General features: G+C 40.3%; 1 protein-coding gene and 1 pseudogene across 4 annotated transcripts; one reads left to right on the plus strand and one right to left on the minus strand.

The window, feature by feature from the left end:
- Positions 1 to 23,531: 23,531 nt before the first annotated feature.
- Positions 23,532 to 23,855, minus strand: LOC121169444 (annotated as a pseudogene).
- A 3,134-nt stretch (positions 23,856 to 26,989) lies between these two features.
- Positions 26,990 to 112,234, plus strand: THOC2 (THO complex 2). Of its 4 annotated transcripts, none has more exons than XM_041000014.1 (39): positions 26,990 to 27,090; positions 39,850 to 39,908; positions 46,047 to 46,138; positions 49,557 to 49,608; positions 54,909 to 54,979; positions 56,135 to 56,256; positions 56,508 to 56,641; positions 60,636 to 60,802; positions 62,425 to 62,517; positions 64,978 to 65,133; positions 65,758 to 65,930; positions 66,899 to 67,094; positions 73,444 to 73,485; positions 74,210 to 74,340; positions 74,437 to 74,538; positions 80,241 to 80,325; positions 81,543 to 81,636; positions 83,022 to 83,102; positions 84,943 to 85,039; positions 86,039 to 86,156; positions 87,189 to 87,368; positions 88,576 to 88,740; positions 92,058 to 92,333; positions 93,944 to 94,085; positions 94,487 to 94,644; positions 95,558 to 95,686; positions 96,003 to 96,134; positions 96,224 to 96,408; positions 96,908 to 97,086; positions 97,344 to 97,446; positions 97,964 to 98,394; positions 98,902 to 98,960; positions 100,498 to 100,533; positions 104,944 to 105,081; positions 105,405 to 105,474; positions 105,555 to 105,712; positions 106,435 to 106,511; positions 106,932 to 106,977; positions 109,840 to 112,234. In XM_041000014.1, the coding sequence occupies exons 1-38, from the start codon at positions 27,020 to 27,022 to the stop codon at positions 106,957 to 106,959; spliced, it is 4,782 nt and encodes a 1,593-aa protein (XP_040855948.1). In that variant the 5' UTR covers positions 26,990 to 27,019; the 3' UTR covers positions 106,960 to 106,977; positions 109,840 to 112,234. The 4 variants fall into 4 exon arrangements, with proteins under 4 accessions (XP_040855948.1, XP_040855949.1, XP_040855946.1 ...); XM_041000015.1 differs by having other exon boundaries at positions 111,826 to 112,234; XM_041000012.1 differs by lacking the exon at positions 109,840 to 112,234 and having other exon boundaries at positions 27,010 to 27,090; positions 106,435 to 106,971.
- Positions 112,235 to 118,202: the final 5,968 nt, after the last annotated feature.

Here is a 118,202-nt window from a genome sequence, read left to right on the forward strand (position 1 = left end):
TATAGATATATATCTTAGAAATTTATTTACTTAATTTAAAATGCAATGTTACAAAGAGAGAAGAGGAAAGAGACAGCTCTTTCTTCCATTGTTACACACCCCATAGGGCTGACATGGACAGCACTGGGTCAGGCCAAAGCCACAAACCAGGACCTTCTTCGATGTCTCCCATGGGTGTCCAGGGTCCCAAGCACTTGGACATATTAGCAGGAAGCTGAACCAGAAGTGGAACAGCCAGCACATGAATCATTGTCAGTATAGGATACCAACACTACAGGTGGCAGCTTTAATGGCTGTGCTACAACACTGGCTCCAAAAATCAGTACATTTTTAAGCATTTTTAAAAATATTTCTTTTTTAGAAGATTTGTTTATTGTTGTTGGAAAGGCAGATTTACAGAGAGAGAGAGACAGGGAGAAAGATCTTACATCTGCTGGTTCAGTCCCCAAGTGGCTGCAAGCCTACCAAAAGCCAGGAGCCAGGAGCTGTTCTGGGTCTCCCATGTGGGTGCAGGGTCCCAATGCTTTGGGCCGTCCTTGACTGCTTTTCCAGGGCACAAGCAGGGAGCTGGATGGGGAGCGGAGCACCCAGGACATGAGTCAGTATCCATATGAGATCCTGGTTTGTGCAAGGTAAGGATTTCGCCACGGAGCCATCGTGCTGGGCTCTAAGCAATTTTCAATTATAAAAATGGTAAAGAGAGAAGTTTCAATATACCTTATACCAGATTCCTTGATCAATGCCTATATTAACATTTATGGTAAGTTTGTTATAATTTGTTCACAAATAATAAAGCAATATTTTTGTATTTCCATTTACTGAAATTGGTGCTTTATTCAGATTTCCTTAGTTTTCATCTAATGTCCTTTGTATTATTCCAGAGTGCCATATTATATATATATATATATTTTTTTTTTAACTGTGTTTTCCTTGTTTGTTTCTACTGTACTTTTTAAAAGTTACTAGAGGGACAGAGAGTACTCCTATCAGCTGTTTCATTCCCCAAATTTCTGCAACAGCCAGGACTCAGCTGGCCTAAAGCTGGAAGCCGTGAACTCAGTCTGGGTCTCCCACAGGGGTGACGGTGTCCAGGGTATTCACACTGGCAGGAAATTGGAGTCAAGGGCAGGGGCCAGGAATAGAACGGAAGCCCTTTGCTGGGGGTGAGGACATCTTAACCACCAGCCCGAACACCTGCCCACCCACGTTTGTCCACTGTAAAGCTGTAAAGTTGATTTCTGCTCCTTCCCCAGTCCCATCACAGTCTGCGTGTCCCTTCCCAGCCCTACCTCCTTCTCCCCCTTTCCTTTTCCTTACTTCCCCTTTTGCAAGGATATTACAATGCACAATCCACAAGCAAGTAATGGGGAATTATGGCCCACTTCCTTGGGGGCAGAACATGTGCACAAACTTTCAAGTTCCTCACAGGGTATTTGCTTCTTCTCTCTCATTTACTCATGTATTTAGCTGTTAAGCTGTAACAGTATGAATCATGAATCATGGATATTTGTTTTATACTATGGGTTGTAATCAAATACTGCTTTCTGTTTTGTTACTGAAGTTGTTCAAGTTTGGCCACTGGGAGCCATTCTAGTTGGCCCCTATATCCCAGTTATATACTTTCATTACAACTGCTTTAGGGCATGATAAGATATTACAGGTTTAGCTTGTATACTTCCTTCCTGGGTTCTGGAATCAGCCATTTCTCCAGGGAGGCTTGGCTCATTTCATTGGAGAATGAGATCAGAAGCCAAAATCTGGCATTGAGTGTGCTCATTGTTGCTGTTCCACTTCTAGTCGAGCTGCCTGGAAATGTTCTGGGAAAATCAGTGGAAGATGGTCCAAGTGCCTGGGCCCCTGCCGCCCACGTGGGAGGCTAGCTGAAATTCAGGTTCCTGGCTTCAGCCTGACCCAGGCTCAGGTGTTTGTGGCCTTCGGAGAGTGAACCAGGAGATGGAAGATTCTTTCCCTCTCTAACTCTGAATTCCAAATAAATAAATGAAGAAAGAGAGAAAGAGAGAGAGAAAGAAAGAAAGAAAGAAAGAAAGAAAGAAAGAAAGAAAGAAAGAAAAGAAAAGAAAAGAAAAGAAAAGAAAAGAGAAAAGAAAAGAAAGAAAGTCTCTTTATATAAAAGACTTTTAGTTGTCAGGGAAAGGAGATTTATGTTAAGTAAAGTAACCTTAATGTATATATGTATAAGTATTGCCTATTAGGACTATTTGTGCTTATATTAAGGTACACATAAGTTCATGCTAATGTCTTAACACTACTTCATTATCACAGAGACCATTCTAACTACCCAAGCTTTACTTACTTGTAACATCAGATGAATAATTATGCTGTTAAATAATAACAGCATAATGTTTGATGAACATTCAAGAAAACACTGTGTTCTAGGAAAGCATTCATCTGTGTCAAGAAGCCCTTGGAAATGAAACACAAAATCCAAATATAAAAACAGACATACTCAACTACATAATTTTAAGAAGTTGCTGTATACTCAAATGACACAAACAAAATCAAATAACATATCCTTAAAAAAATTTAACACTAATAAAGTAGTTATGTTTCCAGTACACAAAGAATTTTTATGAGATAAAAGAATAACTCGAAAACAGGCAAAAGATACAAACAGCTCACAGAGAGAACCTTGGAAAGGCCTGGGAATCACGTGGAAACTAGCCTTGCAGGCAACAGTGAAAACCACACTGTTCTTAGGATCAAAAAAGCTAGAGGATTGGGGCAGATACAACAGCTCAACTGGCTAATCCTCTGTCTGCAAGTGATACGTTCCCCTATGGGTGCTGGTTTCATGTCCTGGCTATTCCACTTCCCTTCCAGCTCCCTGCTTATGGCCAGGAAAAACACCAGAGAATGGCCCAAACCCTTCGGACCCTGCACCTGCGTGGGAGATCTGGAAGAAGCTGCTGGCTCCTGGTTTTGGGTCAACTCAGTTCTGGCAATTATGGCTATTTGGGAAGTAGGTGGAAGATCTTTGGACCATCCTCTATTGCTTTCCCAGGCCACAAGCAGGGGGCTGGATGGGAAATGGAGCAGCTGGGATATGAACTGGCGCCCATATGAGATCCTGAGACTTATATGTAAGCATTTAGCTATTGAATCATCACGCCAGGCCCAAAATAAATAAATCATTTAAAACTTTATCTGGAAAATATAGCATCCAAAATTGTAAGAAAATAAATTTGTATTTTCTAAACTGCCTGTTTGCTGTATGTTGCGGCATCTTTACCAAACCACTAACACTTCCTATCTGTCTTATTCCTAGGAATGGCAGTTTATTAACCATCTTTACAGACTCTTGGATGTTATCAGGCTATCTCTGCCATTGCAGACTTGCTGTCTGCTATGATTAATACACTCACTTTGATTCTGACAGTTGACTGCTGCAGCCTGGTCCCTATGTGTTTTAGAATCTCATCATCCCTGTTGACATAACTCTTGTCATGAACCCTGACCCCACAGAAGACAGCTGCCATGGAGTAATGCCTGCTATATTACCTGAACAGTAAAGGGGCCTCTGGAACCTCCCAGGGGACATCAGAGAAGGGTTCTTGTTGTATGTTAATAAGCCCACTCCTCTGAGCCTTCTTACCCTTCTCTCACTAAGGCAATTCCAACAACTCCTCTTCACTATCTACGTAGGGCATTGTTATTGCCAAGCTTCAAGGAGCCACTCCAACAGCCCACTAGCCCACTAGCAGTGACTCCAGGTGTCCTTACCAGAATGCTAAATCCTGAGTCTTGGGAGAACATTTCAGCATCTGTAAACTCTCCCACATCCAGCTGTTTTTTTTTCTTAAGATTTATTTTATTTTTATTGAAATGTCAGCTATACAGAGAGGAAAGTCTGTCTGTTGAGTCACTCCCCAAGCAGCCACAACAGCTGGAGCTGAGCTGATCCCAAGCCAGGAGCCAGAAGCTGCTTCCAGGTCTCCCATGTGGGTGTAGGATCCCAAGGTTTTGAGCCATCCTCGACTGCTTTCCCAGGCCACACATGCAGGGAGCTGGATGGGAAGTGGAGCAGCTGGAACACAAACCAGTACCCATATGGGATCCTGGCACATGCAAGGCAAGGACTTTAGTCACTAGGCCATCACACCGTCCTGAAGCAAACTTTTAGTTCCGTTTCTCATTAACTTTGTAAAGTACCCTTGCACTATTCTCACAGTCAGATCTGGAATCCCATTTGTAGCATAGATTGCGCTTTACTACAAGTGATGACAAAAGTTCCTATTAAGATGTTTTTTTCCTTTCACATTTTTCCTAATGTTATATCACTTTTGTTCTTTTGGGTTTCTATGGTCATTAACAATAAGAAACAATGTCCAGGTCTAAAATCTCTAGCTCTCAAGTCCTGGAGCTAATACATGAGCCTGTCCTGTCCCCTCTATTCCTTTCTAATCCCAGCAGTACTGAGGTGACATTTCAGGGAACACCACTGCCTTGTTTACCATGAGTAATGAGGCCCTTGCTTTCATTTATTCAACAAGGCATTTCACAAACTTCACATACAAAAAAATAGAATTAAAAGATAAGTTGATTTGGATGCAAAAAAAAAAATTTGAAGTGCAGCATGAGCATGAAGATCCCATGGCTCACACTAGAGTCCCTGGGTTCAATCTCTGGCCCCTGCTCCTAATGCCAGCTTCTTGCTAACGTGGACCTTGAGAGGAAGCAGTGATGACCCATTTCGCAGGGTTTCTGCCACTCTCATGAGAAGCCCCAAGTGCATTCCCAGCTCCTGGCTTTAGTCCCAACACACTTCCAGCTGCTGATGCCATCTGGGAAGTGAACTACCAATGGAAATGTTCTCTCTTTCTCTATACTTCTCAAGTCAATACTTTAGTCTTAAAAAAACAAAAGTGACATGTGGGCCCAACGTCGTGGCCTAGTGGCTAAAGTCCTCGCTTTGAACTCTCCGGGATCCCATATCACCAGTTCTAATCCCAGCAGCCCTGCTTCCCATCCAGCTCCCTTGCTTGTGGCCTGGGAAAGCAGTAGAGGACAATCCAAAGCCTGCACCCATGTGAGAGACTTGGAGAAGCTCCTGGCTCCTGGCTTTGGATTGGCTCAATTCCAGCCATTGTGGCCGCTTGGGGAGTGAACCATCGGATGGAAGATCTTCCTCTCTGTCTCTCCTCCTCTCTGTATATCTGACTTTGCAATAAAAATAAATAAATCTTAAAAAAAATATTTAAACCTAAATGTGCCTTCTCTTTTTATTCCATTTCCCCTAAATCTTTTTTTTTCTTTTTAAAAATTACTATTTATTTATTTATTTATTTATTTTTATTGTTGTTAACATTGTATTATGTGATACAGTTTTATAGGTACTGGGGATTCCTCCCACCCCTCCCGTACCCCTCCCCCCCCATGGTGGATTCCTCCACCTTGATGCATAACCACATTTCAAGTTCAGTTGAGATTCGTTCCTTGCAAACACATATCTAGCATAAAGTCCAGCATCTTATTGTCCAGATAAGTTCAGTGGCCTCTTGGGGAGACCTTCTCTAGTCTAAAGTTCCCTCATCTACAATTCCATCCAGAAGGTCAAGTTTAAAGGATCACTTGTGCAGACAACTATCTAGCTTCAGGTAAGGCAGACCCAGGGTTAAGTTTCTGGAAGCAAGTGGTTTATTTGGGAGATAATCCCAGGAAGCAGAGGAGGCAAATGAGGTAGGGAAGAAAACAGTACAAGATCTGCTAATGAGCTGGTGAGCACTCTATTCAACTGGGGCTCAATTCCAGGGGGATCTCGGGGGAGACCAAACAGCACATGCCTCAGAGCTTCTCCCCCCAGGGTCAGGGAGGCTCGGGTCTTTCCCCTCCTGCCGGGTCCGTGTGTCCACCATTGCCTGAAGCTTGTTCCTACAGACTTTACCTCCCTTGCACTTCTGGCTTTGAGTGTGAGTTAACCACGCTCCTGTGGCCAGAGCCTATAGATTGCAAGCTACTAGAAAGGAGGCACCTGTCTGTACAGAAACAATGAGTGCCTGGGGGATATGAGAGGAACATCAACAGCCAGCTCCAGGGGGCGAGAGGGAATTCTTCACTTTGCTCTTTGTGTACACTTTCTCCCCTTCTGGTTGAGGTGAGCAGGTGCACATGCTCTGGTTGCCAAGGGCCATGGAGATGGAAGGTTTTCTCCTGTGGATTTTGAAGTTTGGTGCTGTAGTCCACCAAAGCTTTATGTGATGGGACTTTTCCCCCATAAGAGAGAGAGAGAAGAGAGAGAAAATCCTCCAATTCCCCACCATGGATAGCTTTCAGGTCTCTGTTTTGCAGCCTCATAAGCTCCTTAGACTTCCGATTTAGGAGTTAGAGATGTGTTTGTCTGTAACAGCGTATCTAACTACAATGGCTTCACAATACGGTTTGCTAAGAACCAGAAGACTAGAGGTCAGGGGCTGCTGGCATTTGTTTAGCAAATGTCCAAGTCAGAGGACATGGCTTTGCAGTTCCCTTAGACTTTCCATGTCTTGTCACATTCAATGCAAGAGTAAGGGAGAAGTGGAGAGACAACAACTGTATCAGGAAGGCCAGAGTATTCCTGAAGAAGGCATACGTTGCCTTCTCTAACTGCTAGAACAAGTTCCTACAAGAGGAGGATTCTGGGGCAGTGCTTGAGCCACCAGTTGGAATGGGCTCATCCCATATTTCAGTGCCTGTATTCCAGGCCTGCCTCTCTTCTGGTATTCATCTTCCTGCTAAGGGCAGCCCCAGCAGCCGGTAGGTGATGTGTCTCTACTGTTTGTGTCTCTACTGGCACCCATACAGGACAATAGATTTGAAGCTCTTGGCTTTGGCCTGGCTCAGCCCATAAATGGAATCTCTCTCCTTCCTTGTCTCTTCCCTGCAAGTAAAAATGAAAAACAAAAAAATTCTACCTTAACCCGCCCTGCTACAATGCTGGCTCCTGTAGTGGCCACAAGCTGAATATCTCACAGTTGTGGCCATTAGAAGTGGCCTCCTTAGGCCAAAAGCAGTGTCTGCAGGGTTGCTTTCATTCTGCAGTCTGAAGGGGAATATTTCCATACCTTTCCTACCTTCTGGAACTTTCCCGGTTTCTTGATAACCAGCAATCTTGTGGCTATGACTTCTGTTTGCATTCCTGCATTTCGTCCTCTGACTCTGTCACCCTCCATCTTCCACATTATAAAGACCCTTATGATGACTTGGGGAACATTCATCCTATTTATCCAGGATAATGTGCTTATTGTTGTGTTAACTGATTAGAATCTTGATTTTCCTTTCAACCTTATCCTCCCCCCCTTTGCCATGTACCTAAATATACTCAAAAGTTCTGGGCATTAGGATGTGGCCATTTTGGGGGTGGGGGGCAACCTGTTTGTCTACCATAATCCACTTAGCATCTCATTGGCCATAATTGTAGCTAGAAAGAGATTGTGATCATGAGTTTGGGAGTGAGAGTGAAGTCAGTTTATGGTAGCTCATTGGGGTGTGCAGAGGACATATGATATCATAGTAGAGAACAGAGAAGAAAAAAACATGGACAACTATTGCAGCCAAATGATGACAGCAAATATCTAGGCGAATGGAAACTCTGAGGTCAACCATGCCAGCCAGTGGACACTGAAAGGGTTTCATCATCCATAGATCAGCGACATCGACAGCATTTCAGAACCATCCAACCCTCAGAGCATGTGCCACATTGTGACTCTGGGTTCATCGGGTGGCCTTTCCCCATCCTTGGGTACTGGGTTGGTTAGAAGGCTGAGTATGGCCTATCCCCTTATCTCCTCCCACCCCCAAGAAATGGGAAGATGAAATGGAAAGTTTGGAAACAATGATCAAACCCACTTCTCCCTAGCCTTTGACCCTTCCCACCCTGATCAACTACATAAGCATCAACTCAAATTTTAAAAAAAGAGGGAGCGGTGAGTCAGTTGAACAATAGTGTTAGGCATACCTTGCAAGCACTTCTAACAGTCTGTACTTGTATTTTTATTGTATGATTCTCTCTCCCTGTAGGCCATATATATCCCATAAAATCAAGAATCGTGTCTGTTTTGTTTATCCCTGTAATTTTAGCACACAACCGAATACCTGCCTCAGAGTAGCTCCTCAATGTGTTAGGATATATAGTAGCATGTGAAAGACCAGTGCTATGGTGCGTTTGGCTAAACTTTTACTTGCCATGCTAGCATCCTATATGAGCACCTGACTGCTCCACTTCCAACACAGCAGTCTGGGAAAGCAGCAGAGGATGGCTCAAGTCCTTTGGCCCCTGTACTCACTTGGGAGACCTGGAAGAAGCTCCTGATTAATTGCTGGCTTCAGATTGACTTAGCTCTGGCCATTGCCACCATTTGGGAAGTGAACCAGTGAATGGAAGATCTTTCAATCTCTCTTTCTCTCTGTCTCTCCTTCTCTTGGTAATGCTATCTTTCAAATGAAAATAAATAAATACATAAATAAACAAGTACACACACGCATGCATGCATTCTCACTATAGCTTTTGTGAGGTGATAAGATTTAGAAACAATCTAATAGTTCACCTCTAGAAAAATGATTAGATATTAATTTAAAAAATTAATCCCTACAAAATTATATAATATGCATACTTTAAATGAGGCAGAACCTAAAATGTAGCGACATAAAAGAATATCTAGATGCATTATTAAGGGGAAGTGCCAAATTGATAGAACAACTCACATGAGTACTCTTTGTCCTTACTGCTGCAACGGAGAATAGAACGAAGCTTATTGCCCTGGAGGAAAAAGGACACCAAGAACCAGAAAGAACAACAAGAATTCAAAGTCTGGCTTGAAGTGCCCCAGGTACACATACCAAGCATGTTCCAGTCTTTGCAGCAATTGTTCTTCCTGCCTGTAATACTCCCCCTTGCTCATGAACACATTTTTGAATTATTGTTAGCAACAGTTTGTTCTTGCCATTCACTGAAGTCTCTTCCATTGGTGGCTTTTTTAGAAATACCTGACTTGCAAAACTGGGCCTCCTCGGTTGCTGAAGCATGGGCAGTGGATGGCACACCCCAGGTGTACATGGAGGACATACCAGCTCATTGAGGCCTGCAAAGGATGTCTAGTACCATGGCAGAGGATAGAGGGCAGAACAAAGTGGACAACTCTCCCAGCCGAATGGACTCTCCTGGACGAATGGAGACTCTAAGGTGGATCATGGCAGCCAATGGACCTTGAAAATATTTCCTCAACCTTGGAGCAATGAAATCAACAGCATCTCAGAAATATTGAAACCACTTAAGCAGTACCCTTGGACCACATCCAGGAGCCTAGGATGACATCCAGTGGCCGTCCCCCAGCCCCTGGTACTTATGAGGTTGAGCTGTTGGGAGCGGCCCTCTCCCTTGTTTCTCCTCTTCCCCCAAATACAGGAAGAAGAAAAAAATTGGAAGAATTGATTCACCCACTTTCCCCCGCACCTTGAACCTTCCCACCCTAATCAGTGGTCCACATGGACATACATCATTCTCAATTATGTAAACATCATCAAAAATAAAATGAATTTATACAAAAAATACCTGACCTGACCACCTTACCTAAAATATGAAGGTACTTGAAAAATTCAGAGAAAATGGAAATGTAAGTCACTCTTGGTACCAGAAAAAATTGAAATCCATGTACATAATCTGTGGTTTCAGGGGGAATTTTGGAGACCCATTATATATAAGGATTTTTAAAAATGCTTTGTGCCAATATAAGCAGCATTAAATTCCATTTTCCATGAACCTTTTGAGATTTTCCCCATCTCCTTTCACCCAAAAGTTAGCTCAAGGAGGAGGCCCAGGATCTGGGTGATTCTTATGGGGGTTGCTAGAGTAAGCTTACCTTGGCCACTATTTCTTTTTTTTTTATTTATTTATTTTTAATTTTGGATGATGTTAACATGATGACCAGAGTGGGATGGATCAGAGGTTAGGGGAAAATGAGTGTGATTATTTTTCCAAATTTTCTATTTCTCCTTATTTCGGTGGGTTGAAAATGTGGTCCCATAAGCCAGCAGCTGTGTGGCATCTGCTGGGAACATGTTACAGATTCGCATTTTCAAGTTCCACCCAGACCTACTGACCCAGAAACTCTGAGAGTAGAACCCCACAGTCTGGGCTTTACCACCTGGCCAGGGGTTCTGATGTGCCATAAGGTTTAAGAACCCCTGACCTTGGCTTTCACTTTTGTCAGCAGTTGCCCAGCTCTCTTTCTATGTATCTTCTCCAGGTAGAACAATGCTAGCTTATGCCCCCTGATCTCTCCCTTATGGTGTTCTTGAGAATGTTCTCATAAAACAGGAATGTTACAATGCAGTGCTTAACTTATCTGATCTTAACAAACTTTTTTGTCAAGGACCAGTGAGTAAGTAAATATTCCTGGTTTGGGGGGCCTTTCAGTCTGTTGGAACTACGGGATTCAGTTGTTGGAGTGTGCAAACACAGAAGTAATGTAAATGAATGAGGGCAGCAGTGTCTCAATCAAATTTCATCCATGTATACTTGTATTTTTCTGGTTGCATTGATTTTCCCCTCTTCAGGGACACGTGCATCCCTATCTTTTGCCATCTTGCTCTATCAAAGGGCAATTATTCCCATGGACAGTACCCTCTGTCATTTACTTTGTATGGAGAAAAGTGAAGCGTGAAACACAGATATATAGCCAGCCCCAGGCAGTGGCAAGTATCTTGACTCATTGGGCAGAGGTGTCGAAGAAGAACTGCCAGCGGGAGGCTGGAATACCAGTGACAAATATATTTGAGAAACCTGGGTGGATGGGTTTGGGAGTGGGCAGATTCTTGGATTTCAAACATAAAATATATCAGAGACTGTGCAGTGCAAAAAAAGATTCTCAACTGCCAAGTAGGATGAGAGGCACTAGGCTGAGGCTGTCTGCCAGTCTCCCCCCTTGGCCTATTTACACCTGTGCAATGGACCCATGAACCAGCGGTTGAGTAAGGAGAAAGTGAGATCGTGCAGGGGCTTCACTCTTCCATAGCTGTCTTAACTACTGCCGCTCCCGAGTGCCCAAAAAGCCAACAGCAGAGATCAATATACTAGCAGTGACTGGGGGGCCACCAAGAAGCCACTTTCTGATAAGTTAATAGCACTGGATCTCCTTCCTCTTTGGAGGGTACCATGAGTTGTCCTGAGGGGAATTAATATATCAGATTTGGGTTTAACTTGCCTGCCTGGACACCTCTTCTTTTCCTTCGCAGGTGTCTTTCTGCGGCATCCCCTTTGTGTTCCTAGCTCCATTTCAGCCTCTGCTTCCTAACGAATACAGTTTGTGACAACGTCTTTGCTAGGAGTTAATGGGATACTTGTCACGGGCGGCATGAACTGATGGCGATTTTCTCAAATTATCACCCATGGCGACTTGAAATGGGATGCAATTGGAGGGCAAAGCTTTGGGAAATCAAGTGGCTAGAGCACTTAGTCCCTATGGTGACAGTGATTATCGAGAAGGAAGTAGCTAGGGCTAACCTGTTTCTGATGACCCCAGAGAGCTTACACAGAAAAGAGGACAAATTGAAAGCCTTGAATGCACAACTCAGATTGCCGCAGACAATCAGAGAGCGTCAGTGTCAGACTCCCAGTAGTCTTTATTCTCTTGCAGTTGTGGGGAAGATATGTCTGCAGATCACATTCCGGGAAAGGATGACACATGTTGCAAAGCAGCAGCATCAATTAAAGATTCAGTCTCGCCAGCAATCTTAACCTAGGTTAAAGGATATTCCTGGGGAACAAGTAGGGTCCTAATATTATTGGTTAGAGGTATTTAGGCATAAAAAGATGAGGCTAAAGGGCCAGGGCTGTGACTCAGAAAGCTAATCCTCTGCCTGCAATGCCAGCCAGCATCCAATATGGGTGCCGGTTTATGTCCCGGCTGCTCGACTTCCCATCCAGATCTCTGCTTGTGGCCTTAGAAAGCAATGGGGGACAGCTGAAGTCCTTGGGACCCTGCATCTGCGTGGGAAAGCCAGGAAAACTGGCTCTGCACTTCAGATCAGCTCAGATTAGGCCTGAAGAGACAGCTGCGGCCCCTCGAGCAGGTGAAAGCTAGACTTGAAGCTCTTTCAGAAGCCAACACCAGCAGGCTCCTCTGGGCTGGCTTAGCACTGCTGTCCACTCAGGGCGGGACCTTGGCCTGGCTCACTTGGTGGGTGTACTCCTGGGACATCACGGAGCCAGTCACATACTTCATCACGTTCGCAAATTCCATGGTCTTTTTTTGCACACTTCATAGTCACTCGACAGAGTTACACTTACTCTGCTGTGAGGAGCAGGCAGTTTCTTCAATTCTTCCACAAGAAATCAAAGCAACAGCATTTTGGCGTGGAGCAGCACAACAGGTTAAAGGAGGACCTTGCCAAGGCCACAGAGTCCATGAGACAGGTGCGCCACCCACTCTATTTGAGAATGCAAGTAGAGGAGCTCGGTGAAAAGAATTAATGTTACCTTTTACTGGATTTTTTCGTGTGTTGATTGTACCTTATGAGTATCATTTCTGAGTCTCATAGTTCATTTCAATCTGTTTCAATTTCTACTTAATACATTCTTATTAAGAAAAAAAGTGTTCTTTTAAGATCTTACCTGAGAATTCTGGGTTCTGGGGGCCTGTGTGCGTGCTTCAGAGCCCCAGCAGCTGCTGGCAGCTCAGGCCCCTCCGCAGCCTGGGCTGTTTCTTCCCGCATGAAGGTGTGATGGTCTGTGTGCTTGGCATGCACTCTAGGCTCTGATACAATCATTTTTGCATTAGCACTTTTATTTTTAAAATGTGAATAGTGAATCAGCAGATGGAAGATCACTCTCACTTCTTCTCTGTCTATAAATGTGCCTATCAAATGAAAAAAATTAAAATTAAAAAGAAAAGATGAGGCTCAGAAAAAAATGTAACCCTTGATTTCCCCTGAATCATCCTTACTGACAGAGGAAACCCTGCATCCCCTGATTAAGGTGCCAGTCATAATCAGGGACTTGGAAAATGAAAGCGCAATTATTACAGCCATATACCACAATTTAACTTGCCTGTTTGACCTATGGAAAAAGGCGCATAGGTTTTGGAGAATAATTGCAGGTTACAGTTAATTAAATCGGGTGCTGACACAAGTCACAGCTGAGGCTTCCAAACAGGGCTACTTTATTGAGGCAAATTAACACAGCCTGTTTTCAGCAAGATAATGAGAAACAGTTTGCCCCTGCTCACCTTCAGGCTATCTTTTAAAAAGGTACTTTCTATCAACCTTTATTCCAGAAGGAAGTTAAGGGAATCGTCTTTTTTTTATTATTTGACAGAAACAATGATTAATGCTGGTGTATTACACTGATGATGTAACATCAATGAGTAGGAAGCAGAATGGGATATAAACCTTACGGAAGGACCCGGCAGGAAGGTTCTGTTGGTTAGTCCTCTGCTTTGCTAGTGCCAGGATCTCATGTGGGTGCTGCTTCCTGTCCCAGCTGCTCTATTTCCCATTCAGCTCTCTGCTTGTGGCCTAGAAAAGAGGTGCAGAATGGCCCAAAGCCTTAGGACTCTGCAACCACGTGGGGACCCAGGGAAGGCTCCTGGCTTCAGATTGGCAAGCTTTGACTGTCACGGCCATTTGGGGAGTGAATCAGTGGATGGAAGATCTTTTTCTCTGTTTTTCCTTCTCTCTGCAAATCTGCCTTTCCAATAAAGAAAGAAAAAGAAATGAATCCAATTTTTGGTGGGCCTCTTTGAGTTTAGGAGATAGCATACAAGGGTACTTCCAGAAAGAAAAGTTTATTTTTGTGCCAAAACTTTTGAAATCCATGCATAGTTTTTTTCATAACATACATTTCCATGCACTTTTTAAAAAAGATTTTATTTTTATTACAAAGTCAGATATGCAGAGAGGAGGAGAGAGAGGGGAAGATCTTCTGTCTGAGGATTCGCTCCCCAAGTGACCACAACGGCCGGTGCTGTGCCAATCTGAAGCCAGGAACTTCCTCCAGGTCTTCCACATGGGTTCAGGGTCTCAAGGCTTTGGGCTGTCCATGACTGCTTTCCCAGGCCACAAGCAGGAAGCTGGATGGGAAGTGGGGCAGTCGGGACCAGAACCGGCACCCATATGGGATCCTGGCACATTCAAGGCGAGGACTTTAGCTGCTAGGCCACGACAAAGGGCCCAAACTTCTTAAAGACTCCTTTATATTTGGACCTGCTGCTCTCACCCACTTACTGAGTAACCTGGAAGGCTGCTGGTTTTGAGTGCGCCCTGAAAACAGAAAAGGCTCTGCAGGTCACCTGGGCTGCAGAACAAGCTGCTCTGGAACTTGGGCCTTACGGCTTATCAGATTGAATAGGGTAGGAAAGCACTGCAACAGAGGAGGTGTTCTATGAGGTCCAGTCAAAGCCCCACAGCTCAGATTCTTAGGGAAACTCAGATTTCTTAGGGAAAGCCACAGTTTCCTTGCTTGACAGTTCTTCATTTGGAAAGCAGAATGTGGTTTGCTACTAGGCTCTGGCAATGAATGCATTTTTAACTATGTGATGTCAACAGGTTCTGAGCTAAGCTACACATGATGAACTGGGTATTATTTGCTATGTTTGATCATGAAATGGGCACGTGCAGCAGCGTACCACTGTGAATAGGAATCACATATGAAATCAGATTCCAGAAAACTCTGAAGGCAAAAGGACACTGAACGAGGAAGTGGCTCACATTCTCATGGTAGTTGCTCCTGCTTCCCCATTGGCCTAAATATATGGCTTCAGAGACTGCTTCATGACCATCTGAGAGCCCAGGAAATGCAGAACTATGGGTGTATGAATGGGTCTGGATAGTAGGCCGGCAGCTGGTGGAAGTGGATGGCAGTTGTACTACAGTCTCACTCAGGGGCTACCCCTGGACACAGAGGTATAAGGAAATCCACTGTAGTAATGTGCCTGATTGGCTACAGAGAGGAGAAATGGCCTAATATCCTGACTGATACTGATTTGGCTGGCAAGAGAAGATTGTACAAAGAACGCGCTGGGGGATTTGGTAGTGAGGAGGCCTAGGTTAGAGATACATGGAACATCTTAGAAAAAGCCAGAGTCTGAAGGCATTTGTTTTCCACATAATTGCTCCAAATGACATCTGCTATAGTGGAAGCTGTTAGGAATCAGGATTATAAGAAGACCTATTCTGTCACTGTCAGCCTTTTTAACTCATGCTTAGACGACCCATGTACAAAATGGCCTTGGCAGCTGGGATAGGACTTACAGAGGGACTCAACAATAGGATCTGCCCCTCAATGAAGCTGGTCTGTCTACCATCATTGTTGAATAGGCAATCAACTTATCAGAAGAGATCAAACTCAGAGGTACTAGTGTGGCAGCGTGCCCCAGAGGGACCAGGTACTCATCTAACAGAGGCTGCTTACACTGCACCCCTTCAGACAGGAGGCACCAAACATCTTCACAGGACTAGATGCGTGTTCTGAACACAGATTTGCCAGCACTACCACGTGGACCCACAGGATCTCATTCATTACCATGATTTCCCACCCAACATTGCCTTCAACCTAGGAATTCACTTTTGGAGACAAGAAGTGTGCTAATGGGCTCATCTTCATGGAATTCATTGGTTACATTTGCTGAAGTGTCTTGCTGAAGGCTCAGTTATGGAACCAGCAGGGAGAGAGAGTACCAGCTGGGTACTAGCCTATGAATACTAGGTTATCTGCTTTAAACTCTAGGCCAAAGCAGTATATTCTCTCTGTTGGAGCCAGAAGAATGAGTCCAGGATTCAAGGGTTGGAGGTAGGAATGACCCTTTTACTGAAGACAATATATGCCTCCCAACTCCAAATCTTGAATTCAGTGGGCTAGGGCTTTCTAGTGTCCAAGGAAAAATTCTTCCACCAGAGAATTTGGAAGGATTTTGATATTTTAGAAGCTGATAATGCTGTCTGCCCATCTTAAGATTTTCATGCTGTTGAACTGGCAAGCCAGACAAGGGGTCCCAAGCAAGGTAACCTATTTTCATTTTCTTTTTTTTTTTGGAAAGATTTATTTATTTTTATTCCAAAGTCAGATATGCAGAGAGGAGGAGAGACAGAGGAAAATTTTCCATCCGATGATTCACTCTCCAAGTGACCACAACGGCCAGTGCTGTGCCAATCCAAAGCCAGGAGCCAGGAACTTCCTCCAGGTCTTTCACATGGGTGCAGGGTCTCAAGGCTTTGGGCCGTCCTCAAGTGCTTTCCCAGGCCACAAGCAGGGAGTTGGATGGAAAGTGGAGCTGCCAGGACCAGAACTGGCGCCCATATGGGATCCTGGTGTGTTCAAGGCGAGGACTTTAGCTGTTGGGCCACACCGCTGGGCCCAACCTATCTTCATTTTCAAAAGCAAGTAAGTTTGCTATTACACAGGGAGACAAGGAAGACTATATCTGGGGCCCAAATGCTTCAGTGGGTCTTTTTTTTTTTCAGTGGGTTTCTTGTCATTCGCTGGCTCAATATTACTAGTTGATGGAAACTGGTAACTCAAAGTAAGAGTCTAAGGACTCAGATCCAGTGGGGATAAAGACTTAGGCACTCTGTTAGGTAGTACCTGCTGTCCTGTTGGGAGATGCTGGAAGAGTGGAGAAGAAACATGCGGGAGTGGTGGAAAGAAAGAAGCAATGCTTGTCTAGTAAATGTTTCCAGCTACAGAAATGGATAGTGTCAACTAAGTTAATACCTTCTTCAAGTCTCTATGTGAAAATGACCGGTGATGGCTAAAGTTTTGGATGCTCTGCAGCAGTGAGAATGAATTGACATCACCCTGAAATGACCTAGTGGTTGATGGGAGTTGGTGCATTCCCTTTTTGAGGACATGAATTTTTCATCTGGACAGAGTACCACATTTACCAAGGGTAGATGTGAAGGGGCAAAGGGAATAAATTAGGATTGGAATATCTATGATTCCCTTCCCAAGATCCACTTTTTAAAAAATGATTTCTTATTTATTTATTTTTTTTTTTTTTTGGAAAGAAAGATTTACAGAGAGAAGGAGATACAGAAAGATGATCTTGCCTCTGGTTCATTCCCTACGTGGCCACAACAGCCAGCGCTGAGCCTGATCTGAAACCAGGAGGCAGAAACTTTTTCCTGGTCTCCCATGCAGGTGCAGGATCCCAAGGCTTTGGGCCACCCTCCGTTGCTCTCCTAGGCTACAAGCAGGGAGCTGGATGGGAAGCGGAGTCACCTAGACATGAACCGGTGCCCATATGGGATCCTGGCACGTGCAAAGGCAAGGCAATGATGTCTTCCAGCAGCCTTCAGTCGGTGAGAAGCGTCAGCAGTTCAGATGGGGCAAGGAGAGAAGAGCGAGAATATTGCCCAGATCCTTGCCCTGCTGGGATGGCAGTCCACAGTGACTATGTCCCTCTATAGAAACCCTGAGTTTCTGCTGGGCACCGCTTTCCTTAAGCTCCGGCTGCAGTTCCCACTAATTTTCAGCAATCACTCCTTCGGCCTCGTGGCTTGAGGCTTAGGGTTGCTGATGTCCTCCCAGTGTTGCTAACCCTAAGGCGCTTCCTCATCCGTGCCTGGCTTTCTTTAATCCTGCCCACATCCTCACGCATGGTTCTTTCATTCAGTTCTCTTTAATTATCCTCTCTGAGCCTGTCATCTGTTTCCTGTCATGAACCCAACTGATCCAATTCCTAATGTTGGTTTACATCTTTTTTTTTTTTTGTATGATCAGTCTTTCTAGAGGTTTGTCCATGCTACCAGACTGAGACTAATATTTGCTTATGTCTATGTCCTTTTATTTCTACTTTTCTTCCTGTAATTTTTATTTTTAACAAATGCTTACTTATTTGAAAGGGAGAGAAAGAGCAAGGGATACCTTCTATGCATTGATTCACTCCCACAAATAGCCCAGGGCTGGCCGGCTGAAGCCAGGAGCTAGGAACTCAGCCCTGGTCTGCAACGTGGGTGGCAGGAACCCAAGTGCCTTGAAAAATTCATTATCTGCTGCTTCCCAGGATAGCCATTTGCAGGAATGTGGATAGGAAGTGTTTACTGAAACCTAGGCACCTTGATATGGACATCCTAAGGGATGTGCTAACGGCTACACCAAATGCCCATTTCTGTTTTTTTTTTTTTTTAAGATTCGTTTGTTTTATCTGAAAGGCAGATTTACAGAGAAAAAGAGAAAGAGAAATATCTTCCATCTGCTGGTTCACCCCCCAAGTAGCCGCAATGGCCAAAGCTGAGCTGATCTGAAGCCAGGAGCCAGAAATCGCTTGCAGATCTCCCATGCCGGTACAGGATCCCAAGGCTTTGAGTCATCCTCTATGGCTTTCCCAGGCCACAAACAGGGAGCTGGATGGGAAGTACAGCATCTAGGTCACAAACCAGCTCCCAAATGGGATCCTGGTGCTTACAAGGTAAGGATTTAGCCAATTGAGCCATCATGCCGGGCCCCATTTATGTTTTTGTAACTTTTTAAGTTGGATGCTTGGCTTTTCAATTTCCAACTATTTTTCTTTAATAATACAAAGGTTTCAGGGCAAGCAATTATCCTAAATACCACTTTAAGTGCAAATTATAATTTTCTTCATTAATTATATATGACATTTTCATTAATACTTGGTGTTAAATATTTCAACATTTTTTTAGTATAGCTTTTTCTTTGACCTATGATTTATTTCAAAGTACATCATTTAATTTTCAAAATGGCTGTTCTATCTTTCGCTTATTAATTTCCAATTTAATTGCATTTTATCAGAAAATATGAATTGCTTAAGACTGTCTCTGGGGCCAGCGTTGTAGCATAATGGGTTAAGCTGTGGCCTGCAATGCTGGCATCCCATGTTGGTGCTGATTCACTTTCCCGCTAATGTTCAAACCCTGGGTGCCTGCACCCATGTGGGAGACCTGGATGAAGCTCCTGGCTCCAGCCTGGTTCTGTTGCAGTCATTTGGGAAAGGAAACAGCAGATGGAAGATCTTTCTCTTTTCCCTCTTCCTCTAACTCCTCCTTTCAAATAAATAAAATCGATCTGAAAAAAAAAAACAACCTGAAAAATAACAGAAAAAGACCAAGTCTTTGAAATTTGTTGACATTAGTCATTTAATTTACATGTGGTTAATTTCATAAATATTCTGTGTCCTGGGCCACCAATAAGCATGCTATCTTCATTGCAATTAGGAAAATGAGAATAATAATGCAGGTAGAAGCAGAACCACGCATGGGCATGGGATTTGACAAGTGGAACATGGGATAAATTTTGGCCCCCTCCTTGCACCTTTAGCTCATTGCCTTTGATCAGTGAATACTTGTAGCCCTGTTTTGGGGACAGATACTTATTTTTTGTTGCTATGAACAGTATTTGATACACAACTGACAGATTGAGCCTGTTTGTGTATTATTAAAATTTTCTACATCATCACCAATGATTTTGTCTATTTCATTTTTTAAAGACTTATTTATTTGTATCAGAAAGTCAGATATACAGAGAAGAGGAGAGACAGAGAGAAAGATCTTTCGTCTGATGGTTCACTCCCAAAGCGGCCGCAACAGCTGGAGCTGAGCCAATCTGAGGCCAGGAGCCAGGAGCTCTTCTGGGTCTCTCATGTGGGTACAGGGTCCCAAGGCTTTGGGCCTTCCTTGACTGCCACAAGCAGGAAGCTGGATGGGAAGTGGGGCTGCTGGGATATGAACCGGTGCCCATATATGGGATTCCAGCGAGTGCAAGGCGAGGACTTTAACCACTATGCTATTGTGCAGGGACCGACTTATCTAGTTTTAAATCTATCTTTGTGCTAGGAGTCAGTTCCACACAGACTACAGATTATAGCAACACTCGGCACCTGGAGAAACAGGTGTTAAGCCGGTCCCAGAACTCATCCACACCTCTATGGTCCAATGAACAATTTTGCCTATGCATAGGGCTAGGTCTGATTGCTTGAGCCATTCTTTCCAGTTCCATGGGCCCACTAAACTCCTATGCTTTTTTTTCCCTCAACCTCCTAACTTGAGTCATTTTACTTTAAAAGTCTAGCATCACGATCACCATCTTCTACTTGGCTACTACAGCTACTTACTGCTGTAAGTATGTGGAGCGCTGGGGGAGCCTAGGAGTTAATGGCCTCCAGCCACTGAAAGCCCGGCTCTCATGCCTCAAGGTGGGCCGAACCGGAATGACCTGTGCTCCAGGTTTCCCACTGGGATCAGGTCAAGGCTCGGATCTCATTTTTACTCTTGCTTAGTATCATCCTCTCCCTTACCCTGCTTTCCTTATCCCCTTACCTGATTCTGTCTCTCTTTCTTGGTCATTAAAAAAATATGTATATATATTGGAAAGGCAGATCAGATTTACAGAAAGAAGGAGAGACAGAAAGATATTCCATCTGCTGCTTCCTTCCCCAAATGGCCACAACAGCCAGAGCTGAGCCCGATCCAAAGCCAGGATCCAGAATCTTCCACATTTTCCACTCAAGTGCAGGGTCCCGAGGCTTTGGGCCGGCCTCAATTGCTTTCCCAGGCCACAAGCAGGGAGCTGGAAGGGAAGTGGAGCAGCCGGGACCGGCACCCATATGGGATTGCCAGAGTTCTTTCCACCCCGCCTTTGGCCTGATTCTAAGAGTACTTCTTTAATGAAGCACATGTGCAAAAATCTTTATTTCAGGGTCTGCAATGGGAAGCCTGAGCCAAGATAGGGCCTATGCATGGAACAAAGCTCAGTATGTTCTAGAGAGTACATAGGAGGGCCAAAGCTCAGGACACAAATCTGTAATTTCTGCACAGAACACATACATAGAGCTTATATTGAAATGTGACTCATAGGCACGGTGCAGTAGCCTAGCAGCTAAAGTCCTTGCCTTGAATGTGCTGGGATCCCATATGGGCGCCAGTTCTAATCCCAGCAGCTCTACTTCTCATCCAGCTCCCTGCCTGTGACCTGGGAAAGCAGTCGAGGACGGCCCAAAGCCTTGGTACCCTGCACCTGTGTGGGAGACCTGAAGGAGGTTCCTGGCTCCTGGCTTCAGAACAACACAGCACTGGCCATCGTGCTCACTTGGGGAGTGAATCCTCGGACGGAAGATCTTCCTCTCTGTCTCTCCTCCTCTCTGTGGATCTGACTTTGTAATAAAAAAATAAAAATAAATCTTTAAAATTTACTTTATAAAAAAGAAGAAATTGGTTTAGAATTTGGACAAGGTTGCCAAATGTGAATCACCTGTCCCCCTCAAATCCCAACAGATATTGTTGTCTTCATTTGATAAAGGAAGGCACAGAAGCATGGAGAAATTAATCAACCTGTGCATGGCTCATGCATTTAAGTGATGACACCCAAGTCCAAACCCTGTTTTAGAGTCTGACTGTTTGGGTTTGACGTGGGAGGCAAGATGAAGAGGAAATGGAAAAAAAAGTTTAACTATGAAAAACTGGGAGGAGATAAGAGTCTTTCTAATCGGGGTCCTGTTTCTCCCCACCAGATAGGTAGTGCCAATTACCGAACCACGGTCACCTTCACTCTGGGACCTTGACAAATATCTCCCTCATAGACGTCTGGACCAACCTCTTTGCGTCTTTCCTACTCTGCCTCCGTTAGAGCTTCTGGCTTCAAATGGAAGAGCTGACACAGATAATGAAAAGCACTGTTTCTCACCAAAGGAGCAATTTGAACAGGATGGAGCTCAGCAGATTGGTTTGACATAAACAACCTTAGCACAAATTCATAAGCTATTAAGTAGCTCCACTCAAGGAGGTCACCTTCATTTTGGATGATAGAAAAGCTATTGCATTCATTTCCTTGACTTTTTACCATTTTGTCTTGATTTGCTTTTATGTGCTTCTTTCTTGGTCTCATTATCTGTTCCCACTGGGTTGGGTGAGTAACAAGACCTTACAACTAGCTAAAATCAACCCACTAGCCCACACAACCACTGCTGACGTGGCAACTACTCAATCTGTAGCCTTCACCAAGACCTTAGCCCCTGACTAGCACCTCGGTACTCAAGAGCCAGTGAGGTCATCAGGGAACAATGATCCCAGCTGCTGAGACAATAGTAGGCGCTGATAGCAAAGAATAGGAAGGCCAACAACAAGGATGCAAAAGATACGATAGCTTTGCAAGTCTTGCAGAGCAAAAGCCAATTAGCTCTGAGTAACTCCTAAAGGAATCATCATACCGTGTAAAAATAGTTCTGCAGGCTCTGCGAGGAGGGAAAAGCAAGCTCTCAAAGGGCATCAGCATTGCACTCCGGCCACACTACCTCAGTGGCATACGGAATAGGCCGAATGCTGCATAGAATTCAGTGTTTGGGAGGAGAAATCAGCGTGATTCACCGCAAAGCAAGTAGCAATACAGAACGACTCAGGAACTCAGTCGCTCTCAACAGGGAGTCATTTTACTTTCCAGGAGACAGAAGTGCTTGCAAACGTTGTTGATCGTAACAACTGGTGTGTGTGTCAGTGTTACTGGCATCCAGTAGGTTCATTCCAGAGAGGTTGCTAAATCTGCTATGGTGCAGAGGCCTCCACTCAGCTCCCTCTACCTAGCAAGGAACTGTCCGGTCCAAAACGCAGATTGGAGTCCAAGGTTAAGAGTCCTTGCTGTAGATTCTACAGAGAAGGATACAGAAACAGCGAGTTAATCAATGCTTTGGAGATCAAGGAAACTACCCTAAAACAGTGAATTCAAAATTTTCTGAGAAGGATTACGGTACATGGAGATTCACAATACCATTCTTTTAAAGTCACTATATATGTGTTTCTGTAATAACATGAGATCAGAAGGCACTTATATCTTTGACTTTCTTTCAAATGACAAAAGGTTGTTTACAAGAAGTCATTGAAAATGAATGGGACATACCTTCTAGTGGGTGGCTTCAGAGTTTGAAAGTCACAGACACAGGAGACTAGCTATAGCTGGAGAAAAAGTCATAAACAACTGCCAGTTTCCCACCTCCTAAACACCTTTTCAATGCAAATGAACCCAATTCACTGAGCAAACTTGCCACACTTCACATACTAATATATGTGATGAGATTTCTTTTCTTTTCTTTCCTTTCTTCCTTCTTTCTTTTTCTTTCTTTCTTTCTTTCTTTTCTTTCTTTTGTTAGTATTTTCTAATTTTTCTGCAAGACATTTAGTTTCAATTTTTAAAAAAATTTTTGAAATGCTGCACAAACAGAGAATTTCTGATCCTATAGAAGAGGCAAAATTTTTCTCTACTCCCTGAGGGTTTCATAATTGAGTCTATTTAATGAATAGACAGTAGACAGATTAATAGGAGAAATGGCATAAAATTGATTACATGCATGAGCGTACCCCCATAAGATAAAAGTGAGCACCCGTAGCTCAGGGAGACCTGGAAGCTGCTGCGACCTTTCTCCACAGCTGACGAGGGAAGAGGACAAACGCAGTGAAGTGATTTGTGGGGGGAGATGGTCGGGCCTTCGGTAAGAATTTAATCTTTCTGGGTTGATGAGATTGCTATGCAGGGAATTCATGATCATTTTTATGTTCTCACCCCCCCCCCCGAAAGCTTTTTTTTTTTTCAAAGAAAAACAGATTTAGTCAAAAAGCCCGAAGCCCATGTCGTCATCAGACTCCTCGTATTCTTCCTTCTTGACTTCCACTTTCTTTTCCTCAGCTGGACTAGAGGCCGTGGTGGGCACAGGGCCTCCCCGTGGGGGCAGCACCTGCTGCTGGAGTGGGTCCACCGGGCCGACATTGACTTTGGCCACAGCCTTGGCGAAAGAGCCAGGCCAGAAGCGCTCCACGTTGACTCCGGCTGCCTTAATGAAGGCGTTGGTCATGTACGCCGTCATGGTCGCCTCACCGTCCTGCAGTATGAGGGCTGAGTAGATGCAAAGGAGCTGAGAGAAGGAGGCCATGGCGCTGCCTGGCGCGGTGCTAGTCGCCGGATCGCTAGTCGTCGGATGGCGGGCCTCACCCCAACGCGGCCTTAGCTTGCTCGGAAGGACAGAGCACCTTGGTGGCAGCTGGGAAAAGGGACCCAATTTGTATATTTTAAAAAACTTTTAAAGTTTCATTTTTATTTGAAAGAGAAAGAGAGAGAGAGAGAGAGACTCAGTCCAAGTCTTACTCATGCATGGCAGAAACCCAAACACTTGAGCATCTCCTGGGTATACATTAAGAAGCATGCTGGAAAACTCACACACTAAGCAGTCGGGTAAGGGCTGCAGGTGTCTCAGAAGCATGATAACCAGCTTCGTCACATGCCTACGCCCTCTGAAACATTTTAGAGTAAGTTGTAAAGCAATGCCCCATTCCCCCAAAATACTTCAAGAGATGTTATTTTTGTTTATTTTTAATTTTTTTTATTATTGTTATCATGTTATGATACAGTTCCACAGGCTCCTGGCATTTCCCTTACCCCCTCTCCAAATCGGCTTACCTCCCTCTGAGTTCCCTTATATTATTGCAACAGTATAGTTGGTCATAAACAGTCATAAGTCCCTCATTGTGGGCATAGCACAGTCCAGAATCCTGTTGTCAAAATATATTTACTAGTTTCATTGGGAGTCCATCTTCGTGTGGAAGTGGAGATGCATACTGCATTATATCCTCACATCTGGATATGTTAGTTTCCATTACACAGTTACTATACATCCCCTTACATGAAAAGCCATAATACAAAACCAACAACAAGGAAGAAAAATAGAAATTTACAATGCCATGAAGTTATTGCATGCTGCTAGATATGATAGTCTCCATTACATAGTTACTGTACATCCCCTTAAATGAAAAGTCACAAAACAAAATCAACAACAGGGAAGAAAACAGAAATGTATAATGCCATGAAGTTAAATAACATGCAACTAAATGACTAATGTGCTACCAAAAAAATGAAAAAGAAAATCAAGAACCTTCTTTTTTTTTTTTTCCAAAGGTTTATATATTTTTATTGGAAAGTCAGATGTGTGTGTGTGTGTGTGGGAGACAGAGAGAGAGAGAGAGGAACTGTCTTGCTGGTTTACTCCTCAAATGCATCCTGGCTGGGTCAGGCTGGAGAAGGAGGAATTCCATCCAGGCCTTCCACGTGGGTGGCAGTGATTGCTGGCAGCTGGGTGAGCAGAGGTGGGCCCCAGGCACTCTGCTGAAGGCTCCTATGTAATAACTGCTAAACCATGGATCTATTCTAGTGGGAGTTTTATTTCTTTCCTTTTTTTTTTTTTTTTTTTAAGATTTAGTCATTTGAGAAGTTTAGTGGGAAAAATTATCTATTTTATTTTTAAAGAGTTACAGAGACAGAGATCTTCTATTTGGTGTGATGGTCCAAATCTGGGAGCCAGGGGCTTCTTCTGGGTCTCCTACGCAGGTTCAGGGTTCTAAGGCTTTGGGCCTTCCTCTGCTGCTTTCCCAGGCCAGCAGCAGGGAGCCAGATGGGAAGTGGGGCTGCTGAGACATGAACTGGCACTCATATGGGATTGCAGTGCCTGGAAGTGGAGGACTAGAGGGTTTTCTTTTTTTTTTTTTTTTTCTAGTGGGTTTTCTTATAGGGACTTTGTCTTTCACAACCACAATACAAGTATCAAATTCAAGCAATTAAGATAAATATAATGTCACTTGGTTTATAAATATTGATATCTGGTTAGTTATCCCAATAATGCTCTTCATAGCAAAAGAAATTTTTCTTTCTGCCTAGGATACTATCATGTGTCATTTTTCCATTAATCTAGATGAATTCCTCTGTCTTCCAGGACAATTTTGTAGAATATAAGCCAGTTATATATGTATATCACATGTATATGATTTATTTACTTTTTTTAAAAAGCTGATAAGAAATACAGAGAGAAGGAGAGACAGGGAGAAAGATCATTTATCCTGATTTACTCCCCAAGTGGCTGCAATGGCAGGATCTGTGCTGTTCTGAAGCTAGGAGCCAGAACCTCCTTGGGGTCTCCCACGCGGGTGCAGGGTCCCAAGGCTTTGGGCTGTCCCTCTACTGCTTTCCCAGGCCACAAGCAGGGAGCTGGAAGGGAAGTGGGGCAGCGGGAAATGAAATGGCGCATTTGGCAAGCTAGCGCGTCAGAATTGAAGATTAGCTTGCTGTGCGACCACGAGGACCCACAGTAATTTCTTAAAAAAATTTTTTTTTTTTACTTATTTGAAAGATGCTGTTAAACAGAGGGAGACAGGAGGAACGGGGGGGAGGAGCGGGAAAGATTTTTCAATCCATTGGCTCACTGCCCCAAATAGCTGCCCCGGCAGAATCCAGGGGCTCCCAAAATTCCTCTGGTTATCCCAGTTGGGTAGCAGGTCCTCTGCTACCTTCCCAGGCCCTTTGACAGAGAGCTGGGTAAAGTGGAGCTGCTGGGACTCGAACGGGAATGCGGGTCAGGTGCTCAGACAGTGCTACAGCCTTCGGTGTAGCCTAAGGGAACAACGACATTGAGTTGCAGACACAACAGTGTGAGAATTCATGGAAACAAGTTTGAAGGGCTAGACTATTTTTGTGCTAAGATGTTTGACCTGTAGTGAACTGTTCCCTCTCCTTTTGATCTCCCTTATCTTTAGGAATGTCCCTCCCCTTTTTATCTGTCTCATCTGAGCCATTAGGGATCAGGGTAACTTTACCTGTTTGTGTTTGTGTTGTAGCTACAGAGTGTGAGCTTCTGGAAAGCAGGCATCACAGCTTATTTTTTCTTCTATCCTCAGTGTTTATTCTATATTCAATAATTGAATAGAAAGAAACACACATGCTTATATTACTGCTCTGGGGTGGAAATGAGGAAAGAAGACCAGAGCCTTCATACGGCCTTGGCAATGGCATTTTCCTATACGCTTTAAAATAAAAGCCACGTCTGGGGCTGTTGCAGAGGACTGCAACTGTGCCGCTACTTGGTGAAGATACCCAGGGCTCTCTATCTTTCAGAGAAGGCCCAGCCTAGGCTTTAGGCAGGGTGGGGAGGCAGGTGGGGCGGGAACTCGAAAATCGAACGCCAGGCTCCCGGCATTCCTCGTGGGCGGTGCTCCCCTTTGACCCGTCGTTCTCGTGCTACACATCCGGGCTTCTGTTACTAGCGAGGGGAAGATGGCGGCGGCAAGTGTGCTGCTTCCCGCAGAGTGGATAAAGAACTGGGAGAAATCAGGAAGAAGCGAATTGTGAGTGTTCGGGCCGGCACAGCCACACGGTTGGGCGGGGTGAGGGTGTCGACAGCACCCTCAGGTGCTGTGGGATGTCGCGGGGGGGGGGGGAGTTCCCCCTCCCCCACCGGGGTGGCTGGTGTGGCTGGTCGGCTGGGAGTTTAGAACTCGGGGATGTGAAGTACTGTTAGCCGCCGCTGACCTCCTTCTTTCCCCGGCTTCTCCGAAATCCTGCTGCCCGCATTAGGCCGGCTTCCTCTACCCTCTTTACGGGACTTCTGTTCCGTCCCTGCCGCTCCCCGCGCTTCTCTCTTTTTGTCCCCCCTTACGTTTGAGCTCACTTGGCTCCTTTCTCTTTCTGGGTCTGCACTGGGGGCGATTCGGACTTCGCAGCTCTCTCTATCCCGTTTCTTCACTCTGCACTCATTCGACTCCGCAGTTTGAAGCCTGCCCGAAGTCCGAGGAGGGCGAACCGTCCCGGACTCCCTCCCCTCCTCTCCGCCCGCCGCCCAGAAGCCCGGGGCATCGCTTGGCACCTCTGGACTGTCCCGGCCTTGCGCCGCGCCACGGGCCGGAGGAAGTGACAGGGATGGCCGCTTTCCCTGAAGACTGCTGGCATTTCTTTGCACCATCTTTTCACCTTAGACCTATTTCGGTTTGGACTCAACTTTTGTCATTAAATGTTTCCTGAATCCCACTTTGTCCTGGGACTATAACTCATTCTGGCGGCACTCCAAGTACCTAGGATAACGCGGTTACTTTAATCAGCAAACTTATCTTTTTTCCCACAGCCCGCTTCAGCGAGCTACACAACAGCAATTTGTATTGCCCGCAGATTCCTCGGCCCGGATTTCAGCGCTTCTCCCTTGGGCGGGGGAGAGCGCGAGGGTCAGACAGACTGAAGCAGGAACACCAGCCGCGGGCTTAAAAACGAGTAACTTAGCGTTAATTGCTTAATTTGAATCGTTTGAGGAGCTTATTTCTGTAGCAGATTTCTCCTTACTGCCCTCCCCACCTTTGTGCGGCCAGTTTCTAATTGCCAGCGCAGAAAGATACGTATCTTTGGAACTTTGTTGTTACTTGTGCCCAAACGAAACGAAACGTTTGAGCTTGCGTCGTCGGCCTGTGTTGCCTTATTGCTTCCCACCTCTTCCCTCCCAACCCCCACCCTGCACTACTTTATGAAATCTTAACTGTCACCTCTAGGATTGGATTGCCTGAATCATAAGCGGCTGTCTTAGCCACTTAACTAGCTCTGTGACCTTGGATAAGTTCCTTAACCACCGTTACTGTTTCCCTTGATTAAATTGGGAATAATAAGTGCTCTACTCAAAGGATTGTTGTGAAGATTCCATTATGCCTGTAAAGTACTTGGCTTATAGTAAGTGCTCAGTGATAGCTATTAAAAGTAATATTACTCCAACCTTTAGATATTTAAACTTCTCAGGACAGCTCTTGCACTTACAGGCGGTACCACTCAGGTTAGCAATTAATTGGTCTCTGCTCCATGTGCAGTTACTTTTGTATGCTAATGAATTGCAAGGGCCTTGAAGGGTAGGAACTATGTTTCCATTTCCTGCTGGTTCAACTCCTCCCCTCCCTGCCCAGCATGTGGTTACTATTTTATTAAATGACCGAGAATTCTTTTTGATAAAAATTTTGTGAAGTGTTAGTAACATTTTCTGTGTCCTGATAAGTGCTTGCTGGCAAAAAGCTGTGAAGTCCCCGTGTGCCTGAAAGGTGGAATGCGAAGTTGCCCTGTCAAAGTGTCCTCTTGATTTGTGTTGGGGTAACCCCTAAACCCAGGCGAAATTGTTGTTTGTTCACTTTTAAAGACAACTCTTATTCAGGGCCAGCATCTTTCTAGATTGCTCAGTCTCCTTCCTGAAGCTTCAGGTTTTTGAGTTTTGTTATAATTGCTTTTGTCTTAGAATGAGTGGCACTTGGGATAGGAGGTGAAACTTTGCTTGGCTTCTGACTGGCAGTGGTTGGAGGAAAAGCATGTGATGTGGGGGTTGGCACACCTAGGTAAAGGGAATTTTGGGATCATTTTAAATGTATTTACATGATCCATGTTGCCCATCATACTTTCTGTGTTTGAAGAATTGCTTTTAAGGACTTACATATAAGAAGTTATTGCATGACTTGTGGAATGTGATTTAACAGATGTGTTCCTAGTTTTATAATTGTATTCTAGTTTTTAAATTGTATTTAAAGTTGTTATAGGACATAATGAAATATTTAAATAAGCAGACACATGAAATACAGTACTTTTCATTTATTTATCCTCTTTCCTTGATGAAAACTTTATTGCATAAAGCTTACATGCCCATTTTTTTACCTTGCCAAAGATACATATTAGCATTTTCCTTTTCTTAGAACAAATGGGGTTATATTACAGAAAAAGTGCTTGCCTGGAAACAGAACCTTTTAAATATGAAACAAACTCAAATTTTAAAAATAGTGTACCATCAAATTATTAGTGGGTATATTTATAGATTTGGCTTTTGGAATATGACCAGTATTTGCAGTTATATATTGGGTAGATTTTTCGTTTTCAGTGAGATAAATTACCAGCTAAGCTTTAACAAGATTGGAAATTACCTTTTTAAAAAATATTTATTCCATGAAGTTCATTTCTTATTTGTCTCTTGCCAGCACAAGTCAGGTGTTATAGTGTCATTGTGTTAAGAAGAAATACACATGATGTATCGGATATTTTATGACTGACAAGTGAAAAGTAACTGTATTGGTTGGAGGGTCTTGACTTTTAAGAATAAGTTTTGTTAGATGATTAACCAGAGAAGTGAAACTATATTTTTCCTGCCTGAATGATCCATCTGTCATATGCTTAGCTACCTTATTCTGTTTCCATAGACACTGATCATGTTTTAGTGATAAATTACTTAACATTTTTTTTAAGTTAAAAGTTAAGGCTGGGATTCAGAGACAGAGACAGAGTGAAAAAAAGCAAAACCAGTGAGCTCTCATCTGTTTGGTACTTAAATGCTGGCAACAGCTGGGGCCAAAGCTGAAGCTGGGAACCCAGTGCAGGTCTCCCCTGTGGGTAGCCGGTATCTAAATGCTTAAACCATTGCCTGCTGCTTTTCATGGAGCACATTAGCAGGAAACTGGAATTGGGAGCAGGGACCTAATCTAGACACTTCCTTATGGGATGTAAATGCCTGGCTTTATAAAACTTTTTAAAAGAAAGATTTATTTTGATTTGAAAGGCAGTTTACAGAGAGAAGAGAGAGGTTTTCCGTTTGCCTAATGGCTGAAATGCCCGGAGCTAAGTGATCCAAAGCCAGGGACCAGACCTGAGATCTCCCCGCGGGTGCGGGGGCCCAAGATCTTGAGCCAGTTTCCAGTGCTTTCCTGGGCCACAAGCAGGGAGCTGGATGGGAAGTGTAGCAGCCAGGAGGAGAACTGGCATCCATATGGGTTACTGGCGCCACAAAGCGGAGGATTAGCTTGCTGTGCCACGATGCCAGCCCCTCTATAGTACTTTAAAAATGGCCTTTTCCATGAATGTGTAGGGAGCACTCCCAAAACATAATTATTACGTGTCCTTTCCAGTAGTACTTAGACCTACTTTTATAGGTTCCACATCTGAAATACAGAGTCAAATCTACCAAAACCTGTATCTAGATGTGGATTTATCTACTTTAATTTTGGGATTAGAGTTTTTATTTGTTTGGTGAATCCATATCAGCATAGGACTTGCTGTGATTAAACTAGTACACTTGCGTGAACTGGTAGTTCCAGAGGAGAATTATGTTGTTAGTGGAAATCATTAACACAGTGAGCTCAGCTTTTCTTTGTTAGAAGAACGTGAATGGAGGGTTTATAGTCCAAGCTCTTAATCTGAAGGAAGATGTTAGCCTCATGTCACTACTTGTTCCAATTTTAAAATAAGATTTGTTGATTACCATCTGTTTACTTTGAGAACTTTCTTTTAATTAAAAATTACATGTCCCAATAAGAAACTTTATTTTTTTAGTAGTAGTTACAATAAAATTCTAAATTGTCATTGTCAAATGTTTGGGTTGCGATTTATTTTCTTTCATCTCATGAATCTAGACATTCAAGGATTTATCGAAGTACTGTAAATGTCATTTGACCTGAATTTCTTTGAGGGAACTAAGGAGGGTTTTAGCCCTGGTACCCCTCCCCAGCCCCAGTTGTTCTGAATCAGTCAGTGCTTTAGCTGAGACCTTGACTTCATGCCTTCATTTCCATTTGTTCCCTGGTTTTCACCGGAGTTAAGTTCTGGTTTGATTTTTTGGTTTGATTTCCTGGGAAGAGAAATACATTCTTCAGAAAACACTGAAGCAGTATCAGGAGACTGTGTAGGATACTGTTTTCTTTGTTAATATCCTATAATGCTTAAGTGTTGAAGTAGAGTTATTAATATACTTACACTTTTTCCTACTGTAAGTGCAGGAACTTTTTTTTTTTTTTTAGCATTTCCGGTTTTCTTAGCTCCTGAATGTATGTTTCCAAAAAGTGGCACTTAAGCAACTCGACTGGTTTTTGTTGTCTCATTTTTTTTAAAAAAAAAATTGCTAGAAGCATGAACGCGTTTTGCATAGTTTGAAATAAACTTTGGAATGCCAGCACACTCAGATAGTTGAGGCTTGTGCTGTTTTCTTTGTCCTGGCTTGTGCTTGCCTCCTGTATCACAGCCATGGGGTTCACATTCCACCTCTGATTCTGATTCAGCTTCCTGCAAATGCACACTCTGGGACACAGGTGGTGGTTCAAATATTTGAATCCCTACCCGCCCCCACGGGAGACCCTGATGGAGTTCTCAGCTATTGACTTCGTCCTGGTCCGCTGCTGGCTGTGGTGGCATTTGGGGAATATACCAGTGGATGGAAGGTCTCTTGTCTCTGTTGTGCTGCCTTTCAGTAAATGAAAATAAATGAGGTTTAAAGAACTGTCCTTCAGGCTGCATGTATAAGATGGGTGTCAAAGCTCTAAATGAATTAAATGTTTAGATTTGATCTCATCTTTGAGACACTTCAAAATCTGAAATACTTCTAGGCTCACACATTTTGACTGAGGTTTATTCAACCTTTATGTGGCTTGCAAATGTCTTCTCCCATTCTGTTGGTTCTCTTTGCTCTCTTTGAGGGTTTCCTGTTCTGCCCAGGTTACTAATTTGATGTGATCCCAGTTGCTTTTGGTGTCATATCCTTGAGGTGATTGATGAAAGCAAAGGCATGAAACCTTTTCTTCTGTGTTTTTTTTCTTTCTGTGTTTTCTTTTTTTTTTTTTTTTTGAGATTTATTTTATTTTTATTGCAAAGTCAGGTATACAGAGAGGAGGAGAGAATGAGAGGAAGATCTTCTGTCCGATGATTCACTCCCCAAGTGACAGCAACTGCCGATGCTGTGCCGATCTGAAGCCAGGAGCCAGAACCTCCTCCTGGTCTCCCACACTGGTGCAGGGTCCCAAGGCTTTGGGCTGTCCTCAGCTGCTTTCCCAAGCCACAAGCAGGGAGCTGGATGGGAATTAAGAGCTGCTGGGATTAGAACTGGCGCCCATATGGGAGGTGCGTTCAAGGCGAGGACTTTAACCACTAGGCTGTGGCACAGGGCCCTGAACATTTTTTTTTTTATGATTATATTTATTTGAAGGGCAGAATTAAGTACAGAGTGCTCCCGTCAGCTGGTTCACTTCTGAATGGCCATAATGGCTAGTGCTGGGTCAGGTTGAAGCCAGGAGCTTCATCGAGGTCTCCCACATGGGTGTAGGGCTCCAAGGACTTGGCTCTTGGCTGCTGCTTTCCCAGTTGTATTAGTAGGGATCTGGATTGTAAGTGGGGCAGCTGGGGCTTGAACTGGTGCCTACACGGATGCCAGGTTTGCCAGCCCTGGCTTTATCTGCTGTGCTGGTCCCTGTATTTTGGTATGTTGTAAATGACAATTGTCTTCTTAATTTCTTTTTGGGGTGTTTATTTTTGGTGTATAGAAACAGTTGAGGCCCAGTGTGATGGCCTAGTTGCTAAAGTCCTCGCCTTGAACTAGCTAGGATCCCATATGGGCACCGGTTCTAATCCTGGCAGCCCCCCTTCCCATCCAGCTCCTGGCCTGTGACCTGGGAAAGCAACTGAGGATGGCCCAAAGCCTTGAGACCCTGCACGCGTGTGGGAGACCAGGAGGAGGTTCTGGCTCCTGGCTTTGGATCGGCTCAGCTCCAGCCGTTAGAATCATTTGGGGAGTGAATCATCAGATGGAAGATCTTCCTCTCTGTCTCTCCTCTGTATATTTGACTTTATAATAAAAATAAATAAAATCTTTAAAAAAGATAAATTTTGCATATTGATTTAATGTCTTGCTGTTTCATTGAATTTGTTTATTCGGAATAGTTTTATTTCGTTGAATCTTTTAAGATTTATTTACTTTTATTGGAAAGGGAGATTTACAGACAAGAGTGACAGAGAAACTTCTTCCATCCACTGGTGTACTCTCCAAGTGGCTGGTTCAGAACTGAGCCTATCTGAATCCAGGAGTTAAGAGCTTTCTCTGGGTCTTCCATGTGGGTGCAGGGTCCCAAGGCCTTGGGCCGTCCACAACTGCTTTCCCAGGCAAGTGGGGAGCTGGATGGGAAGTGGAGCAGATGGGGCACAAACCAGCACCCATGTGGGATCCTTGTGCATGCAAGGCAAGGTGTTAGGTACTAGGCTACTGTGCTACGGCCTGATGGAATCTTTAAAACATTTCTATAATAGGAGATCCTATCATGTGTGATCAGAGACAGTTTTTTAGTTTCTGATTTGGATGCCAGGTTTTTTTTTTTTTTTTTTTTTTGGCTAATTGCTCAGAACTTCTAATACTTTGAGTGCAAGTGGTGAGAATGCATGTTTGTACTGTGGTCCTGCTTATGCTCTTAAAGGAAAGACTTATTTTATCACCATTCAGTATGTTACTGGTGAGCTTTTCATGTTAGATTCTTAACCATGTTTCACATCTTAACTGTGTCCTTCTATTCCTTGTGCTTTTTTTTTTATCATGAAGGAAGGTTGAATTTGGTCAGTATTTTTGCGTATGTTGAGATGATTGTAAACATTTTTAAGATTTATTTATTGCCAGACTGAAGGAGAGGCACAGAGAAAGATCCTCCATTTGCTGGTTCACTCCCCAAATGGCCGCCAGTGTTCTGAGCTGAGCCTGTTCAAACCCAGGAGCTGAGAGCTTCTGGATCTCATGTGGGTGCAGAGTCCTAGGGCTTTGAGCCATCCTCCACTGTTTCCCAGGTCACAAGCAGGGAGCTCGAGCTCGATGGGAGGTGGAGCAGCTGGGATGTGAAGCAGTGTGTATATGGAATGGCAGTGTAGCAGGTGGAGGTTTACCCTGATGCGCCTCTGCTGGCCTCTGGAGAAAGATGAATTCATCTTTTAATAGTTGGTAGATCAGCTGTCTAAACATGTTAGACTTTTCATTGTTGGGGGATTTTTGATTATTGATTAATCTGTTTTTGTTGTGATCATTAAATTCTTTACATTTTCTGTTCGAGATTTATTCTTGCTAGGTTGTATGTTTCTAGAGATCGTCTATTCTGGATTTTCAGTTTTGTTGACATGTAATTGTTCATGGCAGTATCTTATTGTGTACATGGGATACAAAGTGATGTTATGACATGTGAGGGTACTTCAGAATGATCATGGAGAAATGCAATTGAGAGAAGCTTATTTTGGTACAGAAGACTTTGAAATTATGCATAGTTTATAGTACATGTTGACCATGAACTTTTTGAAAATTGTTTTGTGTATACAATGTGGACTGATTAATTCCAGGTAAAGTACATCCTTCAGCTCAGAGCACTTTGATGTGTTGTGACCATTTGAAATTTAACAATTTTGAAATCATGGAATATATTGTTACTAAACTGGTCGCATGCTATGCCCAAAGATCTTTAAAAATTGACAGCTTCGCTCACTGAATCTTGATATCCTTTGGCTGACACTTTCGTGTGAGTTCATCTCTCAGTTTCCGCCTGTTCTCTGCTTCTCTGAGCCCCAGTGGTTTGGCTTCTGCAGAGAAGTGAAATCATATGGTACCTGTCCTTCTGTGCCTGGCTTGAAATGAGAAATTTCAAGAAATGTTTTTATTTCTTGGGATGAGAAATTAGAAGAACCACCTTCATGTTTAGCCATGCTTTTCAAATGACAGAATTTCCTCCTTTTACAGGCTGGTTCGTATCGTGTTTTTATATTATATTTTCTCTGTTCATTCACCTAATTGTTGGACATTTAGGTTCATTCGCTTATGGGACTACTGTGAATAATGTTGTAGTGATTGTGAAAGTGCAGATATCTACTTGATATACTAACTTCTAATCCTGGAAGTGATAATGCTAAATCATATGATAGTTCTATTTTTAGCTTTTTTGGGACTGCTACTGTAGTTTTCCATAATGACTGCATTAGTTTACATTCTTAGCAGCAACGTCTAAGAGTCCTGTTTTCACTGACATTTATTATCTTCTGTCTTAAAATAAAAAAAATATTGGAAAAACAGAGGGAGAAATCTCTCCCATTCATCTACTGGTTCATTCTCCAAATGCCTATATATTTGTTGAGATTAGGCCAGGTCTAATACACACACACACACACAAGTTTAAAATCATCATTTCTTGATGCATTGGCTGGTTTGTTTCCTATAAATGACATCCTTCTTTGTTTGTAGTGATAGTTTTAAAATTCGTTTATTTGAAAGGCTAGTTTCAGGGGGAGTGCATGCACATGAAGGAGAGTGCCCGTGCATTCCATCTTCCCCAAAGGGCTGCAATGACCAGAGCTGGCTAGCTGAAAGCAGGGCTCAGGTCTTTCACATGGGCAACGGGAGGCCAAGGATTTGCTGTTTTCCTAGGCACATTACCAGGGAGCTGGATGCAAAGTAGAGCAGCTGGGACTCCAGTTGGTACTCAAGGCATGTTACTGTCACAGGAGACAGCTTGATCCACTACTCTACAATTCTGTGCCCTGTTATGACCGTTTTTGACTGAAGATCTATTTTGTCTTATGCAAGCATAGCCACCCTTGGTCATTTTTTGTATTTCTTCACTATTGTACACAATGTTTATTATTTCTTTAAGATTTCTGATTCCCCCCTTTCTTCTCCTGAAACTCCCAATCATATTCGTCTACCTGGTAGTATTCCAGAATTTCTATGGGCATTCTTCACTTTTTTTCTCATCCTATTTTGCTTCTCTGGGTACTTTCAAATCACCTGTCTTTTGAGTTCTTTTGTTTGATGAAGTATACTGTAGAATCCCTCTAGTGAATTTTTCAGTTTAGTTACTGTATTCTTTAGTTTCCACACTTCTCTGTGGTCCTTTTAAATAGTTTGTTGAGATTTTTCATTGTGCTTGTGCATCATTTGCCTTTACTTGTTGAACATCTTTAGATAGTTATTTTGAATTCTTTGTCAGGTGCTCCACAGACCTCTGTTTCTTTAGGGTTGGTTTCTTGAGGTTTATTTTGATATTTTGATCGATCATGTCGTTCTCTGTGTTCATGTTCCTTGTTAACTTTGTGTTGATATGTGCATATTTGAAAAGCCATCTTTTCTAGTCTTCTATACACTGGCTTTGCACAGGAGTACTTCTCTAATCACACATTTGAGATTCAGCGAAACTTAAAAATTTCTGTGGTGTTTCTTCTCAGACTTGTGCTTTGAGATTACAGTAAGAGAGGCATTTTTCCAGGCTTTTTTTCCCCAGAGGTTCCTAATCTCTTATTCTCTCAGGTGTCCATTTGATGTACTGCCAGTTCTCTGAAATGCCAGTGCGCTGTTCAGTTCTCTTTTTGTTCTCATTGAGCCCTAGGTGTTGTGTATGGTAGGATCTGTTAGCAACCTGAATCAGTGTAGACTGAAGCCAATATCTCAAGCAGTCTGAAAGATGATCTTCTCTTGTCGTTTTTCCTCTGAAGGAACGACTGCTGAGTTGTGCTATCCATTGCCTGCACTGTTGAGAGCTGGAGGAGCAGCATGTCACCCAGTGTGGTTCTGGTCTTAATACTTCCTAGGTCTCCAGGTTATGCCACATTTCAAGAAAGGCAAGGTAGAACTGTGACCTGTTGTGTTAAGTCGAAATATGCAATACTGGGTCTCAAATAGGCAATAATTTGCATTCTAGCTGCATTACTTTTGATTCAGCTACCTGCTGATGCACCTGGGAAAACAGTAGATAATGACCCAAGTGCTTGGGGCCCTGACAGCCATGTTAGAGAGCTGGATGAGGCTGCTGCCTCCTGGGTTCACGTGCTATGGGGAGAGAATATGGATAGAGTGTGCCATGAGTTTTTCCACTGACTTCCATGTGACTTGGTACTTAACTTGGGTGTAGGAGTCTCTTAACTGATTTCTGGTAAAGGAATTGGCTTATTTGTTGTTGAATCTGTGTTCTAGTGCCAGGAAGGAACGGTTGGGGTTTCTTATCTTTCTGTTGATACTCTCATTAAAAACATTCACAGATAAGCTGGCTTTTGTTTGTACACGATTATGAAGAATATAATGAAAATTTTAAATCACATCTTGAGACTGACTTCTCAAAGTTTTTGCTCCCGAAGTTAGTGGGAGAGTTGTTGCTACTGTATTAATAAATGCTAAGGCTGATCAACTCTATTGCTTTTGGACTCTTCATCCAAATGTCTAGAAATCGGGATAAACTCAATCTACCTTTAGTATTGTGGGTGTAGTTTTGTGGATCTCCAGGGTGAGTGGTCAGGAGCAGGAGTTTATGAAGCAAATGCTCAGAATTGCTGCTTTATTCAGTTAAAGGAATTCTCTTCTACACTTAAAAAATAATAAATGGGGGGCAGGTTTAAAAAATTATGTATTTTCTGGTGCAGTAGTGTAGCAGCTAAAGTCCTCGCCTTACACCACTGGGATCCCATGGGGGTGGCCAGTACATGTCTTGGTGGCCCCACTTCCCATCCAGCTCCTTGCTTGTGGTCTGGGAAAGCAGTCAAGGATGGCTCAAAGCCCTGGGACCCTGCACTCGCATGGGAGGCCCAGAGGAAGCTCCTGGCTCCTGGCTTCAGACCGGTTTTGCCGCTTGGGCTGTGGGCCAGCAGATGGAAGATCCTTCTCTCTGTCTCTCCTCTCTATATTTGTTACTTAATTTTCCAATAAAAAAGTAAATGTTTTAAAAAATTATTTTTTATTTCAGGGACAGATTTACGGAAAGAAGGAGAGAAAGAGGGAAAGATCTCCCACCTGCTGGTTCGTTCCCCAAATGACCACAATGGCCAGAGCTGACCAGATCTGAACTTCCTCCGGGTCTTCCCACATGTATACAAGGGCCTTAGGATTTGAGCCACCCTCTGCTTCTTTCCCAGGCCATGAGCAAGGAGCTGAATCAGAAGTGGAGCAGCTGAGACACAAACCTGTGCTGATATGGGATGCTGACATTGCAGGTGGAGGGTTAGTGTGCGAAGCAATGCTGTAAACCCCGAGGGGGTGGCAGGTTTTTGACGTAGCAAAGACACCTCTTGGGATGCCTGCTTCCCGTATCAGAGTGCGTGGGTTTGAGTGTCTGCTCCACTTCCTATCTAGTTTCCTGTTAATTTGCACCCTGGGATATGCAGGTGGTAGCCAAAGTACTTGGGTTCCGCTAGGCTTTTGGGAGGCCCAAGTGGAATTTTTGTGCTCCTGACATTGGCTTGTCTCTGGGTAGTTCGGACATTTGAGGAGTAAACCAGCAGTTGGAAGCTCTGTCTCCTGTTTCTGTTGATCTTTTTCAGTGTCACTTTAGCTTTTAAGCAGATTAAAGTAGATAATACGGGGAGTTCTTTTCCATGAGTATTTAAGAATCTTTCAAGTTTGAAAAGTAACAACTTTTGCATTCTGTGGAATCTTTTTTATACATCTACTGAACTATGATGTGATGTTGAAAAAGAATGTGGTAAATTATTTTGGAAGAACATTTTGTGTTTGGGATAAACCCAGTTTAGTCTTGATGTATTTCAGTATTTCCTTATAGCTATATATGTATATTTAGAATTTTATTTAAATACTGTAAGACATTACTAAAATTATTGTTAATATCTTCCAGAATTATCTTTATATAAGTTTTTTTTCCACAGCTCAGCATTGTTATCCTGCCTAAAGAAAGTCCTTAAGCACTGTTGTATTTTATTTGAAAATATTTTTAATTTGACACATAAAAATGTATTTATGGGATAGTATATTATATTTCAGTACATGTATATGCTGTGTAATGTTCAAATCAGAGTAACTATCTGTTCAGATGTTTAACATTTTGTGGTTAAAATATTTAATTTCTTTCTTGTTTTTGAAGATAAATATACAGTATTATTATCCGTTACCCTAGTACACCGAGCACCGTAACTTTCTTTGTACCTTCTAGCAGTAGCTTAATAGCCATTCATCAAACTTTTCCTCTGCCCCGCAGTGATGCTCATTTCACGCTCTAAAAGCCAGCGGTCAGTGCTACACCCAGTTTGCACATGAAGCACTCACCTTCTGCCTTGCCCGGTCACTAGCAGGGAGCTGTGTCGCAAGTGGAGCTGCTTGAATTGGTGCTTATGTAGGGGGCCGACATGGCAGCAGGGACTTGCCTGTGTAGCCTAACATCCTTCAGCTTTAGCTAGTTAGAGTTCATAAAGTTTGTCGTTGTAAACGAATGAATTAAAACATTTGATGTATTTCTGTGTGTTTTTAGTTGATGTAATTTGCTATGCAGAATCATGAGAGCTAGTATCGGGAATTGATATGAATTCTTTCTGTTTTTTTTTTCTAGTTTGCATTTGTGCCGGCTCCTTAGTGAAAATAAAAGTGATGATAGTTCGACTTACAGAGGTAAGATTTCAAAAAGTAATTTAAACTGTTATTTTTGGTTTCCATTCATTGCCATGTATGAAAAAAAAAAAGTGCGAGAGCTCACATTATATCAAGCTTTCCTATGAACGAATCCATTACGGTCGGGAGTGAAACTGGAGTTACGACAAGACTCGGGCATCTTGTATGCTTTTGTTATTTGACCTGCAGCGTAGTGTGGCTTGACTTTCTAATTGAGACTTGATGTAGTTAGCTGGATTTCTGCAGTTGTTAGCTGTATCAGTCATAATAAATGGGAGAGAAGAGCTGGCGTGGAAAGAAAAGCGCCTTTGATTTTACTTGCACTAGAAAATTTCCTGAGACTGAGGCTTAGTGTTTTTGCTCAAGCTGGTTCTGTTCAGGTGGTGTCTGGGGATCTTGTTAAGGGCAGTTGCCATGGAAAACACTGAAAGCAAATGAGTTGTTTACTGCATATCTCAAATAGGATTTATTAAGTAAGATGCTATATAATGACACAAGATGTATAAATAGTATTAGAGGCTTAGTCCACTTAATATTCATTAATTTAAACTTAAGCTTACAGGTTTGGCAAAGGAGTAGTACAAGTAAAAGCAGTTGTGTCTAATAACTTCAGATATGTGACTTTTGTTACAGATAAGACTCAACTTTTTTTTTTTACTATGGAGAATATATAACCAGTATTCTGTTTTAAGCCAAATTATCTTTTTAAAATTATTATTGGAAAGTCAGATATACGGAGAGGAGCAGAGGCAGAGAGGAAGATCTTCCGTTTGTGGATTGACTCCTCAAGCTGCCACTATGGCTGGACCTGAGTCGATCCTAAGCCAGGAGCTCTTCCAGGTTTCCCACGCCGATGCAGGGTCCCAATGCTTTGGACTGACCTTGACTGCTTTCCCAGGCCATAAGCAGGGAGCTGGATGGGAAGTGGAGCCGCCAGGATTAGAACTGGTGCCCACATGGGATCCTGGAGCATGCAAGGTGAGGATTTTAGCTGCTAGGCTACTGTGCTGGGCCCAAGCCTAAATTATTAAAACTTACAGTTTTAAAATAATGCTAATTAATTAATTAATTAAAGATTTATTTATTCTTACTACAAAGTCAGATATACAGAGAGGAGGAGAGACAGAGAGGAAGATCTTCCATCTGATGATTCACTCCCCAAGTGGCCACAATGACTGGAGCTGAGCCAATCCAAAGCCAGGAGCCAGGAGCTCTTCCAGGTCTCCCATGCAGCTGCAGGGTCCCAAGGTTTTGGGCCGTCTTCCACTGCTTTCCCAGGCCACAAGCAGGGAGCTGGATGGAAAGTGGAGCTGCCAGGATTAGAACCGGCGCCCATATGGGATCCCAGCTAGTTCAACGCGAGGACTTTAGCCGCTAGGCCACGGTGCTGGGCCCAAAAATAGTGCTGTTTTTAAATAGAAGATTAAGAACAGAATAGTTTCCCATAGTTTCACATAATTTACTATAGTATTATAAGAAATTAAATATTGGGGCCCAGTGTGATGGATCTATTGGCTAATCCTCCCCGTTCAAGCTCTGGGATCCCATATGGATGCCAGTTTGTGTCCTAGCTGCTCTGCTTCCCACCCAGCTCTCTGTGTGTGGTCTGGGAAAGCAGTGGAAAGTGGCCCAAAGCCTTGGGCCCCTGCACCTGCATGGGAGAGACCCAGAAGAAGCTCCTGGCTTCAGCTCAGCTCAGCTCTGATTGTTGTGCCCACATGGGGAAATGAACCAGGGGATGGGAGTTCATTTACTCTTTCCTTCTCTTTGGAAGTAAATCAATCTTTGTTTAAAAAATTACATATCACTGATTGAGAGAAGATAATATTTTTTAAAGAACAATTTAATGCTTGAGTGAAAATGTTAATTTTTTGTTAAACAACGCGAGGCCACTCTTACCCCATCTTTAGGTAAGATATGTTTTAAGACTTAACATCCCAAGTCTGCTGTTGGTCAAACTGTTCAGTTTATCTTGGCCACAAAACTGATTAATTAAAAAAAAAATATTTAAGGTTGATCTAGTGTGTTCTTGTTGACTATGAGATATTTTAGAAAGTGCAAGAATACTCCTTTGTAAAAATATTTTTTCCTTCTCATGTTTAAAATAAGTCTTTGACATTTTTAAGAGATATTTATTTTTACTGGAAAGGCAGATTTACAGAGAGAAGGGGAGACAGAAACATCTTCCATCTGCTGGTTTACTCCCCAAGTGGCCAAAACAACTGGAGTTGAGTCGATCCAGAGCCAAGATGCAGGAGCTTCTTGCGGGTGCAGGGTCCCAAGGCTGTGGGCCGTCCTCTTCTTTCCCAGGCCACAAGCAGGGAGCTGGATGGGAAGTGGAGCAGGCAGGACACAAACAGGGATTCTGGTACCTGCAAGGCGCAGATTGAGGCACTAGGCCATCACGCAGGGTCCAGGTTTTTGACTTCTAAGATCATTTAAATCTGAATGAAGGAATTCTTTCAAAAGATAAAGATGAGACTGACTTAGTGGTATACAGGATAGACCTCTGTCTGTGGTGCTGAATTCTTACATGGTCACTGGTTCGCTTCCTGGCTGTTCCACTTCTAGTCCAGCCCTGGGAAAGCAGTGGAGGATAGCTGAATTCTTGGGCCTCTTCCCGTGTGGGAAACCCAGATTGTGTCGTCTTCTGCTGTCTTTCCAGGCAAATCAGTAGCAGGGAGCTGAATAGGAAGTAGAACAGCTGGGACTTGATTCAGTACTCATATGGAATGCTGGCATTGTGCTTTTATCTACTTGCCACAGCACCAGGACCCTGGAAGATTTTATTTTTCTGTTTGAAAAATTAACAGGATGGTGGGAAACAGTGAGAAAAGGGGAGGGGAGAGACATTTTCCATCTGCTGATTCACTCCCTAGATTTTTGCAATACCTGGGGCTAGACCATTCTGAAGCCAGGAGTCAGAAGCTTCCTCTGGGTCTCCCAGCTAGATGCAGCGCGCAAGCCCCGTCTTCTACTGCTTTCTCAGGCACATTAACAAGGAAGTGGATAGGAAATGGAGTAGCCTGGACTCTTTTTTTTTTTTAAGATTTATTTTATTTTTATTGGAAAGGCGGATATATAGAGAGGAGAGACAGAGAGGAAGATCTTCCGTCCAATGATTCACTCCCCAAGTGAGCGCAATGGCCGATGCTGTGCCAATCCGAAGCCAGGAGCCTCTTCCGGGTCTCCCACGTGGGTGCAGGGTCCCAAAGCTTTGGGCCGTCCTCGACTGCTTTCCCAGGCCACAGGCAGGGAGCTGGAAGGGAAGAGGGGCCGCCGGGATTAGAACCGGTGCCCATATGGGATCCCGGGCATGCAAGGCGAGGACCTTAACCACTGCGCCATTGCACCAGGCCCCTAGCCTAGGACTGGCACCTTTTATGGGGTGCCGTCATTGCAGGTCATGGCTTAACATACCATGCCACGATGCCAGCCCCAAAGTAGAAGTTTCTTTTGACTCTGATGTAGATTTCATAGGCTTCTGTGGGCTGGCCTTGTAGCCTTAAAGCACCGATTATTGTTTATGGCTTGCACTGTTGCTGAAGTTCTGTACTATTGTAATGATACACGGGAAAGCAGTTAGGGGGAGGGTGCAGGAAATGGGGAAGATGAAAGGGGAAGTCCCTGAGCCTATGGAACTGTACTATAATTAAAAAAAGAATAAAAAATACAACAGGAGTTTCTTTAGTAAATTTAAATAGACATTTAGAAAACTTATCAATTTAGATTCTTTGCTGAGTTTTGGATTGTAATGTGGTTGTTTTTATTACATTTTAGTGTGAAAATGATCCAGGCCATTTTTTTTTCTTCTGGTCTGAGATTAGAATTTCCTGAATCCTTGTGATCACCAGCATGATATTCTTATGGGGACCTAGTTTATGACAGTCAGATGTTTTATTGATAGAAGTGATTACTCTTTTTAAAAATTGATCTTGATGAGGCTGGTACAATTGCTCAGTTGGCTAATCCTCCACCTTCAAGCCCTGACATCTCGCACGAGCACTGTTTCATGGCCAGGCTCTTCCACTCCCCATCTAGCTCCCTGCTTATTGTCTGGGAAAGCCTTGGGTCCCTACACTCCCATGAGAGACAAAGAATAGCCTCCTGGTTCCTGTTCTCAGATTGACTCAGCTGCAGCCATTGTGGCCATCTGGGGAGTGAACCAGTGGACGGAAGATCTTTCTGTCTTTTCTTCTGCCTTTCCAATATAAATACATCTTTAAAATTATATGAATAATTTAAAAATAATTCTTACTTGTTTAGTAAAATTGGAAAGCATGAAATAAATCTCGTGTTTCTACCTTACTTAGTTTTTTTTTTTTTAAGTTTTTTTGTTTTCATTTGCAAGGGGGAGTTAGACAAAGAGGTGGAGAGGCGGTGATCTTCCATCTGTTGGTTTACTCCCCAAATGGCCACAATGGCCAGAGCTGGACTGGTTCCTAGCCAGGAGCTCCTTATGTATCTCCCGTGTGGGTGCCGGGGCCCAAGCACTTGGGCCATCCCCTGCTGCCTTTACAGGCGCATTAGCAGGGAGCTTGATTGGGACTAGAGGAGGCAGGACTTGAACTGTTGCCCAGTGGGATGCTGGTGCAGCAAGTGGAGGCTTAGCATGCTATGCCATGGTGCTGGACCCAAATTTTGGTTTTTATATAATTTATTAAAGACAGGATGTAAAATGGACAGAATGTATTCAATGAGTGTTTTAAAGAATTGAAATAATCTGACTGTAATTCTGTAGTAATTGATTTAATGGCCATTTTTTATTGCAAAAATAACATTTTTATTGGCTAGAGGGAGAACAATAGACATTTTGATCTGAGTCATGTCCCTCTTTTTGTGCTCAGTATTCATACTAGGGAAACAAATTTTCATTTTTTACTTGGTAGCTTTTCCCTGAAAAAAAAAATTTGATTATCCTCCAAAGGGTTTTCATGACACACTTTGGTTTTTTTTTTTTTTTTTAAAGACTTATTTGTTATTTGAGAGGCAGAACTTTACGGGGAGAACTCTTCCATCTGCGTGCTCACTCTCCAAGTGGTTGCAGCAGGTCGAGTTGAGTTGATTGGAACCTGGTAGCCAAGGGCTTCTTCCTGGTCTCCCACAGGAGTGCAGGGGTCCAAGGCTTTGGGCCATCCTCCGCTGGTTTCCCATGCTCTTTCCTGGGAGCTGGATGGGAGGTGGGACAACTGGGACATGAACTGGAACCCATATGGAAAGCTGATTGTTGCAGGTGGAGGCTTAGCCTATTGTGTCACCGCATCAGCCATGCAGACTTATTTTATATTAATGTCGTTAGAGCTGATTGTTTTCCTATATTTAATAGTGAAGTAAAGTTTTTAATGTATGGTACTAATGAAAAAGATGATGAGAAGGAGGTGTTCATTTGGTCAGTAGCAACCCACTTCATGAGCCAGCCATTAATAATAGCTAGTGAGTGGCTATTGGTGGCTAACATTTTTCATAGAACTTACATTTTTGTGTATAATATGTATGCATTTAATTTTTGTCTGAATTTTACTGTCAGTTGAGATTTGATTTAGGTAGAAATTTCTCTGATGTGAACATAATGGATAAAATTACTCTGTCTTACTGCTTTCCTTATATATTGTTACGGTAGTCTTAAGATCTAATTAGTTGTAATCTGAATAGATATAGAAAAATTTGTGAAGTCACCTGGTGAAGAAAATGGTTGGTTAATATTGATTTGGTAGGGTTCTATGCAGTTCTTGATAATACTTATGGCTAGGTTATAACATGGAAACTGCTACTTAAAACGTGTGAAGAGCCAGAATCCAACACACGGTGAGTACAGATCTATCAGATCTATAGACTGTAGGAAAATGCTGCAAAGGAAGGCTCAAGCAGTAGCTATATATTTTTTACAGTAGCTATATTACAGTGCTGGAAGAATGGTTAACTTTTTTAAACCTAATTTTTAAAAAAATTTATTTGAAAGGCTAAATAGATCTTTATGTAACTGGTTAGAGTGTTTTTTTAAAAATAAAAGAAAAACTGCTGATGAAAAGTATTGGGATTGTGTTTTTCTTTGTCCTTTTGATCTTTATCATTCTGAGAAGTGAGAGAAGTGAGATTCAAGAGACTGTGTTCTAACACTGTATCTTTTATGTTCAACAGATTTCCAGCAAGCTCTCTATGAGTTGTCATATCATGTCGTTAAAGGAAATCTAAAGCATGAACAGGCATCTAATGTTCTTAATGATATTAGTGTAAGTATATATTTGTATAATTAAAACCTGATTGGTATGTATCTCTTTGTGCTTTTTAAGCATTCTTTCTTAAAAGAAAAAAGATTATTTGAAAGGCAGAGTTACAGAGAGTTGGAAGGAGAGACAGAGACAGAGCCCTTCCATTTGCTGGTTCTCTGCACAAATGGCTGCATCCTCTGGAGCTTGTCTGGTCAAACGCCAGAAGCCAGGAGTCTTTTGCAGGTCTCCCACATGCGCATAGGAAGCCAAGCACTTTGGCCATCCTCTGCTGCTTTCCCAGCTGCATTATTAAGGAGCTGGGTCAGAAGTGGAGCAGCTAGGACTGGAACCGGTGCCTGTATGCCATCCTGATACTGTAGGCGGTGGCCTTAGCTGCCATGCCACACCACAGTGATAGCCCCAATCAGATGTTTTTGAAGTATATAGTTCACGCTTAATTCTATCAAAAATTTTTAGTAGTTGTTATTGTAAGGTAATAAAGATATTTTGTTTCTTTTTATCCAGTTGTGAGTAAAATTGGGAGGGCAAAGAAAGATGCATGCACTGTAATGGGATTTGAAATATTCTTAATTTAATAAATGAATAAACAAAGAACAGAGAACAGAGTGTTTTTCTTTGGTGCTTAGGATACTTGCATCACATTGGATTGCCTAGTAGGTTCAGGTCGTGGTTTTGTTTCTGATTCCATTTTTCTGTGTCCATGCACCCTAGGAGGCAGCAGGGGATGGCTGCCCTGCCACGCAGATGGTAGACCTGTGTCCAGTACCAGCCTGTTCAGACCCAGCTGTTATAGGCAATTAAGGAGTGAACCTAAAAATGGAAATTCTCTTTTCCTTTTCTCTGCCATTTAAGTAAAAACAAAAACAATTATCTAAAATAATTTTCTCCCACTATATTATAATGTTCCTTTTTGACATTTATGCTTATAAATTAACATTTTAAAAGTTGATTAATTTTTTAAAAGATTCATTGTTTTTCATTGGAAAGGCAGATTTACGGAGAGAAGGAGAGACAGAGAGGATCTTCCTTTTACTGGTTTGTTCTCCTAGTGACCACATGATTGGAGCGGAGCCAGTCCAAAGCTAGGAGGCTGCAGCTTTCTCTGAGTCTCCCACTTGGGTGCTGTGGCCCAAGGATTTAAACGATCCTCTGTTGCTTTCCCAAGTCACAAGAAGGGAGGAGCTGAATGGGAAGTGGAGCAGCTTGCACAAGAAACAGCACCTATATGGAATGTTGCCACTTGGGTGGAAGATTAGCTGGTCGAGCCATCTCTGTGGCCTGTCTTTTTTTTTTTCCCCTCTTTAAGATTTGTTTATTTTCAAGAGTTATAGATGGGGAAGGAAGGAGGGAGGAAAGAGAGAGAGGGAAGACAAAGAGAAAGATTTCTGCTGGTTTACTCCCCAAATGGCTGCAATGGTTGGTACTGGGGCAGGTTGAAGCCAGGAGTCACTAGCTTCCTCCGAGTCTGAGTCTCCCGTGTGGCTGCAGAGGCCCAAGGACTTGGACTGTCTTCTGCTGCTTTAGCAGGCAGATTAGCAGCAAGCTGTATTGTTAGTGGAGCTGCTGGACCTCTAATTGGTGCACAGCTGGGATGCTGGCATTGCAAATAGGATCTTAATCTGTTATGCCACAACACTGGTCCTGGAGTGGGTCAATTTTAAAATAAGTAATATTATTTTTCTGGCTTCAAGTAGCCTGAATGCTTAAATTCAGTTAGACGGAGCCCGAGTAAGATCTGATTGTGAAAATGACTTCATTCTGTCAACTGGGCATTCATACAGATTATTTTTAAATTTTAAAACAATTATTTATTTTTATTGGAAAGGCAGATTTACAGAGAGAAGGAGAGATGGAGAGAAAGATCTTCCATCCGCTGGTGCACTCCCCTTTCAGTGACTGCGATGGCCACAGCTGAGCCGATCCGAAACAAGGAGCCTCCTCTAGGTCTCCCGCATGGGTGCAGGGTCCCAAGGCTTTAGGTCATCCTGGACCGTTTTCCTAGGCCATAAACAGGGAGCTGGATGAGAAGTGGAACAGCTGGGACTTAAACTGAAGCCTGCATGGGATCCCGTTGCATGCAAGGCTAGGCTTTAGCCACTAGGCTATTGCCGGGACCCCATATAGGTTTTGTTATGTTACAGAATCTACTTCTGATTCTTTTGAATTTGCTGAAAATGGTCTAATGAGGCGAACCTTATTTATGTGTGTTTAGTTTTTACGTCTCCTTCTCTATAGATGCTTAGTAATACATATACTTTATATACACTTCCTGAGCTTGATTATCTTTGCCATTGCTTGCTTATAATATACACTGTCAAATAACTATGGGAACTTGTGTGTCTGCTTGCAACTGCCAGAATTTATTTTAATATCCGAAATTAAGCTAATTTTAGGGCTGCAGTAGTGCCAGGAAACTACAAATTTCAATAATTGAACTGTGATCTTTACTAGTGGAAAATGACTCAGACTTGAGCATGGGAGTCGGAAGTCAGGAGAGAAATATAGAATAATGCTGAGGTTTTTATTCAGAAACTGGATTTCGGATCCTTTTATGTTTTTCAAAGGTACAAGAGTGAATAATGAAAAGTTTTAGAATTTATTTTTCTCTCCAACGAAATGTTTGTTGTGGAACAATGGCGTTTGACTGGTTTTGTGCTTTTTAGATTTTCTTTTCTTGTGATTCTCAGGAGTTTTACATAGATTCAGTGTTGACTAAGACATGAACACATTTAAAGTTGTGGTTGAAAAGTGGACCAGTTGTAATAGTTTTGCTTCAGGTATATGTCAGGTGCTTGAAATTTCAGCATTTTTCTAGCATGGATGTTCATGGGAAAAATGTTGGACATTTCTGTTGTTTAGTATTTCTTGCGGTGGAATGGAGTTGTGTTTTGCTTGCTAAAAAGTTTAAGACACCAATTAAAACATGCACCTGGTATAATGGAGTGCCTAGGTTCTATTCCTGACTCGGGTTCCCAATTCTGAGTTTTGACCAAAGAGATCCTGGGAGGCAGCAGGTGATGGTTACTGTGGCAACCACACGTGGGAGACCTGGATTGCCTGCTGGGCTTGGCTTTAGATGTCCAAGTGCTGAGCCTTGAAGGCGTTTGTGGAGTTGGCCAGTGGAGGGGAGCTTGCTCCCTGACGGACTGGTCCTCTGTTTTCTGCTGTCTCCCTGCTTGGGTTGCTTTTTTTCCTTCTTTTTTTAAGCAAGTGATTTGATAGTAGACATTGACAGGATTTTCCAGGTGTTATCTCCTCCTTTCTGTTATCTCTTTGTTATGAAAATTGAAGAATTTCATACTCTTTAGCACAGTGATGTAGGGCTTTTGTAGCTTTTAAGCTTAATCGAAGAGCATTATTCTGAACTTCCAGTATTGGCTGTGTATTGGTACTTACTGAATTATATTTTTGAAATTAGGAATTTCGTGAGGATATGCCCTCCATTCTTGCTGATGTATTCTGCATCTTAGGTAAGTGTGTGACCTGTAAACATGCTGTGTGGTAACTTGATGTACTGTGTTGCATAGAATGATTTGACTTTCATTAATGTTCCCACAAATCTGGAAGCGAATTTTTTTTTTTATGTAATGGAAAATATAGCGTTATAAGTCAAATGTTAGTATGGTTCCTATAAGCTAAATTTAGAGTACAACTCATTTTTTCAAGTTTTTGGCAGCATACATTTAAAAATATTTGAGCGAAATTAAGTCATTTCAAGTTAAAATGTGCATTTTCCAACAAAATGAGTGAGTTATGAAGACTCGAGTAACAAAATAAATTACAGTCAGTGGAGAATTACAGCGAATGATGTCCGAATCTCAAATTTGGGATACTCAAGAGATATTTAGATATTTACTTTGCTATTGTACTCTTTTGATTCTTCTTAATTTTAGAAAGAGCAAGAAGAGCTTAAGTACTCAAAGTACTTTTGTTTTGAGGATGAGAAACCAACTTTGAAAATAGCAACTTCCCTATTTGTACAGAATAAATAAGAATTCATGCAAGATATAAAAGGAATATTTCTTTGACTTAGAACAAAAGGTAGTGTCCCTCCATGGGAGCCATGGATTTAAAACAGGATTGTATTATAAACTTATTTTTCTATTTTACATCTGAATGAAAATAACTTTGAGCGTAGTTTTCTGCATTAGTTTTGTGGTTTTTATAACCTTAGTGGAAAGCATTGTCAGACATTCTGTTCACTTAAAAAAAAAAAGATATCCTTTGAGAGTTTATCAAGTTGGAATGAATTATTTTCGCTTATTACTTACTAGAATTAAATAAATTCATTGAATAACTTAGTGAGACTCTAGTATTTGGCCTTAATAAGTTCAAACAGTTGGTCTTTTGGGCCTATTATGTTTCAGGTTTTATGATAGGTCCAAATGGGTGTGACTGTAGTGATAGATGGAAAGAACAGTCACCGACGGGGCGACCATATGCTCCGTCTTGCCTTCCCTGTGTCCTTATCAATAGTTCTCCCTGTCACATTCCAAACTGTCCTTTTTGGTTGATAAAGTATATGTTCTGGTAGCTATTGGATTGATTTATGCCAGTGATTAAGGAAAGCCGCTTAGTTTTTGAAGCAGATAGTAAAGATAGCACATCATTTTAAGAACAAACATAACATGAAACAAATTTCAGTTTAAAAAAGTATAATTTGATATAAATTTTTAAGACTTAAAACTGACATGTATTGAACATTCTGTTCCTTAACAGTGTCAGGAGTGTGTTATGTCTTTGGGTAATCGTTAGTAGTTTACCAGTTAAAATAACTCATTAGTTACTAGATTATATTTTTTTCTTCATACTTGTTTAGTAATATGAATTAGTATTGCAAGTAATTTTTTACTAGTAATGTGAATTCATGAAGGTGATGTTTGGTTGCTCTTGGGACATTTAGCCTACCCAGTCTGTTTTTACAAGAAACATTAGTATGGCAAACTTACAAAGAAAATTTCATCCACCTTACCCCCTCACGCCCTCATTCCTGTCCTTGACAGAGAAAAAAAAATGATGCAAGGCTGACCCCAGACTGAGGTGTACGGGATAAGAACATGAACTGTCATGCCGATGTCGATGATGATAAGAATAGTAATAATAATATAGATACTATTTTTACAGCAATTCTCATATTTTTGGCATTATGTTACACATTTGATTTCATTGTAATCCTGGCAGCAGGTTTTGTAAGATGGGCGTGTACTAATCAGAAAAACGAGACTCAGAGAAGTGGCTGCCTTTTTAAAGATTTGTTTATTTTTGTTGAAAAGTTAGATTTACAGAGAGGAGGAGAGACAGAGAAAGATCTTCTGTCCACTGGTTGTCTCCTCAAGTGGCTGCAACGGCCGGAGCTAAGCTGGCCGGAGCCAAGTTGATTCAAACCCAGAAGCCAGAGTCTCCTTTGGGCCTCTCACATGGGTGCAGAGTACCAAGGTTTTGGGCCGTCCTTGACTGCTTTCCCAGGCCACAAGCAGGGAGCTGGATGGGAAGTGGAGCAATCGGAATACAAACTGGCGTCCATATGTGATCCCGGTATGTGCATAACAAGGACTTCAGCCACTAGGCTACAGTGCTGGGCCCATTCAGTGGCTTTTTAAGACCGTATGCTAGTGAGGTAGGATTTGATCCTGGGTCCTTGTGGCTCTAGCACTCATGATCTTTTTACTGTTTCATTTTATGCTTATAATACGTCAAGAATTAAAAGGGAAAACAATGTTGTACTTCCCAGGTTAAGGTAACAACTGTATTTAAAGAAAAGGTTTGTGTACTTAATTGAAAGACAGAAACAGCAGTAGAAAAAGAGCAAGAAAGAAAGAAAGAAAGCAAAGAGGAAGAAAAAGAATCAGAATCCACTAGCTCACTCCTTAAATTGCCATAACGGTCAGGACTGGGCCAGACTGAAACCAGGAAACAAGAGCTTCATGTGGGCCTTCCATATAGGTATAGGGGCCCAAGCACGTGGGGCCATCTTCCGTTGCTTTCCCAGGCACGTTTGAAGGAAGGTGAAACAGCTGGGATTTGAGCTGGTACCTATATAGGGTTGTGGCACTGCACCGCCAGCCCCAATAACTGTACTTCCTATGTGGGGGATCAGGGGATTTTATTTATCCTTAAAGATTTATTTATTTGAAAGGCAGTTGCAGGGCAGTGGCAGGGGTATTGGGTCTATCTGAAACCCCCATGGTGGGTCTCCCTTGGTGGTGACCAGGGGTCTCCCATGGTGGTGACAGGGGTCTCCCATGGTAGTGACAGGGGCATATGTACTCGGGCCATCTTCTACCACTTTTGCAGGTGCATAGGCTGGATGTTGTTGGAAGCAGAGCAGTTGTGGGTCCAGCCAGTACTCTGATAGGCAGTGCTGCTGTCCCGAGTCTCGGTTTAATCTGTTCTGCACAACACTGTCTTCAGCTTGAAAACTTCAGTAGCTTGAAAGGGGAAGTTTGATGTTAACTTGATGCCCTGATCATCTCCCTGGAAATCAGTAGTTGGTGACTCAAAGAACTGCAGATGGAAAGAGTTGAGGACATTTTAGTAAAATGTAGCAATCATAGGGGAAATGAACGATGATTTCATTCTGGGATAGAGTGTTCTCTAAGTTCAGGGCAGGAAGGAATTGGATAATAAATGAGTTTACTAGGTTGATGTTACTTATGATTGAGAATGACAAGAATAAAGTAAACAGAAGAGCACGTTTGGGATATTGGAGCACTGCATTGATTGTTGAGACAGCTAAGAAATTCACTGGCATCTTATTAAATATTTGCCAACATGGTCAGAACCAAGAATGGCATCTTAGGTCAGCTGGCTGAGAGGGGTACAGATTTGATTGTACGGGGTGAATCTGACAGCAATCACCGTGATGTTAGGGACTTCAGAGTCCTTAGAGGTTTGATAGATTTTTTTTTTTGAAGGTTTGCTTTTATAGAAAGGCAGAATCACAGATAAAAGGGGACACAGAGACAAAGATCTTTTGTCTACTGGTTCACTCCCCAAGTTGCCACAACGGCCAGAACTGAGCTGATCCAAAGCCAGGAGCCAGGAGCTTCCTCTGGGTCTCCTACACAATTGCAGGATCCCAAAACATTGGGCCATCCTCGACTGCTTTCCCAGGTCACAAGCAGGGAGCTGGATGGGAAGTGGAGCAGCTGGGACACGGACCAGTGCCCTTATGGGATCCCGGTGCATTTAAGATGAGGAGGATTCAGCCACTAAGCTATCCTGCTGGACCCAGGGAATTGATGGATGTTGCTTATCAATATCTCTGAAGTTCTAGACAGTGAGAGCCACCAAGATACCAAGATAACATGTGACAGTTCCTGGAAAGGAGTAATAAATGCACATGGGTTAAAACTCTTGATAAGTTAACTTTTATTGCAATTTACATGGTATAAATTACACAGCACAGTTTCCTTAACACAGTTTGAGTTACATGCTTAACTAATGTGGCCTGACTATGGGGAAATGATGATTGTCCAAAAAGGGAGGTGGAGAAGGGCCAGGAACATGTGAATATGTTTGATGACAAATTCCCTTCTTTTTTTGGTTCTTAGTGTTGGCAGTAGAAAGTAAACTAAAGCAAAACAGCGGCAGGATGTCTGTTTGAGGGCGATTTTTATTACTTTGCTGAAACTGTTGCCTCTTTTAATAATGGCATTTTCTGAATCATCAGTTGACTTTTTAAAATAGCTTAATATTATGTAATCAATTAAAGTAACAATCCTGCTTGTAATCCTGTCAATCCTTGGTGAGATTTTTAGTGTTGGTGTTTCGCTATACTTTTATTCCCTCTGTACCTCAGAGCTGAAAATTGACAAATTTTCTGAATAACTTACTGAAATTTAAGGGCTCAGCTTATTTATTTATTTATCTATCTACAAATATTCATTTCATTTTTATTGGAAAGGCAGATTCACAGAAGGAAAGTCACAGAGAAAAACCCTCCATCCTCACTCCTCAAATGGCTGCAGTGGCCAGAGCTGGGCTGATTGGAAGCCAGGAGCTTCTGCCGGGTCTCCCACATGAGTGCAGAGGCCCCAGGCTTTGGGCTGTCCTCCACTGCTTTCCCAGGCCACCGGAATGGAGCTGGATGGGAAGTGGAGCAGCTGGGACACAAACTGGTGCTTATATGGGATCCCGGCGGATGCAAGGCGAGGATGTAGGGATTTGAGCCATTGTGCTGGGCTCAAGGCAAGAGCTTAAAACTATCAATCAGATGAAGTTAAAAATCTTGAATAGATTTCAGTTTATTTACTAGAATTGTAGTTAGAATTGGGATGTTTAAAACATTTTTTTCAGACTCTTTTTTGTAGAAATTTGGTGGCCTGGTAGTTTGTTTAAAACATGGTAGTTGACCAAGGTGGCAAAAGTGAAGGATTTGATCTTTACGAACAACAGGACCTTCTGAGTTACATGTTTGTTGTCAGTTCAGCTTCCTACCTAAGGAAGCAATTTCTTCTTTTTTTTTTTTAAAGCATCTTTGAGAACTAGCTTAAACTTTGAGTGTATAGCATTTTAACAACAGTATTTTTTTTTTGTAGCTTTTTTGCTTTCAGTGCCACAGCAGGTTGCACCTGTTGATCGACTTACCGTTTATGGATATGAGAAAGTAAAGCACTCATACATATTAATAATGTCTCAAGTTACTGTAGTTTTCAATTTTCCAAATTTATAATGAGATATTTTCAAATTAGCAAGCTTTAAACAAAATAAATATTTTAGTGCTAGAATTTAGAGAAATCAAACTTTCATCTTTTTTTCATCATTGTAGATATTGAGACAAATTGTTTAGAAGAAAAAAGCAAGAGAGACTATTTTACACAGTTGGTATTAGCATGTTTGGTAAGTTTTAAACAATACTTTTTAAAACTTTGCATTGGAGAGTGGTAATTACAGTTAATCATGTCAGTGGAAGGAGGGTGTTGACATTCAGGTGACTAATTCTAAGGTGAGATTTGGATTTGGAAATGAAATGTGTTGCAAACTTAGGCATGGTATATCTGTGAAGTAAACATGTTACCATATCTCTTAAACTACTCCTGTGAAACCTTTAGTGATACTCCCGACCTAGTAAGTTCCTGAGAAAAAGGTAAGCATCTGTAAAGTAAATAGAAATTACTGTAAACAGCTTTTAAATGGAAGGAATTTTCCTGAGCTCTTTATTAGGCAAAGGGAGAAAGAATGGAAATAATTTTCACATAATAAATTCTAAAACTTGGCATAGTCATGGTCTAATGAACCATTATGTTATTAATTTAGAACTAAAAAGAAATGACATTACCCAGACTCTGAAGGATGTGCTTGTCATTGCTGTTTTTGTATTTGACTTAAATAGTTGAATTTAAGGAAGCCTGTGATGCTGTTATCTTTTTTTTTAAAGATTTATTTATTTTTATTGTAAAGTTAGATTTATAGAGAAGGAGAGGAGAGACAGAGAGAAAGCTCCTCCGTCTGCTGGTTCACTCCCCAGGTGGCCGCAAGAGCTGGAGCTGCGCTGATCCGGAGCCAGGAGCTTCTTCCAGGTCTCCCACGTGGGTGCAGGGTCCCAAGGCTTTGGGCCGTCCTCGACTGCTTTCCCAGGCCACAGGCAGGGAGCTGGATGGGAAGTGGAGCAGCTAGGATATAAACCGGCGCCCATATGGGATCCTGGTGCATACAAGACGAGGACTTCAGTTACTAGGCTCCTGTGCCAGTTCCTGTATTATTTTTAAATGAAGATTCAATACAGACTTAATTTTAATGTGAATATCACCTGTAATTCTTGTCATTCATTGGCTATATACTGTTTACATATGATTTTAAAGTAAATTTTTGGGAGAACTATATATTTGAATATTTATGGAATCATCCTTTTACTAAAATTAAAGTTCGATGACTTTATAGATATTTATAGAATAAGATGCTTGTGTTATTTCGGAAAAATTATTTTGAACACGTTTGAGTTGTGGATGTGTAGTTGGCATGCTAACAAATGACCTTTAATATTTTTTAATACAGTATTTAGTTTCAGACACAGTTCTAAAAGAACGCCTGGACCCAGAGACACTGGAATCATTAGGGCTTATTAAACAATCACAGCAATTCAATCAAAAATCAGTTAAAATCAAGACAAAGCTCTTGTAAGTATATTTTTCTTATTTTGCACATCAAGTTGTTGGATGTATTTACTTTTCAGTTTGAATACTGTAGGTTCTTAAGGGCTTATTGAAGAATTTCTTTGTGTGTTTGGGATAGATTTATGCAAAGTTGAACTTTTAACAGCTGTTTTTATGATTGTTTTAAATCGAGAAATACTTAATAAAAATACATTATAGAATGAAAGCTTGTTAAAGCTAATTTTATATACTTAATGATATTTATCTGATTTCAGTTATAAACAGCAAAAATTCAATTTGCTAAGAGAGGAGAATGAAGGTTATGCCAAGCTGATTGCTGAGTTGGGGCAAGATTTATCTGGAAATGCTACTAGTGATTTAATCTTAGAAAATATCAAATCGTTAATAGGTAAGATTTATATGTGCGCAATGTATGTTTTTAAAATAAGCTTTTAAAAACTTTTACAATTTTTTATAAGATATTCAATTGATACTTTTTTTTTAAAAGATCTATTTTATTTTTATTGGGAAGTCAGATATACAGAGAGGAGGAGAGAAGGAGCAAGATCCTCCATCTGCTGATTAACTCCCCAAGCAGCCGCAACTGCTGGAGCTGTGGTGATGCGAAGCCAGGAGCCAGGAGTCAGGAGCTTCTTCCGGGTCTCCCATGCGGGTGCAGGGTCCCCAGGCTTTGGACTTTCCTCCACTGCTTTCCCAGGCCACAAGCAGGGAGCTGGATGGGAAGTGGGGCTGTCAGGATTAGAACCCGCAGCCGTATGGGATCCTGGACATGCAAGGCGAGGATTTTAGCCATTTGGCTACCACGCTGAGCCCTAATACAAGTTTTAAAAAACTTTCAGATTATAGAGACAGATTACTGCTGGAAATTCACTGTTTTGTTGTACTGTTTTAAATCTGTTTTATACATTGTTAAGAATCATGTACTTTTTAAAATAAGAGGGTTTTTTTTTTTTTAATTTGAAAGGCAGTTAGAGAGAGGTCTTCCATTTGCTGGTTCACTCTCCAAATTGCTGCATTGGCTTGAACTGAGCCGATTTGAAATCAGGAGCCAAGAGCTTCCTCCTGGGCTCCATGTGAGTGCAATGGCTCTGCTGCTTTCCCAGAGACTGGATCAGAAGTGGAGTAACTCTCGGTCACATGGGATGCTGGCACTGCAGGCAGAGGCTTACTTAGGCTACTATATCACAGCTCTGACCCCCAAGAATTGTATACTTTTTCTTTAAAATTGCATTTTTATTTATTTATTATACAGCCTTATTTGAAAGGAGTAATACAGAAAGTTGACGAGAGAGAGAGATCCTCCATCCACTGGTTCGCTTCTCAAGTGGCTGCAGTGGCTGGCGCTGGGCCACTCTGAAGCCAGGAGGCAGTAGCCTCTTCAGGTTTCTCATGTGAGCACTGGGCCCAAGGCGTTGGGCCATCCTCTGCTGCCTTCCCAGCCTATTAGGAGCTTGTTGGATTGGAAGTGGAGCAGTTGAAACTCAAAGTGGTACTGATATGAGATCCTACCACCACAGTCAATGGTTTTACACAGTAAAAGTAGCAGTCCCAGAAATTTTTATTTCCTTTTTCTTTTAAAAAATTTTAAATTGTTTTTGGGATTTCCTTGAATCTTTTTTAAAAAAAGATTTATTTATTTTTATTGGAAAGGCAGATTTGCATGGATGACTTAGTCCCTTCTAATTTGTTTAACTGTTTACTGATTACTAATCCTTTGGCTGTAGTGTACATTAAACATGTCATCTCAAAAATAATAAAATAGGTTAGTGTTGTGGCACAGTTGGTTAAGCTGTTTGCAAATGCTTGCATGAATTCAAGTTCAGGTGCTACCTGCCCCTGAGCCATCACACCAGGCCCTTCAGTGAACTCTTTTTTTTTTTTTTTTTTTTTAAAGATTTATTTTTATTATTTTTTTTTATTGGAAAGGCGGATATACAGAGAGGAGATACAGAGAGGAAGATCTTCCATCCGATGATTCACTCCCCAAGTGAGCCGCAACGGGTCGATACTATGCCGATCCGAAGCCAGGAGCCTCTTCCGGGTCTCCCACGCGGGTGCAGGGTCCCAAAGCTTTGGGCCGTCCTCAACTGCTTTCCCAGGCCACAGGCAGGGAGCTGGAAGGGAAGCGGGGCTGCCGGGATTAGAACCGGCGCCCATATGGGATCCCGGGCGTGCAAGGCGAGGACTTAACCACTTGCGCCACCGCGCCGGGCCCCCTTCAGTGAACTCTTAAAAAAGCTGGATATGTATAGCTCTTTTGAACTTGGTTTCAAAGATACCTTTGTAAGGACTATGATAAATATTCTTTTTTTTCTTCCTGTATCTAGGGGAAGGTGGGATGCAAGGGGATCCCCTTTCTTGCAGCATGTGCTCCAGGGTGGATCCCATGCGTATCTCATTTTTCCTGAGGTCAGGGATTGAGCTGAGCAGTCTGTTTAGGGAACTCCCTAAGAAACCTTACCTGGAAGATCTTCAGAGCTTGTGTGTGCCAGCTGGTGTAGGATTGGGCTCAGCCTTTTGCACCAGCCAATCCATGTACCAGTGGGGGTAGCTGTTTGAAGAATTCTATCCCCAGCCTTGGTTTTCACTTGAACTGGCAGGTGCTGAGGCCTTCCTTAGTCTGGCCTGCTGCAGCCCTAGTACTTGCATGCACTAGCGGATACTGTGGCATAGTCAAGGTGCCCTCTGTGAACCCCTACTCTGCCTGCCCCCAGCTCTGGTTCTTGTATGTGTTGGTGGCTGCTGCAGCCCGGCCTAGTCAAGCTTTGGCTTCCTGGGCCACCTGTAGCTCCAACACTTGCTGGTAAGGACTGTGGCCTAGTCTTGTCTGGCCTGCTCCCAGCTCTGTCTTTCCTGTGCACTAGTGAGTGCTGTGGCATAGTAGGGGCATTCCCAAAGATCCCCTACCAGGCTTGCTTTCAGCTCCAGGTATTGAGTGTGCTGGTAGATGCTGTGGCCCGTCCCTCACATGGCCTGCCCCCACTTCTGAAACTTGTTACCAGGTGCCGTGTTGTAGTTGGGCCAACTCCAAAGAACCCTTAGAAGCCCTACCCCCAAACCCAGCTATTGCGGTGTAGGTGGGTGCTTTGGCCTGATCCAGGGCAGCCCTCAGGATTCCTTGTTATGATCCACCCATCTCAGCTCCCTCAATTACCTGCGGGTACAGTGTTCTGGTCAGTGGAAGCCCTAGAAATTATTTTATGTATGTCAAACAGGTCCTTAGTACCCCCCAATCTGACCTGTTCCCATTCCCCCAGCTCCTAGCAATACATGCCCTTCTGCCCCCATGGCTCATGGTGGCTGCGATAGTGGAGGGATGGCCTGTGTTTAGCCTATGTTTAGAGATTATGCCTAATGAAAAAACACATAACTTAAAATGGTAGAATTTGGTTTGGCTTGATGGTAGGCATATGCAAACTGAGGCAACAGCCGACAGCCATGTCGTGCTATGAATCCTTAGGACAAGAGAAATGGTGTGTACAATTACCTGTATTATTTACATTAGTTTTTCATTTTTTCTTGTGTGCAGGTGATTGAATTCCTCTAATTTAAGTGTGCATATGATGTGACAGTCCTGTAATATAACAACAGTTGAGGCTGAATGTAGAGAGAGTTAATAATGTTTTAAGTGTAGGTTAGCTGGTAGGAATGCTATTCATGTCCATTGACACTTTTTATTTCAGCCTGAAATTAGCAAGGATAAATGTTCGAGAACACTATTTGTTTCTTTGCCTTCGTTTTCATTTTGTCTTTTGTTTTCATGTGTGCCATACACATTCCTTTCGCATGTATCTGGACATTTTATATACTCGTTAGTAACAGTAGTATACCACATTTCCATTTAGAATGGTACCAAACCCATAAATATGAGTCAGTGGTACAGTTATATGTTATAACTATACACACACACACACACACACACACCATATATATATGTTATATATATATATATATATAATGAGTGTAAAGGTAGTGGTCTACTTTTCATGAAGCTGAACTTTTGGATGTTGATAGCATTGTGTATGCTTACAATTCTTTAGTTGCCTTAGTTACATGCATTGTTAGTTATTTAGCTGAGACTGGCTGTGGCTGTCTCAGTCAACCTGAGTAGTCCAGAACCAAGACAGTGTGGCAGAGCTTGGACTCCAGGCCCAGAATTCTGTTATTAACACGGTACATTTATATTCTATAAATAGGAATGGAGTACACTTTATGATCTTGGAAGTTATGAAGATTTCCCTATAGGGAAGGGAAGCAAACTTAAAAAACTATTTTAAAAAATGATCTTAATGCCACTATGTGTTTTTTTCCTGAAAGTTAATAGATTTACTATAAATAATATATTATCAGTTTTGAGTTTGTGTATATCTTATCTGTTGCAGGATGCTTTAACCTGGATCCCAACAGAGTTTTGGATGTTATTTTAGAAGTATTTGAATGCAGACCAGAACACGATGACTTCTTTATATCTTTATTGGAATCTTATATGAGTATGTGTGAACCGCAAACACTGTGTCATATTCTTGGATTCAAATTCAAGTTTTACCAGGTAAAATATTGTGTGTATGTATGTATTAATCCATACATGTATGTATGTATGAATTAATCCCAGATTTTCTTATGTATAATTTGATTTTATCTCTAAATGAGTGGTCTCAAGTTGAAAATTTTAGCAGAGATAGATGAATTTATGTCTGACAGTGTGATGTGGTGAGTAGTACACTAGTATTTGTGAATGATATGATTAATTTTATGCTCAGGGGAAGAGGGGTCAGAGATTGCTTTCTATGCATGTAACATTTTAAACTTGGTCCTTGAAGGATAGGTAGGAATTTGCTGAGCGTTTTCTATGCAGGAATTACAGTATGAGTGTGAAGATGTGGTGGTATGAATATACATAACAGATTGAAGGAATTGTCCATGGTGTGCTAATGCTAAGTTGTATAATGGGAGAAGATGGGACAAAAAAAAATGAGGTTGAAAAGACAGGCAATGCTTTAAATTGTTATGGACCTTGAATACTGTGTTAATTTAGAATTGTAAATTGTGAATTATTTGTGAATGTGAATAGTTTATTTATTTATTTTTAAATTTTTTGTTGGAAAGTCAGATTTTCAGAGAGGAGGCGAGACAGAGAGGAAGATCTTCCGTCTGCTTGCTCACTCCCCAAGTGGCCACAACTGCTGATACTGAGCCAATCTGAGGCCAGGAGCTTCTTGTGGGTCTCCCATGTGGGTTCAGGGTCCCAAAGCTTTGGGCCATCCCCCACTGTTTTCCCATGCCACAAGCAGGGAGCTGGATGGGAAGTGGGGCAGTGGGATTAGAACTGGTGGCCGTATGGGATCCTGGCGCATGCAAGGTGATGGCTTTAGCACTAGGCAATCAGGCCAGGCCTGGATGTAAATAAGTTTACAAGTCATATTTTATGTAATTTTTCTTTTTAAAAAAAAACTGCGATTTCTATCAAGCTGGTTGATGCCTCTGATTATTTCTCATGTCATCTTTATATTGGTACTTTTTTTTTAAAAAATGATTTGTTTATTTGTAAGGTAGAGTTAGGGGACCTACACGATAGCTCAACTGGGTAATCCTCTACCTTGCAAGCGCTGGCATATATGGTGCCAGTTCATGTCCTGGCTCCTGAAATTCTGATCCAAATCCCTGCCTATGGCCTGGGAAAACAGCAGAAGGTGGTTTGAAGACTTTGGACCCTCAACCACATGGAGAACTGAAGGAAGCTCCTGGCTCCTGGCTTCAGATTGGTCCAGCTCCAACGTGGAGCTGGGTCAGGCAAAAGCCAGGAGCTTGGAACTCATTCTCTTGTCTCCCATGTGGTTGGCAGGAACCAAGTTATTTCACCCATATGTGTATATCAAAGACATGCTAAGCATTACTGTTTGGTATAAAGTCTTGCTGATTCAGTTGTCAGATTTTATACACAAGTTAACTTGCATTATAGAATGTGTCCAGTTTTGAAGCTGCTTTTTTTTGTCATCAGAAGCTGGCTCCAGTGCTTATGTAATAACCTGTCTATTTAGATATTTGGTGTGGTTAGGAAGGTTGAGGAAGTATGTTCTCGACTTAGTTTTTTTGATCTGATTGTTTTATTAAAAAGGTTATTGCTTTAATTATTTTATGTGCTAAGAAGAAATTTTTCTTTTGTTTTTCAAGGAACCAAATGGTGAGACTCCGTGCTCTTTATACAGAGTGGCAGCAGTACTTCTGCAGTTTAATCTTATTGACTTAGATGATCTCTATGTACATGTAAGTTAAATGGGCTGCTAAGAAAGAGAGGCTTAGTTAGCCGCACGGCACTCCGAGGCTGGTGCTAGGCTCTGAAATTATTTTTTGAAACCCAATTTTGCATTTCTAAATTCAATGAGCTTGATTTCTTGGCAAAATATGCAAATGAAATATGATTTCATTACCTTTACAAAATTTCAGATTGGATATAAAGTTTATGTTCTTAAGTGTTTCTGAGGAAATAATTCTTTGAGTATTAGCTTGCATGTTTTTAGCTGGAGATTGGAGTAAATCTTTGTCTTTAACTCAGAAGTAATCATAAGGGAGAAGACCCAGGTTTGCATTACGTGACACGTACTCTTTTGGAGGTATTCACAAAGTGCTGTTTGATCTCAGAGTACAAGGTGCTCACATATCTATCTGGAAGGGAGCAGTTTAGAAGAGCTTTCCAAATGGTGATGTGAAACTGGGCTCTTGATACATGAGAGGAGTTGTTGAGGCTTAAATGATGGTACAATTTGGGTAGAATTAAGTGAATGTAAGGTCAGACTTTTGAAAGCACTTTAGTATATGCCTTTTGTGGAAACATCAGGTCACTCAGAGAGGGTTGGAGCTTGCAGTGATTTCTAGGGGATCGGGCTAGGCAAATCGGTTGGAGATGAATTGTAGAGATTCTTTTAAAGATGTATTCATTATTTTTATTGGAAAGGCATATTTACAGAGAGAAAGATATTCTGTCTGCTGATTCACTCCCCAAGTGGCCATAGGCAACTGGAGCTGAACCTATCTGAAGCCAGCAGTCAGGAATTTCTTCCGGGTCTCCCAAGTGCAGGGTCCCAAGGCTTTGGGCCATCCTCTACTGCTTTCCCAGGCCACAAGCAGGGAGCTGGATGGGAAGTGGGGTAGCTGGGACAGAAAGCTGTGCCCACGTGGGATCCTGGCAGATGTAAGGCGAGGATTTAGTAACTGAGCCACCTTGCTGGCCCATTGTAGGGATGGCTTTAATGACAGAGTAAGATATCAGTATTTTTCTCTTGGAAATATAATGCCATTTAGGATTTACGAATGAAGTGCTGTACAAATTGAGAAAATGGAAGACTGGTTAGGAAAGGGAGAATTTCAAGAGATGGGTATGAGTTTAAAAGCAGTATGCAATGATAAATTTAACACTGATGTTAACAATAAATGCAAGCAAATTAAGTGCTATGACGATGCCAACAGTTCAGCTGAGATTAAGAGCAAATTTGTAAGAGGTAGCTAAAATGTAAGGATAAAGAATGAAAGTGAAATAATGGAGCAAATATATTCAGGATATTGTTAAATAAAATACTTTCCTCAAAAAGGTTATATCTAGGGTCCCTACATAATAATTGTTTATGTTCAGTGACAATATACTTTTGAGAGTTTGTTCCTTTCAAAACAAGCGTACAGTTCTTCCATTTATAGGAAGTTGTCACCAGATGTGAAAATAAAATGATAAAAATGTGATTGCCATACAAAATGGAGGAAGTCTTCCTTGCACCAGTCCGTAGTGAATCTTCTCTCTTCCTCTCATTTTTCATTACTGTGATACTGTGTACTGTTTTTAATGTTTTGTATTTCATGCTGTTTTATTGTTTCTGGTTGCTTTACATTAATCATAACTATTGAATAGTGCATTTCTTGGTAGCAGAAACGTTTCTTTGGTTGCTCACTGTAATAGCACCTAGCAAAATTACCGAGTAACGGTTTGTGGACTGCATTTTTTCCTTGTATAAGTATTATTTCATTAAATGCGTGCTTCAGCTGTCTACTCTTCTACTCTTACAAATGTACTTCTCAGATGTCTGAGCCGTTTTTTTAATGAGGCTGACAATATATAGATTTCCACTTTTGCAATAAGCTAGAAACTGGTTTGTGATTCATGTTAAATATGATATCAAGTTAATAATTTTTCTACATGAGATATTTTAATTAGAGAATTTAGATTTACTTCCTACAAGTCTTCATATAAGTTAGTAGTTAACCTCTCCTAAATTGGATCTGTGTGCAGTATTTTATTTATTGTGTAATTTATACTTTAGAAGGTGAAATCTATGCTATTTTTAAGACAACAGATACATGATATCTTGGGGGGAAAATATGAATTTCATGGTAGCCATCACTGTTGCAGTATTATGTTCTTTTATAGTGTCCAACCAACATAAAATATAAAACTTTTTACTTCTGATTTTAAGAAATGTTAAAAAATGTAGTACTTAACAGATTGTAAGAAAATAGCAAGTTTGTGTGGAAGGGAAATAATTTTCATAATTATTTGCAGTTTTTTAAAAAACTAGATTTTTTTTAATTGGAAAGTTAGATTACAGAGATAAGGAGATACAGAAAGCTCTTCCGCTGGTTCATATATGCAGTGTTGTCAATTGAGAATATTGTTTACTTTTCATCTGAGTAGATGGTTACTATTAACTGTAATGAAATTTCAATGAACCGTTTTTTTAGCTTCTTCCAGCTGATAATTGTATTATGGATGAACATAAACGGGAGATTGTGGAAGCTAAGCAGATTGTTAGAAAACTTACAATGGTTGTATTGTCTTCTGAAAAATTGGATGAACGAGATAGAGAAAAGGACAAAGACGACGAGAAAGTAGATAAGGTATATAGTTCATTCTAGTGAAATTAATGTGTTTTGGAGTTAAAGATACTTTTTGTTTGCTTCTAATTGATCGGTTTATGGAAGCATTCTTTTTTAGTTTTGATTATGCTGAAACCTGATTTTTGGAATATGGAGACTTGGCAAAGATTTCAAAAAATAACTTATTTTTTTAGAAGTTATAATGTGCATTATAGAAAACAGACAAGAAGCAAATGTGTGTTTTGGTAGTCTAATGGCATCTTCCCAAAGGCTGCTATTTGTTTACTTAATAACTTTCAAATGTATTTTAAGTAACCACATAATGTATTGTGTGTGTGTATGTTCTTTTTATTATGATCTCTCGGCTCCTCAGGGGATTCTTGAATGAATTTTACTTGCCTGTGGCATGTTGTAGCATTAAGTAAAAGTTCATTCCAAGTCTGTAATCCTTCATAGCTGTGCTTGCTAACTCTCCCCCATTTAAAAATTTTGGATTGCACTGTGAGGAAAATGTTGTTGAGTTTCCCATGAATGGCAACTCATTTTGATGTCTATTGTTTAGCCCAGTAGTTAAACTGAAAAGTTAAGAAGCTTTTTTTGATTTCTTGCATCATAAGTATCTTTGTTATGACTGCTTATTTTTAGCCACCTGACAACCAAAAGCTTGGCTTATTGGAAGCCTTGTTAAAGATTGGTGATTGGCAACATGCCCAGAACATTATGGATCAGATGCCTCCCTACTATGCAGCTTCGCATAAGCTAATAGCCCTTGCTATTTGCAAGCTCATTCACATAACAATCGAGCCTCTCTACCGAAGGTATGTTGATATATACTCATCATTGAGATAGAAATTTTTTAGGATTGCAAAGAAAACATTGCATGTTTTCTCAATGAGGGAATTGTCCTCTAATGCCTAGATGAGATTTTCTAGAACACGTGTTGCTGTGAAATTTAAAAATGATAGCTTTGATGTCTAGGTTGAGTTTGCTCCATTAGGAATGAAACTGCGTTCTCCGGTTTTGTCCTTTGCTCTTGAGGAGTGGACAGGTCCTGAGCTCTTCTGTCACCAGTCTTGCTTAACCGCGTTGCCCAGCCCTCTAGCCCTCAGCCTACTTACTGAATGCTTACCAGCAGTATTGCCAGTGGCTCTGACCTCAGCACACAGAACAGAGCCTGCCTCAAAAGACCCAGCCTTGCCATCCTGCGGGGCTGCTGGTCGCCGCCTTCAGTGCCACCTGGGCTGTGGAAAGTGAAGGTTTCTTACAGAGGGGTGACTGCAGTGGACACCTGCTCTGCATTCTGTGTTTTTTACTGTCACACTTGCCTTCATGATTCGACTCATTTCCTACCGCTGTCTCCCTCATACTCTGCCTAGGTAGCAGAATCCTGAGTGTTTATTGACTTGAATCAGTGTTGTTCTATCCATATTTTTCTTTTACTTCTCTACTGTCTCAGAGACCTATCCTGTTACTCCCCATTCTCATATCCAAATTTCTTATAGTGTTCACGTTTAGAAATAAATGATATATATTAAATGTTACTTTAGAGCTCAAATTTGCTGAAATCATTAATTTGAAGCATTTTTCTCTTAGCTGTGATTTTTTTTCTAACGGCTGTTTCTGTGTTTTTCTACCAGTTAAGAATTATGTTACAGTTCTGCAAAGTTGAAATACAGAAATGAAATATAAGCAGAAATTTCGACTTACTGATTAAGATGACTGTTTAAATGGTAGCTATTACACAGTACATACGTACCTTATTAAATGTTTTGCTTTTCTTGAATAGAGTTGGTGTTCCTAAAGGTGCTAAAGGCTCACCTGTTAATGCTTTACAAAACAAGAAAGCACCCAAGCAAGCGGAGACGTACGAGGATTTGAGGAGAGACGTGTTCAATATGTTCTGTTATCTTGGTCCTCACCTTTCTCATGATCCCATTTTATTTGCCAAAGTTGTGCGCATAGGCAAGTCGTTCATGAAGGAGGTAAGAGTTTTTTTTTTTCTCAAATAGAGTAAATTTTGAAATGAAAATGTGAGTATACTTTTGTACCCCTTCAAGGCGTGACCCCACGTATCAAACCGTCTATGCAGCTTTTTAATTTAAAGGTTTGGTTTATTTGAAAGATAGTGATCGAAGCGGGGCAGGGAGCAGGGAGAGGAAGAGATATCTTCTATCTGCTGGTTTTTTTTTTTTTTAGATTTATTTATTTTTATTGGAAAGTCAGCTATACAGAGAGGAAGATCTTCTATCCGCTGATTCTGGCTGCAATGGCCAGAACTGAGCTGATCTGGAGCCTGGAGCTCCTTTCAGGTCTCCCATGCCAATACAGGGTCCCAAGGCTTTGGGCCGTCCTCAGCCGATTTCCCAGGCCACAAGCAGGAAGCTGGACAGGAAGTGGAGCAGCTGGGATTAGAACTGGTGGTGTTCTGGAATCCTGGTGGATGCAAGGCGAGGACTTTAGCCATTAGGCTACTGCACTGGGCCCTTCCATATGCTGGTTTACTACCCAAATGGTATCCATGTCTGGACCAGGCTGAAGGTATTAGCCAGGAATTTTATCTTGGTCTTCCAGTTGGGTGGCAGGGACCCCAGTGCTTCGCTGCCCTCCTAGATGCATTAATAGGTAATTTGATTAGAAGCTAAGCAGCGAACCTAGTGTGACGGCTCAGTGGCTAAATCTTCACCTTGCAAGTGCCAGTTCATGTCCTGGCTGCTCTACTTCCATCCAGCTCCCTGCTTTTGGCCAGGGAAAGCAGTAGAGGATGGCCCAAAGCCTTGGGACCAACGCCCGCCTCACCTGCCTATCTATCTTTCACTCGCTGATACACTTCCCAAATGGCCACAGTCGTTGGAATTGTGTTGGTCTGGAGTCAGGAGCCAGGAGTCCATAGCCCAAAGCTTTCTCTGGGTTTTTAATTTCCGTATTTCTCCTCGGTTCTTGGAATTTGACCCCTGTGCTTACATTGCCCATCTGTTCATACATGCTTCCTGTTGTATCTTTAGAACCCTTAGCATTTTAATTATCTTTTTTTTTTTTTTTAAGATTTACTCTATTTTTATTGGAAAATCAGCTATACAGAGAGGAGGAGAGAGAGGAAGATCTTCCATCTGTTGATTCACTCCCCAAGTAGCTACAAGAGCTGGAGTTGAGCCAATCCGAAGCTAGTATCCCAGAGCTTCCTCTAGGCCTCCCACATGGGTGCAGGGTCCCAAGGCTTTGTTCCATCCTCGACTGCTTTCCCGGGCCACAAGCAGGGAGCTGGATGGGAAGTGGGGCTGCCGGGTGCCTATATGGGATCCTAGTGTGTGCAACGCAAGGACTTTAGGCACTAGGCTACTGCACTGGGCCCGATTATCATTGTTTTAAATGCCTGTCCTGATAATTTATGTATCCCTAATCTTTCTGAGTCTAGGATGGATGCTTTAATTCTGTCTCAAACGGTTTTCCCTTTTAATTGCATTGTAATTATGATTTGGCGGGGGGCAGGGGTTGGCTAGTGTAGTTTCGTGGTAAGGTGTTGGTCTTTTAGTGATCCTGTCTGTTCTAGATAGTGAAGTTGACTAGTATGAGCTGACCCCCACTCTATCCCAGGTGACTACTGTGCCCCGAGTTGTATATTTTCTTTCCCACAGGTCAGTAAGAGATTGGTGCAATGCCAGCTGGTTCGTTTATCTTTTGTTTTTTTTTTTAAAGATTTAATTTTTTTTTATTGGAAATGCAGATATGCAGAGAGGAGGAGAGACAGAGAGGAAGATCTTCCATCTGATGGTTCACTCCCCAAGTGGCCACAATGACTGGAGCTGAGCCAATCCAAAGCCAGGAGCCAGGAGCTCTTCCTGGTCTCTCATGTGGGTGGAGGGTCCCAAAACTTTGGGCTGTCCTCAATTGTATTCCCAGGCCACAAGCTGGGAGCTGGAGGGGAAGTGGAGCGTCCATATGGGATCCCGGCTCGTCCAAGGCAAGCGCTTTAACCGCTACACTATCACGCTGGGCCCTGAGTAGTTTATCTTGAAGGCATGTTTCATGGAGGACAGAATGATCTGGTAAATTTTTAAATGATCTCTTTTTTCCTTCTCTGTTAGAAACAATATTCCTCTCTGATATTCACTGTGAGAGCCAAATTGAGCTCGCAGTGTCCACTCCCCTCAATGTATGGGAGGTTTGAGCTTTTTAGACAGTTCTTGGAGTTGTGTCCTTGTCATTGATTACCTTAGAAGTTTCTGTTCCTTATAAATTGTGATTGTTAAATTTTAGAATTTTGGGGTCCAAGGGAGACTAGCAGGTGACTGAAGTAAGACAAGACTGGTTTGGGAAGGACTGAATTGGTGTAGTACAGGGAGGGAAGGAGTGGGTCAAGCTTGCCCAGACCCAGGGTTGCATTCCTCTAGAGCAGCAAGCAGTCTTCCTTGGCCTCTTGTTGGGGGAGGTGTAGAGTGCCCCGGGGATCCTTGGTCCAGTGGGGAGGAGTACAGAGAAAGGCTTCTTTATCAGGTTCACAGTGCATGGTGGTCTCAGCAGTTTGAAGTGTCCCCAGGGCTTTCCGCAGCAACAGGTGTGACATTAACCTTAAATGAGAACTATCTGCACCTGTTTTTATCAGGCCTGGGGGTTCATGACTAGTGTTCCAACAGTAAATCTTTGGTAGGCTCTGATTTGGGGCAGTCGCTTGCCCAGTGATCGCGTTTCTCTTGTGGACCCAAGAATAGTACTGTCTTTTCATTTTTTTGGCTTTCCACTGTTAGTATGGAGTGGTGACTTGAAGCTTCTTAAGTGCCAAACCTGCAGTCAGGAAATACAGACTTAATACCTTGTCCCCCCCCCCAGATGATGTTAAAAGTCTTCAGTGGGAGTGTACTTAGTCAAATAAGTATCCAGCGGCCTTAGGCTTTGATGCATTCAGAGACTTAAGCACTGTGCATTTGAAAGGCAGCCATCCATATTATCAGCAGGCTCTCTTTGTGTGGAGTCTGGCTGGGCTCCTATGCGCATGGGTTTCCCCCCCCCCAGCTATCCACTTAACTGCAGACCTTGTGGCCTGTGACATTTTGTTGATCTAGCTTTCTGGCTCAGTTCTCCTGGGGCTTGAGGGACCACATCACAGTTTATAGAATTGGGTTCATGTTTGGCAACCCCCCCCCCCCACTTCACCCCCAAGTTTTCTTCTCGGCTAATGATGAATTCTGTGCATTTGGATTTCTGGGAGAGCTGTTGTAGTTTTGCTTCATTTTTCTTATTTCACTTGTCTGCATAAACTTTTTGTGATTGTTAGAACGCTGAACTTATGTGTTCAATATATACCTCAGACTGCATATTAGATGCTATTACGTAATAGGTGGCATAATTATGTTGTGGTAATGTAGCTGTCCTTATACCTGTGGGGTGCTCCCTGAATTGTTCTGAATTGATTTTCATGTCAGTAATTTTTCTGGGTCCATCACAAAATGTACAAAGTATTATTGAATCTAGAATGTAGATGGTGTACTATCCTTGATAGTGGCAATAATGTACTTTAGATCAGTGGCTTAAAGATTTTTGTTCATGAACAACCTGTTTTAGAATTTTGGGGCTGATGTTCACTAATTTTTTTTAAGCAATTAGGAGATGTTGTGTTTGTGGTCCTTCTTTACTCTTACTTTTTGAGATTGAATGTGTTGGTTGTGTAGGCTACTGCCAAATTAACATTTCTTCTGTATAGAAGAAGTGTATCTATTTTAGATCGTGTATATACTCCAATTGGTCTGTGCTTGTGTTTAATTGACGTTGAATGTAACTAAATCTATACCATCAAAATAATTAATGTGTATATCCAGAAGCGAGGGTGAAAGACTTTTTGATGTTTTCATTCCATTTCTGAGGATCTCTCGGTGAATCTCACAGCAAAGTCTAGTGTTGAGTGTGTTTTTCTGAGACCTGACTCTAACTGCGAAGAAATGATTTCATCTCTTGTTTCTATCTCACGTGCACTTAACTGAATTCTTTTGCTAGTGAGGGAACAAGCATCGTGTGCTAGACTTAACTGAAAGATGGCATGCCTGTGTATGTTACGGATAAGTTAGGGGCCTTTTAAGGATGATAATGACTATGCATAGTTTGCATCTTCTGCACTGACCTTAGATCCTAGCCTTCCTGCAAGGCGTCCTTGAGTCAGGACTCTACTCCAACTTGACTGAAGGGCTAGAAGTTGGACCATTTGGCTTCTTCAGGATGAGCTGCTGGCTGCTTGCTAGTCCTATGACCTTTTCTAAGCCAAAGATATGCGCTTGTGATATTTGCCTTATCTAGTTCCCAGAATTACTGTATCAATTCAAGTAAATGTATTAACATTAATTAACATTACAGTGTTAAATGTGGATAGTCCTGAATTGTTAAGATCATAGTTATCCCGTTCAGGTAAGTCATTTAGTTTTTTTATTTGTTTTAAAATATTAACAAACTCTAATCAGCTTTTGTCTTTAAATATTGGGTGTTATGTTGAAGTGATAGCTGTTATTTCCTTCCAGCACATTTCTCTCCTTTACGAAGGAATTTCATTGTTTACATTTTAGTGATAATCAGATGGGTTTTCTACCCCACCAGTCAAGACTGGTTATAAGTTATAAGTTATTTAACACAGAATTTTGTGAGTGAACTAGTGAAGGGTAAATATGGGTATGTTTGTGTGTTCATTTTAAATTTAAAACTTTGCAAGGACATTTTTATAATACCCAAACATTAAATTACGGTTCTTATTTTGCACAAAGAGGAAGACACTGTGGCTTTGGCACTAAGTTTCCTGATGTATGTATGTTGTAATAATAAGTTATACTTATTATAAAATGAGGATCTCTATAACTGCAGCTGGCTTTTTTTTAAACTTTTGCTATTTAAAGAAATCAGATCACAGATGAATGCTATGTTTATATTTATTTGCATTTCCACATTTAATTGTTTTGGATTAAGAGCAGCTGTTTTCATGTGACATTTCTTATCAAGGTGTGGAATTATACTTCTGGGAATAAATTACAATTCATTCTTTCATTAGTAGTTTATCCTTTATGTTTTTTAGCTTAGAGAGTTATTTAAACTTATTATAAAGACAGGTAGGGCAAGTGTTTATGGGCAAATATAGACGAGGTACAAACAATCCATGATTTTTTTAAAGTGCGCTGTATACACGAGAGTTTATTATATAGAATTTGTTGGGAAAAGGGAAAGGCACAGGCCAAGAGCGCAGTGCACCCAGAGCGAGGAATGCAATCCAGGATTCCCACGTGCTTGTCGGTGACCTAAGCTCTTGAGTCACCATCACCTGCTACTCCCGGGGGTGCTCATTAGCCACAAGGGGGAATCAGGATGGGGACTGACACTTGAACCCTGCCACTCTGATGTGGAATCCTGGCTTCCCAGCCAGTGCCCTCACAGCTAGGCTAAACACATGTCCCTCTACCCCCCATCCCTCTTTTAAAAAGTGTAGATTTTCCCTTTTCCCAAATGCAGACATTAATAAAGAATAGAACATTTACATTGGAAAAGAGAGAGAATGTTTGAAAACATGAAAATCTCCTCTGTTAGGGTTATGGCTATTTGTTTATCCCATTGCTATCAGTTCCCAGCTGTATTGCTTTAATCTTCATGTCAGATTTTTACTATTCCAATATGTTCCAGTCTGATTTTCAGCAGTTGGCACTGGTATGTCTGTCTTTAGGGTTATTCTCGCTCATGGAGGGCGGGGGGCATATGGCCAAGGCAGGCTAGAGTGGAATTGATAGGGAGTTAATACTGCATGAACTGTCCCCAAGATTTCTTTTTGTGTTGAAATGATCTTTAGGTTAGATAATCATGAGATGTATATTGCTACACAGACTGGCTGCATTTGCTCATAGGGATGCTTTTCCACTGATGGTTTCTAGGATTGTTTCGCAAATAAATGATAAACTTCCAAACATACTTGTATTTGGTCAGCTTCTGGAGGAGAAGCTCACGTTAAACAAATTCAGTATAGAACCTTGAGTAAAACTTGGTTCATGAAATGCAAATGAACTGTAAATTATTGTGGTATGTGGTTTACAATATTTAGATAATTTTATAGTACTTGAATTGGTTCTCGGTGCCTTAGTTTGTGATGAGATTAACAAAGAATTGAAACGAATACTGCAACTAAAATGTATGCGTGAATGTTAATATAGTGAAGTTTTAAAATACTTTTTGTAATAGCTTATATTTAGCGTTTGCATATGTATAAAATTTAAAATACCATGATGTGAAAGTTAAGGTTTTCCAAGTTAAAAGCTAAATTGTAATAAGATATTCCTGATCTTTCTGCATTGTATTCATTTTTTTATTTTATTTTAGTTTCAGTCTGATGGAAGCAAGCAAGAAGATAAAGAAAAAACGGTAGGAAAGTAGAAAAATCCAATGTTCTAATATTTAGGTATAGCACAGTGCAAATTAAAAAAAAAAAGCACATTTGTTTATTTATAAAGTTATAGAGAGAGAGAGAGGGAGATCTTCCATCCTCTGATTTATTCCCTAAATGGCTACCAACAGCTGGTGCTGGGTTAGGCAAGAACTGGAGCTTCCCCTGGATTCCACACGTTGTTATAGGAGCCCAGGCCCTTGGATCATCATTTGTAGCATTGCCAGGCACATTAATAGGGAGCTGGATTGGAAGTGGAGCTGGCTGCACGTGACTGGCGCCCATATGGGATGCTGGTGTTGGCAGGTGGCGTCTTTACCTGCTGTACAATATATGCCTAAGTACAGTGCGAATTTTATTGTAAATAAGCTTTAATCACCTGTGTAACTATTTTATACTCGATATGCTGAATTTCATTTTTGGCAGCATAAGGGAGTGTTCTATTTTTAAAGATTTAATCCCCCCCCCCTTTTAAACTTAACATGTTTATGTAGGAAGAGGAATAAAAATCACTATTGCCTTGCTCACCATTTATTCTCACCTTGTGTTGGCTGGAGAGACCCGTAAATAAGGATAGGGATAGGGTGGGAATTAGATTTTGTTTGCTAGCATATCAAGGAAGGGCGTTTTTCTTATTATGACTTTATTGGGGGTGGGTTGGCATGGACTCTGTGCAATAACTTTCTTCTTTTCCTTTATTAGGAAGTTATCCTTAGCTGTTTGCTTAGCATTACTGACCAAGTACTACTTCCGTCTCTTTCTTTGATGGACTGCAATGCATGTATGTCTGAAGAACTATGGGGAATGTTTAAAACATTTCCTTATCAGCATAGGTAAATATGTATTTTTAGATTTTTACTTGCTACTAATACTGATATGTTAACCTCTTAAATATTGAACCTTTTCTAATTCTTCATCTCATTTTTAAGGTATCGTCTGTATGGCCAGTGGAAGAATGAAACTTATAATAGTCACCCGCTCTTAGTAAAAGTTAAAGCTCAAACAATTGACAGAGCCAAATATATCATGAAGTAAGTTGTAATTTATTTTCTTTCTTTCTTTAAAGATGTGTTTTTATTGGAAAAGCAGATCAGATTTACAGAGGAGGAGAGACAGATCTTCCATCTGCCGGATTGCTCCCCAAATGGCCGAAATGGCCAGAGCTGAGCCAATCCGAAGCCAGGAGGCAGGAAATTCTTCCTGGTCTTCCACGTGAGCGCAGGGTCCCAAGGCTTTGAGCTGTCTTTGACTGCTTTCCCAGGCCATGAGCAGGGAGCTGGGTGGGAGGTGGAGCAGCGGGAACACAAACTGGTGCCCAAATGGGATTCCAGCATGTACAAGGTGAGGATTTCTCCATTGAGCAATTGTGTGGGCCCTATAATTTTATTTTCTTTGTATTAATCTAAATTATATCTGGATTTAATTTACCTTTTTCAGTTAGCTAATGTTCAGCCTTAATTTTGAAAACCTCATGAGAATTAAACAAAAGCCAGCTGTGGCCTTTCCTTTGCTTTACTGTGTTGTACAGGGAAGTAGAGATTATGTGACTGTCCTCAATTAAAAATTGAAATAGGAAAGGTTTTAAAATATACATTTGTATGGTCTATTTAAGTTATGTAGAAATTTCCCCATGGGGAGCTGAATTTTGGTAAATTTCTTTTAGTTTTTGTCCTTTTACTTTCATGTCGTTGATGTAAGAGTGATATGATTTCACATCTAACTTCTGGTAGATTAGAATTTTAAAGATTTATTTTTATTATTTTTTTATTGGAAAAGTGGATATACAGAGAGGAGAGACAGAGGTAGATCCTCCGTCCGATGATTCACTCCCCAAGTGACAGCAACTGCCGATGCTATGCCGATCTGAAGCCAGGAGCCTCTTCCGGGTCTCCCATGCAGGTGCAGGGTCCCAAAGCTTTGGGCCGTCCTCTGCTGCTTTCCTGGGCCACAGGCAGGGAGCTGGAAGGGAATTAAGAGCTGCTGGGACTAGAACCGGCGCCCATATGGGATCCCGGGCGTGCAAGGCGAGGACCTTTACCACTGCGCCACTGTGCCGGGCCCTAGATTAGAATTTTAATACTAAAATTTTGTATTTGAAATTAGTAACAGTTTATGTCTTCCTTAATCAATGTAGTGTGTTTTACACAAGCTTATTTATTATCACTTGTCATTCCTTATATAAATTCATGCATTTTAATGGTATTCTCATTGAAGGTATTACACCCTCTGTTTTAATAATAGCGTTAGGAGTATGGAGTGATATTGTCTTTGCGTTATAATTGTCTCTAATCACACTCCACTTGAAAAAAAGGTGTGTGCAGGGGCACGATCTCTTTTTTTTTTTTCTTATTTTTTCATTGCTTTTTTTTTAAGAGATTCTCTTTTTAAAAAAAGATTTCTTTTTATTGGAAAGGAAGATTTACAGAGAGAAGGAGAAACGGAACGATCTTTGATCCACTGATTCATTCACTAAGTGGCCATAACAGCCAGAGCTGAGCTGATCTGAAACCAGGAGCCAGGAACTACCTCCTGGTCTCCAATGCAGGGGCAGGGTCCCAAGGCTTTGGGCTGTCCTCCATTGCTTTCACTGGCCACAGACAGGGAGCTGGGTGGGAGTGGAGCATGCGGGACTTAAAATGGTTGCCTGTGTGAGATATGAAATCCTGACACTTGAAGGGGAAAGATTGAGCCATTGTGATGGGCCCCAGCACCACAATCTTATTTAACAGGTGCCATTATGTAGTATGTATCCAGTGCTATGGGAGGATAGAAAAGGGAGCACTCAGTGATGTTATGGCAGGAGACGGATGATATTACTAGAGGTTCACCCTCGGGAGCAGTTTTTACTTTAACCATCACAGTAAATATTTATGGAGCCTTTATAAATAAGTTAGCTGAATTATTTGCTTTGTGAATTACTTAAGCATTATTAAATTCCTTGAATCTGCTTCATTTTTTACTCTACCCTGGTTGGTTTTCTTTTAAAGTATTTGCTTATTTTTATGTTATTTGAGAGACAGAGAGGGATTTTGTATCTTTTAAGTTCACTCCTCAAATGGCTGTGCAGCTACGTCTGGACTAAGATGAGAGAGGAACTCAGAACTCAAACTAGGTTTCTCACAGGGGTGCCTGGCATACATTTATTTTTTATATTTAAAATTTTATTTATCTCTTTGAAGTAATTAAACACACACAACACACACACACACACACACACACACACACACACACACATCTTTTATCTGTTGGTTCAACTCTTGGCAAGACCCTAGTGGCTGGGACTGGGCCAGGCAGGAGCCAGTATTGTTTTCTTCCTGGTCTTCTAAATGGGTGACATTGATTTTCCCATGCTGTTATCATAGAGCTGGACCAGAAATGGAGTAGCTGGACATGAACCAGCAACCATATGAGATGCTGCTATCATACCAGGTGGTTTTTCCTGTTATGCTATGATGCTGGCACTAAAAGTACTTTTGAAGAATTATGTTTCTTTTCATTTGAATGTCATTACAAAATGTGAGAGTGGGATAGAAGAAGGAGTAAGGAGGAGGAATGAGAGTGGGGAGAATGGCAGAGAAAGAAAGAGCAGGTGAGGTGAGAGAGAATGAATGAAAGAAAAAATGATCTGTCCTTTGGTTCACTCCCCAACTATAATATCTACAACTGCCATGGCTGGTCTGGTTAAGCCAGGAGGCCAGAACTCCATCCTAGTTCGCCTTGTAGGTGGCACAGATATGCCATCATCCCAGAATGCATCTTCGTAAGAAGGTAGATTAGAAGCAGAGTGGTAACTCAAACCAATGCACTTTTATGTGCAAAGTTGGCATCCTATGCAGCATCTTAACTGCTTTGCCAGGTGCCCCCTCAGACTCAGGTACATGTGCCTTCATCTGATGCCTCTCAGCTTAGCTTCTGCATTATCAGGAATCCAATCAGCAGCAAAGCCAAGACTCCAATCCACATGCTTTGAAATGGGATGCTGGTATCTTTTAACTGCTGCATCAGATGCCTGCCCCCACTGGCGTAGTTGAGTATTGTAATGCTTTTTTGGTTTCAGGATTATGTCAATTTTTGACATGGTGATCTAAGTAGGAGACACTGCTTGATCTGTCCCTCCCTGTATCCAACCTCATTTCCTGTCAAACTCCTGCTCCATCTGTACTGTACCTATGTATACTGGCTTCTCCCTAGCTTCTCCTCTTGGCATATGTTTTTGTTTATTTGTGGAGGTTTTTCTGTACCTCCATTGTCTTCATCTGCTGATATTGTTGGAGAGTGGGTTTCAGTGTCACTGCTGTGAGGCTTTTCTGAGCATATACTGCCCAACACAGTTGGCAGTTCTGTGCCACTGATATCCCTTATGCTGAAAATGCTAGCATACCACTCAGTAGCTGCATTGCCATGACTTTGTTTTTAAAATTATCTAATTTTTGAATAGCTTATTTGTCTGCCTGGTTTAAGTTTCAGTAAAATATTAAGTGGTATATAGATTCCGCATTTAAATGAAGTCATTTAAATAAAATTTGTCTTCCTGTGCCTTGACTATTTTACTTTGCATAAAGTTTGTAGTTTCATCCATATTGTTGAGAACGACAGAATTTCCTTCGGTTTTTAATGCTGAGGTTGTGAACAAGGCTGGGTTGGAGAAAGATACTGATCAAAGAACAAAGTTTTACTTTAATTGGAGTAATAAGTTTTAGTGATCGATTACACTGTGTGGTAACTATGGTTAATATGATGTGTTAAATGCATGTTTCAGGATTTTTGAAAGAATTAATTTTGAGCATCCTCACCACAAATAAATTGGTGAGGTGATGCATTTAATTAGATTTTTCCCCCAAATATATACAACTGAAAAAGGGTACATGCTATTTCTCTCTCTCCTGTATCCTCCCAGTAAAAATGAAAAAATATTAATATTTACTTTTCCTATTTATTCTCCCAGATACTGTAATGTATATGCAAGATAATACAGATATATAATCCCCATTTTTTTATATTGATAACATAATTGTTCTGAAATCTACCTCCCAGCTGGACCTCACTTGAGAGAGCAGAAACTGCCAACAATTCTTACATTCCTGAAGCTTAGAATTTTAGCTATCACAGGAGATATATTAAGTAAATGGATGAAATGAAATTTACTACAGTATAATACGTACAAGATTTATAATGTACTTGGAATTTTGTTATAAGCCATAATTAATTCACCCGATTTTAACAGTATGATTTTGTTATTGCTTGAATTGGAGAATGGAATGTATTTAGTACTTGCAGAAATTGAGATTTGAATATTGTTTAAAACATGAACTTACTATTGAAATTTAATAATTCATTATTAAAATGCTCAGTGGTTGTTTTAATATTCCAGACACTATGGTACAAGGAGAATACATAATAAAAAATTCTTTCAATTTTTGTTTATTTCTCCTGTAAGGGTGACGGTGGCAGAAAGGAATGGAGTAAAAAGAGACGGGATAGTAATGATGCCTGGGGAAGCCATCTGTAACAGCAGGGTTAGAAGTAGGGACAGGTGGCAGTAATTTTGAAGTTATAACATAGCCAAAATTTCAAACTAGTAGTCTTTATTCTCTGCTGGGGGAAGTGGAAAAAGATACTGGGCCCTAGACACTGTGATGGGAAGGAAGTTAATGCTGGGGTAATTTTAACCAAGAGGCCAATTTTGCCTCGAGAAATGCCTGAAGATAATTTTATCAAGCTCCATACTTCAAGGATGGTCACATTCCCCACGTTTGGAACCGAATTCATAATTTATTTCACTGTCAAAAGTTTTCTTGCTTCACTTTACCTTTTCAAGTTTTGCCCCCTGGATTAATCATGCAATAAACTTACCAGAAGAGTTTGATTCTGTGTAATTGTTTTGAAGTGTAAAATTTTAGATTCTGTGTAATTGTTTATAAAAATTTCGGAAATATAAATTTACAGGATGCTGAGCAGAAGAGTAAATAGGAAAGAAAGAAGTAGAAATTATTTTTAAAAGATTGATGTTGACTATGGAAAGCAGAGAACCTCTGATGCTAAGAGTACAACATTAACTTTTTCTTTTTTTAAGGTTTTACTTGTATTTTTGGTTTGAAAGGCAGATTTACATAAAGAGGGAGAGACAGAAACACTTCTCAATGGCCACAGTGATAGGGGCTCAGCTGATTCAAAGCTGGAGCCAGGAGCTTTCTCTGAGTCTCACACATGGGTACAGGGGCCCAAGGACTTGAACCCCTTCTGCGATTTTCTTGGGCCATAAGCAGGGAGCTGGATCAGAAATGGAGCAGGTGGGACCCATATAGGATGCTGATGCTTATAGGCGGAGGATTATCCTGTTGAGTCATGGTACTGGCTCCAGCATAAGCTCTTTATCTGTTAGGGTCACTAAATCAGGTGGTTTGAAACATTTCATTGTGTCACACTGCATTTGATAATCACCAGCTTGATAAATGAGCCCTTTAAAGTAATAGATTGTTAAAAGAGTTTGTGTACTTATACAGCACAGTGTTTTAATGCTTAACATGGAGATTATTCTAAATGCTTAGATTTTAATATATAAATCCTAGTGCCCTCAGCGAGAATTGCTAACTAAAATAACCCAAGTTCTGTAGTAAAGGAGATAAATTAAGTTGTTTTCATGGATCCATTTTGGATATTTGGCAAAGAATTTTATTTTCTCCATAGGAATGCTACTTAAGATGACCTTTGCCACCTTTTTTTCCCCTTGTAGGCGGCTAACCAAGGAAAATGTGAAGCCTTCTGGAAGACAGATTGGAAAGTTGAGCCACAGCAATCCAACGATTTTGTTTGATTATGTATGTTTTTGGAGTTACTGTTTTCAGGAAATTTTTTGATGTTTTGTTTAAATTGGCACAAGTTGGAATAGAACAATGCATCTTTTAACATATTTGGGTAGTTTTAGGAGAAATATATTTTAGCAAATAAAACATTAAAAAGCTGCCAAATATAAAAAACTTACTATATAATATACTTTTCTGGTATTATGTACCAGTGCTCTTATGTAAATAGTTTGTCACATTTTATTTCTGTTTTGAAAAGACCTGTTTGAAAGGTAGAGTGACAGAGAAAGAGATCTTCCAATCTACAGGTTGACTCCCCAAATGGCTGCAACAGCTGGGCCTCTGCCAGGCCAAAACCAGGAGCCAGTAACCCCATCCTGGCCTCCCATGTGGGTATGTGGGTGATAGGGACCCAGTTTCTTGGGCCAGCTTCTGTTGCCTTTCCAGGCACATTAATAGGGAGTTGGATTTTGAGCAGAGCAGCAGAGACATAAATCAGCCCTCTGATATGACAGTGTTGTAATTGGCAGCTTAGTCTGATTGGCTAACATACTGGCCTAAATAAACATTTTCTTAAAAAACTATTTTATTATCTTTTTTTTTTAAGCTTTAGAAATATTTGAGTAGCATTTCCTTGTGATTCAGATACACCCTGTTTCCATTTAGAAAAGCATATAAAATGTTTGGTATAAAAGTAGTCCCTATCATTAACAAATCCAACTTTAGGCACTTTCTTTATTGGAAAGTGTTAATATAGGAAAATATTCTCTAAGGTAGTGATAAAATAATCACTTTAATTATTGCTCTTTTTTGAAGATTTATTTATATTTTATTTGAAAGACAGATTTTAGAGAGAGAAAGAGGTTCTTCATCTGCTGGTTCACTCCCCAAAGGGCCTCAAGTGACCAGAGCTGGGTTGATCTGAAGCTGGGAGACAGGAGCTTCTTCCAGATTCCCCATATGGGTGTGGGGCCCAAGGACTAGGGCCATGCTTCACTGCTTTCCCAGGCCTTAAGCAGAGAGCTGGATTGGAAGTGGAGCAGCTGGGTCAGGAACTGGCATTCAGATGGGATGTCGATGCTGCAGGTGGAGGATTAGCTTATTACCCCACTACACTGGCCCCAAGCATTATTTCTTTTGAAAAATAGAAATATGTAGCTGTCACTTAATTGGCATAGTATATGTTATTTATTGTTTTGTTAATGCCTTTTGTTCTTGTTGCTGTCTTCCAGATCTTGTCACAAATACAGAAGTATGATAATTTAATAACACCTGTAGTAGATTCATTGAAATACCTCACTTCATTGAATTATGACGTCTTGGCCTGTATCCTTTCAAGTTGAAGCAATGTGTAGATTTCATTTTGCTTTTTTTTTTTTAAGATTTATTTCATTTTAAATTCTGAATTACTGGAGGATGAGGGCTGGTAGAGACAGATTTTTTTGCTCTCCATTGGTTCAGTCCCCAAATAACTGCAATGGCTGGCCCTTGGCCTGCCTGAAGATAGGATCCGGGAGCTTTGTCCAGGCCTTCCTCACAGGTGCATGAGCCCAAGTGCTTGGCCGCCTCCACCGCTTTCCTGGGTGCATTAGCAGGGAGCTGGTTCAGAAGTGAAGCAACCATGACGCAATCTGACAATGTTATGGGTTTACCCTCTGTGACACTTTGCCAGCCCCAGGCTTCATATTTCATAGATCCTTTTTAAAAAAATTTATTTATTAGAAAGGTTTACAGAGAGAAGGAGAGGCAGAGAGAAACATCTTCCATTCTCCGGTTTACTCCCCAAGTGGCCACAATGCCTGGAACTGAGCCGAACTGAAGCCAGGATCCAGGAGCCTCTTCCAGGTCTCCCACGCAGGTGCAGGGTCCCAAGGCTTTGGGTCGTACTCTACTGCTTTCCCAGGCCACAAGCAGGGAGAGCTGGATGGGAAGTTGAGCAGCTGGGACATGAATTGGCATCCATATGGGATTCTGGCAACTGCAAGGCAAGGATTTAGCCACTGAGGCATCGAGTCAGGCATATATTTCATGGATCTTAACGGTGAACATTTTGTTTTCCTTAAGCAATGTGGGAGTGGTGATCTGAGGTTTATGTGTGTGACTTATCTGACGCTTGGCTGTTGAAGACTGAAAATGATTGTGTGTGTACATATGTATCTGTCTTGCATAAAGGGGGTGATGCTATATTTATCAAACATTTGTGTTTTTAATATTTATTTTCATTTGAACGATAGATTTATAGAGACAGAGATAGAAAAATCTGCCACCTGCCGATTCTCACTCCCCAGACAACCACAATGAGTAGAGCCGGGCTGATCCAAAGCCAGGAACCTGGAGCTTCTCCTAGGTCTCCCACATTTGTGCAAGGGCCCAAGTATTTGGGCCATCCTCCAATTCTCTGGGCCATTAACAGAGAGCTGGATCTGAAGTGGACCATCTAAGGCTTGAATTGGTGCCCATTCTCTGCTTGAGGCTTAATATACTTTCCCATGGTGGTGGTCCCTCACAAACATCTTTGGATTTTGTTATGCTTTTTTAAGATGGTAAAGAAGCTAAAGAAGAAATATGGATACCACAGTTGATATCTTTTTCAATAATTTGTAATAATCTGAAGTAAGCTTCCCCCATTATGTGTATGGTATTTTTTTTGTTTAAAGGGCTTTTGTTACCGATGGTATGATTTCCAATTGTTTTCCTCAATATAATGAAAGATTGTATCATTGAAGCTTTAGCCAACCCAGAAAAGGAGCGAATGAAACATGATGACACAACCATCTCAAACTGGCTGCAGAGTAAGTACATTTTTCCAAAGGTGTCCTTATGTTGCTGTTAACTGCAATGCTATACATTCTCTTACCTGTTCTTTGAGACTCCTGTGTGTCTATTTGCCAAGAATTCTTGGGGCTGTTTGGACACTCAGCTTGCTCTGTAGAGCTGTGACCAAATTTTTTAGTGTAAATTGGGGTTCATGAAATCCTAATGTGTCTAACTTTAGATCATTGTTGACTCTAGGGTATTTGGGTAAACAGTCCTAGGGAGTTGAAAATCCTCTTTTTAACTGTTAATTTTAGGAAGAGTAATTTTGAGGGAAATAATCCTTCTTTCCTCCCTTATATGAAGTTTCCAGTCACTGTGAAAGAAGAAAAACTTGGCTTCTTAACTAAAAAATGAACCACATGTTTTATATTACATTTTGTTTTTGATGAGGCTTATGTAGTTGAGAAGGATGCATACCTATGTGGATTGCTGATTATGGTGGGAAGGGTTGAGAACTAGGGGAAAGTGGATGAGATCGTTGGTTCCAAGTTTTCTTTTTCTTCTTCCTGTATCTGGGGAAGAGGAGGAGAAAAGGGGAGAACCCGCACCCAGCATCCTAACCGCATCGGTATCTGGGCCTGGGGACGGACACCTGATGTCATCTCAGGAGCTCCCATGTGGAGCATGCTCTGAGGGCTCTGCTTAAGTGGATTCATTAGTTCTGAAATGCTGTCGATCTCCCAGATCCATGGATGAGAAAATCCTTCCAAGGTCCAATGGTTGACGTAGTCCACCTTAGAATCTCCATTCACCCAGATATTTGCTATCAACAAACATTTCTTTTTATTTCATGTACTTTTGATTTCTAGCAGCCAATTACCATTCTTTCATTCTGTCATGTCATTTTCTGGTTTTCCTTTAAATTCTGAAAGGCGTAATAAATTATATAGGTGCTTTATTTTGGAATCAGGTCCTTGCTGTCCAACTTTTTACCTTCCCAGTATTCTACCATCCATTAACACTGAACTTGTGCCTTTTTTGGGCCTGTTTACGTATGTTATTTTCTCTCTCTAGAATATTTCATAACGTATCATGTACTGGTTCCATATTCTATTTATTAGTTAGATTTCAAGTTAAAAGTTACTTTGGAAAGCTTTACATATTAATGCTATTACCCATAAATCTGAATTAGATGTTCCTTCTTTGCACTCCCATTGAACTATTTGCCTTAGTTATTGAACACTCAGTTTTAGCCGAAAGGTCAAGAAGGGATTCTTGTTAGTTAAGTTACTTTTCTGTATCTTCCACCAGATTGAGTGGTATATATTATGGCTTTCATAGAATTTCCTCTTCTAATCTTGACTGGGGATTTCCTCCTTACTAAATGTAAGGACTATTAGTTAAAACTGGTCTTTTGTCTATTTTTCAGCCTACCAGAACTTTATGTTTTTCTGTGTCCCTTGAACACTAGTAGCATGTTCCTAGATAAAGCAAGTGATTGTTTTTTATTGGAATATTTGAGGGGCATATGTTTGGTTACTATTGTAACCTGTGAGATTTTGATGTATCATGATTAATCAGACTCCAAAGGTTTGAATCAGCGTACTACTTTACTCCACATGAACATGATCTGTGTGTTCTGAATTTGCCTCTCAGTAGGCTTATAGCAACCTTAGATGATTCTTGAAAGGATTAAATAACAATGTACAGTGCTTATTAACATTTATGTTTAATAAAGTTACTATAAAAGTCCATTTAATGATTTTAGTCTTGTAGTTTTACTTTGTTTTAAAAATGGACTTAATTGACGAAATGATGAACTTTTGATTTTATGAGCTACTTTAACTTTTCCTTTCTTGTTTGTAATTTATATAGGCCTGGCTAGTTTTTGTGGCGCAGTCTTTCGTAAATATCCAATTGATCTTGCTGGCCTTCTTCAATACGTGGCCAATCAGCTAAAGGCAGGCAAAAGGTAATTATATACAATGGTATGTAAGTGAAATTAGTAATTACAACACATTGGAGCAGTATTGAATGAATTTTGTTGTAGGCTCAATATAGCAATATAATAGTTGTTTTATTACCTGTATGGAATTTCATAATTAAAAGAAACAATACTTTGATATGTAGACCCATTCTCCAGAATAAAGTGTCATCATTATGCCTAACTCACTAAAAAGACATGTTTGCTTATTTCAACTACCTGTTGATAAGCTTAGTAAGCTTAGTACATGCATAATTTATGATGAAACACAGTGCACTGTTGATTGTGTCACTGGATTCTAATTGACCATGATTTCATTGAACACCTAGTAGCATGTTTTGAGTGAACATATTATTTTTAAAACTTATTTTTAGATTTGAACTTACAAGAAATATGAAGTTTACATACCTTTAAGGACCTGTTTTTAATGAGATTTATTTATTTCTATTGGAAATTCAGATTTACCGAGAGGAGAGACAGACAGAAAGATGTTCTTTCCGCTGGTTCACTCCCCAAATGGTCGCAACAGCTGGAACTGAGCCGATCTGGAGCCAGGAGTTGTTTTTTTTTTTTTGTTTGTTTTTGTTTTTGTTTTTTTTTTTTTTTTTTGGTCTCCCAATGAATGCAGGGTCCCAAGGCTTTGAGCCATCCTCTACTGCCTTGCCAGGCCACAAGCAGGCATCCAGAACAAGGACTGGTGCCCATATTGGATCCTGGCGCATGCTACTAAGCTATTGTCCCGGGCCTTGGAGCCTTTATTCTTTGTAAACTTGAGCTTATTCTGGGCCAGTATCAGTGCTTAGAGTTTGGGAGAGATTTTGTGTGTGTGTGTGTGTGTGTGTGTGTGTGTTTTATTTATTTTGTTTGGAAGAGTTACAGAGAGATAGGAATGACATATTTACCTGTAAATACTTAAGGATTTTATTAATTGTAAGACATTGTCACATACGTTCGAAGTTGTAAATATAGACCATTCGTTTTGAATAGTTTTGACCTGCTTATATTAAAAGAAGTGGTACAAAAAATGGCCGGAATTGAAATTACAGAGGAAATGACAATGGAGCAACTAGAGGCCATGACTGGTGGAGAGCAACTAAAAGCTGAGGTGAGTATTATTACTTTTAGTTATTCACTTTTTGAAAATGTATTTGTATTTGGAAGGCAGTTTTTATAGCAAGAAGGACAGAAAAAGAGTTCATCTACCGGTTCACTCCCCAAATGGATGCAGCTGAGCTGATCTGAAGTCAGGAGCCAGGAGCTTCTTTTGTGGTCTCCTTCTGGGCACAGGGCACAGGGTTTTGGGCCATCTTCCATTGCTTTCCCAGGTTGCAAACAGGGAGCTGGATTGGAAGTGGAGCAACTGGATCTAGAACTGGCGCTCACATTGGATGCCAGTGCTGTTATGCCACCATGCCAACCCTGGTTACTCATCATAATGTTGGGTCATCTCATCTTGGTGTTGTATTATCTCATGTGTTAACTAAAAATCTACATTCACTGATCTCCCATTATACTTGTTAGTTCTTGTTAATCTGCTCTTAATTTATAAAGTAAACTTTGGTATCAGATATGTGTGTGAATATAGGAAAAAGCAGTGAATATGATTTGTTGTTTGCAGTTTCAGGCATTCATTGTTAGTCTTAGAACATACCCCTGTGGGTGAGGAGATACTACTGTATGCCTGGTTATAGTATAGAATCTGAAGAGTATGTTAGTATTGAGTACATAAAGCCAACTGCCAAATGTTATGCATGCCTTTCAAGGGCAGAGACATAGAGACAAAGCGGAGAGATTTTCCAAACGCAGGTTCACTCCCTAAATGTCTGCAACAACCAGAACCGTAAAAGGTCCTCCTGGTTTCCCCAAGTGCTTGAACCATCAGTTACTGTTTCTCAGGATGTGCATCAGTAGGAGGCAGGCCTGGAAGTGGAGTTGGGACTTGAACCAGGCACTGTTAAGGAGTGCAGTTGTCCTAAGCATCAGCTTGACATCTGCCAGAAGCCCATCATGTGACTCATTTTGATCTCTTTAAAAAGCTAGAACAGAATGTGAAGCATTTGTGTGTAGCTGTTTTTCACATCAGGTTCCATGGATTATGTATTACATGCTGATATTTTTTGTGTCTTGTCTTGTGCAGGGTGGTTATTTTGGCCAGATCAGAAACACTAAAAAATCTTCGCAAAGGTTAAAGGATGCACTATTGGACCATGATCTTGCTCTTCCTCTATGTTTGCTTATGGCCCAACAGAGGAATGGTGTAATCTTTCAAGAAGGTGGAGAGAAACATTTGAAACTTGTTGGAAAGCTCTATGACCAGGTAAATTAGTAGTTTCTTTTGTATTGGTGCAAATTTTTGACCAAATAAAGGAAAATAGAGCATGTAATAAAATTTGAAAAATGTTATTTTGCATATAATATGATTATGAAATGTTCTAACATAAAATAGACACTTAGGAAATAAGAACATTATTTATGCAAATTATGGTATTTAAGCAATAACTCAGGTATTGTATGTATAAGGTTTTCATTTAGACCTTTTGTCATTAAATTTCTACAACCTTGATATTTTCATTCTCATTTTTTTCCAATTAGTGAAAGTCTCGAATTTCATTTATAAGAAAGTAGATTCTGTGGAGTAGCTAGTGCTTGCCTCTAGCCCATTTCTTAACTGAATTTTTTTGTTGTTGAGTTTTTGAGCTCCTTATTTATCCAAAACATAGAAGTCTGCAGATGTTTTCTCTTGCTCGGTTGCCTCTTTGTTGAGTGTTACCTTGCCTTGCAGAACCTTCTTAGCTTAATTCAATCCCTGTCTATTTTTGCTTCTATTGGGTGAGCTACTAGGGTCTTAAGATGGCTTTGCCTCTCCCAGTGTCTTGTATCATTTCCCCTAGCAATTTGATGGTTTCAGGCATCAGGTTTAGATTTCTAACCCATTGTGAGTTGATTTTCAGTCAGGATTTTTGTGATTTCATAATGAATTTGAGTCAGTTTTTTCGAGATCTGAGAATGCTTTTACTATTTTGATTTGAATCGCATTGAATCTGTAAGTTGGCTTGTGTAGTATGGACATTTTGATAATATCAATTCTTCTAATCCATGGGCAGGGGTGGGTTTTCCCTTTTTGTGTGTTTTCTTCTATTTCCTTAATGCTCTGTAGTTTTCATTGTAGAGAACTTTTTCATACTTGGTTATTTTCATCACAAGGTATTTAAATTTTTTTGTAGCTATTGTGAATTGCACTAATCTTACAAGTTCTTTCTCAACCATGACGTTTATTCAGTTGCTATTGTTTTTTTTAACCTACCATTTAGAGTCCTAATATTAATAGAATCTTTTCAGATATGACTATATGATTATACATGTAGGTGGTTTGTAACATCCTTTTTTAACTTGCATAAATTTGGATTCTTAATATTGTTAAAAGGACATATCTTACTAATTTTGAAAGTGTTTATGTTGGTTTTATAAAGTGGTAGCGTATTTGTAATTTTTCCTTATTTATTTATTTACTTATTTATTTTTAGTGCCATGACACTCTGGTACAATTTGGTGGGTTTTTAGCATCTAACCTAAGCACAGAAGATTATATAAAACGAGTGCCTTCAATTGATGTGCTGTGTAATGAATTTCACACACCCCACGATGCAGCATTTTTCCTGTCTAGGCCAATGTATGCACACCATATTTCGGTAAGTACAGCTATCTTTGTTGGATAATTATAGAAGTCAGGAATGATAACAAAATATTTCTTAACTCTTTTAAAGGCATATTAATTTGACATATTTATTTAGCTTATATCCCTTCGAGAGTTACTTCTTTTTGTTTACACTCAGAGTCAAAGTAGTGTTCACTGAAATTGCCTGTTCTTAAAGTGTATCATATTCAGTTTATAAATTTACTTTTGGTACTCTGCCAGTTGTCCAGGTTGTTATCTGATAGACCCTCTAGAGTGCAGTGTTTATTTTCAAACATTGCTACAGATAGGAATCACCAAGGAAGCATCTTAAAAATTCAAGACCTGGTATCCCGAACGTTTTTTTTTTTTTTTTTTTTTTAAAATTTATTGGAAAAGTGTAGTGACAAAGAAAGGGGGAGGAAGGAAAGATTTCTTTCATCTGCTGGTTTATTTCCCAAATAGGTCTGGGCCAGGCCAAAGCCAGAAGTAAGAAAAGCTTCCTCCTGCTTTCCCATGTGGATGACTGGGACCCCCAGTGCTTGGGCCATCTTTTGCTGCTCTTCCAGGAATGTTAGCAGGGAACTGCATCAGAAGTGCAGTAGTTGGAACTCTTAACTGGCACCTGGATATGGGGTCCTGGGTCCGGTGTGGTAGCCTAGTGGCTAAAGTGCGCACCTAGCTTGCACCAGGATCCCATATGGGCACTGGTTCATGTCCAGGCTGCCCTGTTTTTCCATCCAGCTCCCTGCTTGTGGCCTGGGAAAGCAATAGAGGATGGCCTTGGGGCCTTGAGCCCATGTGGGACGCCTGGAAGAGGTGCCAAGATTGACTCAGCTCTGGCCATTTCAGCTACTTGGGGAGTGAACCAGCAGATGGAAGATATTTCTGTCTCTCTATAAATCTGCCTTTCCAATAAAAATTAATCTTTAAAAAATCTCTTGGTCCGGAGAAGTCTGTGCTGTTCTGTGCGGTTATGCCTTGTGTTTGTACCAATTCACAGTACATAGTTTAGTGATACAGTCGGGACCTGGTTACTTTAAGGACTGAGTTTTAGAGCTACTCTTCCCACACAAATGGCATTTTCCTTTCAGAATTGAGGAAGAATATAGAAGTATGAGGGGTCTTCAGAAAGTTATTGGATGGTACCTATTATGAAAAAACGTGTGGATTTCAATATTTTTGTGTCAAAATAAGCTTGGTTTTTAATTTCTGTGAACTCTTGAAGTAGCCCTGTGTAGATAGCCAAGTCAGGGATAAATCTGGCCTGTAGTGTATAATCACTCTTGGGAAAGGAAGTGCTTCAACTACCTGGTTGCATTGGATGAGCATTCAGATTGCTCTGGTCCTTCTGCTTTTGCTTGTTGCAAGAGTCTTCAATGCAGTGAAGGAGTGAAGGTGCCAGAGTGTCAGAGGCCTGCTAAGGTCTCCTCCAGGGATGTGAACTACCAGAAGCAGGCTCCTGTTGGAAGTTACTCATCCAGGCATCACTCAGTTTCCTGGACTAAAAGCTTTCTGAATGGCAAACAGAAATCTAGCAATAGTGTGGGTATCAGTCCTGTTACAGTCTTCTCGTTCCCTCAGTGGCAACTGAGATGTAGAGTAAACCTCCCCTGTTGACGGAAGAAGTGAGCTAGAAGTGGGAGTTGAGCTTTAGTATGGGAATTTTCATCCAAGGTAAATATGAATTATAGCTGTTTTTTCTTATGACTAACATATTTCCTAACAAGATAGACCAAGTGGATGCGCAGCAATAGAGATCATAGACTCAGAAGCGGGCAACTCTGAGCTTATCCTGTAACCCTCTTCAGCTTGGAAATTTTACTTTCAATTGTAGACACCTATCTTGGATCTTGCATTAGAAAGAGAGCCTTTCCCCCAGTTCATATTCTAGATCTTGAGCAAATCAGATAGTTAGGTTATCTTATACAGCACTGTATTATCCCATATTTTCTTAGACTCCCAGTAGATGACATTCTACTCACCTCGATGCTTATTATTACCTTCCAAAAAGACAGACTTTGTAGAGTTACAAAATGCTTTGTTATCTCAGCTGGTATCTGCCTGGCCCTCTCTCCCTCTCCCCTTCTCCCTCTTTCCCTTCCCTTCTCCTTTACCTCTCCCTGTCAACTCATGTTCTTTGTACTTTTGTTACTTTGGCCATCTCAGTTGCTGTCATGCTCGCTAAAGTGGTTTAACAGGAGATAAATCTCACTTCCACAACAGTTGTAAGGTTTTTAACTTCTGCTTGAGACACCCTCAGGAACAAAGAATTTTGGTATGCCTGTAGGTCAGCAAGCCTGAGAGTATAAGTTTTTAAGCAAAGTAACTGGACTATAAGGAGCTGAAACTTTTCTTGTCACATAGCAGGATTGGAAGCCGACTAGTTTGTGGTTACTTGTTTTAACATAAATTGAATGATATAAGTGCATCTTGTGTAACCTGGCTTTGGAACTTAATTTAGGTTCACCTTAAGGATGATGCCTAATCCAGACACAGTTTCCTAGGTGAGGGCTCTTTTCCCACCAGGGCAGTACGGTATGTAGTGACTCGGTGACGTGAAAGGCATTCCTTCCCTCATGCGGTGAAGAACACAGCCCTCCTCTGAGTCTCCCAAAGTAGGAAATGCGTTAAGGTGAAAGAAGCTGCTACAAACTTCAGTATACCATAGCTGCTCCTCGAACATTTTATTTGACTAAGCAGCAGGTTCGCCAGCTGTTTCCCGACTCGCATGAGACTCTACCAGTTTTAATACTAAAATCTTGCCTCTTCAGAAACCCTTAAGTCTGCAAACCTGAACAGTTAGTCAATGTACTCATTGGTCTTTACAGTAACTTCTTTAAAGTCTCTTAATGGATGCATTCGATAAGAACTTCAAGTAAATGATGCTGTCCTGGTGACCTGTTGTTCCTTCCGTTCTACTCCTTTACTAATTTCAAGTCGCTCCAGTTTTGTTCCATTGACTATCTCAAAAGCAGGACTGGAAACCCTGACATGTTCAGTCCCTATGCAGCAGTCAGAGGGGAGAGGGAGGGGTATGGCTGGCGGCTGGGGAGTATACATTTCCTTTTTACTTACTCAACAGGTCAGATTTAATAAGAGTCCTCTAACAAATTCCTAGTCAGAATGTGGAACAATTGTAATAGCTTTCAGGGATGATTTATCTTAAAATTAATGCTGTTTGAAAGAAAGCAAAATTCTTAACAGCAGTTTTGAGATTACTCATCTTTGAATTCCTTAAAGAGGCATGCAGGTTTTTATACCCTGAAAGTCAAAAGCTACTAATTGTACTGTGTGTATACATGTGTATGTATTTTTACTTTTCGTCTTCAGTCGAAGTATGATGAACTGAAAAAATCAGAAAAGGGAAGTAAACAGCAACATAAAGTGCATAAGTACATAACATCGTGTGAGATGGTGATGGCTCCTGTCCACGAAGCAGTGGTCTCCTTACATGTTTCCAAAGTCTGGGATGATATCAGCCCTCAATTCTATGCTACGTTCTGGTCGTTGACGATGTATGACCTTGCAGTTCCACACACCAGCTATGAACGAGAAGTTAATAAACTTAAAATCCAGATGAAAGCAATTGATGACAATCAGGAGATGGTAGGTTTTTGTTCTCATCAGTAAAATACGATAACTTTCTATTGTTAATTTAGTAATACCCATACTTTGAAATTGTTTTAGCTTTGAATCCTTAAAGCTGTGATGTTGATGTTCTATATAGTGTTTTGTTAAGTGTGTTTAATGGTAGTAAGCTCAGTGGGTGGAGCAGGGGTTTGGTCAATAGATTGAAGTTATAATTAATGAAGAATCATTTGAATTTGTCTTTCTACCAAAGGCTGTGCTGGTAAAGTGAAGTGATCGGTGTGACTTGAATTGTAAGGGTAGTGTGAGTTCCCAGAAAGGGGAGGTCTGTAGGAGAGGACTTACTCCTTCTTGCTGGGCTCCCTTTAACATCGCTTAGGTTGCAAATGCAGATGTAGATAGGGCATTGTAGTGGCTGGAAACAGTGGGGTATTAGGTCACACTCATTGCAGTAAATGGGTGTAGTGACAAATTCAAATAGTTAGGAAAGGGCTATATTATGGCATTTAAATTCAGGTTGAAAGTTGCCTGGATAAAACTTGAGAACTGTTTCGGAATACTGAATAGGGAATGATGGTAAAGAATGGTAGTTTCAAAAGTGATAGCAATGTGAAAGGTGATTTTTAAAAAAAAAGATTTTTGGAGTATGTATTTGACAGAAGGAGAGGGGAGACGCCAAGGGAGATCTCTCATCTACTGAGTCAATCCCAGATGCCCACAACAGCTGATGCTGGACCAAACCAGGGGCAGGAGCCAAGAAGTCCATCATTGTTGCCCATGTAGGTGACAGGGATCTAAGCCCTCACCTGCTACTTTCCAGAATGCATGAAACAGGAAGCTGGAATTGAGAATACTCCACGATTTGAACCCAGGCACTGCAATGTGGGAATCCAAGCAGCATCTTAACTGCTGTGCCAAGTACCTGGCTCTGAAGGATGCTGTTGAGGAAGGAAGAGGCTAGTAGTAGCAGACCAGAGGCCTTGTCGGTAGCTTTTCTGGGTAACTCATGATGAAGTTCTGAGGCCGTAGACTAGTGCAGCTAGTAGGTATGCATAAGACTTGTCAACAAGTAGAATACAAGAAAGACAGATGGTTTCACCTCTAAGACTAGTATTACTGGGAAGGTGGCCTGTTTTGATGCTTATGAGGACTTGGGTACAGTTTTGGATGTGTTGAATGAAAGTAACAGCAGCATATCCAGATGGACCAATTATAAATCAAGCTTAAAATAATAATAAATTGTGAACATTCATGTTTTTACATTTTTTTAAAAGATTTATTTAGTTTTATTGCAAAGTCAGATATACAGAGAGGAGGAAATACAGAGAGGAAGATCTTCTATCCATTGATTCGCTTCCCAAGTGGCCACAACATCCAGAGCTGATCTGTTCTGAATCCACGAGCAAGGAGCTGATTCCGGGTCTCCCACACGGTGCAGAGTCCCAAGACTGCGTCATCCTCAACTGCTTTCCCAGGCCACAGGCAGGGAGCTGGATGGGAAGTGGGGCTGCTGGGATTAGAACTGGCACCCGTATGGGATCCTGGCGCAAGCAAGGAGAGGACTTTAACTGCTAGGCTACCGCGCCGGACCTTTTTACATTTTTCAATATCTTTTTTATACTTTGTAGCCTCCAAATAAAAAGAAAAAGGAGAAGGAACGCTGCACTGCCCTTCAAGACAAGCTTCTTGAAGAAGAGAAAAAACAGATGGAACATGTACAGAGAGTTCTACAGAGACTGAAACTGGAAAAGGACAACTGGCTTTTAGCAAGTAAGTTATTGCAGTTGTTACATTCTGCTGCTGTTAAGTTTAATGCTTTATCATTCTGAATGTCCTTGTATTTTAACTCAGTGTTCACTCTTCCATTTTTTGGTTATTCATAAATGCAGAGTCAACCTCACATGGTCACTGAAGGAACTGATTAAGATTGCTGGTGAAATGATGCCATTGGCAACTTATTACTTACCTTTTCTCTATAAAGTCATTTTTTGGGGAAATCACAGAGTAAAAAGATAGTATTAACTTAGGCATAGCAATTTGGTTACAAACTATAAATAGTTTGTGGTGTTTTGGCATTCTCTACACTACAGTTAATATGTTGTCATGTTTAGTGACCTTCAGGCACTCGAGGAAGAAATTTACCACTTAATATATTCTTCCCTTATTTTTAGAATCTACCAAAAATGAGACCATCACAAAATTTCTACAGCTGTGTATATTTCCTCGATGTATTTTTTCAGCAATTGATGCTGTTTACTGTGCTCGTTTTGTTGAATTGGTACATCAACAGAAAACTCCAAATTTTTCCACACTTCTTTGCTATGATCGAGTAAGTTCTTTTTATTGCAACGCTTAAAAAGAAAGTCTTGCACAAAGACATAGCTGAACATTATCATCTGCAGGTATATTACTGTGTGTGTGGTTAAAAGCATGATCTCAGGAGCCAAGTGCCTGAATTTGAATCCTAGCTCTTCTGCTTTCTAGCTATATGCTCTTTGGCAAGTTATTTCAACTGTCGATACCTCAGTGTTCTTATCTGTATAACAGGATTATAGTACTTTTTTTTTTCTATAAGATTGCTGTGAGGATAAAATGAGTCATATCTGAAAAGCAGTTTGAGTATTACCTGGTGTGTGATAACCTAGTAACTCAGCATTTGAGGTCACATGTTGATTGTTACTAGGTAGAACTTGTTCTACTTCGTTCCTGGGGGAAAAAAACCAAACCAGAATAGTCGCAAAAGTTGCACCATCACGCATTCATAGATGCTGGGAAGCTTTTCAGGATGGTCATGTTCTCAGATTGGTACCCATTTTTCTTGCCACGTTTTGTGGTTTACACTTGATCTTAGCCAAACGACCAAGAAGCAATCCATTTTGTGGTTTACAGTTGTGGCGTGTGTTATACAGCATGTCAGCTGCCTGTATCAGGTTTGCCTCTGTTTTCTATTCCTTAACTCCAGTAATATGTGTGGTTATTATGTGATAATGATGGTAGTCTTTTCTTCTCTCACTGCAAACTTGCTTTCTTTTATAAAAGCTTTTTTTTTTTTTCTAAAATTGCTTTACAGATGTGCTGTTTCTGCACAAAAGTCAAAGTCTCCAGAGGTCTCTGCAAGTGGGAATGTAATAGGGGGGGATACATTTTGTTACACTTCCCTGTTAACATTATGACAAGATATTTTTAATGTTTTTAAACTGAGACTGACTTTGATTTTACTTTTTAAACTTTTTTCCCCATAGGTTTTCTCTGACATAATTTATACAGTTGCAAGCTGTACTGAAAATGAAGCTAGTCGATATGGGAGATTTCTTTGCTGCATGTTAGAAACCGTGACCAGGTGGCACAGTGATAGAGCCACATATGAAAAGGTATGACTGGTACATTTTTACCTGTGTATGTAATGACCACTTGCAGTAATCTTTCAACTGTTTCATTTTTAAGACGACAGTCACGATTAAGATTTGGTTGTCAAACGGTATTTTAAAAGCACAATACTGATTCATGTAAAGTGCTGCACAATTTTATTTCAAACTGATCCTCCAAATTAACATTAAACAAGCTGCACCTCCCTGTGAAAACTACCTCTCATCCAATATATGTAATGTTTTTACATGCAGTCAGTTACCTAGTTGACTTGACTTTGAGTTTGTACTCTTTTTATGAGACACTTCTTTTTTTCTTTAGGAATGTGGAAACTACCCAGGATTCCTTACCATATTACGGGCAACTGGATTCGATGGTGGAAATAAAGCTGACCAATTAGACTATGAAAATTTTCGACATGTTGTACACAAATGGCATTACAAGCTAACCAAGGTAAAAAACGAATGGTGTTTTAAAGGTCATTTTTTTTTTCTCTTTATATACATGTCCTCTTATAATGCATTGTAAAACATTTGTTGCAGGCATCTGTACATTGCCTTGAAACAGGCGAATATACTCACATCAGGAATATCTTAATTGTACTCACGAAAATACTTCCTTGGTACCCAAAAGTTTTGAATCTGGGTCAAGCGTTGGAGAGAAGAGTGCATAAAATCTGCCAAGAAGAGAAAGAGAAGAGGGCTGATCTATATGCATTGGCTATGGGGTAACAGAATTATACTTTAATGTGATTTATGAGATTAGATGACAGAAGGATTCTGAAGACACTCGAAATGTTTAACAGTGTTGAAGTTTATCTTCTGCCTCATTTCAGGAGATTATGGGAGATTATGCGATCATGTTCCCACAGTCTGGTGAGAGTTGTTGCTTCCGATGATCAAGCTCCGGTCTAAACTGGATGATAGTTTCAAAACTCATATATAATCCACCTGAAATGGGAGGAAATGTAGTTTTACCATTATAGAGTTGTCAGATCTTACGGCGCAAAAGACGTTAAGTCATCTTAGTTTGAGTGTTAGTTCATTTTGAGATTTTTTTTTTATTTGTAGGAAAGTCTTCCAGGGTTCTGAGAAATTAACGTTTTTTTTGGGATTCTCTTGGACCAAGTAGTGGAGCGAATCATTTACTTATTTTGTTCTTTGAACCCCATGTTTGTATTTTTTTGTTTTGTGTTTGTATATTTAAACACTTTGTGCGACTTTCAGCTACTCTGGGCAGTTGAAAAGTAGAAAGTCATACATGATACCAGAAAATGAGTTTCATCACAAAGATCCCCCTCCGAGGAATGCTGTCGCCAGTGTACAAAACGGGCCTGGTGGTGGGCCTTCTTCATCGTCGATAGGAAGTGCATCTAAGTCGGATGAAAGCAGTACCGAGGAGACTGGTATGCTTATTTTCAGACACTTAAAAGAAGATTGTGTTTTAGGACTGTGTCATGTGCTGTAGCACACGAAAAATGCCATGGCTGCTTAGCATTACCTTTTATTTCTGTTGCTGTTGTTCCCTGGTAGGAGTATTAATAACTAAGAGCTAATCAGCCATTTGCTTCTTCCTAGTTATTCCCTAATTATTTTGCTGTGCAACTGCTTATTTACTTTGGCGGGGGGGATTTGTTAAATAAAACCATATTTTTTATTTCAGATAAATCAAGGGAGAGATCTCAATGCGGTGTGAAAGCTGTTAATAAAGCATCTAGTGCCACCCCAAAAGGGAATTCAACCAACGGGAACAGTAGCTCTAACAGGTAGGAGCACTGGGCTTCAGGTCAAAACCATGTTGGACTTCGAAATTTTGTAGGAACCCTTATGTTGGTGATATGCTTATATCCTAGTTCTGATGATTATATTTGTCCTGTTGGGATATGCAGGAGGATAATGAGGTTAAATGATTGCTAAGGCTAGTGTGTGTAAAAAGGTCTTCAGTAATTAAGAGTGGTGACGGAGCCATCCAGCTAAGTAATCCATCCAGCTAAATCCATCCACTGATCGTATCCTTTTGTGTTTGTGGAATATAATTGGGTTTGTTGACTTGTCATCCTCAAAAAGGGCCTATCCTTTTTAAAATCTTTTTTTGATCTACTAGTGGATTTATTATGGTTGAAGAAGTTCTTTTTTACTCGATGTAAAGGTTGTCATTTAGTTTTCAAAAGGCTGTCCTTAATTCCAGAATTTTTGACGCTAATGACAAAGTCTTTATTCTAAATGTGGAATGTATTTTATGATTCCTTTAAGTTTTAAAATCATATGTTTTTAATCCTTCAGCAGCAAAGCTGTTAAAGAAAATGACAAAGAAAAAGGCAAAGAAAAAGAAAAAGAGAAAAAAGAAAAAACTCCAGCTACGACTCCAGAGGCCAGAGTACTTGGTAAAGATGGGAAAGAAAAACCAAAGGAAGAGCGGCCAAATAAGGAAGAGAAAGCAAGAGAGACCAAGGAGAGAACACCTAAATCTGACAAAGAAAAAGAAAAATTCAAGAAGGAAGAAAAAGCTAAAGATGAGAAGTTTAAGACCGCTGTCCCCAATGTAGAAGCAAAGTCGTGTCAAGAGCGAGAAAGAGAGAAGGAGCCGTCCAGAGAGAGAGATATAGCAAAGGAAATGAAGTCAAAGGAAAACGTTAAAGGAGGAGAAAAAGCACCAGTGTCTGGGTCACTGAAGTCACCTGTTCCCAGATCAGATCTTCCAGAGCCTGAAAGGGGCAAGTATACTTTTCTTTGTTTTTAAACGTTTGTTTTTATTGGAAAGTCAGATTTACAGAGAGAATGAGAGAGAAACATTTTCTGTCTGCTGGTTTTCTTCCCAGTTGGCTACAACAGCCCTGAGCTGAGCCCATCCAAAATCAGGAGGCTGGAGCCTCCTCGGGGTCTCCCATGCGGGCACAGCGCCCCAAGGCTTTAGGCCGTCCTCCACTGCTTTCCCAGGCCATTAGCAGGGAGCTGGAAGGGAAGTGGAGCTGACGGGATATGGACCAGCTCTTGTATGGGTTCCTGGCACATGCAAGCCAAGAATTTGACTAGTCACTGAGTCATTGCGCCTGGCCCAAGTAAACTTTCTTTAAATTTTACTTTTTGTTATTTTTAATGTATTGACAATCTAGGGATTTTCTTTTGATAGCTAACACTTGATTTAAGTTGATAATTTAAAAAAAATTATTATCTCGGAAATGTGGAGATAGAATTTACTCTGTTTCTTTTTGTCCTAATAGAACAAAAACGCCGCAAAATTGATACTCATCCTTCTCCATCACATTCCTCGGCAGTAAAGGTTAGTATCGCCTGAGGAAGGCAGCGTCCGTATTAGGCTCACCTGTTTGGAATACCAGTGTCCTGACTTCCTTCAAGTCTTGTGCCAAGTATTCACTGGAGCCACTGGAGGTTTTATATGGCATTAGCAAGTGAATTTTTCTGTATTGATGGACTGATTTTTTCCCATTGATTATTTTTATTATAAAAATGTTAAAACTTCAAGGACCTAGCACTAATTTTGTAGCGTTTCAAAGTGCAAGAGAAATTTTACCGAGAAGTGCCTCGCTGCTTTAAGCAGTCTTTTTTGGAGTGCAATAGTAGCTACAAGCAAATGAAATCTTTTCAGCAGAATGGAGCCTATTTTTCGGCATGCATATTGAAGAATACCTAGCACTGAAGACACCCTGGATGAAACAGGATAAACAAGATACCTCTGAATTCATCAAGCTTCTTGATGAGCTTCATACCGATGTGCCTTCTAAGAAGGAATCTTGAAAGGAGTTCCATTTTAAAGTCTCCTTGGTGATCAGTTCTCCTGTAGTTGTGTATATTCAGTGAGCATGCAGCTTCTGTTGTATCTTCCCTTGGAGGTTTGTTTATACCCATTGGGTTCCCAACAAGTTGAACCTTGCGTTACGATAAAAGCAGATGTGGCATCCAATCCTACCACCCAGCAAAGAGAAACCCCAGGCATTCAACTGCAGCACAAAATCGTGGGTGTAGCCTTCTTGAAGACTCAGGGTAGCCATTCCTTGCTCCATATTTAATTTTAATTCTAAAGTCATCTAATTTCATGGAATCTTTGAATTTGCAGTACGTTGAACTTTTAAAACTGTAAGTTATTTATTCTTCATCAAGAGCACTGTGGTGGAATACTGTAATTGATTTTTTTTTCTTTTGTTTATGCCCCCCCCCCTTTTCCTCTGCTTTTCTTTTCCCTTTGTTTTTTATTTATCTATTTGTTTTTTTGTGGGAGGTGTGTGATTTACCATTACAGGTACTTTACAAGAAAGTGATTATTTTATAGACTGGAGTTTGTTTTCTTTTTAATAATGCCACTGAATTTTTTAGTTATGGTTGAAAATGTTTGTGTTTGTATTAAAATTGCTAAGTAAAATTTGAAGCCTCCCAATAAGAAAAAAAAAGAAAACCCCATGAAAATGCAGATTGGTAGTGTTCTTCCACAGTGATCTCCACTATTTTAAGTTTCTGTGGAGAAAAAAGAAAATGTTTTACTTTAAGTCTTTTAAGTTCCTGTTGCTTAAGTACAAAGATATGAGAAATGTGGCATTGGTTTTTATTTTGCAATTATGAGCAGAATAAGATTTTATTTCTCACATTGAGCATATATATTATAGTTTATTTTAAACATTACAACTCCATTACATGATTTTGTTTTGTTTTATTGTTGATATTCATGTTGATAATGCTATCATGAAGTTTATCCTCACAAGTAGAAGCTGATTTATTTCCAGGTTACAGCCATACCTCCCAAAGTTCCTCTGGGTTCTGAGAACAATGCCAGCTCACCTGTCATCTCCATTCATTTTCTACAGGACAGTCTCATCGAACTCAAGGAGTCTTCAACAAAGGTTTGAGTCTTTTAAAATCATCCTGCCTAAGTAAACAAAAAAGTTTTTTTTTTTCCCTTAATGGATACCCTTACTCTAGTAAGTTCAGTAAGCTAGGATCAGTGGAAAAGCATCCAGCTTCCTTAGAATAATCTTTTAAAAGGAAAAAAAAATCTAACCAAAAAACCCACTAGGTCATAATGGTCCCCTCCAGCAAGATTGTTGTAAAGTATGTGTAATGTGGCAACATTTCTATAATTTCTCCATGTTGGCTGTGTTATACATTCTCCTTTTATGCTTTGCACTTTGGAAATATGCTTAAGGTTTGGGGAAGGGGTGATTGTTTTGTTCTGACAATTAAGTTTATTTAATATCTCAACCATAGATCTATTAGGCTGTTTTATGATTGCTTCTTGGGTAACCAAACAAACCAAAGAAATTAATTTTATGCATTTATGTAACTTCTAAAACATGATCCCATCTCAGTTTATGCAGTTCTTTGTGCTTTCTTTAAATCTCCTCTGCCAAGTTACCTTTTTGATAGTTGCAACATTTTAGGAGATTTGATTAATGTAAAATAATCATGCTCTTGCAGGGGAATTCTCAAGCTGTTTGTATTTGCATGTCAGTATTAAATCTTGTTACTCTATTTTGTTGAAAATTCTATTAAATGTAGTGTGAAGTTTGTGTATCTTATCTCAAAGTTCGTTTCAGCATTAAGGTTAAATTGTCCATTGTTTATGTTGTCTTCATTAGAAAATTTGAATCCTCCTTTGCTTTGATTTTCTGCTTTGGCTTCTTTTATAACTGCTAATTATGAGCCCTTATTGGTGAACCAGATGAAATTTTGAAATGGAGCCAATTGTCATTACTAACTGCTTTTAGATCCATAGCTTTATAAATGAAATGTCTGTGGGTACTGTGCAAGTGAGCACTAATTTTAAAAGGTTATATTAGTCAACAAGCTTGTCTTAAAACTAGCCTTGTTTTTTTTTAAACATATTATTCAAAAAAGTATCTGCTGTACGTATAAGTACATTCTTTGACGTAAAACTTTCTTATTGTCTAAATTAATTGTTGTTTTATAGTAGATCTTCCTAACAGATTTGGAATTCTGTTGTCATTATTACCCATCAGTGGCTTGTGGAGGCTATTTTAAATTCAGGGATTAGCAGTGGTAACTCAGGAGTATTTATTTATTGAAACATCCTTTGAAGCAATTTGAGATCTGTTAAAATTAACTGGATTTTCTAACGGGTAATGAAGATTATTGCTCCTCACATATTTCAAAAGCCTTTTGGAAATGTGTTATTATATGACATATCTCATTTTGGTTCACAAAAACGCTGTGAGAAAATAGGCAGTTTCTTTTTGATACACCAGAAACTAAAAAGCTTAAATCTTTTCCAAGTGGCATACAACTTCGTAAAATCAGCATGAACTAAAATCCAGGTTCCTCCCTGCTTGTCCGCTTTTGAACTTCTTCAGTGTGCTTGCCTTGGCTTTTCTTTTTTTTCTACAGTGATTCAAATCAATTTACCCACCATTTAAATAAAAAGCGAATTTGTGGGCAAAAGAAAAATTTGAAAATGGCATGAATAATATACCTCCTAAAACTATGTGGCTCATTCTCTTTTTTGGGTTTTTGTAAGTAAGATTAGCTATTCAATAAATATTTGCCATGCATTCTTGAACCTTTGGACTTAGGTAATGCTCCCAGTGTACTGGTTAGCATCATAACCAATATTGACAAATTTTTTTATGTTTCTAGAATGTCTAATAGCACATGAATGTCTCAGAAAACTTTTTTTCTGCTGGACTTTGATCTCTAAAATTGATCACGGCTTCACTGTTGGGGGTAGCTTTTTACTTAGAGGATTTGGAAAATTTATGTCAATTTTTCTTGTTTTCTTGTTGCTTGTACATAAACAAAACTGTTTCCTTGTTTAATTATGCTTTGCTTTTGAATTTGCTTTAATATTTGCTATTTTCATTTTGTAATCCATGATAAACGTAATACATGGATTTTGCTTTTCCAGTGAGATTAAAGGGAGAAATAGTTTATTATCTAAATATTTTATTCAGCCAGCATTCCTTATTTGAAGCTGATGCTATTTCCAGGTTGCATTAATTGTGTTTTGAACTACTAGTGCTAGTAAGTAGATATATTTGATGAAAAAAGTGTTGCTCTCTGTAACTTCTCTCTGTAACTTCGGAGGGCAGTTAAAACTAGCTCAGTTACAAGATGGGGGGACCTGAGTACCTAAACTCATCACTTGCTGCCTCCCGGGATCTGCATTTGCTGGAAGGTGGAGTTGGGTGCAGAGATGAGACTCAAACCCAGGCCCTCCAGTATGGGATGTAGGCTCCCTGGAATAGTGTCTTCACTGCTGTGCCAAAAGTCCACCTGCAAGCCGTTAATCTTGGCAACCAGTGTGTATACTAGGTCCCAGGAATATTTAACATAGAAATGGCATCTTAGCACTCTTCCCATATCAGAAACTGTGTTTTGTCAGAAATAAGGCCAATGTAAAAAAAAAAAATGTAAGAATTGTTCAGAATGTGAATTGCATAATTAATAGACAGTTGAAGTACTGGTGACATTTGACCTGTTTTTTGAAGGTTAACTGAGATTTTAAAAAGATGAAGATGAAAATTGTGTGGTCATTGCAGTTGAGAAAACTGCTAGGAAGGACAGAGGATAATGATAGCCAATAGAATGCATCGGTTTGCTATATAGCAGGGTGAATTTACACGAAGTCTGAAAGAGTTGGGAGTGTTTAAGCCTGAGGAGTATGCATTTTAATCAGTAGGTAATGAGAAATTTTATGGTTTTGTGGAAAGATCTATTAGAAAAGTCTAGAAATAAGAAATTGAGTTGGATACATTTCTATACTAAGAATGTCTGATTGTCTATCAATTAAGTGATTTGGCTTTTTATATTAATAGAAAATTTGAATATTAACAGAAAAAAGTCCTAGGAAAGTTTCTCAGTTTCTTACAGTACAGGATCCAAGTACGCATAGTTAAAACTTGGTTCTTCTGGAGGGTTGTGCGTATTTGTGATGACAAGCCTTCCTCCACTCCCGAATACTTAGAGAAATCTTCCTTGAATGTTGAAGTGATATATTATTCGCTACTTCTAAAGTCTCAAGGAATGAATAGACCTCACAGAGAAAAATTGTCATTTAAGGCATTGTGTCTAGCAAGAGTGTTTTTGACACAATACTTGTATAACTATTTTTCAGCCTCTTGCTTTGCTATTAATAAACACTTTGTCAATTTCACTTAATCATCTACTTTTAAACATTTAAATTTTGAAGAGTCTACTTCTGACTTGTTCTGCGAATATTTCTGAGCCAACTGACTTGAAAATGTTTGGAGTTTAAAAAATAGTGCCTCATTCTCAAGCTGATTGTTTCATGTTTTCCTTTGAATGTAAATGATTTCTTCATGTAAAAATATTTGATTTTAGAGTCACTCTTTCATTCTTGAGGTTTATCTAGAATTGTGTAGTTACATAATGAATTATATTCACCATCCTGTTCCCCAATGCCTTTAATGTCTGAAATTAAGCATAATAAGTGCCCTACAGTTATATGTATGATTGCTTTCTACTTTGTAAATATTTTTAGAGTGAATTTTCATACTTATAACTTGCATAAGTAGGGCTATCTTTCAAATTATTTGCAGTTAGAATATCCTTGATGTTCGGGTGTTTTTCCTATAGGCCTTTTGGCAGAGGAGAATATTCATCATTTTTCAGTCTTTGAGTTGTTTCATCATCCTTAACTGTCAGTATGTTTTCCTGAGTCAGTAACAGTGTACCATCAGCTGTGGTTATTTGACAGAAACTGGGATGTATTCAGAAGAATATGTAGTCTTTACCTTTGTAAGGACAATTTAGGATGATCTCTGCATGCCTTTCACTGAGACAGAAGAGAATTGTTAATAAAGCCATGGCTAGGTTTTATTTTTGTAACTTTACTCACCGTTGTCATTGATTGCCCAATAAGTGATTAGTTTAAAATTTCCATCACTGTGAGAGCTTAGATTTTATGTTTTTATAGTAGGAAGAAATCAGGTCCCTATTTTTTCTTATGTTGGCTGTCTGAATGGTGATCATAGATTTTTATAGTAGAGCAATCAGGAGAACTCTGCTTGTGAATTCACTAATTAATATTAGAACCAGCAAAGAACTGATTGAGTTTAAGCGGAGTATTTTTTAATGTGGTCAAGAGTTAATGCCTTTGTGTAATGTGTGCCAGATAAACTCCCCTGCCCTTTTTTATTTAACATTTTGAAATCTATACAGCTGACCAATTTTGACTTGGGGGTCTAACTACCAATTGTCTTTTCATTTAATAACAGACAAATGATGCCAATACTGGAAAATTAATAATCTTTAGTAATATTACCTTAATTTAACAGCTCTACATTAATCATACTCCTCCACCACTATCCAAGAGTAAGGAGAGAGAAATGGACAAGAAAGATTTGGACAAGTCAAGGGAAAGATCCAGAGAAAGAGAGAAAAAAGATGAGAAGGACAGGAAAGAACGGAAAAGGGTTTGTAATTTTTTTCCAATTAGTTTGAAAAGCACATTATCATGTTTGTTGCCTTTTGGAAAATACTACTTTGTTTCTTAGCAGCCTGTTTTAACTGAAGTTTTCAACCCTAAAGTGTGTTTGCGTCTTTTACAGTAATAAAGATCTTCCAGCCTAGTAAGCTCTGCCAGCTATGCTTATCTTTCAGACCATTTTTCTAAGTGTGTGAAGCTACTGCAAGTGTTCTCCAATTCTAGTTAACTATGCTTTTCTTAATATAAGAGCAGTACTTTAAAAAAAAATGTAAACCCTTGATCAATGTAGATCACAATTTTCGATTTTAGGATCACTCAAACAGTGACCGCGAAGTGCCACCGGACATAACCAAGAGGCGTAAAGAGGAAAATGGAACAAGTAGGTCTACTTACTAGTAAATCTCTTTGAAGTAATTGTGAATTAGGAAGGACTTTCATGATTCTCTTTTGCAATTGTAGTGGGGGTATCAAAACGCAAAAGTGAAAGTCCATGCGACTCTCCTTACCCAAATGAGAAAGACAAGGAAAAAAATAAGTCAAAATCTTCAGGCAAAGAAAAAAGTGGTGATTCGTTTAAATCTGAGAAGATGGACAAAATCTCTTCTGGTGGCAAAAAGGTAAATTAGGACAAAAGTGCTATGTGTTTTTTCTTTAAAAATGATTCCTTGAAGAGTTGACTGAACAGCGCTTTTGTTTTTGTCTTCTTGGTAAATATGTATTTGAAAGACAGCAGGGGAGTTGCTGGAGGGAGGAGGAGAGTTACCCTGCTGCTTCACTCCTGGGCCAGGCTTACGCCAGGAGCCTAGAACTCCTTCCAGGTTTCCAACTTGTGACAGGGGTCCAAGCTTTTGGAATAGTTCCTGCCGCCTTCCCAGATCCATTAGCAGGGAGCTGGATCAAAAGTGGAGCAGCCGCTTAACCTGCTGATCCCTGTGGTGGCCCAGAGCCTTTTCATAATGAATGAACTCTTTTCAACTACTGGGCATTAGAAGGTAGCAGACAAGGTGGGAGAGGGAAGGCTGACCAGGGGAGCAGAACCAGTTTAGTCTCAAATTACTGCGTGGAGAATCAGTGGCTTTTGGGAATTCTGTTCCTTTTCCTTGCATTCTTTTACTTTCTCAACTACTTCTGTTCAGTTTTTTCTCTATCAGTATTTTGATGTGTGAAAATTGTTTCTTTTGGTGGAGTCCAGTATATGTTTCTGTTCTACTTTTGTTGCTTTTGCTCTTGGTACCCCTTTTTTGAGAAAAATTATAGCTGGTGGGTGACGAAAAGGGATTTTGAACTAATTTTTACAATTGGTTTTCTTTTCCCCATCTCATCTCACCATTCCTTATAGGAATCCAGACATGATAAAGAAAAGATAGAAAAGAAAGAGAAAAGGGACAGTTCAGGGGGAAAGGAAGAGAAGAAACAATATCCTTTTCATTTTGTTAATGCTTTCAGGGTAGTGGAAAAGTTTTGATACTGGATATGTTTAGAATTACACCTTGTATTGTACACTCTAAATGCTAAGGTCTTCATAACGTTTTTAATGGTCTTTTGAAATAACTCTCTTTCATTGGTAGCTGAAGCATTTCATGCTGCCAAAGGGTTTATAATCTTCATGGTTATATTGTCACCCAGAGGGGAAAGGGGAATAGAAAGAAGTCTTGGGCGGAGGGGCATGGGAAATAGAAGGGCCAATGCTGTAGTAGATGTGAGCGGAGAGCTGGGAAGTTTGAACTTCACGTGCTGCTCAGAACTGATTAGGCCTGAACACTGGGGAATTGCCTAAAAGTTGAGGCACTCTTTTCCATCCCCCCTAATGTTGTTTTCCCTTAATTTGTCATCTACTCATAAGTCCTCAGATAAACACAGATAATGAAGACTTTAAATCAAGGTGAGTGCTTTCTTCTGTTTGTTTACAGAAAGAAGTATAGCATTAAGGAACTAATAAAATGTTTAAGAAACTAAAATCATTTTGTAATATAATAGCTACTTGATTTATATTCACCTAAACATGAAGATCATGTCTTTGGATGTGGACATAAGCAATATTCATAGTTATTTTTAAAGCTGTTTTCAATATAAGCATTCTGAGTAGCCATACTTTGTTTGAAAAGCACTAGAGTGTATTTAAGAGTCTGATTTTCTTGTCAGCACTCAATCTTTTCTGATCCTGGGTAGTTAAAATTACTTTTTCAAAATATCTAGCGTCGTGTAAGTAGTGTTGGTATTTTTCATTTTACAGGCAAATCATCAGGGGCTGCTGATGCGTAGGATGGAGAAGGTCTATTAGCCAGTGTAGCCAGGACTCCAACCTAGGCTTTATCTTTGCTATTTTCAGTTCCTTCTACCTCTCATACAGACATGCAATCTAAAGATTTTTAGAGTTCTTTTGTCCTTTTTCTTCTACTTTTCACCCTTTACAAAGCTAGAAAATAAGGTCTCTACTTTTAGTTCCAGAATTTAAGATGTACAACTTTGTTTTCAAGATAATTTCATAATGTGTTACATGAAATTGAAAAACTATTTTAGCCATTTTAAATAAAAGTGTGTGTCCATTTTAATGGACAGGATGTCACTTTCTTCTGTTTTATTTATTTTTCTTTGAGGCGCTCACACACACACATAAACATACACCCCCCATTCTCTGGTTTACTCCCCAAATGTCTACAATACATAGGGCTAGGCCCAGACCATAGTCAGAATCCAAGAGTTGAACACAATGAAAACTCTGGCTCCTAACTCTGCCTTCCTGGTAGGCAAGAGATAATGGCTCAAGTGGGGTCACCTTCACCCACGAACAATACCCAGATTGAGTTCCTGCTTTCAGCCTTGCACTGTCCCAGCCCCTGTGGGCCTTTGTAGAGGAAATTGGCAGAGGAGAGCATCATCTATCTGCCTGTCTGATGGCTGACTCTCAAATATATAAAACCCAAAATGAAGTACAATAATGAAAGCTGGGTTCCAATGACTTAAATAATATTCATTAATGCAAATTTTAAAATACAGATGCATACAATACAGCTAACTGCTGACATTTCTTGAGAAATTAAAATCCTTGGCCTAAAATATTGAATTACAGGGATACAGAAAAACTCAAGATCTGGGGGCAAGTATGAGCTCAGCATAGCACCTCATTTACCAAAGGACTGTCAAAAGTTTGACAAGGTCAGCATTCATTTGGTGAGACCATACATATCAAATTAAGGTGGATAAGTCAAAGGATGGCTCTTAGGAGATAATTTTAATAGACAGGAATACATAAAGAAGATTAAAGTAGTGAAGAGATTAAAAGTAAAGCAGCTAGGAATATTGAAGAAATTAAATCCAGAAGAGGTACAAAGACTTTTCAGGTAGCAGAAGATGCAGGGAAAAAGAAACAGAAAGGATTTTAAACTACAAATAGGAAACAGGCAGGACAGGTATTTGCTTATATCTCATGCATAGGAATGTCTGATTCAAGTATTGACTCCAGTTCCTGACTCCGAATTCCTGTCAGTGCACATAGGAGTTTTGGGGAGTTTGATCATAAAATTAAAAATTATTTGTGTGCTTACAAAGGCATGCCTTGATTTTAAAAAAGGCAGATGTTCTATTTGCCTTTTCTTTTTTAAAAATTTTACCTCTTATTATTATTGTAATTTTATGACGCAGTTCCATAGATCATGGGATTTCCCTTACCCCCTCCCCAATTCCCTGCCCCCTCACTGAGTTCCCCTATATTATTACTGTGGTATAGTTCTTCATACACAGTCATATGTCCATTATTGTGTGCATGGACAATGGCAGAGAGTCCAGCATCCTATTGTCAAGATATAATAAACAGTTTCATTGGGAGTCCATCCTTGTCTGGAAGTAGAGATGCATGGATTTTGATTTGTTGTTGTTGTTGTTTCATCTCTCTAAATCACTTTCTTCTGATTGAACTATTTGCCTTTTCTTTTCTCCGGTTTCCAGCTGTTTTTTCCAGACCCCTGTACATTTCAAATTTGCTGCTTCTACCAATTCTATATACAAAAAAAAAAAAAAGGTTTTTAAATCAACTGCCTCAACTCTGAGAGGATGCTGTTTAAGGAAATTTTGTGCTTAATTTTCTGATTGCTGGACAATGTAGAGTTGGTGGTGGAAATGTAGAAAAGCGACAATCTTATAATGTAGAATCTATTATGACTTTTTAAAAAAGAAAAACTTAGGGGTCCACATAACTTTCACCATAAAATGATGTTTGAAAATGTAATCTTGGTACTGCAGAGTGTGGGCTACCTTTAGTTGAAATGTGTCCTATAGCCATGCTATTAGCAGTAACAGTGTACAGCAACAGTTATAGGATAGGGGTCTGCCTTAGAAACTGTGCCGACTCTGAACTGATCCTGACATGCCATCCTCTGGCCTAGGTGTGTGACCCCTTATGTACAAACATAGGGTTTCTTAGGTACAAAGGATAAAGTCATATTAAAAAAAAAAAAAAACAAAGTATGTTGCAGGTGATGTGGTATAAACTCAAAGAAAAGAAAAATTATCATTCTGCTGAAATTACATTTCCAGAGGATGAGTTTGGCAATGTTTCATCACAATGTGACTGTACCTTGGTGGCAGCTAGCTCTTGCTGAGTTCTTTGAACTTGGGGGAGGGTTTTCAAGTGTGTAATCGGAACACTTCAGTGTTATTTTCTTCAAACCGTCTGGATACTGCTGAGAGACTGATGTCCGGTACCTTCTTTCCGCTTGCTTTTGTACTTGCTGCTTTGTCATTGCAGGGTGTGGACAGACCCCTAAGCTGAAGGTCTCCCAGAGGAGGATGCCAAAGCTCATGCGTCATTCCAGAATGATGTCTCCCCTATTTAAGAGCTTCTGGTGCTGTCCATTTACTGGGAAATCCTGCTTTAAGTCAGAAGATGAATACACACCAACCTCCTCTTGATGAGACATTCCAAAGTCACGGATGTTCTGAACATTGTTTCCACCTCCACATAGTTTCTTGCAGCAAGGTCCCTGTGTTATACAATTTTTACTCAAGATACGCTACCCAGAAGCATCTAATGAAAATTTCACTGAGTTTTAGTTCTTCCTTCTTTCTTAGAAAGAGAGGAAATTGCCTCCTGGAACCAGTTCCTTGATGATGTAGATAGGTTGTCGCTTTGTGTGAACTCCTGTAAGTAGGAGAACATTGGGATGATGATAATGCTCGAAGATTTTGGCTTCTTGTCAAAATTTTAATTTCATTTCCCTGAAAGGATCTTTATATATTTTAACAATAGCAACAATTTTATCCTTCAGTGTTCCCTTAATTATGTTTTCACAATTTCAGTTGCTTACTAATTCTCCTAAAGTAACATCTGCGTGACTGAGAAGCCGTTTCTTATTGCCTAATGATGGCCCATATTGATAGTCATGTTCTTTATTGGAGCGTTGACTTTTTTTTTTTCAATTTAAAATTTAATAAGATCACCATTTTAAAATGTGCAGTTCTGTGGCTTTTAGTACATTCATTATGCTGTGCAATCATTGCCATTGTCTAATTCCAGAACATTTCTGTCACTTTGAAAAGAAAGCCCAGAGCTGTCAGCCATGCATTTAATTCTCTCCTTATCCTAACCCCTGGTATTCATTGATATACTTGGTCTCTATGGGTGTACCTAATGTGGACAATGCATATATATGGAATCATGGAATATGTGGCATTTTGTATCTGGGTTCTTTGACTTAGCATCATATTTTCAAGGTTCATACATATTGTAGCATGTCAGTACTCCATTCCTTTTTAAGGCTAAATAATATTCCATTGAGTGAATGTGTACCATATTTTGTTTGTCCATTCATTATTTGATGGATAGGAACAATGACTTTTTAAGTGTTAAAATTGTAAGTTCAACATTAGTGTATCTATAATTATTATTGATAATGTCAAGATTATACATGGTGTGAACAGAATACTGTGTAGAAATATGACATGTAAATTATTTGTCAGCATTTCATAGAAGTGTGATTTTCTAAGGCCCCTTCTAGCTCTGGTTTTATGAACTATGTGAATGTAGTATTTTCATCAGTAATGTATTGAGCATTTATTTAAACTTTGAGAACAATGTTAGGCAGATATGAAGCTATTTGCCACATATTGTAATGATCATGTTTTGCATTGATTTCGATATGCAGTATTTGAAAAATGTCAATAATACATAAGGAAAGGAGTATAATTGAGTCAATATATTTTTAAAACAATTTTTATAATTTAGCATACATTGCATCTTAATATGTCACTATTGAAATTGTCCTTATGAAAAATGTAATGTCATTTTTTTTGTTGATCATGTAAAATTGAATTTGTTACATGTTCTGTTTATTTTGGATAAGCTGTGCTTACGCCTGAAATGTTCTGGTTGCTGTGTCATTTTTTGTCCTCACAGCTTTGTCTTCCCCAGCTCTTTGCTAGCTCTTCTCATACACATAATAAGTTTACTACTTTTTGTTTTTTAAAAAGTCATAATGTGCTTTATTTGTTTCTAAGAGTGGGCAATAAGAAAAAATGTGCAAATATTTTATTTTTTGGGGGGCATTCAATCCTTTATCATTTTTGGAAGTTACTAATTTTCCTTTCTTTCTTTGTTTCTTAAAGCCACTTACCTTTTTTTTCTCCTCTCTGTTCACCTCTGCCTTTTTTTGCTTCATCCTTTCTCTTCTCCTTCCCACTCGTCCTTCCCTCCTTCCTTCGTTCTCTATCATTGTGATCACTTTGTTTTTTTCAGGTGATATTGGAAAGAAATTGTTCATCTGTGACCAGAAAATAATTTTCCTGAGTAAATTGCTGGGAATTATGAATCGAAGAGAGCCCATTTTCATCTCCTTTAGTTATTCAGTTATCAGCTTTATTGCTCTATGCTGAAAATATAAAATTGTTGAATTGTGCATTACTGTAATTTAACTTGTTGCTTGGTTTCTACTTGTTTATTTTCAGTAATGGCTGAAAGTGTAAACTGTTTGATATTTTAGCACAATGTGCTGCATACAGTTTCCAACAAGCAAATAAGGGTTACATGTGTACAGAATTTCACTTTTGGTTAATTACATATTGCCTGGGTTTAATTGTTCTTCGTACGCCCTACTCCCCTATCTACTTCCTTTTTACTATTTGAAAAATAAAAAAAAATTATTGAACTGTTTGAATTTACCTCATTTTAAAACTCTTTTAATTTATTGTTTGGCCTGTTTTTAATGCTAGTCACTAAACGTGGGAGCAGCATCTTATGTAATGCTTGGGAATCATTTTATATGATGCATTTACAACATTAAAATTTGTTTGAAAAGGAAAAAGGTACCAGTGCTCACTTGTCCCTTGCCATTTTTCTTCCTTATAATTATGTTACACAAACCTTGGCAGAGGCAAGGGATCAGAAGTTTGTTGTGTTTTAAGTCTATAGCTGCAGGAGCTTTGTATTGCTGTGCTTTCATCTTGGAAAAGTTTCACAGTGGCATTTTTAAACAAATTTTTTATCTACTGAATTCTACCAGTGTAATTTTTTTCTAAATAAACAAGTGTTTTCTCATCTGATTGTGTATATCATTGTTTATTCAGAATAACTAGCAAAAATGATTCAAGATGCTTCCTAGCCCTTTTCACTTTTTACTAAGTCCACGAGTGGCCTTGTTTTTAAATGATACATCATATTTGAAAGAAGCCTTGTTTGATTTCCTCTGCACACAGGATAGACCAGCTAACAGCAGGCCTTAAGCGATCCATTTTCCCCCATTGCCTTGGATACAATGATACCTATAGAAATAAATAATTTTAGAGACCAATAATAAAAAGGAGAGTATTTTACAATGGGATTGAGAAATGTTGAGCAGATCTTTGAGTTGACAAGAGGGTATTTATAAAGATAGATGCTCCTTTTCAGCTAATTGTTAAAAATCGATGATCAGAGTAATTATTTATGGGCAAATGATCCATTGTATGATTGTTGAGTGTCTGCCATGGCCTAAAACAAAGGAAATATTTTCTTGGTGTCCTTTCTTTTTTTTTTTTTTTTTTTGAGGAAAGAACTGTGGTGTACATCAGAATTATTTGTCTGAGATGTATCAGGGAAGAGCTTTCTAGTTCTGATTAGTTAACATCACTAGCTCTTCTCTCTGGTTCTTTTACCAAGCAAAACATTGATAAGCTTTGCTTGTGGGTAGAAACACATGGATAATGAAAACACTAACTTTGCGTTTAGCTGCAAAAATCATGTGTGCTGTAAATAACGAATGTGTTAATTTTTTTAAAAAAAGGTGCATCTGCGTTTTTGTAGTGTTCTGCGTACGAAGGATGCTTCTCGTGTAGTTTGGAAATAAGAGCCAGATGGGTGCTATGGTGTTCAACAGTTCTCTAAAGGGTCAGGTAGTATTTTGAGGCTTTTTGGCCATGTGTTTCATGTTATGACTGTTCAGTACTGCTGTTGCAGTGTGAAAGCAGATATCCAGGACAACTCCACTTACTGGTGACAGACTGAATTTGCCTACTCAGAGAGTGGTGAGTCCTTTAGGAGATTCTTTTAAAAGATGCTTAAGTACTTTTTATACACCAGAGGCAAATCTTAAAGGAAAACGGGTCCCCGTCAAAGCTTTTGGTTAGGGAGTGGAGGCAGACACCACATTTATCATGTTAGGTGGAAGGACACACTCTGAGGAAAAACAAAGATCAGAAAAGAAACCGGGTAAGCTAGGACTTGCTGTTTTACATACAGGGTGACTGGAATGAGAATGAACACAGCTATGGCCAGCACGGTGGCTCAGTTGGCTAATTCTCTACCCTGTGGCATCGGCATCCCGTATGGGTGCTGATTGGTGTCCTAGTTGCTGCACTTCCAGTCTAGCTCTCAGCCTGTGGCCTGGGAAAGCATCGAAGGATGGGTCAAGTCCTTGGGCCCCTGCACCCTCAATGGGAGATATTGAAGGGCTTTCTGGATCCTGGCTTTAAATTGGATTGACTGGCTGTGGTGGCCATTTGGTGAGTGAACCAGTGGATGCAAGATATTCTCTTTTTGCCTTGGTCTCTTTATAAAATCTGCCTTTCTAATAAAAAAAATTTTTAAAATCTTTAAAAATGTACAAAGTTGAATATTACAGTGTGAATGTTTTATTATGAAGTTACATGACTGGGAGCTATCCCTGATTTTGAAACCCCTCTTTGATCTCAACTTTTACAAGCAAATAATATAATATAAAAGATATTTCTTGTGTTCTCATGAATGACATTTAAACTTACCATTTTCTAGAGCAGAGTTCTTTAACCTCATTAATGAGCTGATGGAGGTGACATTTCTAGACCTCCTAGATATTGTATAAAGTTTATAGTTTGCTGAATTTATCTTTTATTCCATTCTCAAAAAAATAGACCTAAGATAATGAGTTTGTTTTTGTGTCTTCCAAAGGGTCTGAAACCTTTATAACTAACCCTGAATATCTGGAGCTTCAAAAATTTAAGATAGTTGTCTTTCTGATGGATTAAGTTTATAGGAGCAAAAGTTCGAGTAGCTTTCCTTACTTTGCCGAATGATATAGAAGTGATTTCTAATTTATTTTTGGAAAGTAACTGGTTCATGGTATGGGACCATGTTCTATTTCAAGAAGCACTTAAGCCAAGCAGCCTTAAAAAAAAAAAAAGTAATTGTTCCATTTCTATCCCACCATGTTTCAAAAAAGGATTTGCCAAAAAGTATGTAGTATACTATAAATGCAAATGAGAAAATATGATTTCTGGTTTAAATTACAACCCCCCAAATTTCCTGTGTTCTTGGGTCCTGAATCAGTTCTAAACAGAGAGAAGGTAATAATGTGGACAGTTAGTGGAACTGTCAACCCTCAAGCAGCTGGCTGTGGTGGAGACAAATGTTTTCAGGTGCTGAGGCCTGGAAGACATGGTACATAAATCTGATGATTGGATCAGGGTTTGTAAACTCGGAGTTTGCTCTTTATAAGGATGTTTGACTGGATTAGAGATACGAAACTACTGTTTCTGAGCACTCCCATCTCAAGGCAAGAGGGACAAGATCTCAGTTTAAAAGCTGGACCTAGTCTTTATTTTCCTGTTTTTATTTTTCACTTTGATGGATACTGAGCTGTAAAGCCTTTGTCTTAGGTAGAGTGAAACTATTACAGTCATTAAATATTCTGTTTTATTACTTATCACATGCATGCTTTAAATGTTTAATTTTTAAAGTGAAGTAACATTCCTGGAGACATTATCTCAGGATCTAAGAGTTTTTATTGTGTCTAGAGTTAAGAGAAACTGCTTAATAGATGATAATGCATGCTAATTGAATAGATTTTGTTATATTTATAGACACAAATAGATAATTAAGAAGAACAAGAGAAAAAGATATTGGAAGAACGACTAATGGACATGGTACAACCTGAGAAGACATACCTTCATGTAAGAACAATTGTATATGTGTGTTCATTTGTTTATGATACCTAGATACTGTTCTAAGCTGTAGTGGCCTTTTGAATGCAGGCCAGGCTTAAAAAACATAATTCTTCTGAGGTGTTGCTGAATCGAGGTGGTTAGTGAAGGAAGGAGAGGCAAAAGAGATTCCATTTGGGCCCAGAACACAGAAACTTGACAAGTGTATGTTGGAAAATCAGATAGCCTTCATGTCAGTACAGCTAGATTGTCGCCTGATGACAAATGGCAGTGAGATGTCCCTAACACTTGAGTTTCAGGCTAACACAAAGCTATTATTTCCTGTTCTCATGAAATTTTTTCATATCTTGAGTGGAACAATATAGTTTTAAAGGTTTTATGCATTTTTGTTTGGATTTGCAGTAGATTGACAGAGCTGAGAGATGGAGGGAGGGGGCCTTCCATCTGCTGGTTCACTCCCCAAAATGACTGCAAGGGCCAGAGCTGAGCCTGTCTGAAACTGGGGGCCAGGAGCTTCTTCCAGGTCTTCCATATAGGGGCAGGCTCCCAAGGACTTGGACCGTCCTTTGCCGTTGTCCCAGGCCATATGCAGGGAGCAGAATCAGAAGTAGAACATCTGGGATATGAACCAGTGTCCATGTGGGATACTGGTGCTGCAGGGTGGGGGGTTAACTTGTTGAGGCACCGTTTAGGCCCCCATCTTTTTTTTGCCAGTGACTAAGCCTGACCATTGTTAATGTGTTTATTGCTGTAATCAATGTTTTCACACTTTTCATAGATAATTCAAAAGTTATTGTTGATATGTTAACATTACTTTCTTTGTCCATTTCTCTTCTCAGTGTGGATGAACACCACTGCTTGCTTTCTTCACCTGAACTTCGTAATTCCCTTTTTTGCTAATAAATGTCATAATACATGTAAAGTACCTCAAATAAGACCTGGCAGGTGTTTGGATTGGTAGTAGATGTTGTTAGTGTGGTAATATTTACGTTAGTAGTGCCCAAAGTGGATGTCAGAATTCTCCACCTTGACTGTTTAATCAGATTTTCTTCAATGGGGTTCTAGGGTGTTTAAGAATAAATACTGTTACTTTGCTAGCTCACATGTTCTTGTTTACTGCTATAGGGTAAGATCTTCTCTGACATAGATGGATCTAATCTCTTATTAACCCTCATGTAAGTTGTCGGCAAATATATTACCAAGAGAAGTAGATAGCCACAGAGGTAAAACAAACAAACAAACATTGTGCGTTCTTAATTGGCTCATGAAATTTATCCTTAATAGCATTCCTTCTTCTAAAGTCTACTTTGATATTAATGTAGTTTGTCCAACGTTTTGAAAAGCATTTATTTGAAACAGCAACAGAGAGGGGAGAGCTTGCATCTACTGGTTCATTCTCCAAATAGACCAGATTGAAGCCTGGAGCCAAGTACTTAGGCCATCCTCCACTTCTTTCCCAGACACTAGTAGGAAGTTAGACTGGAAGAGGAGCAGGGACACCAGTGGCAAAGGCTGTTGCTTAACCTGAGATGCCACAATACTAGCCTCCTCCAACTTTATTGTATTGACATGGTTCATTTTCCCAATATGCTTAAAGTGAATTCCTTGCTCCAATTTGACAATTTACTTTTTAGTTGGCAGTGTTTTAACCATGCATTTACTAAAATTACTAATGTGTTTGGGTTGACGTAAAAAATTTTAAATTGTTATTTGAAAGGTAAAGTTAGAGATGGAGAGACAAATGTTCTTTCCACTGGTTTACTCCACAACAACCAGGGTGGTAGTGCTTCACAGCAGCCAGGGTTGGAGCAGACAAAAGCTGAAAGCCCAGCATTCAATCCAGATCCTTCTATGTGGGTGATAGGGCCTCGACTACGCAAGTTGTCTACTTTTTTCTGGAAAACATGTTAGCAGGAGCTGGGGCTCCAGCCAGGCACTTACATGCGGGAAGCGAGCCCCCAAAGGGGTGACTAACCTCTCTGCCAAATGCCCGCCCTGACAGCATTTACATCTGACATCTTTCTGGTCTTTTTTTTTTTTTTCTTTCTGTTTTCACATCATTCTTTTTCTGACTTCTTTTAAAGGATTGTGCCTTTTTTGCTTTGTAATATGAGGCTAATCATAACAACCATTTCATAAGATTGCTACATGTAAATCATGCAGAGTGCTGAGAATGACACTGGCATGTTTATATAAAACTTGGTAAATTAAGAACAACAACAAAAAAACTATAGAGCTCCTTGGAATATCAACTTTCCAAATGGTTTATGCTCTAGACCTCAGTGTGTACGCACATAGGTGAGCTAGGTAGTTGTCTTCAAGTGTGGGTCCTGAAAATATGATTCCAGGCTGTCTCCCAGCCAGCTGTGCATGTGACATTATCATAATTAAGAGCATAATTAGAGGCCTGGCACTGTGGGGTAGTGAGCTAATTCTCTGCCTATTGGTGCTGGCATCCCATTTGGGTGCTGGTTTGTGTCCTGGCTGCTCCGCTTCCCATCCAGCTCTCTGCTGGCATCACAGCAGAGTTTGACACAAAGCCTTGAAGCCTTGTACCTGTGTGGGAGACCTGGAAGAGGCTCCTGGCTCTGGCCATTGCAGCCATTTAGGGAGTGAATTAATTAATGGAAGACCTCTGTGTCTCTGTCTCCTTCTCTCTATTTAAAACCACCTTTCCAATAAAAATAATCTTTAAAAAAACTTTGTGAGGTTTCTGGAGAT

Source organism: Ochotona curzoniae, unplaced genomic scaffold, assembly GCF_017591425.1.
Source record: "Ochotona curzoniae isolate NIBS_2020 unplaced genomic scaffold, NIBS_Ocur_1.0 scaffold_1852, whole genome shotgun sequence".
Classification (NCBI taxonomy): Eukaryota; Metazoa; Chordata; class Mammalia; order Lagomorpha; family Ochotonidae; genus Ochotona; species Ochotona curzoniae.

What these genes read in the sequence shown, in the direction of transcription:
- THOC2 (XM_041000012.1), top strand. Translation starts at nt 27,020, where the DNA reads ATGGCGGCGGCAAGTGTGCTGCTTCCCGCAGAGTGGATAAAGAACTGG. An exon ending in GAATTATGACGTCTTGGCCT is followed by an intron (nt 81,637 to 83,021) that starts GTATCCTTTCAA and finishes ATATAATGAAAG; the next exon opens with ATTGTATCATTGAAGCTTTA. An exon ending in GGCATTACAAGCTAACCAAG is followed by an intron (nt 96,135 to 96,223) that starts GTAAAAAACGAA and finishes CATTTGTTGCAG; the next exon opens with GCATCTGTACATTGCCTTGA.